Here is a 131,312-nt window from a genome sequence, read left to right as displayed (position 1 = left end):
AGCAGCAGTGGCATGTTTATGATTCCTACTTCTCTGTGCCCTAAAGAATATATATAATCTACTAGTGAAATAGGCTAATTAAATCACACTCACTGTGTAAGGCTGACAGATGTGATAGAGTCATAAGGGTTTTCACAATTGAAGTTTCAAGTAGACTTAGAGGATTCACAGACTGTCAAGTGATTTCAACTTTACATTTGTTGTTCACCAATTTTATCATTCTGCAGTATTTGGGAGTGATACACTGTAGAATCCAGGAGGCTAAAACTAAAGGAGGGTAAAACTTTTCCCTCCTTTACCCCAGGAGGGTAAAACTAAAATCTCTTACAGTGATTTATAAAGCTCTAAGGAGACTCACTGAAAGTTTAACATAAACTTGGACTGTGTTTTGAATAGTACTTTTTTTTTTTGCCTAGAGTTTTGGGACAACTAGGGTTCCAAGTACATTCACTACTTAGCACAGGGCTGAACATATGATGAACACTCAATAAATATTGGTTAAGTGAATTAATCAAATTAATTTTCCAGATAACTGAAATTTACCCTTTCAAGCATCCCCACCAAATTGTACTTTACATTTTGTGATGTAAATCTTTATAAAATTCATTGATGTATGAGGTTTCTCCAGAAGGCATCCAGCCTGTACTATGAAAAATAGAAACATTTATTGAAGAAGATACAAGATATAAGAAACATTGTGCATAAAACAATGACACCTCAATCCCCTTCAAAGTAGGCACCTCGGGACCCCACACAATTCTCCCAATTGCCATCAGCTGGCACATCATGTTTTCCTGAATCTCACCAATTGTCTGAAATCCCTTCCCTTTCAAAGGCAATTCTAGTTTTGGGAAAAGTCACAAGTTGCAGGGTGCCAAATCTGGGCTGTAGGGGGGCTGAGTCACCTGGGTGATTTGACATTTCACCAAAAATCTCTTCATGCGACATGATGCATGAGCAGGTGCATTGTCATGGTGAAGCTGCCAATCACCAGCTGCCCATAGCTGCAGCCTTCTGAATCATCTGAATGGTTTCCATGGAGGAATGTACAAGCTTAAGGCAAAATTTGATGCAGATTCATTGCTCTACTCAGTCATTTTGACTGTGATGGCCACACAGTACACATGCTCACTCAATAGTGTCTACCATCTCTGCTGACTAGTACAGTGAAGTCATTGTTCACACATGTGCATTCCAGTCCACTCACCTTGGCTGCCAAGTTACACTGATGTTGCACAAACCATTCTCATTATAATATTATATTTAAAATGTAACAATATTACATTAACAATGGCTGGACTTTTTCCAGACAGACCTCAGTATTACAGAGATACCACTATTCTTTAGTAAACAAGGGGTGCGGTGTCAGGGAATTATTTTTTTTTAAATGTGTTGTCCAGAGATCTGCTTTCTCAACAGCATACCAGTTAATTCTTTCCTGACGACTTGACGTTAAGGTGGTCTCATGCTAAGAGGCTCTGACCATCTATGGGCATACTAAAGAGCCACCCCGGGCCTACTAGACACTTTCATTGTTTCTGAATAACTTTTTTTTAAATCTCTGCTTGTCAGAGTTCAGTCAGATAACAACTTTGGCCCCTGTTACTTCCACTCAGATATAGGCTGGGAAACCAAACTACAAAACATGTTGAAATTACATGTAAAATAGAAAGTAGATTTTTAGAGCCTCTTTTATGAGTAAAATAAGACAGATTTAATATATGGAAATTGTGGCATACATCTTGGCTGTTAGAGAAACCTTTGGGGTTTTTCTTCCCAATTCTCTTTTCAGAAAGGCAAAGAGGGGAAAGTTAGTGTTCAATGCTATTATGTATTGGACACTGTCTCAAATATCAATCCATATAATCTTACAAGAGTCCAAAAGTCTTGGAGATTAGTATACCCACAATAATGGTCTAGAAAGTAGCCTTGAGTCTACCAAATGACTTAGCCAGTCACACCCCTAGGAGGTAGAGTGACCATGGATTAGAATCCAAGCAGGTTCAATTCCAAAGCCTGAACTATTGCCCTAGGCTAGGCAGTTATTGGCCCCTGGAAATGAAGTCAGTGTTGCTGCATTAGTTACTGGAGGGACCTGTTATGATGCTGACACACATCTAGGAGACAGAAAACTTGAACTCCAACATGGAGATTTGCCCCAGCAAAAGCATTACAATGGGGCTTCCTCATACATTCTTCACAAGATTTTCCTAATTGGAGCCTGAGTAAAACCTCAAAACCAGCAAGTAGGTGCCATACTTATCAATTTTAGTCCTTGTATCTTACTGTCTTCTATAGAAATAAGACTTCTCTGAGCACTGTAGAGTAAGCTCATAGAACACATTATCCCTTGAAGCTCCATTTCTATATTCAATATTAAGAATTGCAGTTTCAGCCTACATTCCTGCTGGTGTTACAAATTGACACAATTTCTATTGAAGGTAATTTTGAACTATCTGTCAAAATTAAAAATGCAGTCACCCCCAGAGAGCAGTCCCTCTTATGTGAGTTTATAAATATGCGCATGTCAAAAGGTACATGTGGTCAAGGTTATTTATGCAACATTGTTTATAATAAAAAAGGAGAAAACGAAGGAGAAAAAAAAAACAAGTGTCAATCTAAAGGGAAACTCTGACAGAATACCATGCAGTGACAGTGGAAAGTTACAGTTTTTAATGATACAGAAAGAGTTGCAGGATACTTTCTTATACAAAAAAAAAAGCACACAAGGTGTAAAAGAATAGAGCATTTTGTGTAAGAAAGCAGGAGGGATAAGGTTATCTATTCCTATTTGTTTGTATTTGCATAAACAATTCAGGAAAGATACCCAAGAAACAAAGTGATTACCTATAGGGTGGTGGTAATTTGGGGGAGACATGGTGTGAACAGGAGCAGGGATGGGAGAAAGACAACAAATGTTTGGAGGTTTGGAGGGAGGAATGTGCACACACGATGGGGTACAAGGATAGGCACGTCTGTATTTCTCTCTGGACAGTCACACCACTAGGGAGTATTGGGAAAGGTTATTTCTCTCTCTCTCTCTCTCTCCTTCTCTCTCTCTCTCTCTCACTCTCACTTTGTCTTACTCTCACTCTCTTTCCCTCTCTCTCTCTTTGAAGAACTCTACATCCGTGAATTAACTTAAACCCTTCTTAAACTTCCTTGCATTTTTATCCACTATATTGTTTAAGTAAGGATAATGAGCTCCATGAGTTAACTCTCTAAAGAGTGGAGTACAGTAAATTCATCAAACATAGACATAAGTTATGTGAAATCAGCTATTCATGCTCAACCGAAAGAACGTGAAGAGCAAGCAATAACAAATCAAATCACACAGGCCGTTTCAGAGAGGGAGCATATGCACCTCTTTTTTAATAAAAGTTTTTTTCTGTTTTTTTCTTAATCACAGTAGGTTAAGCTCTGTGTTTAAATTGCCGATCTGCCATTAACTCACTTTAGGATTTTGAGTCAGGTACTTTCTTATTGAACCCTCAGTTCTTCAACCACAAAAATCAGGAGAGTACGATTTGTCTCAGTGTGATTTATGTGGTTTATTGAAATAGCATGTATAAAAAGTGCCTGCCACTGAATAAGTGGTTGATGATGGCCCTTCCCTGCCTCAAGTTGCCAGGTCTTTATGAAGGTCTTCCCCATCCCCAAGCCCCTGGTCCATTAATTTATACTACATTTTCCCCCTGGGTTTCCAGCATTGTGTGGCTAACTAGCTGTGTAGGCTTTAGGAACTCTGCCTTTTGAACTACAAATTGTGTGATGGAACAAGCGGTCGCACAACCTTGAGTCCGAATTCCCTTCTCAGCCCCTTACTATGCCACCTGGGAAAGCTACTTCAGCTCTCAGATGGGTCTTCCTGAAGTGTAAAGTAGTGAGCATGCTGTCCCCCACACCAGCTTATTGTGGTATCAGTGCCCGGTATACAGTGCATGCTAATGAAATATTAGTCCTCTCTCCCTAGTCACCCCCTATACCAATTTTCTATGGCTGCTATAACAAATCGCCACAAACTCTGTGACTTAAAACAACACAAATTTATTATCTTACAGCTCTGGAGGTCAAAAGTCTAAAGTGGACCTCAGTGGGTGTCAAGGTGTTGGCAGGGCCATGTCCCTTCTGGAGGCTCCAGGGGAGACTGCCTTCTCTTTTCTAGATCTGAGGTTGCCCGCATCTTCAAAGCCAGCAGTTGCTTTACCTCTGCTTCGGTCACCACATCCCTTCCTGTAACTCTGACGCTCCTTCTCCCTGTGCCCTTATAAAAACCTACCCAGATAATGTAGGATAGTCTCCCCATCTCAAAATATGTGTTTTGAATGCACCTGCAATTGCTTTTGCCATGTAAGGTAATGTATCCACAGATTCAAAGGATTAGGATGTGGTCATATTTGGGGGCTGGTGTTCTGCCTACCACTCCCTATAACTTCTTCTTGATGTACAAACCTGAGCTTATCATCCTTGGCCTTCAAATTGACTGTCTGATTTTCTTACCACTGTCATACCAGCTTCACTTTGTCATCCCAGACCTCTAATCCATGACTCACAAACTCCAAGACCAGCAAGGCCATAGTGAATTTAAAGAGCATTTTGTGTACAACTCCTGTGTTACAGACAAGAAGGGGAAGCTGAGCATAAAGGCATTTATTTAATGTCACACTGGTGCACATTAACTCAAGGATTAGAGCTTAAATTTCCTGCTGTCTAGGCCAGGACTTTTAATACTACATAATGTGAATTATGCTGATTCACATACCTTATAAAGTTGCATAAGTCATTCACTTCCAGCTTTTGATAACTCCTCATTTCTATTTCTTAAAGACAGGAACACTGAGCTTAAAGAGTAAAAGGCAAAAAGTAGGTTTGATTTCCAGTGACACTATTTACTAGTTCTATGACTTTATACAAATCTGAATTGAATCTCAGGTCTTGGGTAAAAGAGGAATATTAATATCTTCCCTACCTCTCCTCAGGGCTTGTTGTGAGAACCTGTAGGTTTATTGAGTGCTTTATAATTCATAAAGAGATATAAAAATATATATATAAGAAAAATTTTTTGTTTTAAATTTATTGATTCTGAGAGACAGAGAAAGAGGGGGAGGGAGAGGGAGAGAGAGATTTGTTGGATTTGTTGCTCCACTTATTTACACATTCATTGGTTGATTCTTTTATGTGTCCTGACAGGGGATCAAACCTGCAAACTTGGTGTATCAAGACAATGTTCTAACCAACTGAGCTATCTGGCCAGGGCTAAGAAACTGTTTTTAACCCAGTGAAGCCTCCTACCTAATCTCCCTGATTTTATTTTCCATTTAGTCTGCTTACCATCATCAGACTAATAAACCTAATGTAGCCCTGGCTGGTGTGGCTCAGTGGATTGAGTGCTGGCCTGCGAACCAAAAGGTCACTGGTTTGATACCCTGTTAGGGCACATGCCTGGGTTGCAGACCAGGTCCTTAAGTGGGGGCGTGTGAGAGGCAACTGATTGATGTTTTTCTCACACATCAATGTTTCTCTCCCTCTCTTTCTCACTTCCTTCCCCTCTCTCTGAAAATAAATAAATAAATAAATAAATAATAGTAACCCTAAAATACTGTATATTAATGTGAGAACATGTAACAGCTCACTGTAGCAGCTCACGGTTGCCTAGTATACAAAATCCAAACTACACCTCTTACTTCAGATCTTCTATTATCTTGTTCCAAACCTACATGGCCAAAATTAATTTTCACTGTTGGCCAGGACGCACACCCTTATCAGGAAAATGTCCTCATTGTCCACACATGTCCCTCTCATTCCTGCACTGGAGTTTCTGATCTTGCTTTTTATTCATTCACAAAGTCTTTTTGCCTCTTTGTCTATTAATCAATTCAAACATTCAAATCAATAAACTTTTAATGAAGGCCTACAATGAAGAAGGTGTCATGGCAGCAATAGCTCAAAATCAGTTTCATCTTTCAATACCTGTTTCAAATCCCACCTTCTTCAACAAAAATGTCCTTAATAACTTCAACACAGAATGATACCATCTTCTGAAATCCTTTAGTATTTACAATCTCTACCACACACTTTAATTTATATGCAGTCTTGCATTCTCTTAATTTTTGTGATGATTTTTTTAAAAAATTCAAGCCATGAGGAACCATCATTTTATCCTTCATTTAAAAAAATAAGAATTGGATATTTATTCAAACAATATCTATTGAGCATTATTATGTATTGAGCACATTACCCAAGGAATCCAGTAGTGAGCAAAGCAAAGTCTCTTGAACTCCAAGAGAAGGGGGTGGGTATAACATACAGAGGGAGCCACTTGAAAGAGGAGTGGGGCCCTGGCTGGTGTGGCTCAGTGGATTGAGCACTGGCCTGTGAACAATGGGTCACCGGTCCAATACCCAGTCAGGGCACAGGCCTGGGTTGTGGGCTGGGTCCCCAGCTGGGGGCGTGCAAGAGGCAACCACACATTGATGTTCTCTCCATCTCTTTCTCCTTCCCTTCCCCTCTCTAAAAATAAATTAATTAAATTTAAAAGAAAGAAAGAGGAGTGGGGCTCATGAAACTGTTTAGCGAGTCTACAGCATTGGTTACAGGAAGAAGTGTGAAAGGGGAGGAAGATGGTAAGTGTATATTGGGGCCAATTTTTGAAGATTCTTAAGTGTTAGGCTTAAGACTTTAATGTTGACCCCATGGGCAGTAGGAAATCAGAAAATTGACAAACAAGTTTGCATTTTAGGCAAATAACATTGATGACTGCAGAAGTTAGAGCAAAAGTTGACAATAAGTTGATGTCCTTGGCTGACTAATTCATTGGTGCCTATATAAACCAGCATATTTTGGTCCAATATTCATTAGTGGAGACAGGGAGAGACTAATATTCTTTTGATAAAAATCATATTCTGAAACAGATGAAATTTTCCTAGTTCAAACAGAATAAATTATCTCTTTAAAAATTGGCAAAATAGTTCCTTCATTTATATAGTTCTCTTTCACTCATAGTTCTGTTTTATGATTTTCTAAACTATAGTACTTTTAGTGGAACATATTAAAGGATTTAAAATTTAGATACCAAAATTAGTCACTTCTTCCAAATAGCACTACACAAAGCATTATTTAGTTTTACAATTTCAGCAGAATGCCAACTTTCAGTTAATTATAATCGCACATAATCTTTGGGAAGAAATGTTAACAAAATACACCTGCCTGACTAGGATCTTTTTTTTCCTGCTCCAAAGCACTGTCTACTTAAGGATATGTGATGAACCTCAGTGATTTCCCTCCTAGGGTTCACAGTTTTATATAATCCCATCCCTTTGAATGTGGAGAAACTGTGACTTGATTCTAATCCATAGACTATGGAAGAGCTGACATAATGTCACTCTCCTGGGTTACATTATATTATATAAGCTCCTTCTTAGCAGGCTGGAGCTGGAGACTCTCCTCCTGGGCTGGACGAAGCCAGGAGCTGTGGCAAGGTGACCCCTGCCTAGGACTGGGAACACTCTCCTGCCAATAGTGAGCAACAAGCCAGGGCCTTCAGTAATATAACCACAGGGGACTAAATTCTGCCAACCACCTGAACTGGCTTGGTAGTAGATTCTTCCCTGGTCAAGCCTCAGGTTGAGAACATAGTCCCTCCAAAACCTTGATTAAAGCCGCCTGCGAGCTGAGCGGAGGACCTGGCCACACTGGGCCTGAACTCCTGCTCCATGGAAACTGTGTGATAATAAATGTGTGTGTTTTAAGTGTTCAGTTTGTGGTAATTTGTTATGGAAAAACAAAACAAATACAGCATATAAATATAATCCATTCACATTTTGCTAGTTATTTAGAGTTCTATGAAAATTCAGTTACTTGGCACCGTATTTCTAATTGACTCAAGTGTTTTCATGCCCCTCAAAGTCTAAATCCCTCCACCCATACTGCCCTACCGGCCTGCCCCTTCATCCAGTTGCTGGTTCAACCTTGGATGAAAATGCAGACAGAGACAAATGAAGGGGCTTTGTCATGGACTAGGTAAGCTCCTCAGCATCTGGGCCACAGCAGTGCAATCAGGGAAGAGGAGGTGCCAGATGCAAGGGACAACTCAGAGTTTTATTTTATATTTTGACTAAAGCATTGCCCTGTGTATCTACAGTATTGTACAGTTATAATTAATGCTCACAATAATGATTCTAAGGCAGGATTGGTAGGCATCCAAGAAGCACTAAGTGAAATACAGGAGCTTCAAGAGTATTTTTAATGTTCTAGTTCTTGAGATGTGGGTGCACAAGTCTTCATTTTATTATTATGCTTTGTTATATAGGTTCTTTTGTAAATATTAATACACAATTTAAAATACAAATAAACATTAAGATCAGCCTAACATACTTCTTATTGTTAATCGATTTTCTCTTACCTACCAGGAAGGACTGTGCTGTTTGAAGGAGTAGAATGTCAATTAATCACAAACTCTGCTAACCAGAATATCACACTCCCGAGGATATAAATCACTGACATTGTTTTTGTCACCCATCCATTGTAACATAGGTAGCATGAGAAAAGGAAAGAGTAGGGAGCAAAACAAACCAGGATGAGAGGAAAGAAAAGGAAAAACCAACTGAGAAAGTTCCTTTTATATTGCTGAAAAGGGGAAGAGGAAGATCTTGGATGAAGAAAGGCCGAGTTTGGTGGGAGAAGCAGATAGAAGAGAGAAAAACACAGAATTATACGTAAAAGAGACATGAATAATTTATATGACATGTAAATTAGGTACTGGGAGGTTGAGTCAAGCACAGAGTGGGCTTTCGGGCCCACTCATGAGCTCTTTTAGACATGCAACTGCAGACACAGCAGCCACGAAGTAACAGGCACAGCAGTTGTCAGCAGCAGTTTCTGCTATATATGGCCTGGAGCTTCTTCGTCATCGCCAACATTTTCAACCAAAGTTCATGGGGTAAAGATTGAATAAGACCCAGTCCTATCATCCGGGGACCCTCACAGTACGGGCACAGGGAGTCAGAAGAGAGGCACTTACAACTTTTTAAGGCAGGGATCCACATGGGTGGCCAAAGAGCTGAATTGGGCAGGCAGACATGTTTTATGGGACCACTACTCCGTGAGTGCGTGTGCGTGTGTGTGGATCTGAAAATCTTTGAGCACCCTCCATTCTGACCTAGTTCCCACCATTCACAAAAGTCTTAACGTAACATTTCACACAACCCAGCTGCTTGGTCCTTGAAGGCATTTGAGTTTGCACCGTTCTTGTGTAAGCGGATAAATTTGATTCTTGGGTTTTATATCATTCTTCTATCACCTTCTTACATAATGACTAACACAAGGATATTCCTGACTAGATCAAACGAGTCCTTTTTAAACTAACAGGTGCTACCTCCAGATTCTGTGCTTTCGCTTTGCTAACATTGTGTTTGCCTTTGTTTCCAGAACTATGCACTAGACTGATAGTTTAATGATTTTTCAAGAATAATCCCTAAATCCTTTTCTTGATCTGTGTGTTAGAGGATTATTTTCTGCCTAGACACATCACTGGACTGGCCTCCTTGCTCCCCAATTAATTATTAGTTTGCCTACATTAAAGTACACTTGCCATCTGCTGATAAAATCACAAAACTCTTCAAGCCTTTTCCATTTTTTCACTTTTATTGCTGGTTTGTTCTGCCTCCTGTCAGCTGAATCAGCTTCAGACTGGGGGATTTGGTTTCTAATTTCTTCTTCCAAGTTTCTTCTCTGTAGTGGAATTTCTTTGTGAAAATTTCCTACAGGGTATATGTATATATTTTATATACCTATGGTTTTGAACACTTAACACAAAAAGCAGTATAACCAAGCTTCCTGGAAAGAAGAAAGAAGTAAGAAATGTACTAGGTGATTTTGAACAACTTCACAATGGGTCATAAAATAATGAATTCTAAGAGAGATACATTAAAAAACAATGAATAATGAATAATAGAAATAAAAAGAGATACCTCAAAATATAATGCAGAAAAATCAATATGAAACAAAACAGCATTGGTAGTAAATTTGAATCACAGAGCTCAAATTTAGGGGTGCAAGAAATAAAGTGTTATTTTTCTATTAAACAACTGAATTTGTATTTCAGGCCCTAATCCTACAAGATTTGCAAGCTTCCTGTCTCAGCCCTCCTGGGGTGGTCCTCCCGAGGATGTGATAAAGTTCTGAGGTCTCATATAGGGTCAATGCCTATGTATTAGTTTGCTCGGGCTGCTGTAACAAAGATGCCACAGACTATGTGGCTTAAACAAAATTTATCTTCTCAGAGTTCTGGAGGCTAAAAGTTCAAGATCAAGGTGGCAGCAGAGTTAGTTTTCCTCAAGGCTTCTATTCTTGGCTTGTTTTTTCACTGTGTCTTCGCAGGTCTTCCCTCCACGTGTGTCTCTGTGTCCTGATCCTTTATAGGGTTACCAGTAAAACTAGGTTAAGTCCTACCCATATGACCTCATTTTAACGTAATTACCTCTTTAAGGACCTTACCTCCAAATACAGTCACATTCTGAGGTACTGGGGGTTAGGTTCCAACATACGAATTGAGCTGTCGAGAGCTCAGTTTGGCCCATGACAGCCTAGAATGGGGGAACTTCTGGCCATGAGCCAATGTTTCACCCAGAGATAAGAGCATTATCTCTGGCCAGGAAGTCCCTGTCCATTTAGGTCAACTGCTTTCTGCTGCTTTTAAGCAGCGTTGGAGTATCAGGATGGGTCTGCAAGGCTAGGGTCTGCCGTTGCTCGTGCCCTGAGCACATCTCGCACCATGTGAGACACCAGCACCACCACCCTCTGTACCCTATGGTGGCAGTTTTCAGCCTTTCTCGTCTCAGGGCACACACAAACTAATGACTAAAATTCTGCAGCACATCATAAAATATATTTTTTGCTGATCTGGCAAAAATAGGTAAACTTTGATTCATTCACACTAGATGGCTATTGTTATGTTGGCTGTTGTCATTTTTTTATTTAACAATCTAGGGGAAGCAATCAGTGCCTCTGACTAATAGTCAGGTATTGCATGTTTTAAAAATTCTTTCGGCACACTGGTTGAAAATCACTGTCTGAGAGTGATGAGAGAGTGACGTCTGCTATTCCAACACCATCAGTCCTCACTTCTGTCATCCAAACGGGAAATTTGTCTTTTTGGTTTTGGGAAGGACCTGGTAGACTCTATTTCCTGTCTGCCACTACCTTCCCTAAGGTAATGAAGCATCTGCTTAAACTGAGAGAAACAAAAATGTGCAAAAAGTGAATTAGAATCTCACACTACTCTTCGGTTACATATGACTAATATTCGTATCCATGAGTAATCGTGGTTTTTCCAAGTCTAGTGTTCTAAGAGTTCCATTTTGTATTTTGTAATTATATGATTTTGTTTCAATCTGGAATGGTAGAGTCTTATAAAAATGGGGTATATTATTAACAAACATCATGACAACAGGTATTTATTGAGGACCCACAGTAAACTTTACACTGGGGACACATGAAATACTTTTTGACCTTGGGGTATAAAATTCAAAAATGGAACAAAAAGCCAACACATGATAATTATCGCACTTGAATATCCCTCTTTTAAAACATACATGTTTTCTGTTTTTTTTTAAAAGGGTGATACATGTTCTTAGTTAAAAACTTGAAAATCTTAAAGTGAAAATCACCTGTAACCCTATCACCCAGAATTGGTCCATTAAGTTTTAGATCTTTATTATAAATTTTGATGAACTTTTTAACCAGTTGTTGCTCATTTGTTTATTAATCAATTATGTATTAGATGTTTACTATTTGTAAAGAAGTCCTCGTGCTTTTGATAACTCTCTAAATGCAGAATTTCTTACAACAGAGTTGACTAATGCCCTTTGGACCCCAGCTTAGGTTGTTCCAACAATACTCAGATAACAGTGACTGACAAGTACCAAGCCTATGACCCACAATGGACGGATAACAGCAGCAGGTCTTAAAACAACCTTCCCTCCCCAGGAGGAATCCGGTTATCTCATTGGGCTCAAGAGCCCCTGCTGGGAAGCTTCGAATTCTGCAGCTTCATAACAAAAACAACAACGAAAAAATCATGCCATGGACAGTAAGAGCAAGGACTCTGGAGACAGCTGCCTGTGTTTAAATCTTGATTCTACCCCCACATTTTACCTTAGCCTCTCTGTGCCACAGTATCTTCAGCTACAAAGTAGGAATGACAATAACTACCTCGACATAGGAGGTTGCAAGAATTAAATGAGCTGGTACACGGAAACTATTAGAACAGTGTATGGCACATAGCAAGCACGTGGGAAGTAGTAGCCATCATTCCATTTTAATTTTGAAATATTGTGCCCCAGATGTTCTGAAACACACACAAACACACACTTTTTGTCTTGTGATCTTCCCAAAATGATTATATTATCAATGGCATGAGCAAATTAGTTGACAAAGAGGAGGCAGACAACCCAGTAAATAGTTGATTAAAGGCTGTAGTATGCAAACTTTTAAAAAAGATTTTATTAATTTATTTTTAGAGAGGAGGGAAGCGAGGAGAAAGAGAGTGAGAGAAATATTGATGTGTGAGGGAAACATCAACTGTTCGCCTCTCGCACAAGCCCCAACTGCGGACTGGGCCTGCAACCCAGCCACATGCCCTGATGGGGAATCAAACCAGCAACCTTTCACTTTGTGGGATGATGCCCAACCAACTGAGCCACACCAGTCAAGGCTGTAGTCTGCAAACTTCTAAATAATGACTAGTGATGAAAGCTGCATTCTGCTATGCGTAGATTGGCTGATTTAAAACCAACTATTTCCAGTGAGCATTTTCCCAAAGAAGAGAGATGTATTTTTCTTCCTCCTTTTTTCCTCCCCGACCTCCACAGTCAAAATGCTTTATATCAGGAATAAAGAAAAGCAGACTCCAAGGTCTGCTAACTGCAAGTTCAGTTGGGAACAGGTGTCACGACTGGCACCTGAGACTTCTAAGACCCACTCTCCATCTTTCATCTCCACCTGTTTCACCAGATTTATCCATGTAGTGGGAAATATGTACTCAGTTCTCAAGTTTCACATGTTATAGTTTGTGCTAACAGAGAAATACTAATTGACTTCTTTTGCTCTGAGGCCAAAAATCCTAGCGCAAGAACTCACGGGCTCTGCTTCCAGGTGCCCTCTCCTGGGCTAATCAGTTACGGTTGCGGCAGTGAGTCAGGTTGAGGACAGGGCAGGGTAGGCCCCAGGGAGGTGGAGTTTCAAAGAGAGAAGAGATGCTGGGCAGAACATTCCATAAAAGTGCAGAACCTACAAATGTAGACCTATGGGTGGTTACCCAATGGATAAGAATATCTATCTTTTTGCTATTATACAAAGAAATAATAAAATATACTCTTAACTTACTTAAATGTGCCTAAAACTGCAACCCAACTGACTTTTCAAATATTATTTCAAACTCCTAAGATTCTGGTTTCAGAAGTGAAAGCTGGCATTTCCCAAAAGACAGAAGAGTTGGTATAACTGCTCTTTTTTCTAGAAAAGAGAAATAAGAGCCAGCGCTCACAGCACGTACATTAGACAATGTCTGATTAGGGTACAGAATCTGTGGGTGTGATATGTGGCTTAAAACAAAGAGGAGCTAGAAAGGGAAGTGTACAGGGTAAGAAGGTTTTGCTTGTGTGCTTATTTGCTTACTAGAAGCAGAGACAGGAAAGTTCACCTCAATTAAGAACTTACTCTGTACCAGGCATTGCACCAGGAGTTTAACACACATTATTATTTAATTTTTACCACCCTGCTGAAGACAAAAAATTATCCCCATTTTTCCCACAGGAAACCAAACTGCAGTGAATTTAAGTAATTTCCCAAGTTAACAGCCAACAAGGGGTGAAGCTGAGACTTTCGTTCAGATTCATCTGCAGGTTGGCTGCCGGAATTCACGCTCTCTGCAGTGTGTTTGCCCAGCAAAGCAGAACAACAATGAGAGAAGGGGTCGGAGTTGGGTAGGAAATGGGATGGAGTCCTTAGTACCACTGGGGGTGAGTTTTCAACTTTGAAAACATAGAATATGAAGTTGACAACTTAAACTTTAGCTACTTAAAGTAATTTAAGAAAGTTATCAGAATCACCCCTACTATCCTGTGGGAAAAGGAAGACATTGCACATAGAAAGAAAAGAACACGGGAGTGAAAAGGGAAAGTAAAATAATTTACATATCTGTTCAACAATTCAGAAATTTTTTTGTTGCTTTTCTTTTTTAAATGAAGCTTGGGAATGAGTTAAGATATAAACAATTATAGGGTCCCTTAAGGATATGGTAAGAATCTTTCAAGGCATAAAACACTAGTTTGGATTAAGCCAGAAAGATTCCTCATCATCTAGAATTTTAGTATTTTACAATTTAATATTTTCAAGGTATTTCAAAGTTTTAGGATAGTTATATGAAACTATAAAATCATCATTGTTATCAATGCACTTAATTAAAGTTTTAAAAATATACGGAAAAATCATATGGAATCTAATAGTCCCTGGCTCAATGAATACTTTTTAAGGATTTGTAATTATAAAAGGACTCTGAGGAAAATATTTTAATAAAATATTTAAAACATTTTTAATATTTGTTAAATGTTAACATTTGTTCTTTTCTAACACGAATAGTTAAGGATGAAGTATTTGATTTCCTATGTTAAATAACAGCTTCACCAAGTTCTTTCATTTTTTTCCAGTCCATGCTTTCAAACTTCAAAACAATAGTACATAATGGAAATGTCAATCCTTTTCCATTATAATAATGTAAATGATCAGTTGCCACGCCCTCCTCAGTAACTCAAGTGCTATTGAAACATGTCACATAATATAAGGATCTGATTTGAGCACTCCAAAGACAGAATGATCTCACATCCACTCCTGTTTAGCCTTTGACCCATGCCCTTGCCCTTTCTGGGCCCCAGTTTCATTACGTATAAAATAATCTTGTCACCCACTTAATTTTAAAGTTCTTGGGAAGATGTGGTAGGATTAAGGACTGCCTTACCCCTGCTCCCAGGGATCCTGGTCTACAGCGGGTATTCAGTGAATGCTTGAAGGGTGCACTGAACAAGGAAATCCACCCGTGGAATCTAAAAATAAAATCAGGCATCTGTAAACCTCAGGTTGACACTGCTGCCCAGCATTAAACTTTTACTACCGTCTGGAAACAGTGCATGCATTTGCGTACTTCATAGTAACCAGCTATGGATTCATAGCAGAAGAAAAAGAAAAAGAAAAAGAAGTGTACTACCCAAGAATGTATATGTAAAAATCAACTGAATTTAAACACTTTAAAAATGGTTAAATATTAACATCTATTCATCCACTTTTTAATTTCAAAACAGAAATAAAATTGAGTAAAATCTATGAATAATTAAAATAAACTTCAGCCCTGGCTGGTGTGGCCCAGTTGGTTAGAGCCGCGTCCTGTAAATGAAAGGTCAAGGGTTCAATTCCTGGTCAGGGCACATGCTTAGGTTTCAGGTTTGGTCCCTGGTCGAGGCAGATATGAGGTAGCCAAATGATCAATGTTTCCCTCTCACATTGATGTTTCTCTCCCTTTCTCTCCCTCCCCCCCGCCCCACAAAATCAATAAGCATGTCCTCAGAGGAGGATTAAAAAAATAATAAATGAAATAAACTTCAGTTTAGCATGAGGGCCACTTAAGGAAGACAGGGAAAGAAAAAACAAGACAAAGAAAAGGAAGGAAAAAGCCCACTGGTAGGGCTCCCTCACCCCAAGGAACAAAATCTACCTCAGTGCCTGAAACTGCTTTAAAAACGCCTACCTTTAAATGTGCAAGACGTGTACGCACTGTCTGAAATTGTTACAAAACAGTTGGGGGAGAGGTTTCAGTTACTACTTTGGAAGGATAGGCAATCTTGAAATCACTTCTCCTAATACCCAATGAAGGAAGGGAGACAACCTCACACTTTGGTATTTTGGAAGGAAAGTGGGCCCTGGCACTTTTCATTTTATTAAAAAAAAATGCTTTATGCATAACTAAGACAATCATCTTTGTGATTGCCTTCTTACTTTCAAAGATTCACTGACAATTGCTTTATCACAACTACAGGAAAAAATGGGCCCCATGGCCCAAAGAAACTAAGCCAAAAGTTGGATCTATCCAGCTTTATCTATCTTTTTTCTATCCTTACCCTCCAGAATTGTTATAAAACAGGCCTCTTTTTATCTATCCTTACCCTCCAGAACTGTTATAAAACAGGTCTCTTTAAAAAAAAAACATGTAATAATGTTTTCAGGATGATCTCCCCTGCCTTCCTCCTCCTCCTCCTCTCCTACCACCCCCAATCCCCCCAACCACCATCTTTACATCGTTTCCCCTGTTTACCTTTTTCCCATGTCTCCTCCTCATTACTGAAGCCCTCGCCACACTAGACTTTTCCCTATTCTCCAAACGTGCAAATACTTTCACGTCTCTGTGCCCTAATCAGCTGCATTGCTCTTTTTGCCTAGAAAAACGTCTACTCCTTCTTCAAAGGCTGGGGTAACTTTGATCTGTAACAGTTATTCTCAACCCTAGGTGTACTGGAATCACCTGAGAGGCTTTTTAAAAATACTACTACCCAGGCCCCCTCTGATGTAATAGGTTGAGAACAGCACATCTATAGCTTTTTGTGACCCTTTTCTTCTCTATGTAGGATGAATCATTCCTTCATATGACTTTCCAGAGCTTTCTCTACATATCTCCCTCATACCACATAGCAGAGAATGTTGGAGTTCTTGTTACACTCAATGTATTCTTGGGTCAGACCTAAGGTCCCCTGGGCCTGGGATCTTATTTTTCATCCTTGTTTGTGTCCCATGTCAGAATCACCTGGAGAACTTTTCCCAACAGACACCAAACCCTTACAAAGTCTACCTGGAATCTTGAGAGGTAGGTAGGAGAGCAGGATGGGTATAGAGGATGAGATTTTTGTCTTTTCAATACACCCTAAGGCAGGAATGTCAAATTCATTTTTACCGGGGGCCACATCAGCCTTGCAGTTCCCTTCAAAGGGTAGAATGTAATTTCAACTCCTTAACAGTTAAGGAGTGGTTACATTTATACAGTCCTAAAATCAAAGCTAAGGTGACTCTGATTGGCAGCGTCCACATACCTCCTCCCACCCCCACCCCCCCCTCCAGCTACTGCTCTGAAGACAAATGTGACTCTTTCGTGTCTTCCTTGGTGTTCATTCTGTCCCTAAGTCCTATCATCTCTCCCTCCAAAATGTCTCCCAATTGCATACCCATTTCCCCCTTTCCCATGGCTTGGTGTGTTTTGAGTGTCAGCTCTCTCAAGTATTCTGCTCCTGTAACACCCCTTCTCAAACTTGTGCAGGCTTCCAATTGCTTCATGAGTCAAATTTAGAGTAATCACAGGCTTTGAGGTTTTCCACTAATTTATCTAATAGCCCTCTCTTGCCACAGTTCTGGGTTCATTGTATCTTCAGTTTAGCAAAATACTAGCTTCCCTCTAGCCTCTATCACTGTTCATATTCCACACTTCCATGTGAAAAAAGGGGGGCTTCTTCCCCTTCTCTTCCACCAAACTATACCACAGTTTTCTTAAGCAAAAACAAAAACAAAATTTGTTTTAAATCACTATTTAAATCTCTGTGAAGCTTTTTCTCACCACTTCTAACATTTTTTAAAAGTAACTGAGTATGCATCTTTGTTATTTTCCTTGGTGTATTTTGCTTTTTATTTTGATATGTTTCTTTTGTGTGTGTTTGTTGGAATGGCAAAGGGATTTGAAGTCAGAGACTTTAGTAGCTATTTTTCTCAGACTTTTCACCTTGGGCAGGTTCATTGTTCCTATGTATGAAATGGAGATAATCACAGTAATGTCCACCTGCTTACCTGAATTCCATGCTGCAGGATCACAGAAGATAAAGCACATGGAATGTGCTTTGTGAATGCTAACCTGCTTTACAAATACGAGACAGTTACTATTACTGTCACTATTTTCTGCCACCGAAATTCATTTCAATAGTTCAACACACAGCTCTATGCCAACAAAATCGTGACTTGGGAGCATTTTAAGCTATTTTAGAAGGAAGATGACACAAAATGTTTGTGTTCTACCTTCACTACATTATTATTCTAATGATATTTACTCAGTTCCATGGTTCCAACAAGCTTCAAGTTATTTGCAGTTCTTTACGTGTCCTTCTAACACTAAGTTTAAGTCAGCAGCAGAAACCACTTGAGGCCGCTGCAAGGCACTGAACCCAGAAAGCCAAGTGTATTGTAGGAATAAGAATCCAGAATGTGTGCTCCCTTCTCCTTGGGGTCTTTCTCAGCAGTTCTGCCTCTGAAGCAACTTGAGAACCTCAAAAGAAAAACACCTCATGCAGGAGCCAGCCTCCTGCCCCCATCTTTCCTTCAGCTCTGCCTAGGAGAGTCACAATAATATTTGGAATTGGCAAAGCAACTTCTTCCCAGGGCGTTCGCTGCACTAAGACATTCCTCATTAATGCACACAGCACTCCTGTGGAGGAGGTGGGTGGCGAGCAATTTCAAATCCTTTCCTTCTATACCTACCAAAGAGTCTTTGCTCTCAATAGCTGACACAAATGAGTGAACCACTCTGGTTAAAAGATTATGATTCGCCCATCACCCCCCATTAACACTATTAAAACAACCTTTGTCCTCCCTAAAATCTGTGCAGTCATGTGTGTGCAGAGTTTAAAAAGAACATAAAAACTGTCCTGGACGTCTGTGTGTGAGACCAGGCATTAGATATGAAGCCCTTTGTCTGGCTTTGGAAAACTCCCATAGGACAAATAGGATTAAACGTGACACCCCTCTTTCTCTGGCAGCCTCCTACAACGCACCCCTTCTCACAACCTTTTGTCCCTGCACACAGCCCTCCAGCTCTTCGCCAGAGCTGTCATGGCGACCGTCCAGAAATTCCTCTGTCTCCCTCACCCTTTTGCTCCACTCAAGCAAGAATTAACTGTTTCCATTATATAAGAAAGGGGCAGACAAAACAGAAGCCAAACCATCCAACTTGGGGTACCCCGAGGCTCCCCATTCCTGCATCCAAGCTGGAGGCCTAGAGCCTTCACACCGGTCTTCCCAGAGTCTCCCCCGTGACGACTGATCTGGAACTTAGAGCAACATGATACATTCTGGTCTTTTTCTAAGTCCTCCATCACAACATCTACTCTGCTAAATAACTGTATTTACGAATGGGCAGCCGGAAGCTCATCACACAGGAGAATAGAAGGGGATACAGGAACTAGCACTTAGCAAATACCTAGCATATGCCAAGCGCTGTGTTAGGTACTGCGCTATCATGCCATTGTCACGATAGCCTGTAAAAGAGGCAGAGGCAGTAACATCTCTGTTTTGTGATTCACTCACCAAAACCCCAGTGACTTAACACCACAAAGGTTTAGCTCTAACTTTCAAAACACAGGAGGGGGAACCCATGAAACCCAAAACTTATTTATTAAAAATTGTGTATTTATTCTTACATGTTTAAACTTCAATCACCTTCAAATGGAGTACTCTCCATTTGATGCAAACACCTATTGAGATGTTTTTTCCATTGCTTAAAAACTGTTTTTGCTGTGTAGTGTTCCATTGTGTAAATGTACCACAGTTTTTTTATCCACTTACTTACTAATGGGCACTCAGGCTGTTTCCAGCACTTTTCTATTGTACATAGTGCTTCTATGAACATATGGGTGCATAAGTTCTTTTGAACTGGCAGCAGAAAGAAAGAAGGAACTCCTAACTTTTGTGACACCATGGATGGAACTGGAGAATATTATGCTAAGTGAAATAAGCCATTCAGTGAAAGACAAACACCACATGATCTCACCTATAAGAGGAACCTAGTGAGCAAAATAAACTAACGAACAAAATAGAGCCATAGACATGGAAACAAGGAACAGACTGATAGTGGCCAGAGGGGAGAGGGAAGGGGGACAAGGTGGAAAGAAGGAGAAGGGACTAGTCAAAGAACACGCATGAATGACCCACGGACATGGATGGACAACATTGTAGGAACTGACTGAGGGGCGTGGGGATGGGCAGAGGAGGGCAAAGGAGGAAAACTGGGACAACTGTAATAGAATAACAATAAAATATGATTAAAAAAGAATTTCCAAGTCCCCCTCCCAAAAAAACAATTTTTGAACTCATCAATTTTGATGCCTTTTAGTGCTTCCACTATTTTTTGTTTCACCTATTCTACATCAGCAAAACATTTCCCTTTAAGGATTTTTTTCGTCCAGGGAAATAAAAAAAGTCACTGAGGGTGAGGTATGGGAGTCATGCTGTTTTTGGTCAAAAACTGCTGAACATTCAGCATGGTGTGGGCAGGTATGCTCATAAATCACCCACTATGAAATGGGCAAACACATTGAGTCTGCAAAAAAATTCACTGAAGCCGAACGCAGCCTCTCACAATAACACCAGCTGGTACACCGATACAGGTGGGTTCCTAGAATACTCACTTAGCGGGGGGGAAGTAATTCCATTTTTTGGGGGGTGCCCCCTTGTACCTCTGCTCATCATACCTCTGCTCCATATGGCTACTCAGGCACCCAATTGATGGAGGCACTTCCATGTCATAGCTGCGCTATCTGGACCCCACAGCCATCTTGGTCACCAGGTAGAAGAAGAGAGGCTGGAGGGAGGGTCATGCACAGGCTTTTCATTGCTGTAGTAGAATCACTTGTGGTCCCATTCCATTAGCTAAAGACTCACGTGGCCCCACCTAACCCACTGCAAGGGGACAGGCAGATGCCTGAAAGGAGATGGAATGTTCCCTGAGTAGCTGTGGACATGCCAGATCAGTGGAAATACAAACATCAATACCTATGCTCTGTATCTCGAGATGCACATATTACATTTGTAGGGGCTGCATAAAGCTCCACTGCATGACTGTACCATACCTGGGATGAACCAGGTATGGTACAGTCATGCAGTGGAGCTTTATGTCCTCTATTTGAGGACATTTAAATTGTTTTCCATCAATTAATTTTCTTTGAACACTTATTATGTGCAGGGTACAGTAGGTAAAGGACCAAGAGGGTGTTTACAGATTCAGAGGGGAAGTCAGACATATATACAAATAAATGCCATTTTAATAAAAGGCAGATTTTGATTAATGTAACAAGAAAACTACCATGTCCTTTGGGACTGCAAAGGAAGAAATCATTTCCTGCCAAGATGCTAGGAAAGGACTTAGAGGGGATTTATCCATTTTGATTGGCCTTTCAAGATTGATTAGTATTTCCCAATGGGTAAAGAAGGGGAGGAAGCAAAAGCCCTCAGGCAGAAAAGCTCAGAAGGCGTTCAGGCCACAGTAACCTTCTGCTGTGTGGCTTAGGTGAGGGTGCAGGTGGGGAAGGCAGGAGAGATGAGGCCAGAAAGTGTGTTGCATTCAGACAGAACAGGAGAGTGCTGAGTACTGTGTTTGGGAGTGTGGATCTGGGGAAGGGGAGCCCCCAATGGCAGCCTCTGAGCACGGGGATGCCGTGGCGAGATCTATCTAGACTCTCCTAGAGACAGCAGCCATTAGAGTATTAAGCAATGATGTTTTCCCCTTCCTCCCTTTGGGAATTTCTAGTCTTCATGAACATATTTGTTTTCCTTCTACCCTGGGGTTTGTAATCAAACACCAATTTAATCTGCCTAAACACATATACCACAAAATCAAAGTTTCTATTTTATCCAAAGAAGCCTATAACGAGGCAGTCACACTTCTTTAGCTTGTGGGGGGTTCTTCTTCTTATCCTCTTTGAAATAAATATTCTTGTAAAATATTGCAACTTCAGAATAAAGATCAAGGAATTAAGCCCCATACTGTAGTTTTGTTCTATTATATTAAATTTGGCTATGCTGATTCTGGAGCCCCCTGCTGTGACTAAAGGCCAGTTTACCAGCTACTAATCATGTGTTTTTGCCAAATACTTAGCCTCTCTGTGCTTTAGTTTCTTGATTTAGTAGGAAACAATATCTATTGATTATTTGTTCCTTCCTTGAGCTGATATGATGAAGTATCTTCCATGGGCCAGGAAATGTACTGATCAGAGATGACCTTAGTAAAAGCACTTTATCCTCTTCCGAAGAAGGGAGGCAGGGAAGGAAATGAATGAATATTAATTGCACACCTACCATGTGCCAGCACATCTCTTGGAGGTTTTACATGTGCTATGTCAATTACTTATGACATGACTCCCACGAGAGCGGCATTTCCCTTGTTCTACAATGAAGAAGCTGAGGACGCCCACGGTAACTGGCACAATGGCATTTGGCTGGTGAATGGCAGACCCAAGTTGGGAGTCCCGCACACTGTTGGATCCCAAGGCTCCTGCCAATTCTACTCCACCATGGCACGAGGCGCTGGGAGCTGAAGCTTCTGTTTGCCACATAGTGCTTTTCTTCTCAAAACTATCACTGTGCCTCTTGGTGTCCATGGGAGGTAAGAAAGAGACATTTTTGGCTCTCCTGACATACTTTTCTGGAATGCATTCAGCTGTGATGAATCAATCCCAAAGTTCTGACTCTAGGCTTCTTCCCCAGTCTCCAGATTCCCCTAGCCCACCCAGCCAGGCTACTACTACCAGCATCGTTGTCGCTAGAGGATTCCTCTGAATCACCGTTCGGTCATTCCCTCTTAATTGCTCACAATTACCCAAGTTCCTTAGCCCTACAATAAGGAAGGAGGAGGGTAACATTTTCTAAGATATATGTGTTTAGTGTCACTGGCAGATTTGTAAACTTATTAGTGCCTCTGCATACCATATAATTAAGATCGAATTATCCAAGAGTTTTAAATAGTGCTTGCTGCTGTTGTGTGCTGAAAATCCTAAGGGAAAAAAAATATTTGCCTTCTTTTCTTTTTTTTTACAGCTCACCTCTCCTCCATTTTCTCTGAAATTCTTATTTTTGGAAGATGCCAGAGGACCTCTGGATTTAGCTGGACTGTTGAAAAAGTCCCACTATGTTGAAACACTTTGCTTTTAGAAATGTTGCCATATCAGAAGCTTAGGGGCTTCTAAGACATCTGCTGTGGCACCTTCTCAAAGGAGCCCGCAGTGCCAGGCAGGTGTGTAAAGGCAGATGCTCAGATGTTGGGCCCGCGTCTTGGTGACACTTGACCATGAATGGCTTGAGGCTGATACTTCAGAAGGAGAGTTGTATATGTAAGTTACAGATGCCATGAAAAAACAGACAAACACAAAAATGTGTGCCCTGTGGGGGCCTAGAGAGAAAGATGGGACAGAAAATGGATAATCCTGGCAGGAAAATCTCAGACATTCCACGCAGCAACATCTTCACTGATGTGTCCCCTAAAGCAAGGGACATAAAGAATAAACAAATGGGACCTCATCAAATTAAAAAGCTTCTGCAAGGCTAAAGAAAACAGCATTAAAATGAAAAGAGAACCAACTATGTGGGAAAACATATTTGCCAATGATACCTTGGACAAGGGTTTGATCTCCAAAATATATAAAGAACTCACATGACTCCACTCCAGGAAGACAAAAAAAAAAAAATTAAAAAATGGGCAAAAGCCTTGAACAGACACTTCTCCAAGGAGGACATACAGAGGGCCCAGAGACATATGAAAAGATGCTCAGCATCACTAGCCATCAGAGAGATGCAAATTAAAACCACAATGAGATATCACTTCACACCAGTGAGAATGGCCATCATAAACAAATCAACAAACAAGTGCTGGAGAGGATGTGGAGAAAAGGGAACCCTAGTGCACTGTTGGTGGGAATGCAGACTGGTGGAAAACAATATGAAATTTCCTCAGAAAACTAAAAATGGATCTGCCTTTTGTCCTGGCAATTCCACTGCTGGGATTATACCCTAAGAGCCCTGAAACACCAATCCAAAAGAACCTATGCACCCCAATGTTCATAGCAGCACAATTTACAATAGCCAAGTGCTGGAAGCAACCTAGGTGCCCATCAGTAACTGAGTGGATCAAAAAACTATGGTATTCTACGCAGCAGAAAGAAAGAAGGAGCTCCTACCCTTTGTGAGAACATGGATGGAACTGGAGAGCATTATGCTAAGTGAAATAAGCCAGGCGGTGAGGGGCAAATACCATATGATCTCACCTTTAACTGGAACATAATCAACAGAAGAAAAAAGCAAGCAAAATATAACCAGACACATTGAAATTAAGAACAATCTGGTTAAGCAACCAGAGGGGCGTTGGGAAGGGATGATGGGGGGAAGCGTTTTCAGGAACTACTGTGGAGGACACATGGACAAAACCAAGGGGAGGGGGTGGAAGCAAGGGAGGGAGGTGGGATTGGCTGGGGTGGGGGGAGTGGTAGGGGGAAAATGCAGACAACTGTAATTGAACAACAATAAAATAATTAATTTTTTTTAAAAAAGGATAATCCAGGCACTTGTATGCAGTGCCTGATCCAAGACACTGTTCTGGGCTTGGCCCTGTCTGAAGAGAGCTGAAAGTCCAGTGGGGAAGGCAGAACAGAAAGGCAAAGAAGCTATGCCTTTGTGGTAAGTGATGAATGCCTGTAAGCAGAAGGGTCTAGGGTATGTGGGTGAGTGAGAGAGTAGGAAGGGTTTCCTTAACTAGGAGTTTAGCTGGGGGAAAGGACATCCCAGGAAGAAGAGGCAGTATAAGCAAATCCTCAGAGGCAGCAGGGAGTCTGCTAGGTATGGGGCCTTACATGACCCCTAAAACAAAGGTAAAAATGGTGATTTTAAGTAGAAGACAAATATGAGTGGATTTCTATTGAAAACAACTCATACTGTATGAGATGTAACTGAATGGCTTGGATCTAAGAGCAAAGATCAGCCCTGGCTGGTATGGCTCAGTGGCTTGAGCTCCGGCATGTGAACTAGAAGGTCAGAGGTTTGATTTCTGGTCAGGGCACATGCCTGGATTCTTGGCCAGGGCCTCAGTTGGGGGTGTGTGAGAGGCAACTAATCTATGTTTCTCTCTTTCTCTTTTTCCCCCCCTTCCCCTCTTTCTAAAAACAAATAAATAAAATCTTTTTTTTAAGAGCAAAGATCAATGAGAACAGTAATTCCTAAGTGTGGTGCTCGGGCCAGCAGCAACAGGGTCACCTAGAGCTTTTAGAAATGCCACTTCTCAGGCCCAGTCCAGAACTGGTACATCAGGAAGTCTGGGGGTGGAGTCCAGTCCTCTGTGTTTAGCAAGTCCCCCAGGTATTCCTGATGCATGCTCGAAGTCTAAGGGAGGCCCCTGCAATAAACCAGGTAAACAAGGATCTGGGTGAGCAATGGACAAAGGCAATGGTAGTAAGAAGGTAGAAAAGGCAACACATTGAGAATATTTCTGGTGAAATTCCTTTGTACATCTCTTATAACATTTTCCCACTTGCCACTATGTCTCATAGCCTCTCTTTGTATTTTGTGTTCCTGGTGTCTTAGGGACAAAGACCTCATTTTTCCACTGGGCTCTTGTGGTCCCCTGCATGGTGCCTTGAATACAAGTGGAGCTCAGGTGAAGGTTGGACAAGCAATACTGCATTGTATCTTGTCACAGCTGGTCCTGGGCCTCAGGGGTGGGACTGAACCTGTGAAGGACTCTGTAGAGTCTTCCTAGGAAGGGGAAGCTAGCTATAGGGAGAAGCAGCTATGTTCACAGCAACTCAGAACCCCAGGACACTTAGTAAGCGAGGCAGAGAAGATTGAGAGAAAAGTGGGAAAGGAAAGGGGCTGAGAAGGGCCAAAGAAGGAAGGAGAGAGATGAAATGGAAAGGGACAGGGAGGAGTCAGGAAGGAAGAAGACAAGAAGAAAGAGAAAGAGGAGTCTGGGGAAGGTAGTGGATTTGAACATTAACTCCCCTCTCTACAATCCCAGCACTCCCAGCTCTAGCGGGAGCTGTTCCTGTCACTCCTGCTGAGGGTCCGGCCATCCTCAGTTGCAGTGGCCCTTCTTCAGGCCTCTATACCCACGGGACGCCCACTCCAGGTGGACAAGGTCCCATCAGCACCCTCTGGAACCTCCTCCCTTCCTCTGCCTTATCGTACACTGTCTCTGTGATCTATAAGCTGTCTCTATACGCTGTCTTTCAGACAGCTTATAAACATTCTTGCAGAAAGACATGTGTCATCATGATGAAGAACATGGGTTGGGAGTTGGGAGTGCATATCCTTGCTCCACCACCTGCTGGTACTGAGAATAGTGCATAGCATACAGTGGTGCCTAGTGAATGCACGGATCAAGTCATGGCTGAGTACTAGTTTGAAACCTGGAGCAAGTGAATCATTCTGAGCCTCAGTTTCCTCACCTGTGAAATGGGGATAATAATAGTGTCTATCTCATAGGGTTGTTGGAAGAAGGAACACTATGTCAAGTGCTTCTCTGGGGCCCCTGTCAGGCAGTGGAAGTGGGCTTGCTGCCCTGGGGGTGGAGGAGAATAGCATTTCTACCACCCACTACAGCATTGCTTCTCAGTGCGGTCAGGACCACCTTCCTCCACCCCCCCTCAACTTCCTCCACAGCCAGCTGGGATAGGGGCTGAGTGTGTATAGGCATCAGAGAGAGGGATTTATTGGCCCTACTCCAAACCTACTAAAAAAGAATCTTTAGGGGTGAAGTCTAGAACCCCACATTTCTACCAGTTCCCCCAAAGTGACTGTCAACTCATGTTTAAGAGCTCTATATTAAGGATTCAGTTTATAAAGGAAAATAGAGTCAACACAGGAACATAACAGTTTATAGTTGCAAGCATCAGGCTTCAGCATGGCCCCTTCTAGAGTGTAATTTATGATAAAAATGAAACACCATAAATTCTGTAATGGAGTAACAAATATGTTATCTTAGCCCTTGGCACCCAAATTCCTCTTGGAGAGGGAACTGTCTTTAATAAGCCTGTTGGCACTGGACACTGACATCCAGGGGCCATGGATTAGCCTTGCTAAACCTCCCCCTCAGAAAACCCTGTTCCTGAACTGGTCTTCATTTAAAATGAGGAAGAATGAAAGAAAATAAGAAGGAATGGTGGGTTGAGCTTTGAAGAAACAGAGGAAGGCTGGAGCTGTGGTTCTGAAATAATTTAGGGACTTTTGGGGAACTGGACTATGTAAACTTAAATTTCAACTTGTTTGCATTGTTGTAGCTTATAACCTCTGTCTCTCCAATCCTATTGCAAGGGCTCCTATACCTACAGTGCTTAATGTGAGTACATTTGTATCCCTTCCCCAACAAAGAACTGTGAAAGAAAATAGTGCCACCATTAGGTAGGGTTTATTCATTGACTTCCCATTCTACTTCCTCACTCAACTCTCAACTGAGCTATTGCCAAATGTTGCCCTTTTTAAAAACAGGGTGCAAAAGGCAATAGTCATAAAGGAAAGAAAAAAGGTAAATCGCATCACATTGTAATTAAGAACTTCCATTCATAACCATTAAGAGAATCAGAGATGACCCATAGAATGGGAGAAGACATTTGCAATGTGTATATCTAACAAAAATTCCTACCCATAGGAAAAAACCTCTTGCAAATCTGTAAGAAAAAGAAAACACTCAATAGAAAGATGGACAAAAGACATAGTCAATTCAAAAAAGGTCATCCAAATGGCCAGTAAACCTATGCAAAGGTGCTAAAATTAATTTGTCATTAGGGAAATGCAAATTAAAGCCAAAATGAGATATCACCTCACATCAACCAGAATGACTAAAATGAAAAAGGCAGAACATGCTCAGTACTGGAGAAGATGTGGAACTGGAACACTCACAGACAGTTGCTGGAAGAGCATATTGGTACAAGCGCGTTGGAAAACTGTTTCATATACCTATAAAGCTGAACACATACATACTCTGTGACCCAGCATTTTCACTCTTCAGTTTATACCCCATATAACAGTGCACATATAATCACCAAAAGGCATTTACAAAGATATTACATAGCAGCACTACTCAGAGTAGCCAAACCCAGTAGAATGGGCATTTTCCTCCATGGACCTTTACATAGCAATGAGAATGAACAAATACAGCCACATAACAACATGGATGTCTCATGAGCATAAGGCTGAGTGAAAAGTAGCCAGACATAAGTGAGTGCATATTGTTTGATGCCGTTAAAGTTTAAAGACAGGCAAAACTATTCAGTGCTGTTAGAAGTCACATGATCATATTTGTAAGGGTCTAGCAACTGGAAGAGAGAATAGGGACTTCTAGGGTGTGGTAATGTTCTTTGATTTGGGTGTAGGTTACATGGGTGTGTGCTTTTACTTAAGTTCATCCAGCTGGACACATGACTTATGTATTATATGTATTTTGTATTTCAATTAAAAGTTAAGCCAATGAGATAAGAAAAAGAAATGACAAAACTATGGTATATTTACACAATGGAATTCTATGCAGCAGAGAGAAAGAAGGAGCTTATACCCTTTGCAACAGCAAGGATGGAACTGGAGAGCATTATGCTAAGTGAAATAAGCCAGGCGGTGAGGGACAAATACCATATGATCTCATCTTTAACTGGAACATAATCAACAGAAGAAAAAAGCAAGCAAAATACAACCAGAGACATTGAAATTAAGAACAATCTAACAATAGCCAGTGGGAAGAGGACAGTGAGGAGAGGGGATTACAGGAACTACTATAAAGGACACATGGACAAAATCAAGGGGGAGGGTGGAAGTGGGGGAGGGAGGTGAGTTTGGCTGGCGTGGGGAGGTGGGATGGGGAGAAAAGGCATACAACTGTAATTGAATAACAATAAAAATTTTTTAAAAAAAGAAATGACAAAACAAACAAACAAAACCTAAAAAACAGAGACCTGGGTTCTACCTAGGCATATTGAATTGAGTCTTTGTGGGTAGGAATATGTCGGAGCAGCCCCCAAAACATCTTCCTGTGATTCACTTCCTGGGGGTCACAATCTTGTGTGTTCATCTCACACACTCACTAGAACTGCCCTGTGCAACCAGCAGGCTCTTGTGGAATGAATGATGCAATGTGCCTTTTGAATCTAGGTCATACATGACATTTCACCTTCTACCTTGCTCTCTCTCTTGGATCACTCCATCTGGGGAAAGCCACCACACCCAAAGGACACTCAAGCAGCCTTGGAGAGAGGTCCGTAGAGTGAGAACAGAGGCCTCCTGCCAATAGCCAGCACCAGCTTGCCAGCCATGTGAGTGAGCCATCTTGGAAGTGGACCCTCTAGGCTAGGTCAGGCCTTCAGATGAATGCGGCCCTGGCTGACATCTTGACTGGAACCACATGAGAGACTCAATACCATCCAGGTAAGCTTCTCCCAAATTCCATAGCCAGCAAAGTGCTGTGATATAATAAAGGTTCATTGTTGTTTGAAGCTGCTAAGTTTTGGAATAATTTGTTAAGCATCAATAGATAATCAATACAGGCTAAGACAAACATATATACAATTTGAATTCAAAGAAATAATATACTTATTTATAAATTAACTTCAATAATATTTTGTACCTTGTTCGGCATCACTCAATTTTTTGTTACTTTTATAAGAACACTTAACATGAGCTCTGTCCTCTCAAGAGACTTTTAAATGTATAACACAGTATAATTACCTATGGGGACAATTTTGTACATCAGATCTCTAGAACTAAGTAATCTTGCAAGATTGAAATTTTATACACATTGATTAGCAACTCCTCATTTCCTCCTCCTTCCAATGTAGGCAACTACCATTCTATTCTTCGCTTCTATGAGTTTGACAATTTGACATACTTCATATAAGCAGAATCATGCATATTTTTTAAAACTCCCTAGATTTGGATGTACAGCCATGGTTAAAACACTTTGACATAATATTTTGCTTCTACCCCTGGTATAGCACCTATCATTTGTATTAGTGCTGTTTCTTGCTGGTCCTCTCTGATCAACTGTGAGCCCATTAATTGAGGGAATGCTGTTTTGTTCACTTGGGTACGATGAACCCCAGAGAGCATAGGGCACAGAGTGGGCAGTCCACAAATATTTGTTAAATTGGAGTGATCCTGCCGATAATCATACAGCGTAGGACCTATCATTGCTGCCAGCCAGCCACACCTCTTAAATGGAGCTTTTTGAATCAATATATATTTTTAAACAGCCTACTTTGTTTTCTGAATAAAAAATTCAACTTATTGGGGTTACATTGGTAAATAAAATTATATAGGTTTAAGGTGTACAATTCTATAACACATCATCTATATATTGTGTTGTGTATTCACCCCCCCAAGTCATGTCTCTTCCCATCACCGTATATTTATTGTGAATCAAAACTAGACTGGTGTCAGAGGGGCAAAAAAGAGAAAGGTCAGTCCTTGTAGCTAGGTGTTCAGTCAAGCAGGAATGACATTGGGGACCCCCAGGGGCACATGCCATGCTTGGTGAAGGAGCCTCAGATGAAGTGATCAGTTCTGCTTGGCTGAACCTGCGATGTTTCCAAGAGTAAGCGATGCTTGAGCCACATCCCATAGAGTGACTAGGAGTTTGCCAGCTGGACAAGGAGGAAAATGCATTTTGGGAAGACAAAGAGCCATAACCTTGAGTAGACCACTTGAAACCATGCAGTATTGGAGAAGGGCAGGAGAGTGAGAGATGAGTGGCTGGTAGGGAGGTTGAATCTATTTTGTAAGTAATGGGAAGTCACTGAAGGATGAAACAGGAGAGTAGCAGGACCCAGCTTGTGATTTTAGAGAGATCACTCTGCTTGCAGCAGAGATGGTGGGTTTTAAGGCAAAATGAAAGATCTCAGGACCACGTGGAGGAGATAGGGGTATTGTAATGATCCAGGTAGGGAGAGAGGGAGGCCTTAGGGATGGAAAGGAGACAGGTATGAAGGATATGCCCCTACTGGTTAATAAAATAGAACTGCAGTCAGAGGATTCCCCACCTTCTGTATAAAGGTTGGTGGAAGGGAGGTGAGTAAGAGGTATGTTATACAAGTAATGTTTTCTTTCCAAATTTTCCTTCTTGGAACCAGAAAAAGAAAATTGGAAAGGAGAGAGGGGGTGAGATTCAGGAGGAAATATAACACATATGCTAATGTCACTTGGAAACTATAACCAGCTCACAACTTCCATCTATTATCTTAAGTGAAAATACATTTTTAGCTGAAAAGAATTATTTTAAAGCACGGGTGTGAAATAAATGAGTGCATGAAGACACGTTGTCCAAAAGGCCTCAGCAGAATGTTTTTCTTACATAGCAGCCTCGGGGTAACACTGCCAGCATTCTGCAGTCCCACAAGGATCTGTGCTTTTGTCTCAGTGATTTGCAATGAAAAGAAAAACAACAGAAAAACGCTTATCTAAGAAATGCATCTGAAACTCCATAGCTGGCAGGTGCTTAAGAGCATTGAACAGATGTCTGCCTGATGCACTGAAAGTCATACATGTACAATGAAAAGCACATGTGCTCTGGTTTCCTGCTACTGTCGTGGAGAAAATATACCAGACATGCGTCACGGGGGCGCTGCCTTTCCTTCCTGAGTGTTCTCCTGCAGGACATGGAGCCCATGGTGATGGCTACTCAGAGTCCTCAGCTCACTGGCCTTTGGGAGGGTCTTAACTGACTCTATCTACAGCAGATCCTTGGATAACGTCATTTCATTCAGTCATTTCATTACAACGTTGATGAGGAAATAAAAAATTAATCCCCAGCCAGAGCCACTGTGTGGAGTTGGCAGGTTCTCCCCATTTTTGCATGGGTTTTCTCTGGGTACTCCAGTTTCCTCCCACACCCCAAAGATGTACACAGTAGGTGATTGCTGTGTCCCAGACGGAGTGAGTGCAGGTGGGTCTGAGTGGCCCTGAGATGGAAGGGCGTCCTGTGCAGGGAGGGTGCCAGCGTTATGCCCTGAGCTGCCCAGAGGGGCTCCCGCCACCTGTGACCCTGGAAAGAGCAGGTTGGAAAATAAGAATCTTGTTTTTATTTAATAATAAAAATAATCTTGGATAATAATCTTGTTTTTTATTAATTTTTCTTGACTATATTTATATCTCACATTTATTTTAATGTTTAATATTAGACATGCTTGGGGTCTATATTTAGAAGTTTGGTGATCTTTTTGTGACCAGACATGCTACAGGAACATAACACTTCTCTATATCAATTAGTCTGTGGTAAAACTGGTTCCATCATACATCGCTTTGCTTAAAACCCCAGTTTCCAAGAACCTGTCGATGATGTTAAGTGAGGTACTTCATTGCCTCCAAGCAAGACTAACCAGCTAACCAAGGATTTCTCAGCAGTATCTGATATTCTCTTGAAGTCCTGCAAGCCTTCCATTCCTTCGTGTTAATCCTACATCCTGGGTGCCCTTCTCACAAGTCTTGCTGTCACAGGGTTAGGGCAGGTATCTGTCACCTCTGAGGCTCCTTCTCAACCAAACTTCTCCACATCTCACCAGCTCCCCACAGTGATGAGGTTCTTCCATTCATTCTCAAGTTGACTCCCACCCACCCACCCCACAAAATTTGCAATTATAGAACCTGCTTTACATGAGAGGTAGCCTGGGGCCGTTGGTGGGGCTAGGAATCAGGAAAACGTGGGTCTTTATCAGATCTTCCTTTCCTCATTTGGGGGATCCTGGGCAGTCACAGATCCTCTGTGACTCTTTACCCCTCTGATTCTTCCTGCAGAAAATGAGGGCAAAGCCCCTTAAATAAGACAATCCTTCCAAGTATCCAACTGTGAAGGACACGAGGCAAAGCAGAGTGGGTTCTCCTGTGTGGAAATCTTTACACGCACAGCGCTCCTATCAAAGCTCATCGCTAAATATATTTCACATACAAGGAAGCTGATATTGGGGTAGATGGCATGACTTGCTCAAATCATGAAGCAGAAAGGCCAGAATTTGAACCCAGGGCTGCTCACCTCCACTGCTCACCTCCACAGCAGACCCTCCCTCTCCACTGCTGTGCCTTCCTCCATGATCCTCACTCCTCCCATCATTCAGATTTCTTTCTTTCCCTCTGCCTATAATCAGGGCTGTGCCACTGTTAGAAATAAAATACCATAGCCTTAAAAAGGAAGGACATTCTGACACATGTTATAACATAAATGAACCTTGAGGACATTATGCTAAGTGGAATAAGTCAGTCAAAGAAAGAGAAATACCGTATGATTTCACTCATATGTGGAATCTAATGAACAAAATGAACTAACAAGCAAACAGAGTCAGACTTATAGATGGAGAGCAGATGATAGCTAGTGGTGGGGGGGTAGTTTAAGGGGTGGAGCAATAAGGCAAAAAAGAAAAAGACACATGGACGTGGACAACAGTGTGGTGATGCTGGGGGAAGGGGGTTCAAAGGGACTAAAAGGTAATGGAAAAATATAATAGAGGTTAAATAAAAAATAAATAAGTAAATACCATAAAAATGCCCATGGCCCTGTTTACCTTTCTCTCCTTTCCCCTAAACTACTAAAAAGAATATGCTAAACTCAGTTTTCTTTCCTAAACTCCTTGCTACTTCACCCCTCAGCCATCAGGCGTTTGCTGAGCCCTCTGCCTTAACCCTTCCCCTCGAAAGGTTGCCTGTAAATGCCTGTCTTCCCCCATTGTTGGCACAGTGGACCCCAGGCATCAGTGCCCTGTCTCTGGCTTCTAGGACCCTGTCCTCCATTTTTTTGATCATCCCTTCATATCTCCTCGCTGCCCCTCTGCCCATTCCCTGTGAGCCTTCCCCCTGTGCACTCACTCCCGAGGTGGTCTCCCCCATCCCCAGGCCTCAGTCTCCTCCTCTGTAAAATATCTGTGGCACCCAATCTCATCTGATCCTATGCCTCATTTTGAAATAAACATTTGTAGCATCCTCTTTGCTACCCTAAAATGAAGATCAGAGATATAACTACCTACAGACAAAATTTTTTAAAACTGCTGTGATCTCTAACTGTAGTTTACATAGGAAATTCAAGTGAATAGGATATAGCAAAATAATACATAAAGCCTTGGGCAGTGTATTAACCATATCTTTTATTTTCTATATGTTGGTGATTTGACATCTGGAGCCTTGCAGACCCCAAAGGGACTGCCCCTCCCACAGTAAGCCCATTCCTAGAGACAGTGAGCAAGTTGCTCAAAAGTAGGCTTTTCAAATTCAAACCAACCAGTCCAGAGCCCACAACCCAACCACCCCCAACTGCCTCTCACACTCTGGGACACTATCCTCTTGCTCTAATCACTCCAAGGCTAGGTACTAGAGGACTAGGGACAGCCTCATGCCCCAGAATCTACTGAAATTCTTTGGACTAGCCCACCCTAAACCTGCTTCCCTTGCCTCACTCGTTTCTTCCCAAGGAAACCACAAGAAAGGCTCTTGCCCACATTTCCCCCTCACTCCCTCTGCCTCCTGACCAACCCTGGTGCTTCCCCGTGTGGCTGCCATAGCTCAGTGTGGCCCCTCTGCTTGGGAATTGTGAATAACACACCATTATTTCAATGGCAGTCATCTTCTGATCTGTTGGCCTTACTATACCCCAACTTTCTTATTAATACACTATACTTTTAAAAGAGACTATATTTTTAAAAGAACTACACTACCAGGTGTAAAGGAATGGTTTATTGATACTACTTGTAATGAATATGCTTAGATTTAACAAAAGTCAGAAGATCAGAAGCCATTTCCTAGAAGGACAAGAATAAGAAAGCAGAAGAATGGCTAGACAGAGGGATGACTTTAGTGTTAAGTATTAACAGAGCTGATTGATCTGTAAATTGTAAGAAAAAGAGGAAAATACCTTAAGTTGGGATAAGATGCCAAGATGAGTAATATATTATAGGGGAAAATAAGGAAGTTTGATATTCTTGCAAATCATCCAACCCTTCTTAAGAATCAGTGTCAGAATAATTCCTTGTGATAACATGGGGTGTGGGGGTATCAAAATGTTTCCAGATCTTGAAACTCCATCACAGGTTGAAGCAGACATTCTATCTCAAAATGTCTGGCAGTTTACTGTAACGTTTTATGGGAGCTGGGTAAATTCTCTCTCGCACGACCAGACTGGGCTGGCAGGAAACCCAGTGTGCCTCCTCGTAAACATCAGTGGCACACGCAGTCATTGTGAGAAGCAGAACTTCCTCCGTGGGCTTTCAAGATACCCACACTGAGAAACCACTAAACTGGACAAATCCCAAGGTCCTTCCAGAGCTAGCTCACTTCAATTCTATGGTTCTACGATTGGATTACTGAGGCTTCACAGATGAAGTATATTGCTAATGTTCTTTCAAATCCGTGAGTTATTATTGCTAGTCACCAAAGGCCATTACTATGAACTAGCCAGAACATAATAAGAAACAAAAGGAACAGAAATATAAAAAGAAAATAATGACAAGCCAAACCATGGTGGTTTACATTTGAGAACAAATAACCACCTCTAAATGAACATCAGAAAAACTACTCTTAGATCTTACCAGAACAATTGTGCGAGTAACTATAGTTCCAGAAGCACAGTCTGGGGTCAGCACTCCTCAAGCCACCAGGTTCTGAGATATGGATCTGGTAGTGTCTCCTTGGTGGTTTAGAGCTTGGGCTCTGGAATGAGATAAAACTAGGTTCAAATCCCAGCTCTACCACTCTGTAGCTGTGTGGCCATGGTTAATTTACCTGGCCTCTTGGAGTTAGTTCTATAATTGGTAAAACTGGAATCAGATGCCTAATTTATGGACATGTAAGAATGAACTAATGCATATAAGGCTTAGCCCAATGCATGGCACTTGAAAAACAGTGTAAGTTATCATGAATTTCTACAGTATCTGATCTTTTATTTTCAAACTTTTCCCCAGAGGATACCAAACACTGTCCTGGAACTTGAAAAGGCTGTTAACTGTTCCATTTTTTCCCCAAATTATCAATTTGTAAGCCATGTGCTAAAAATCCTAAGCATTGATGTCTGAGGAAAGAAAAGTAGCAGACTTTGCATGTGCTTGCCCCTTCACCATCGAGAGGCCTTGTACCTAAAATAAAAATGCTCAACTTCAAGACCAGCAGTTTAATGTGAGGCCTTGTACCTAAAATAAAAATGCTCAACTTCAAGACCAGCAGTTTAATGAAGATAGATGTATAACCTTGAGGTGTTGGGGCCACTGCTTGAAACCAGCAGCAGATGAAGGACAGAGCCATGGAAACAGTCTTCCCCTGGTGCAGGTGGTAAGGGATGCCATGTGTGTACAGAATGTAAACACAAGAATACAATTGCTTAAAAGTCTGTTGTTTTTTTTAGATCGCCATGTTCTAGCAATTCTGAATAATGCCATTCCAGCAACTCTGAATAATGCCAGTGACAAAATACTGCACAGAATAAGCTTTTGTTGTTCAAAGTTGTAAACGATTTCTGTGGGTATGATTGCCTTTTAATAGTACAAATGTAAGCTTCAATTTGCTACATTTTCTTACTTATCATTAATGATCGCATTATCTGGAAGTTAATTCAGAGAACTCCCAATTGTGCTACAGTTCCTGCCCTGTGGATTCAGCTTTGTGCATTTTCCTTCCAGCATAAGTTCCTATCAGTTCGGACACATTCTTCAGCAGCAACTGTCTCCAACACCTGCTTAAATAGTAGATTCAACATTAACTGTGATAATGCAGTGACTGTAAAGACACAGAAGTAGACCTTATCTAACATACAGGGTGGGGCAACTGCTCTCCCCAGGGGATGACTTCTGGAAAAGTGGCGTGGACTCGAGGACCCAGCCTCCGCATTCCCAGGTTACTTCATTGATTCTCTTCTCCCACAGTGGACAGACGCAAACACCTGTGTCTCGGATAATGGTCCTCGCTGGGAAGCTGTGAGGAAGTTGTGAGGACAAGCTGAGGAGCTGTGACCCAAATGCAAGACAGGGATAAGAACAGTGTTTTGTTCTTACCTCAATGAAAAAGTGAAGAAGATCAGAGTTGTCTGGGCTATTCTTGTTAATTATTTCAAAATCCTTGGTAGGTGTGTGCATGTGTGCATAGTCTGTCCAGAAAGTATTCAGCCATGCACTATGAACGATAAAGACATTTACTGAGGAAGATACAAGATCCAAGATACATTGTACACAGGACAATGATGCCTCAGTCTCCTTCAAAATAGGCACCTTGGGACTCCACACAGTTCTCCCAGGCGTCATCAACTGCCCCGTTGTATTTTCCTGAATCTCATTGATGGTCTGAAATCTCATCCCTGTCAAAGGTGATTTTAGTTTTGGGAAAAGCCAGAAGTTGTAGGGAGCCAAATCTTGGCTGTAGGAGGGCTGAGTCACCTGGATGATTTGAGATTTCACCAAAAACTCTGCCTGAGACATGATCCACAAGTGGGAGCATGGTCATGATGAAGCTGCCAATCACCAGTTGCCCACAGCTGTGGCCTCCTGAGTCATGGAGGAATGTTAAAGCTTAACACAAAATTTGACAGATTCATTCCTCTCACTCAGTCATTTTGAATGCAACAGCCACATGGTACATATGCTCATTCATCGGTGTCTATAGCCCCCACTAACTACTACAATGAAGTTGTTATTGTTCACACATGAGCATTCCAGTCTACTCTCCTTGCCTGCCAGGTTATATCAATGTCATGCAAACTATTCTCGTTATATTAACAATGGCTGGACTTTTTCTGGACAGACTCTCTTTCGATACAGATATAAATATACATAAATTATATATAAATCTAAATATATAGATATATATCTAAATCCATGTATAAATACCTATATACAGATGTATAAATGTCTATATGTGTATATCTATATCTATATCCACATATAGATATAGATATATAGATATATATAAATTTGCTTGGGCTGCCATAAGAAACTACCACATACTAAAAGGCTTAAACAATAGAAATTTATTTTCTCATGGATCTGGAGGCTGGAAGTCCAACATCAAGGTGTCCACAGGTTGGTTTCTCCTGAGGCCTCTCTCTCCTTGGCTCATAGATGGCCGTCTTCTCCCTGTGTCTTTCTAGGGCCTTTCCTTTCTGTGCATCTGTGTCCTAATGTCTTCTCCGTATAAAGGCATTAGTCACTGGATTAGGATCCACCCTAATGACCTCACTTAATTTTAATTGCCTTTTTAAAGCCCCATCTTCAAAAAACAGTTCCATTCTGATGTATACTGTAAGTTAGAACTTCAACATATGAATTTTGGGAGGACACAATTCAGCCCACACCTGCCTTCAGTTCTGTTTGAGCTTCCTGCCGTCCCCCCCGCCCCCCCCCCCCAAATCAAAACAGAAGATAGTGACTAAGCACAGATCCATCCGAGCTTGGCTTCATTAAGTCTCCCCCACCCCCATTTTCTCTGCATGATAATAACCTGCCACCTTCTCTTATGTGCCTTAACTGCCCTTTTTCTGCATGATTATACTAACATAGAAGATGTCACATGGGTTGAAAGTGCCATCGTTCCAATATCTCAGTTATAATAGAAACCTAAACATCACACTGACCTTATATTTCCACAGCACTTTACAGTTTACAGCTTTATTTCATACTCATTGCTTGATGCTTACCATAACTTTGTTAGGTGGGTGTGGCTATCCTCATCTTGCAGGTGAAACAAGAGTAGAAAGTGAGAGTAGAAGTAACCATCTCAAGACTATATAACAGTAGCACATGTTAATATGATCTGCAGAGGCCTCCTTGGCAGCATGGTGTTAGCTTAAGGACATTAAGATCCCCTCTAAGATTAAATACACATATGGGAGACAATGTTGCTCTTACTCCAAGGACAACCAATCAACCTACCAATGGCCAGAATAGGTCATGACACTTTTTAAAATCTCTAACTAAGAATGAATGGTCTTTGGTGCTTTAATCAACAAAGGCAAATAAATATATTAAGGTGGGGAACCCACAAATAAATTTTTAGTCTTAAATAACCCTTTTCCAATCAGCAGTGTATAGAACTTCTCTCACATTGCTCCACCAACTTTACTTTCTGGCTTGTTAGCATTAAAGACACACATGGTTACCCTTCTTTTACTGTTCCTTCATTTAACTAACAGACATTTGTTGAGTGCCTTCTATGTGCCTACCTAGTGCCATTAGGAGCTCTGAGAGGGGAAGAAGCCCCAAGAGAAATAGGATTTAGATCTTTTGTCCTAACCTAATATGATCTGGAATAAAGTAAAGGAGAGAGAGAAGGGAATGAAGAAAGGAATATCAAGTGTGAACCAAGTAAATATGTGGCCACATTCAGTTTTCAGGTTAAAATTCAATGATACGATAGATGAGGCCAATTAAAAATTCTGTTTCCTTGACATAATTTTTATGAAAGATTCTCTCTTTGACCAGACTCTAGTCAGGCTCTCTGAGCCTTCTTACCCCATAGGTCTCTTAACCTTGGCCTATAAAAACTGCATGACCCTAGCCGCTTTAAAGCACCTGTCTGCAACAAACAAACAAACAAACAAACTCAAGGCTACCGAAGAGTTTGCTGCTTGTTCCAGTCAACATCTGACGATAGGCCTTCTACCTGTTTTTATAGAGAACTTAACTACAAATGACTTACGGTAGTTTCCCCCTTATTTGCAGCTTTGCTTTCTGAGATTCCAGTTACTTACGGTCAACCACTGTCCAAAAATATTAAGTGAAGCATTCCAGCTGAAACAATTCATAAGTGTGAAACTGTGCACCATTCTGAGTACCTCACCTCATCGTGGCGCATTGTATCATCTCACATACTCACACAAAGGGGAGTGGTGAGTGAAGTACAGGAAGATATTCTGAGAGAGAGACCACATTTGCGTAACTTTCATTATAGAATATTGTTATAACTGTTCTATTGTATTATTAATTATTGTTAACCTCCACCTATGCCTATTTATAAATTAAACTTAATCATAGGTCTGAATGTATAGGAAAAAAATAGCATATATAGGTCTCTATCTTATCTGTGGTTTTAGACATCCACTGAGGGGCCTTGGAATGTATGCCTCATAGATAAGGGATGGGGGGGGTCTAGTGTGAATTATGAATCCTTCCTCTGTCCTTTAAGATATTTGTACACCTGCTACAACTCAGGAATGTCTTTCTTAAGGACCTGGAAGCCATTCCTTGAAATGCGACCCTCAGTAAGGATTGGATCCTTGTCTCCCAGTCTGTGGGAGGATAGAATCCGAATTTCAATAATTGCCAGCTCACAGACACAGCTGGCCTACTGGCATTTACACTGGCCAAGAGTTTGTAATTCCTCACTTCCCTGACTTTGTGCAAGCCCCTGGCTGCTCCTCCCTATTTCCTAATTTTGTGGGGTGATACTTGTAGATCTGTCCCCTTGAGGTGGTCATCTCTGAGAAAAAAAGATGGGAGAAGAGAAAGGCAAAACAGGATGGGAAAGGAAAGGACAGTGGGGGAAAGCCAAAGAAAGAAACGTAAGGGAAGGCCTAGGAGGGGAAATTGGAACAGGTGTCATAGTCTATTAAACAAATTCAAGGATTGAAAACAAAACTATACGTCACATTGAAATTATATATAAAGCTTCCCCTAAATAATGTGGGGAAAGAAGAAATGAAGAGCTCAGGAGGTGAGACTAAAAGAGTTGAGAGCAAACTGAGGTTGCTTTCTGACTTTATTGGACAGCGAACCTGATTTAGGTTCAGTGACAATAAAATAAACTCCAACAGTAATCACTGAATTAGCATTGTTGACATTCCCACCTAAGTAAATTTTTCTACTTCTTAATTATGCCTTTTTTAGATGTGTCTCTTTATTTTAATTATATCTAATTAAATGTAATTGCATATTCTTAGATCACTTTATTATGGCTATGAGCAGAAAAGCACGTTGCCAAGAAGAGTGTGCTGACTTTCGAAATATTCTCTTTATTCCTCTTTCCAGCTGCCACTGTGTACGGGGGAAAAATGCGTATATGTTTCCCACTATCAACTTCACCCCTGCAGCATACACTCTTGGGCACTGCTCCTATGGAGAGATGGGATCTCTGTCCTCCTGGAAACTGAGTGGGGTTTTGTAACTGTTTAAGATCAATAAAGTGCAGTGGAAGTGACATATGTGTCATCCAAGTGTAGGTCATAAAAGTTAATGCAGTTTCTGCTTTGCTCTTGGGAATACTCACTCTTGACAACTGCAGCTGCTACGTGCACAGCCCAACTGCCCTGAGGCCGGAGCACTAGTAGGAATACCAAATTAACTCCCAAGGAGGCCATGGGGAGAGACCCTGAAACTGCAGAGAGAGGTAGCTGAGCAGCCTCTAGCTGCTTCAGCTTCTCCTCCTCCCACTATTCCAGCTCTAGGTACCAACTGTTGGATGTTGTTTTAAGCAATTATACTTGGGCTGACTTATTTTATGTACAAGAGCAACAGTCCCTCTTCTTTCCAGTTTGCCACTTTCTTCTAAAGTGCTAGGTTCCTATTCTGATTTGTGCCTCAAAAAATGAAGTGGCTCAGTGATTGAGACATGGGAACCAGGCACAAGGATGTGGATATTAGAATGTAGCATCTGAACACAGGCCCACTAGTCATATCATTGTCCCCAGATGTCTAGAACAAATACTCAAAAGTATGAACTATTATTATTATTAGATGGTGCTGTGGAGCCTATGTAAGGTGGAGCCCATAGTTTTGTAGGGAGGAATCAGGGAAGGCTTCCCAGAGGCAGTGACATCTTACCTGAGATCTGAAGTATGATAAGAATTAGCAAGTCAAGGGACAAAGGTATTGTGAGTGAGGTGAGTATCTACCAGGCAGAAAGAAAACCCAGGTTCTTTGAAACAGTGCTTTCTCAAACTTTCATGTTCATAAAAATCATCTAGGAATCTTGTAAAGTGCAGATTCTAATATAGTAGCTCTGGAGTGGAACATTTCTAACAAAGTTCCTAGGGAATACTGATGATGCTGGTATCTGTTCTACACTTTCACTCAGTAGCAAAAGTCTCAACAGGAAACTACAAGCTATTTAAGAATAGCTGGCACTGCTCTGACTGGTGTCACTCCATTGGTTGGGCATTGTCCTGACAATGAAAGGTCACTGGTTCAATTCCAGGTCAGTCCACATACCTAGGTTGTGGATTCAGTGCTCGATCAAAGTGTACACAAGAGGCAACCATTCGATGTTTCCCTCTCACACTGCTATTTCTCTGCCTTTCATTCTCCTTCCTTTCCCCCCTCTCTCTCTCTCAAAAAAATAGCTGGCATGAAAATTTTAAGAAATGAGAGCTGAATGACGGTTAGTGGCTATTGTGCTAGGGTAGAGACAGAGTAGGAGAGATGAGATTTGCAATGCTGATCACTGCCCAAGGGGCTAAATCACAAAGGGACTTACAAGTGAAGAAAAGGAAGAAATTTAGTGGGAACATGAGTTGGAGGAGACCCACACTAGAACAAAGGGGACCAACTAAGAGGCTTTATCTGTAAAATGATGGTGGCCTGAACTAGGTGGACTTTGCAGATGGAGAGAAGTGGGGGAATTCAAGACCTGTAAGAAGATACAATCAACAATTTGACAGTGGATTTGCTTTAGGGATGAAGGGGATGGAGAACACAAGAAAAACGGGGTATGAGGTTATCAGGTTCATTTCAGCTGCCTACAGTTCACATATAATAACAAAGCACATGTAGAGTAGCTGCTTGTCAATGGTACACATAGGCAGGGGCTTCTCCAGCATAGATGCTCCTGCTACTTTTGGCAATTGTTGACCTGCCTTATTCAAACTACCTTCAAAGTGCCTCAATTTCTACTAACTACTCAAGGCTTAGTAGAGAAACACAAAACCAGGAAAGTAAATCTGTACTTCAAAATTTAGTACTTTCTTAATTTTTTCATGTTATGTGGTGTTTATTGGCCTTCCCAAACTAGCTATTGCTTTGAGGGCAAGGGCAGTGTCAAATCTATTGTTTCCATTTCCAATGCTGATGACCAAGGAGGCACTTCATACATGCTCGTTGACTATTTGCTAGAATAACGTCCAGATGATTCGATATCAATGTATTTTATCTCATGAAATGATAAAAATAATATCTTTTAAATGAGTGTTTTAAATGCATTATAAATGCCATCATCTTCTTTGGTTCATCAGAATCCTCTGAGACACTAATACGACGGCAGCTTGTATAATAACTTGTTTGATTATAGTTTCATTGAACAATTTTTGACAGAATGGAAGCCTACCTCATTGCTGTCAAACTCTACTGCCATCTACTGTTCATGCAGTAAGTTAACATATTGTGCAAGCACCACCTATATTCTTTATGATTTAGTGTTTGTTTTCTTGGAATCTCAAGGGCTTCCTATGCTTTAAGCTTTAACCCAGAGTACATGTAATTTTCTAATAGTTTCCAGTATTTTTATAACAATTCAGAATACTTTTAAATTCAGACAATTTTCTCTCATGGGCAAAAAGTTTGTGCCTTTATGGAATATTAAACATTTTAAAATTTAATGACACAATGATATTGTCATAGGCTTCCCCACCATCCCAAAATAACTAAGATAAAAAGGTAATGAAATTTCTGAAAAAGTTTTCCTTACCTCTAGTAGACATCATTAAACTGAACATCTATCTTGGTTACACTCCATTTAGGGTGTAAATCTTACTCATCGTTCAAGATCTTCCTTTCAAATGATACCTTGTCCATAAAACTTCCCCTGATTCTTCATTCTGGAATAAAGTCTTCCTTCCACAACTGGTAATTGTAATAATGAACCACATAGTGGAAGGACAACAAAAATTCCAATTAAAAATAACTTCATAAGTCACTTTCCATTATTCCCTTTTCTATTAGTTACACTTTTTATTTTGCAGACAAATAGAATAAAAAGGGGCTCTCAGCTGTAACAATATTTACGATGTTGTTCTAAGTACCAAACATTTTCAAATGGGCAAGGACAGAAGCAGAAACACGTTTTGGATAATCTGATGAAATTTGAGGCAATTTGTCTTTGCTGTGAGACTTTAACCAAGTCGCTATACCAGATGGTGAGGATTTCCAAAGTTAGTGAAGTGACAGTAGACCAGGACAAAACTCCTTGCATATTTCACATCTAATTCCCTATTTTAGGATGAAAAATGTCAGTTTAAAAGAGTAGGGGAGGCGCCAAGGAAGGAAAACGTATTTGAGTAACTTTCTGGCATAATTTAGGTGTCTGGGAGTAGTTCAGTTGGGTTGCATTTAATGGGGAGGCTGTGCAGTAGTGATCAAAGCCCTAATGGCTTGGGTTTCATAGATCTAAAGAGAAGTCTAGTCTGTGCTACGAAGTAACTGTTTTATTAAGTCAGGTGAGCTTCCAAGCAGGATAGGATCACTTCCTCTGTGCATTGTACGTATTTATTATGCCTAGGTCCCTCTCATAGGTCTTTGGATGCTTTTCCTTTCTTAGTCAAAGTCACAGCACCTTGACGCGGCGTTCTCTGGAAGCCTGCAGCGTGTCGCCTTTACACCTGGCTTCTTCTCTGGGGGAACAGTCACTGATTCGATCCCTCACTTGGCAATCTCTTCATGGAAAATGGGTGAAAATCGCCACAACTGATGGCAGCCCCACGCTCTGAAAAGCCCTTGGAGGGCTTACTACTCAGGTGAAGGGAGAGGAGTCAGGAACCTCTTCTCGTCGTCCCATCTTCCCCGGTCTTTTCAGATACGGAATATTTGAAAGAGGTGAGAGTTACAGCGGTAGACGTAAAGAAAAAGGAGAGCTTGTTCCTGATAGGAACACAAATCTGCGACTTTGGCTGTGCTTCCGGACCCAGGAGGGAACGACTTCCGGCTCTGACTTCCTTTCTCCAGAGTTTCGAGTTCCGCTGCTTCCGCCCAGAGTTGCTCTAGGCTCCGGCTAGGAGCAGCTACTTCCGCCAGCAGTCCCTAGCGACTGGCACTTGGAAACTGGTCCTAAAACGGTCTCCTCCTTTTCCCCTCAACCCGCCCACTCTCTCCGGGTCCCCAAGTGGCGGCTTCGGCTGCGGGGTCTGTAGCAGAGCACTCTGTCTGGCCGAGTCCTGGGTCTGCGGGAGACCAGGAGGTGCGGGAGAAACGCCCTGGTCTGGCCGAGCCCCGGTCTTTCCGCAGCCAGTGACAGAGGCCACAGGCCTCGCTGAGCCCACCACACTGTCCTGGGGCGGGGCCCGGCCTCCCCGCCCCGGACCCCGCCCCTCCGGCCTGCCCTGCGCCAGGTCAGTTTCCTTAGCCCTGCGGCGGTCTAACCGCCCTCCTCCCGGACGCGGTAGTCCGCTCGCTCCGGCTGCTGGGGAACATGGAGTTTGCGGAGCTGATTAAGACCCCACGGGTGGACAATGTGGTGCTTCACCGACCTTTCTATCCGGCCGTTGAGGGGACCTTGTGTCTGACTGGCCACCACCTGATCCTGTCCTCTCGGCAGGACAACACGGAGGAGTTGTGGCTCCTCCATTCAAACATCGACGCCATCGACAAGCGGTGAGTGCTCATCCCGCCCCCTATTCCGCAGGGAAGCAGGGCTCCTTAGGTAGATCTCTGAGGAAATGCGCCCCAGTGTTTTCCTTTTGGCCCAACCAGCCAGCAAAATGAGCCCTGCTTGGCTTTGACTGAAGATTTGAGTTTTTGAAAGCAGAAAACCATCCATAGGAGATCCCCTGGTTTCCAGTAAATCTGGATGGAATTCCCAGGGTGATCACATAATTGTTATCATCCTGATCATCATTTTGGTAGGTGACACTTATTTCAGTGGATTTTCCTTTTCATTTTCTTTTCCTTGCACCATCATATTCCTTGAATATGTCCATCACAGTTCATGAAGTTATGATTCAAAGCGATTTAGGTAAAGTCTGTATTTGCCACTTTTGAGGAAAATTCAACTCAGTATGTACGGTCTAATTCCACAAAATTCTTTCTCCCCTCAAAAAAATGGTCACATTTCTCTTTATTTCTCACCTTTCATTTCACCCATTTAATACTTCCCATTATGGGAGATTATAATGTCTTTTACTTCTCTTTACTCACTTCTGCTTTTGGAAAGAACAGAGTTGGAGCTTAAGCAGAGGTGTTAATTAACCTCTTTTTTTGCACCCAGACTCTCTTTCCAAGGTAGTATCTCAGAGTCAAAAAAGCTATACTTCCATCTGCAATCAAAATTCCCATTTCCCCAATGGCTGTGTACTTTAGCCAGGAGAAGGTAAATTGATTACCCAATTTACACTAACATGTCAATGAATGACAATAGCTTATCTGTTACCTCTCAAGACAATTTGATATTAAGAAGATTCCTAAAGGGGTTATGCCTTCAGAGAAAATAATATCTAATGGTAGAATTTGAAAGAGTATGGGTGAAGCAGTAATAGATTTTTTTTTTTTTTTAAAACAGAGGGCTGCTATTAGACTCCGCAGATCACCTGCTGGACAGAGGTGTTCAGGGTTCTCTCCTGGCCTACACGATAAAGTCTAAACCCCTTAATCTGTCACTCGTGGCACTCTGTGGTGTTCTGTCACCAGCCAACTTTTCCCACCTTAGGTCTTGCCATTCCCTTTCATGACCCTTTTTTACTAGCCAGTCCTCTATTGTTGCCCATTCACGCACTGTGTTCTCTCATGTCTGTACTATACCGACACCGAAGGAAGTAGATAGAGGGAATGCCTTGCTCCTTCCAAGTTTCTTAAACATTTACTGAGTGTTACTATACTGTAGATGTTTTGTGAGGCATTAAGGACACGGTGGTGGATAAAATGTATTTCTTTCAGGAGTTTAGAGGCTATCATTCAATTGTTAGCCATCTCTCGATATTCAGTCTAACCATTTCAACTGCCATCTCTTTCATAGATTCCTCTGTTAATCCCACAACTAGAAGTAATTCCCCTCACCATGAAATCCTATGGCCCTTTAATTATGTCTCTTTCATAAATGTGTATTAGAAGTTGTATTTGGATGGCTACATAGATGTTAGCCCCTTGACGCCAGGACTCACATTTCATTAATTTTTATCTCCTTCAAAACGCCTCGCTGTGGCTTGGGCAGATAGGCACATAGGAAATAAAAGAAGGCTTGACCACTGGCTGGCCAGTGGTGCCACTGAATGCCAGTTAAGAGTTTCTGCACGCCAGCAGCTGTCTTTTCTTTCGTATTCACTACTTCGTATGGTTGCTTTCCAGTCTTTCATCATATCTGCCTAGCATTTACTACATGCTGGGCCTGGTAGAGCCTAAGGAAGTATATAAGATGTGGGCCTTTTAATCTGGGGGTAAATGACAAACTGCACACACATTTGTCTTTTTTCTGGGGAGCAGCATGTTGTCATGGGAAGAGCAAGAGGTAGGTGGTCAGAGCAGAGGTTGTTTGTTGCTTTCAAGAAATGTTTACCTCCACGTGCCTTCTGCGTACTGCACTGTCAGGGCTCTGCAGATGCGCGGTGACTAAGACGAATGAGGAGCTTTGTACTAGTGGAGGAGACGGACGTTCAGATAAATCAACAGATAAGTGCCAGGAAGGAAAATATAGGGAGATGGGACGATAGAGAATGCCAGGAAGACAAGTGATACTTGAATGAATGACATGTGAATGAAGGGAAGAAGCTAGCACTGTGACTACTAGAGGAAAGCACTTCAGCCAGGGAACAGTGAATACAAAACCTGAGACGGGAACACGCTGGCATGTACAAGGAAAACAAAGGCCCGTGTGGCTGGAGGGCAGTGAGCAAGGGGTAGAGGCTAAGGGGACAGCAGAAACTGTGGCTGGAGGAGTAAGCAGGGGCCCGATGTGGTTGGGCATTGTATGCTGTTGTGATGGTTTTCATGGAAGGCCTTGAAGAGTTGAAAGCAAGGAAGTAGCAGTTGATAAGAGTTTTTAGGAGGTGATTCTAGAGAATCAAGAGTGGAAGCAGGAGGCCCAGTGAGGAGACTGTTGAATAGTTCAGGAAAGAGGTGGTGGTGACTTAGAGTAGAAGTAGTAGAGGAGCAGTCAGGTTGGGGATGTACTTCAGAGGCTGAGCTGTCATGCCTTGCTGATGAATTGTAAATGGGGTGTGAGAGGAAGAGCAGCATTAAGGAAGCAGTCATGAAGCACGACTGTTTCAGTTTGCTTTTCGTCAAACAGGTGCCCTTGGGCAAGCTACCTAACCTCCGTGAGCCTCAGTTCTATCACATAAGGGGAAGGCAACCCCTCTCAGGTCAAGTGGAAATTTTTACTGGTAGAAAGTGGACATTTATAGTGGTATAATGCTCTACAAACGTATAAAAAACTTTTCATGTACACTGCATACATAATTTTATTTGATTCTTTCAGTAGACAAGGTTGTACACACGTTTTACATTGTACTTGTTTTTTCTTTTTATGGCCCTCAGATATAAACAGTTGAGTTAATTCTACTCAGTTGATGACTCACCATTCATTACAATGTTTTCTCGGTGTTTCATTTTATTCTTCTTTAGCCCTAATTTTCATTCCCATTTTTCACCTCATCCTCAATCCCTATAGGTAACCATGTTAAGTGTTGCTGTTTGTCCTTGGAGATTTTGTATATATGTATACGCCTATAAAATATGTAACACCACTGTGTGTGGGTGAACGCACGCATGCGTGCGTGAGTTTAATCTACCTGAGTAGGATTATGTTGTAGATCTTGTTGTATCTCAGCACTTTTTCAAGATCTTTTCATATAGCTCTCTGGACCTTCATGTCACTGCTTCTGACTGCAGCATAGCATTCCCAAGCATCTACATTTATCTGACCCTTTAGATAATCTCCAAGTCCATCATCCAAACAACTCTGGTAAGAGAAACATTCATTTGGGCCCCATTATAGTCTCTTGCAAGAGTTTCTCTGAGATTGTGCCTAGGATGGGACAGAGCCGGAGAGTCAGCGCCCAATTCATTTCACAAAGTAACACCAGACATCTCTCCCGAGTGACTACTCTACTTTGCCCTCCCGTGTTCTTACCAACATTTGGTATTATCGTCTTCCTAATTTCTGCCAGTCTGCTGATAGTGAAATAGTATCTTTTTGTTTTAATTTGGATTTCTCTAGTTACTGGTGAGTTTAAGTATTTCTTTATGTATTTGTTAGCAATTCAGTTAAAAATTGTTTCCTTTCTGTGAAAAACTGGATTTGTTGTCGTTCTTGTGTTGATTTGCACCAGCCCCTTGTGTACCCTCTAGCTATTAACTCTTCACTCACATATGCAAATGTCTTCTCCTCGTCTGTCATCTCTTCATTTTCCTGTGGTGCCCTCTGTTGAACAGAGGTCCTCAATTTTAATGCAAAATTTGTCAATGCTCTGCTCTATGGTTTGTGTTTTTAAAGTCTTACTTAAGAAGTCCTTTCTTATCCCAAGGTCATTAGATATTCTCCTACATTTTCTTTCATATTAGCTTTATAGTTTTGTCTTCATTTTTAGGTCTGTAATTTGTTTGGATTCCACCTTTGTTTCAAGTGTGATTAAGTATCCAACTTTGTTTTTTGTACATAGCAAGTCAGTTTTCCTAGACCACCATCTAACAACCCAGCCTTGACTGATTTATCATGTATCAGGTAGTTTCATGTGTGTATGTATGTAAAATATTTATACAGCTTCTGCTGTGTTCAAGAAGTTTTGTAAAGGTGTGTTTTTGTTTTAAGTTGTCTCTAAGTATTTTCTAATTTCCCTTGTGACTTCTCAGATTCATTGGTTGTTTAAAAGTGTGTTGTTCAATTTTCACAATTTTGTGAATTTCGTTCTTTTTTGTTGTTGTTATTGATTTCTAACTTTATCCCATTGTGGTCAGAGAATATACAGGCAAACATTGTTTTATTATTATACTTCACAGTTAGATTACAACTCAACTTCATTGCAATAGTTGCTTTATTTTAGTGGCCTGAACCAAAATTGCATTATCTCCAAGGTATGCATGTTGTCTGTGTCTATGACAAACACTTAATATAGTCATTATAGATTTCTTTTTTGCTATTCTTTGAAGTAAGGCCCCAAATAATCTTTGATAAATGATTTGGTCTAGTATAAATTATATTTGAAAATTTTTTCTCTATATATATTTTTAAAATAATTTATGGCTCGCATTTCTATGATGCAGTCTTGACTCTTGCTTAATTAGACTAATTAGAGAGAAGAAAGTTAAATATAGATGGTGATTATGACTACATTCTCTTTTCACAGAAATAATTATATTCTTAAAGTCAGAAATATATATGTTCCTAAGCATAATTTATAATTGTTTACAGATTTGTGGGACCCCTGGGTACCATCATCATAAAATGTAAAGATTTCCGAATAATTCAGTTGGATATTCCTGGAATGGAGGAATGTTTGAACATAGCCAGTTCCATTGAGGTGAGTATTTTGGAAGCAAACTGTGTGATGAAAATAAATAGTAATGAAAAAGAGCCTTATATTCTGACCCAGTGTAGCTCTTACGTTTCTTCATTAGATATGTGCTCATGTTCTGTGGTTCAGATATTGAAGACTGATAGGAAAAGCTTCACCCTGATTCATGTTATAGGAATGTAACAAGATTTTATTGACATACAGTAGTTTTTAGGTTTACTTATTCTTCCAGGTTTATCCATATTGTAGCATGTGACAGAATTTCCTGACCTTTTAAGACTAAATGATATTTCCTGTATAAGAAGATGAGCTGACCTGTCTTACATACCTGTCATTTGGAAGTGACACGGTAATGTTGATTCGGCCGAATTCGCTACCATGGGTAAGAAGTGCACGTGGCTTCTAGGCTGTTAAATTGAAATGTGGCCCTGTTATTTGGGCAGGGGAGGCTACTGACCAACTCCAGCAAAGCATATGGTTGTTCGTTTTGTTTCTCTTTTCCAGTTTTGAGGCTGGGTTTTCACTGACCTGTCTACATTTTTCTTATCCATTTTCTAACTTTTAAAGATCGATGGTTGGTGGGTGTTATTGAAGTTGCCCACAGTGAGGCATAGAGGTGAAGAAATAGGGCAACACTTATTTCTCCACCTTCTGATTGCATTTACTTGGCTCTGTTAGCATCTGACACTATTCAGTTGTTTACTTAGCTGTAGATATTGTCTAATGTTCTATACAAATCAACTGATTATATAGATGCCCTAACAGCTGAAAAGAGGTCATAAACTATGAGTCATCCTCATAATTTGGCATCAGAATGTGAACTCTCTATTGTTTTTACAGTTTAGTAAATACACATAGTGAACTTGGCCTCTAGCCTTTACTGTCTTCCAATTCCTCTTCCCCCAATACATTTTAACATAATTTTGGAGTAATAAGTAAAATTCTTGTATAGCATAGGTAAGCTATTTGTAATCAAGAGACCATATAGCCAAATATATTCTGTTTGCGACAAATAGATTCCCATTGGAAGGATAATTGGCAAATGCCCTGTTTTCTAAATTGTAGCAGGAAGTTTGATGAAGACTTTTGCTCTGTACTTTCAACTGCCTTTTGGGGTCGAAATGTTTTTAGTTCTTTCAGCATTAATGTGTTTAAAGGAAAAGTCCTATCTCTAGTGACATAAAATGTAATCATGACAAGTGTTTATTGTCTGCCAGAGTGGTTGTTGACTTGCATTTAAAATAATAGTTGTACCAGTCACAATGGAAAACAGTATGGAGGTTCCTCAAGGGATCAAAAATAGAATTGCCATATGATCTAGCAGTTCCACTTCTGAGTATATATACAAAAGAAACAAATCATTATCTTGGAGAGATAGCTGCACTCCTGTGTTCACAGCAGCATTATTCCTAATAGCCAAGATATGGAAACCACCTGAGTGTGGATGGATGAATGGATAAAGAAAATGAGACAGAGAGAGAGAGATTACTCAGCCTTAAAAGAGAAAGTAATCCTGCCATTTGTGACAACATGGGTGAACCTGGAAGTCATTCTGCTAAGTGAGATAAGCCAGACCGAGAAAGACAAATACCGCATGGTACCACTTATATGTGGAATCTCAAAAAGTAAAGCCAAACTCATAGGAACAGAGAGTAGAAAAGTGGTCGCCAGGGGTGCGGCGTGGGGGAAATAGGGAGATATTGGTTAAAGTTACGAACTGTCAGCTATAGGTTGAATAAAGCCTGTGGATCTAATGTGTAACATGGTGACTCTAGTTGATAACACTCTTATTGTTTCACTGAAATTTGTTAAAAGATTCAAACTTAAATGTTCTCAAAAACAGCAGCAAAAGGTGATGTGGGAGAGAGGGACCCTTTCACAATGTGTAGTATTATGTTGTACACTTTAAGTATCTTACAGTTTTATTTATCAATTGGATCTCAGTAAAGCTGAAATTTTGCTGAATATTACAAAGAATATCTTAAAAACGAACGAATGAATGAACAGACGGTTGAACTGACCGATGATAGCTCCGGCCTGCATCACGTGTGAACACTGGCCTTTCGGCTTCCGTTTGGTGTGACTGGCAGCCACAGACCAGATAGAAGTAGAAGATGGATTAGCGAGCCATGCTTCTCCATACTTTCTGTTTTATGAGCTTTGGGGGGAAGATTTCATGATTTATGGACAGATAGAAGAGTAACTTTGGATGGCGATATTTTCATTAAAATGCTGAATGACGTGTTCAGCCTATTTCTTAATAAGTCACGTGCCCATCCTTTTGCGTCTGATCTTTCCGTGGCTAGAAGGGAGGTAGCTACCTTTGAGAGTTTTGGGGAATTAGCATGCTGTTGGGCCCGCTCCCCCGCTCCAGGTTTGTGTCTCCGTACTTACTGCAATTTGAATGATGCTGATTGATTTTGGTGCCTTTTTGTCTAGCCATGGAAATGCTTTCCATAATTCCCCTGTCTGAAGGATGAAACTGCCATGTGACATGCCTGTTCCTCCCGTCTAGTCGGGTTTTCTGGTGTTGTCACCCAGAACTTAAGTGCCGTAGATGAATACAGGCTCATTGTGGGACCGCAGAGTTATCGCCCTGGCTTGAAAGTGGGTCAGTGTGGCATAAAGGTATGCTGCTCCCTGACCACAAGGCATTTCACGCTAGGCAGGGGAGAACACTGAGGGGGTGTGTGTGTGGAACATGTAATAGCTAAAATTACTTTAGAGTGTATCGTACGCCAGGCCCTGCTCTAGGCCTGTCACACACGCGCTCTCTGAATGCTCCTAACAGCCCTGTGAGGTAGGCACTGTTATTTCCCCGGTTTTACAGCCGAGGAAACGGAGGCACGGAGTCGTTGCGTAACTTAATGACTCTTGCACTAGGATCTGGAATTTAAGTCCAGCAGCCGACTCCAGCCTGACTCTTTGGCCACTAAGCTGTATCGTACTATTTTACAGTTACTAACAGATGCTGATTTTAAATAACTTACACGTTTATGTGGCTGATAACTAGATTTTGAGCCAAGGCTTTACAGACTGACAAAACCTGTTTGTTATCTGATCCACCCCCCCCAAATATATGGTCTGTTTTATTAGGCTTTATTAACTGATTCAAGGAGTTATTTCACTTTTCTCCTAGAGTAGGTATGCACATTACTTAACTCTTCTGTTCATTCAGCAAATGCTAATTGAGAATGTTATGTGCCAAAACCTGGTTAGATGCCAGGAGCATGGAAACGAACTTCAATATGCTATAATTGTATCTGGTGAGAAATACAGAGTTAGTGAAGTATGACCATCACTGTTAGGTCACATTTCTTTAATGCCAATTTGGCCATTAGAAAATGTTCCAAATTATGGTATATTCCTTTAAATCCTTTATGTCCTTTTCACCCCCTAGGCGTTGTCAACCCTGGATTCCATCACTCTGATGTACCCCTTCTTCTACCGGCCCTTGTTTGAAGTGATAGAAGACGGCTGGCATTCTTTCCTTCCTGAGCAAGAGTTTGAACTCTACTCTTCAGCTGTGAGTAACTTTTCAGAGAACTATGGGTATTGAGAAATAACTCAACACCTTACCTTACTAGGTAGTTTAGAGCTTATTTGAGAGATGAGATCTCTGTTAAAAAAAAAATTGAGAGTAATCAACATATATGCTGTGGAAACCATAGGGAAAGGTCAAGATTGCCTAGGAAACGCATCTAAATGAGAAAGGGGCAAAGGATTGAACCATATAATGGGTGAATGGAGGAAAAAGTCAAGGGAAGAACGAGTTTCAAGGAGGAGGGGATCAGCAGTGTAGAAGGCTTCTTATTCATTTTTTGTCTCTCTTCTGGTCTAGAATATAAGCTGATCGAATATAAACTTCAAAGGCAATTTTGAAGATAAATAAAATATTTAGGAATAAATTTAACAAAAGAAGTACAGATCTATACACTGAAAACCAAAAACACACTGCTGAGAGAAGTTAAAGGATATCTAAATAAATGGAGAGATACACCATGTTCATGGGTTAGAAGACGGTCTGGTTAAGATCAGTCGTGGGCTGACTTATGTAAAGGAGTAGATAGTAAACATTTTAGGTTTTGCGAGTCATGCGGTCTCTGTTACAACTATTCTGCTCTACTGTTACAGCATGAAAACAGCAATGATAACACACCACTGAGTGAGTGGTGCTATGTTGGGCTAGATTTGGCTTGAGGACTATAGTTTGTAAACTCTACTAAGATGACTGTTTTCTCCAAAATAGTCATCGGTAAATAGATTTACAGATTGAGTGAAATTCTTTTCAATATTCCAATGGAGGCTTTTATAGAAATTTTAAAACAGGATTATCCAGAATAGACAAAACAACTTTGAAAAAATAGTTAAAGGATTTCCATTTACTTGATTTCAAAATTTACTATAAAGCTACAGTAATCAAGAAGAGTGTGGTATTAGCATAAAAATAGACATATAGATCAGTGGAATAAAATAGAGGGTCCATGAAAAAAATACAGTAAAAAACAAAGATGTACGGGAAAAAATAAAATGGCGTGTCCAGTAATAATCTCTCTTATTTGCAGTCAATTAATTTTTGCAAAAGGTGCCTAGACAATTCAATGGGGAAAGGATAGCTTTTTCAACTAATGCTATTGGACTAATTGGATGCAAAAGAAAAAAAGATGAACCTAGACCTTTATACCATCCATAAAAATTAGCTCAAAAGGTATTATAGACCAAAACATAAAAGTTAAAACCATAACACTTTTTGAAGAAAACCCAGGAGCAAATTTTTATGACCTTTGATTATACAAAGATTTCTTAGCTATGACACCAAAAATGACTGAAAGCAAATTAGTGATTTCCTAGTGTTGGATGTGAAGGGGAGGATATGGGCTGCAAAAATATACAACGGGTTTTGGGAGGAGGTGATTAAAATGTTTGTTATCTTCATTGTGGTGGTGGTTTCACAGATACATACAACTGTCAAGACTCATGAAATTGAGCACACTAAATGGATCTGTTTTTTTATATAGCACAGTAAAGTTGATTAAAAAGAAAAGAAAACTTATTGTAAAGGTTAAGTAGCTGATTAGAAACAACTAAAGAGAGAATTAGTGATCTGTAATATATATGAAATAATTACTCAGAATTCAGAACAGAGAAACAAGATGAAAAAAATGAGAGAAGTTAGATACTTTCATGAATGATAAAGGGTGAAGATTCAATACTTAGTACATGGGAATTCAAGAAGAAGATAATAGAGAAAATGGAAGAAAGGCATTATACAAGTAGATAATGTTTGAGAATTTTCTAGAATTAATGAAGGTCACAAACCATTGGATTAAGGTACCCCAGGAAATACCATGAAAGATAATCAGAAAGTAATCTTTACTTAGATGTGTTGAGTCCAACTATCAAAGAGTAAGACAAAGAGAACATGAAAATTAGCCAGAAAGAGGACAAATTATATACATAGTAGCATAACAAAGTTAGAAGAGAAAGAAATAATTTGATAAAATTAAACATTTATTCATAATAAAAACTCTTAGCAGCACTAGATTTGAAAGGAATTTGTTTACTCTGATAAAGGGTAACTGCCCAAACCAAAAACATACGAAAAGCAAATCTTTTATCATTCCCTTCAAATTAAAGAGTGAGACAAAACTGTCCCTTTTAGCACTACTCATGGCCAGCTCAGTGAGTCAAGAAGGAAAAATAGAAGGTATAAGGATTGAAATGAAAGTAGCAAAATTGCCATTTTGTGGTGATTATGTACTTATCTACATAAGAAACAAAAAGAATCTTGAGATTACAGGCATTTGTCTATACCAAACACAATTTTGAAAACCTAAATGAAATAAACTGTAAGGGTTTTAGACCTTTATTGAGAGATTTATAAAGCTTTATTGAAAAAGTTGAGAAAGTTTTATTTATTTATTTTATTTTATTTTTTTTAATTTTAGAGAGGGGAGGGGAGGGACAAAGAGAGAAGAGAAACATGTGCTTGAGAAACATCAGTCGATTGCCTCTCACACACTCCCCAGCTGGGGACCTGGCTGCAACCCAGGCATGTGCCCTGACCAGGAATTGAACCTATGACCTTCTGGTTCACAGGGTAGCATTCAATCTACTCAACTGCACCAGCCAGGGCAAAAAAATTAAGAAAGTTTCAAAAATTGGGGGACACGATGCTCACGGACAGGGAGACTGAATATGGAAAAGATGTAACTATCTTCAAATCCATCTGTAAAGTCCACACAGTCTGATTAAAACCCCAATAGGATTTTACATGGAATTTGATAAAGGTTACATGACAGAGCAAAGGACCACGAGGAGCCAAGTTACTTTTGAAGAACAGAAAGAAGGGAGGAGGAGACTTGGCCTAGTAAATATCAAGCTTATTCTAAAAGCTGTGGGACTCACTACAAATAGACCAGTGGGACAGACTAGAGAGTCCTATATGTAAGGAAACTTATTATATGACAGAAGTGGCATTGCCAATCAATGGAGAATCATATCATTCCACCGAGTAGGAAATCAATAAGTAATAAGTAATACCTAATAGTGAAAAATCAGGAAGTAACAGTATAGTCATGGTTATTTAGAAATTTGGAGGTAACCACATAACCCCCCATACACACAAGCTAAAAGAATTGAAAATTATTATCTTTGGGGAAAGGGAATTAGGAGATGGGTAAGCAGGGAACAAGTAATTTCATTTTTCTACATCATGGGTCTGTCTTTTTAAAACTGGTAACATGAATAACTTTGAAAAGTGAAAAATATAATTAAAAATATGATATTGTAGCCTTTCTGGTGTGGCTCACTTGGTTGGAACATCGTCCTGTAAACCGAAAGGTTGTAGGTTTGATGCCTGGTCAGGGCACATGCCTAGGTTGCAGGTTCAATACTGGTCAGGGCGAACAAGAGGCAACCAATCGATGTTTCTCTCCTTCTCTCTCGTTCTCTTTCCTTCTCTAAAATCAATAAGTGTTTTAAAAAATATATACATTATATTTTAATATAAATGTATTATATAAAACAATATATTTATATTTAATATATTTGATAATATTATGTAAAATATATAGTTTGTATTCTATAATTGCATAATATATATGTTGTGTGTAGTGTATATAATATATATAATATATTTGATAATATCAATTTGATAGTATTATGTAAAATATATAGCATATTATATAATATGTCTGATATATAGTGTATAGTATATACAATATACTATATATTTAATATATTTGATAACATTAATTTGATGGCATCATGTAAAATATATAGTATATTATGTGATATGTATAATATAATATAGTGTGTAGTATATAATATATTGTATATAATATGTATTATATTTAATGCATCATATTGTGATGTGTGATATATTTAATGTATAATATATATGATGTATATGATGTATTATATATATGCATTATGTTATATTACATAGTATATAATAAAATGTGTATTTAATGTGCATGTATATAATATATATTTTTATATACATTATATTGTATCTTGTAAACGTGTTTAAAAAGTACTCTTGTCCTATAGTACATCTAACAAACCAGTTTTATCCTACTGGTACTACAACCTATGGCCAGTATGTTAGGTCAACTCTGATTTACAGGAACATACTGAAATTTACATATACATAATTTTATTTACTTCACTTTACAAAGTTTTTTGCAGTCTTCAAGTTGTTTTCTTTTTTGATGTTTGAAATAAGTTGTCCTGTGATAACTTTATATTGCATACTTTTCACTAACTCCTAAGTATAACCTTTCTTAGTGATGTCATTATGCTTTTAAGAAAGATGTTGCCAATCTTTCTACATTTTTCTCCTTTTTTAAATAATGGAAAGGAGCAAGGGCTATGAAATAAGTGGTACCTCTACTCTCACCTGTTCTGGTTCAGTATTATGTGAAGTATTAGTCTTTCTGTTGCTGTACTGGAATTAAGAGGACCATTAACAAAGTAAATGGTCCCCGGAAAAGGATGGATAAGATGATGTTGGCCCTGGTGGCTGGATATACGTAACATATTTAACTTGGAGAATAGACGACTGAGGGAGAAACAACTCTCTTTCACACATTTGGTGGGATGCCATGTGAAAGAAGGAACCTGTACTGAAATCATGGTAAAAACCAATAGAGGAAGTTATAGAGCAACACATTTTGCTAAATATGAGGAAGAACTTTCTAGGAACTAGAGATACCTAGCATTGCAGGAAGCTGGCTCTGCAGAATGGAGCACCTTTTCTCTGGAAGTGGGAAGTATGGGATAGGTATGCTTCCATTAAATTCTTGAGATGACTTCTTTATTATGTGAAAGTTGATCTCTACAGCCCTTTAAAATTTTCCGAATTATTTTGTGACATTGAGATGCTTGCTTAGCTTTGAAGTATTTTGTGTTTTTTCAGACTGGTGAATGGAAGTTAAGCTATGTCAATAAGGAGTTTGGGGTCTGCCCCTCTTACCCGCCAATTGTCATAGTGCCCAAATCCATCGATGATGAAGCTCTTCGGAAGGTAGCTACATTTCGACATGGAGGACGCTTTCCAGTACTCAGCTATTACCATAAAAAAAATGGAATGGTAAGTATGCAGTACTGCTGCTTAGTCTGCTGAAAGACTTGGTTTGAGGATTTTTTCTTAGAAACGTTTTGCTTTCTGTGTACCTGTCCACTGAAGTGGTTAGTCTCTTCCTGCTAACTTCCTTATTTAAACTTCAAGGAATCGGGAGCAGAGTGTTTTCTGTGATCAGTGTATGACTTTGAATTCTTTCCATGATACTGCTCGGCGTTGGAAAAGCACAGATAGGTTTAGCCTCAGGACCCAGTACAAAGGGAACTAATGTTCATGTGCCACTTAAAATAACACTCAGGCAGAGAATAAATTTTTCTGACCAGAATAATGGTAAGATACTTCATTAAAATTATTAAAAATTTTCCTATAAAAGGTGAATTGAGCAGATGTTTTTATCTTCAAAAGGAAGAAGAGTGACACCTGTCATTAGTCACAACTTAAGTAAACACAGGAGTCAGGAATTGAATAGGCAAGTGCTCGCTGTGTATGTACTTCCTAAATATTTTCTAAGTCTGGTTCTCTCCTCTCCTCTCTCATTCAATAAACTCTGCTTCATTCTGAGACCAGCAGTACATTAGAGGATAAATTATAGCCATCTTCAGTTTTTTCCCCATAGTATTAAGTCAAACATGGATATTTAGGATAAAAAGATTTCTAAAAATCTGCTACTTTGGCATCAGGCCACCTGTTTGGTTGCTCAGCAGTATATTTATTTTAACTAGGGGTCATTATAAAGTATTTTAATAGTGGATGTTAAATATGTTTGTGCACTGTGTGTCCGTTTACATGGTAAGTGCCATCTGGGGGTTAGCTACTGTCATCCTCTGGATGACCTTCTCAATCATGTACATTTCAAGGTAGTTAAGATCACAGGATATACTATGGAGTTAAGTTGAAATAATTCTAAGCCTGGAGAACATTATGCTGAGTGAAATAAGCCAGTCAGAGAAAGACAAATACCATATGATTTCACTCACGTGGAATCTAATGAACAAATTGAACTAATAAGGAAAATGGGGACAGATTCATAGGTGGAGAGCAGGATAACAGCTAGTGGTAGTTGGGGGGTGAAAGGATTGAGCAAAAAGGAAAAAGGACTCGTGGACATAACAGTGTGGTGATTGCTGCAGGGAGGGGTATAAGGGGACTAAAAGGTAATGTAAAAAAAAAATACAATAAAAAATGAAAAAAATAATAACTCTAAGCCATTCACCAGGGAAGAGATTAGTATAATAGTTATTGATTTCTTGAACAAAGTTTCAAAAGAAAACCTTTCAAAATATATAGTTGGTAGTATTTGGAAACAAGTGGTTAAGACTTAGAATACTGAAAAGGATAAAAGAGGGCCACTGGAGAATAAATAATAACAAGCAGCTTTCAAGATATTGAAAATGATTCCCTGTGGTGGAGCTTTATCCAGCAGACCCCCCCACCCCCCACCCGTCATGAATGAGAATAATTCTACCAAGACATGATCTGCTTGGGGAGGAAAGGTAGCTAATCTCTCAAAGGAGAAGGGCCTTGAGTCTGTTCCTCAGTGGGCTTTTATTGGGTTTACTTTGCATAGGAATACAGGGCATAAAGCTCATCAGTCATTGTCAGGCAGTAATGATCAAACAGTAGATAGCATTCAAAGACCTATGAGGGCTTATCAGAGGCAGGGTCACATAGCCAAAGGTCCATAAAATTTTGGGGAACAAACTCATTTTATGATTGGACCCTTATCATTTAAATTGAGGGCAGATTTCACAGGATAGCATTCTTTCTTAGGCCTGATTGCCCTGGGGAACCACCCTTTCCAGCACAGGGCCACACCTACCTCCTGTATTATTGTAGGCTTAAGTCAGGTGGGGGATGCAGCCCAAAGATTAGGAGACTTTTCACAAATAGAATGAGGATTTAGGCTATGTCAAAGCTAAGGGGTGAGGGCCCATCACCCCCTTTTTCTATATTCCCCTAAGTCCTTCCCTGATGGCCCCTTTGCAACCATGCCTGTCTTAAGTCGCCCCTCCCTGAGGAATCTTTCCTGTCATTGGCTAACCAGTCATCCACCCTGAGCCAAGCAGGGTGAAGTAAAGGGGGCAGAGGCTGCACCCCTGCCAGGAGGAAAAACTTTGTCTCCTTAGTGACTTATGATTCCAAGGTCTTTTTACTCAGCCTTAGCCATGGGGGTTTACAGCTTCTGAAACCAGGCAGGGTAGTCCCCAACAAATCCCAAAACAAGAATAATGGTTAAACTTTTAAAAATGTTGCCATTGGTGCCTTTTTCTTTATAATTCTGGCCAACCCTAAGTTTATATAATTGAAGCCAAACTTTATTGGTACATAGGTTATTATTTTTCTCTTCATTACAGGACTAGATCAACTGGATAATTATTATTCACTGACTAATGAATTATAATATCTGATCTTAAAGAGGAACTATGATTTATTAGGTGAAAGTATTTTGAGATAGTGGGAAGAAAAGTCATTTGAAAGTACAAGGCTTATTTTTGTTCCACAATTACTAACTTTGTCAATACGCAGAAATGGGTCTTTGTTTTAGGATCTCTCCATCTCCAAAGTGTCACACCATTGTTTTTAAAATACTCTTAATCTAGCTAATTCATTTCTGTTTTCAAAAACTTTAAAAAGAGCTACTGTGAAGTTTTGAACTGTATTGTGATTCTAGGTAATGATGCGAAGTGGCCAGCCACTGACCGGCACAAATGGTAGACGGTGCAAAGAAGATGAAAAGCTGATCAATGCCACCCTCAGAGCCGGGAAGCGCGGCTACGTCATTGATACCCGATCTCTAAATGTAGCTCAGCAAGCTAGAGCCAAAGGAGGCGGCTTTGAACAAGAAGCTCATTATCCCCAGTGGAGGCGGATTCATAAGCCCATTGAGAGGTATAGGATTCTGGAAACTGATGGACTCTATTTGAAGCTAATTAGAGTGGGTGAACTCCTAGCTGTTTAGAAATTACAAATCTACACATTAACTTAGAGTCCAAAAATGACTGGCTCTCCTCTCATTTGGTTTTGTAAGCAGAAAACTTACCTTGGATGTCCATAGGTGAGTTTTAGTCAAATAGTACCATTTCTCTAAGTCAGCTCTGAAATTTTACCACCGCAAGATCTGTTCCTCTACTTATAGATCAGTAGTCACCAAGCCTAAACAGATATGCTACACATAACTATATTTTCCTAAGTCAGAAGACTTGAGACATTTAACTTCCCCCATATCCACCTATTCTCACACCCTGTTTCCTCCACCTGGATCATCTCCTGTTTATGCTTGCAGTTACTGGTTTGTAAGTGCTTCTGGGTAGGTGGGTGGGAGTCAGAGCTAATAAAACAATGGGATCTGGCGCAGGCTGGTGTGGCTCAGTGGATTGGGTACCAGCCTGCAAACCAAAAGGTCTCCAATTCGATTCCCAGTCAGGGCACATGCCTGGGGTGCAGGCCAGGTCCCCAGTAGGGGGCACGTGAGAGGGAACCCATCGCTGTATCTCTCACACACTGATGTCTCTCTCCCTCTCATTCTCCCTCCCTTGCCTTCTCTCTAAAAGTAAATAAATAAAATCTTAAAAAACAAAACAGTGGGATCTGAGCTGGCTCTGGGCACCCTGCTAACAGTACCAGGTGGATCCATGGGAGGAGGATGGCACATGTCAGCGGTGCCCTCTCTGACCTGTCACAACATGCAGTTCTCCGGCCCTCTTCCCCAGCAAGTAATTCAGCTCTTTGACCCGGGTTTAATCTGTTCACATGAGGAACGGGTTACTAGGCATGACTGGCATTTTAAACATCTTTGCAATCGTGTTTAAATATTAATTTTTCAATATTTAATCCTCAAGTTTTTATACAGCATGGCAAATATTTTTATAGTATTTTGAGCTACTTTTGCTCTTGGATTTATTAGAGGCTGACTTTTTGGTTTGGTTTCTTCCTTTCTTGTTTTTTGTTTGTTTGTTTTTCTTTTCCTCATGTTTAAAAGGTATCACATTCTTCAGGAGAGCTTAATCAAACTTGTGGAAGCTTGTAATGACCAAACACATAACATGGACCGATGGCTCAGTAAACTGGAGTCTTCAAACTGGCTGACTCACATCAAAGAGATTCTGACTACTGCCTGTCTCGCGGCTCAGTGTATTGACAGGTAGGGTGCCTTTCAGTGTTCCAGAATGGGATGTACACTGCTAACGACACTCCGCATTTATCCAGATACGTGTTTACATATTAATGTATATTTCAGAGGTATTACAGGTTCAGTTCCAGACCACTGCAATAAAGCGAGTATCTCAGCAAAGCAAGTGACATGAATTATTTGATTTCCCAATGCATGTAAAAGTTATGTTTACCTATACTGTAGTCTGTTAAGAGTGTAATAGCATTCTTTCTTTTAAAAAAATGTATGTACCTTAATTTAAAAATACTTTATTCTAAAAACAACACTAACCATCATCGGAGCCTTCAGCAAGCTGTAATCTTTGCTGTCAGAGGGCCTTACCTTCAGTTTGTTAACAATGCAGTATCTGCAAAGTGCAGTGAGGTGAAGCTCAATAAAACAAGTTATGCCTGGATGTTAAAGTTTGTGCCTATTCTGTATCTTATGTTCAGATCATTGTGTTAAGTTACTGGGTAAGATAGTCAACAGCATTTATTTATCAGTGAAGTGTGTGCATAGAGTTCGGCATTTAACTGATAGTTTGTTGAATGAATTGTGAACCACGTACATATACATCTTTGATGACAGAAGTTTTTGAAGTACCAAAGCCCTACTTTTTAATACAATCTTTAAATTACTAATCTACCAATTTTCCTTTTCTTAAACTGTGAGAAAGAAAAGTTTTCTTATATCTTCTCGGAGGGCCAAACTTGCCTTCCTGCTTTTGAAATATCAATGAATGGAAGTATGTAATTTTGTTGCCCAGTAAAATGATCCTTTCTAACCTCCCAGATAGCTTATTACAAGCTATCTGATGTGTGCCGACACAACAAGATCTCAAGTTAAGAAAGCCTGGTGGTAGTGATGTAAAGTGTATGAGGTGATTTTAGTTTATTCAGTCATTGAAGGTCGCTAATACTTGAGCCCTGAGGCGGAAGACTCGAACGGAGGCGGAGGATTGGTGTAGGTTCTTGCTGAAGGTTAGCATGCCCTTCTTTAAAGAAGGGATTCCCACTGAAGCAACAGGTAGGTGTAAGTTATGCCGCCACATATTTGGATGGCACTTTTCTTTGAGGGTTTGATTTGTTTTCTTGACACTAACAAACTAGGGAACTACATAAGTAATTTTTTAATGGGCAGTGAGAAACGGATTATGGGTTGCTTAGAATCATGGGGTAGGTTAGTGGCAGAACCAAGATGTCAGGATTCCCAGGCTGTCACTGTTCTTTATTTTAGATGAAACTCATTTATCTAATTAAATGTAGGTGTTAAAGACTAAGATTATATGGCCAAGAAATGGTGAAGGGTTTTGTTTCCTTTTAACCTAAGTTTCAAAGATTTCTCTTTGCACAGTAAGTACAGAGGCTCCTGTTTTCTTGTGAAGCATGAATTGTGATAGACACTTAGCACCGTGTTGTCCAAGTCTGCAGCCACGGTAATGAGAAGATGCGGGTCTAGGCAGCCTGCACTGGGCAGGTCTAGTGCAGAACAGATTTCTTAGCTCCACCTTTGTTTAGTTTGAGCTGGCCACCTTAAACAAATAGGAACTTTCACACTCCGGGGAGGTGAAGGTTTTGGTCATTTTCCAATATTTGGTTTCCCTTTTCTGATATGTATATATATTAGCTTATTACTTATACCTCCATAAAAATCTGCCCTTATAATTAGTTGCTGAAAATGTAAAAATTGACCTTAAATTAATTGAATTAAATTTAGAATATAACACAGATAACTAAGATATACATGCAATATATATCAGAAGCCTTAAACTATTTGCTCATACCCTTTCCAGCCTACTTATTAGATTTCATGTGGTTTTATCATAACCCTAAGTTAACATCTTTATTTTTAAATTAAGAACTCAAACAATTCAGCAACAGACAAAAACCTAAGTACACCATCTACAGTGTCAGAAGAATTGGCAATGACCTTAATGTTCAACCATAGGACTAAGTAAATTGTAGTTAATCACTTAACAGAAGAATATTTAATAACCATAAATATAATACTTCTAAGGATGGCACAGAGAAGTGGGAAAGTGTTTATACTAAAAGTGGTAATAATAAGAAATTACCTTGTGTTAATAGCTATGTAAAGTATATATGTACACAGGAAGATAATTAACAGTAATAACCAAACATGAAACTTTTATGAGAAAGTGGTGAGCTTATTTTCTTTTGTTTTCCCAAGTTTTCTTCACTGTCATTTCAACACAAGAGGTTGCAGGAGGTGGGGGATGTAGATCATTGAGTTTTTGGTGCTCCCTCCCATTCTCTGTAGAATAATGGGGTCCCAGACACCTCCGAAGTGTCATGGTATCATTGCCACTGACTTTCTAGATTGAGTTTTATTTTTTTAAATGTTCTTTTAAATTTTTTCTTCCTGTCTTATGTTTCTCAAAATATAGTTCAACACTTGTTTCCCAGCTCCGTGTCAGTTTGTGAAGGCGTCCGTACAGTCGGCTAGCTGAGGGTGAAAGGTAGAGTCGAGGTCAGAGGGGTACAGAAGAATAATTTTAGGTGTTTGTTTCTAGGTTTGATGAGAAAAGCCTTTTTTTTTTTTTTAATCCAAGAGGATAATATGTTATTATTGCCATTTATAAACCACAGAAAGTCTGGATCCCTGTTTGGCTTTAGCGAAGCTGCAATTAGAGACTTGGCTTCTTGGTTACTTTTTTTCTTCCCCTCTCTCTCTTTTATTGTTGTTTATTCTATTACAGTTGTCCCAATTTTCTCCCGTTGCCCACCTCTGTGCAGTCCATTCCCCTGCTCCCACGGTCAGTCCCCACACGGATGTCCATGGGTCATTCATACATGGTCTTTGGCTACTCCCTTCCCCTTCTTTCCACCATTCCCCCTGCCCCCTCTGGCAGCTGTCTGTCTATTCCATGTTTCCACATCTTTGGTTCTGTTTTTTTTGTTAGTTTATTTTGTTCATTAGATTCCAGTTATAAGTGAGATCATATGTTATTTGTCTTTCACTGACTGGCTTATTTCACTTAACATAATACTTTCCAGTTCCATCCATGCTGTCCCAAAGGGTAGGAATTCCTTCTTTCTTTATGCTACATAGTAATCCATTGTGTAAATGTACGACCTTTTTTTAATCCATTCATCTACTGATGGGCACTTAGGCTGCTTCTAGCACTTGACTATTGTTAATAATAATAATGCTGCTGTGAACATAGGGCTGCATAAGTTCTTTTGAATTGGTGTCTCAGGATTCTTAGGGTATATTCTCAGCAAGGGAATCACTGGGTCAAAAGGCAGTTCCATTTTTAGATTTTGGGGGGAAATTCCATATTTTTAAAGTGGCTGTACCAGTGTGCATTCCCACCAACAGTACACTAGGGTTCCCATTTCTCCACATCCTCACCAGCACTTGTTGTTTGTTGATTTATTAATGATAGCCATTCACACAAGTGTGAGGTGATATCTCATTGTGGTTTTATTTTGCATCTCTCTGATGGCTAGTGATGTTGAACATTTTTTCATATGTCTGTGGGCCATCTGTATGTTTATTCAGGTCCTTTGCCCATTTTTTAAAAAACATTTTATTTATTTATTTTTAGAAAGATGGGGAGGGAGGGAAAAAGAGAGGGAGAGAAACATCAATGTGTAAGAGATACATCGACCAGTTGCCTTTCACATCCCCAACGAGGGACCTGGCCCACAACTGAGGCATGTGCCCTGACTGGGAATTGAACCAGTGACCCTTTGATTTGCAGGCCAGTGCTCAATCCACTGAGCCACACCAGCCAGGGCCCTTTGCCCATTTTTAAATTGGATTGTTTGTCTTCCCAGTATTGAGTCATGTTAGTTCTTTATATGTTTTGAAGAAAGCCTTTTAATCAACTATCAAAGCAGAAAAGGTAAATGCCTACTGTGTGTAGTGAAGACTTCTTTTTGTTTCTGTAAAGGGAGAAAAATTTCAGCTAAAAGGTTCTATGAAATTTGTAGTAACGTAAAGAGGTTCTGGCCATGGGCAGTTTGGGACTCGGTATACTTTAATATTTTTTTCCCAAAGGAAGCTTTTTTCAATATGCCTTATTTAGACTCTAAACTCTATGGGACAGAGCAGAATAAATAAGACTTTGTACCAGTGAATGTCTATTATTAGCAGACTCAGTAGACCATGTTGAGAGTAACCCATTTGTGCTCTGAATTTCCCCGTCAGGGAAGGAGCATCCATACTGATTCATGGAACAGAAGGAACTGATTCTACACTCCAGGTTACCTCCCTGGCCCAGATCATCTTGGAACCAAGGAGCAGGACCATCCATGGTTTTGAGGCCCTGATAGAAAGAGAGTGGCTGCAGGTAAGAAAAGCTATTTTGTGTGCAGAGGAGCCGCTAATCATTGATGTTGTAATCTTGGTTTGTAGAAGTGGATATAATGTATGAAATTTTGATTAATTAAAATGTTTAAATTGTGTGTTTCATTTTCTGGGGGACAATGAGTTTATCTTCCTCTCAATAAATGGTTGTAATCTTTCCTGCCTATCAATTTCCGTATGTGTCTTTGCTTATATTGCTCATTTGGCACTTCATTCTCTTAAACTCTTATTAGTTGTACTTTGTTACCCACAGGGGAAATACCAAGAATGTAAAACACAGTCTTGTCTTCCAGAGCTTAGTCTTGTTAGAGATAAGAGGCAAACACAAGGGGGAAGGAGGAGCAGGGATCTGTAACTCCGAGGCGAGTGCTTTTTGACTTTCTGCCTTTTGCTGTAGTCTAGCCCCATCCTGTCTTCTTCCCCAGCCAAGGGAAATTCGCCTCATCCTTTAAGATACAGTTAAATGTCACTGCTTTCCTGAACCCTTGGGAACCTTAACCTCCTTCACAGATAGAATTGGCCACTTTCTTTGTGCCTCGTTTCCTGAACTAGACCATATAAGTGAGTTCTTGGAAGTCAGGGAACCTTGCCCAGTTCATCTGTTTACCCCTAGGACACAGCACTGCAGCCACTTAAGGCTGAATGACAACTGAAAGGAAGATCGTATAACATAGACTGAAGTCCCCCATGTCAGAGATTAATTTGTGAATGCATCTACTGTGTAATTTATAAACAGTTGTTAAATGTAAATGTTTAGATATATCTTGGAAATGAAAGTATCCCTGGAGAAAATGATTTCTGGCCCTTCTAGTTACATTTGGATTTATTATGTGTTAATGCTGTGCGTGTCCCATGTCTATCCTGCCTGACAACTGACCTTCATCTCGTTAAGTCAGACCATCCTAAATAACGGAAGTCTATTCAGCCACGTTTCTTATAAGATAGAACAAACAAATGAGTATGATGTATGTTATCATTTTAATGGCATCAAAATCTAATCAGCCACTGGAAACTGGTCATGGCATTATCTTGGTCACCCAGAGGGACCCAAAGGTAAAGCAGGTCTGTGAAATACCTAAAACGGTATCATTTGGGATAAGGTCAGTGCTCAGGTTCTGGGTGGGCCAGAGCCGAATGATTCCTCCATGTCCTTTGGTCAGTAGATGGCAGGCTCTTCCAGTTCTTTTGGGGAGAAGAAGGAAACGAAGGGGCGCTTTATCTCTAATAAAAGGGTATTCATAAAGACCGACAGTAACTCCTTTCCCACATGCAACTAAAGACGGTATCGGGAGTGCCCTTGCCAAGCCTGTCTGGTAGAGCCCCATATTTACCTCCACTTAGTGGTAAGGCTCGTGTAGCTTACAGTGGTCTACAGTGCTTTGGATAGAAGGTGGTAGCCATCCTTCATTTTGTACCTGAGGAGGTTATGTTCTTTGTGCTCCAAATTACAGACCTAGGAAAATGTTTATCATCCCTGAAGTTCCTTATTCTTGCATTTGCCATTTCAAGAGCACTCGCGGTTCTTATGGCTACGTCTGCACTGCACAACCTCGTTAAGTATTTGGAAATTGTTTTAAACCAAGAAATCATTCATCTAAACAGCAGTCACCAAAATTATACGATGTCCCACTTAATACAAGTTTCACTGCACCTACGTGAAATAATGTGAATAGAATGTGGGGTCTCGCTAGGAAATGACTGTCACGTTTTCATCTTTTCTCGTAGGCCGGTCACCCGTTTCAACAGCGCTGCGCACAGTCAGCCTACTGTAACAGTAGGCAGAAGTGGGAGTCGCCTGTATTTCTTCTCTTCTTGGATTGTGTGTGGCAGATATTTCGTCAGTTCCCTTGTTCTTTTGAATTTAATGAGAATTTCCTCATCATGCTCTTTGAGCACGCGTATGCCTCACAATTTGGAACATTTCTGGGCAACAATGAAAGTGAGAGGTGGGTACATTTCATTGCGGCCATTTCATTGTAAGTTTTTTGGCCACTTCCTACAAGAGAGCAGGACTTGGTTCCACATTAATGTTGCTTAGAAGATGGTGGCGATTACATTTAGTATAAATCACGTGAGGCATATTCTTGTTTTGAGCCTGTGACATGCTAGGTGAGAGCATATCCTCAGACTTTGTTCTGATAGATTAAAATTAGTCCATATACCGATTAAAAATTTTGAGTTAACTGGGCAACCATTTTAAATTACGGTTTCCTTACATAGGATCATAATGTCTTACACCTGCAAGAAGCCTTAACATAGACTCTAACTGCACCCTCCATTCAGTTTTATGGAGTTGGGAAGGCAATGTGCAGATAAGTTAACTGACTTGTCCAGGGCCACAGCCAGCTGGTTGCCAAAAGTAGGGCTATAGCACAGGTCTTCCTACTCCTGCTCTAGCCTTTGTCTGTTAAAGCAATGTGGCTAACTTTAACTTGGCATCTAAGTAATATATTTGACTATGGATTCTTTTTGGTGTTGTACCTGTTAATATCCCCAAGACCTACATTCAACAAAGGGATTACCAATACATTTTATCTCACATTCTGATTGCCATTTGGTAGAGCCTCCCAATAGTGCTGATTGGGAAGGATTCTGAAGCTGTGTGGGGCGGGCTCAGCCTGAAAAAGTTCAGTGATTGGCTAGCCACGGGCTTGGGGGCAGGGCCTGGAGGGAGCAGTGGTGCAGTGCTTTCCCATCCTCCCATGCCTCGTTCCTCAGGACGCAGTGGGAGACTTGCTGTCCTAGCAACTGCATGCTAGTGCCACAGGGGTTCTGTGATTATGTGGGCTCTTATTACTAGCATAATTATAGTCACATAGTTAACTTTCATGAAGCTTCTAAGTAAAAGTAGTTTCAGAGACAAAACCAATTTTACAGTAAAACTTCAGCTTGAACAGAATCCTGTGAAAATTTAGCGTATTATGTTTTTGGTTAATGGAGGGTTTACCATAAATTATCTTTCAATTCTTGTTAAAACTTTATTTTTTTCTAAAATATGCCAGTTTACTTTCCATCCCTAACAGTTTATCCCATGATAAAAGTGTTACAGAATTTCAGGATTATTATGAAGACTGTTCATTGAATATGAACATAGGTTAAATCTGTATTTATATCAAGGTACATATTTATTTTTAATTGATTTAATTATTTTAAATTAAAATACAATCCCAGGTATGATAAGGCCTTTATATATGGGTTAGTGTTTAACACTGAACCTGACATGACCAGATTCTGGTTTTTTCCTTCTTGTTGTAAAACAGCCTTCTTTTTGTTGTTATTCACAATTATCATGCTGAATTTTCTGACATATTTTTATTTTACAACATTTTATTCTTCTAATAAAAGCCTTGTATTCTGCCTTCTGACATACAGAGAGAAGTGTCCTATTAGGAGGAACATTTGCTAGTGATTGTCATAAATTAACTGCTCTAAAGGCAATTTTTTCTCTTGAGCAGATGTAAGTTGAAGCTACAGCAGAAGACGATGTCTCTGTGGTCCTGGGTCAATCGGCCCAGTGAACTGAGTAGATTCACCAACCCTCTCTTTGAAGCCAACAACCTTGTCATCTGGCCTTCGGTTGCTCCACAGAGTCTTCAGCTCTGGGAAGGTGAGCCACGCATCCTGTACAAACTCTCTATCCTTAGCCAAGGGTGCTCTCTCGGCTGCCTCTGAGTACACGCTATTGTTGGTATTTGGAGATGGCAAGGTGGGCCTCACTCTCAGACGTGTAATTATTTCTTAATATTTTTTGAGGAACCCCCACACTGTATTCCATAATGGTTGTACCTTTTTACAGTCCCACCAACAGTGCACAAGAGTTCTGATTTCTTCACATCCTTGCCAAGAGCTGTTATTTCTTGTTAGGTTCCCCCACCCCCGTTGGTAGTGGCCATCCTGACGGGAGTGAGGGAAAGTACGTTTCTTTTTGTGAGACAGTTGGTAGACAGTAGGGCAGGAATAGGCTGTGAGCTCCTAGAAGATGGTTCCAGTGTCCTTCATTAGGCAGTCATTAGGACAGGCTCTTCTGCTCTTGGCTCCTGAAGGGTTCAAGGGGCGGCCGCTCTAGTTAGGGCCCACAGATGTACACGGATGCCGTCCATCAGTGCGGCAATACAGACATCCCATTGTTCACGGGGTCCATGCTTAGTGTCTAAATCTATGCGAAGAAGCTATTTCACTTACATTAATCTTTCAGACTCCTGAAGCTTATTTCCTGAAATACCAAAGCCCATTTTTTTAAACGGCCAAAATTTATCTAAAATGTATTAGCCATTCATTAAAGAAAGACTACGATACCATTTAATTTCTTTTTTATCGTTTTGAAGGCAGTAAGTACCTCTTCATTCATCTTTGTAGCAAACGGCATGAGGCTTACATGCACGGGGATGGTAGAGAACATTATTTTGGTCCATTTCATAATTTTTTAGGGGGTGAAGAATTAATGAGCAAATATGTACATAAAAATCATAACTTCTTAAATCATGACTTCTTGTAATGGATAACTCTTTCAATACCTCAAGATTCCTATATATTTTAGAGTATGATAAACCGTAGATGTGACTCGTGCCCTGACTGGTGTGGCTCAGTGGATTGAGTGCCAGCCTGTGAACCGAAAGGTTGCTGATTTGATTCCCAGTCAGGGCACGTGCCCGGGTTGCAGGCCAGCTCCCCAGTTAGGGGTGTGGGAGAGGCAACAAGATCCTTGTTTCTCTAGCACATCATTAATGTTTATCTCCCTCTCTCTCCCTGCCTTCCCTCTCTCTAAAAATAAATAAAATCTTAACAAAAAACCAAACAGATGTGATTGTGAAAAAAAGAAAAAAATATGTGGAATTATATATTATCTACAACTTTAATGTTAATCCATTGTATGTATCTTTCTCTCTTTTGTTTTCTTTCCTGGATTCAACAGGTATTTTCCTACGTTGGAACAGATCTTCCAAGTTCGTGGATGAAGCATATGAAGAAATGGTTAACATTATTGAATACAATAAGAAATTACAGGCAAAAGTAAATATCCTTAGGAGGCAGCTGGCAGAACTGGAGACTGAGGATGGGACACAGGAGAGCCCCTGAACGCCGTCCCCACAGGCTGTGCAAGGAGCTTCCGCACTCGTGTCCCGCCCCTCTCCCCTTTTGCCCTTCAGCTCAGTTCTACACAGTAGCCTTGAACTTAAGGCTTTAGATGTGAGAACCCTCTGATCTAACGGATTTCTCAACACTTTATGAATGAAACTTACTATAATTACTCATATTCCACGTGGCCTCTTAGGCCTTTTCACTTTAAGAGCAGGAAGGAGGTGCTAGTCGTTTCATTTTCCTTTGTGTGAATCAGGTGACCGTGGAACGGCATTTGTGCTACACGCCATTTCATCCTAGGATTTCTCTGTGCCCACTTTCCAGGCAGTGCTTCAGACCAGTCACGGGTGTGATCCATCTCGGTAAGGAATGTGTTAGCTTCTAAAAAGTCCAGATGTTTAAACACTTTGAACATAGAAATATTTTTCAAAACTGAAATGGTGGATAAACCAAGAATTTTATGTTTAATGTGCCATTTCCAATACTTTTGTCATTCTCTTTAAAATAGTTTTGGACTAACAAAGCTGAATTCTGTCTCATTCTGGTTTGTCAAGAAAGAAATTCTGAATGTTTATTCAAGGTAAATTATTTTCACAAGGGCAACAGGTATAGTCCTCTGATATTTACATTAACAAGTAAATTTAACAGTAGGCACTAAAAGTATGTGCAATAAAGAAATAAAGTAGGAATTTGTTACTAATATGGTATTGTTACTATTGAATTGGTTTTTCAGGTTTTATCAGATGCTGGAAATAACATTAAACCATCATTTATAATAGATGTCAGTTTGTTCTAATTAAGCTACAAATATGGTTTCCTTAAACCAGAGATGCACTGCCCTTGTCTGAAGTTCTTATCGCACTGGTTTATGTACGTATGTGTATGTTTTATTGTGTTTTGTTTTATTTTTAAGTATTCTAAGAGTTTACTAAAGTTACAGCTTTCACGGTGATTTAAGCCTTTTGAAAATTTATCTTGACCATTACACGTGAGGCAAACACAACTCAAGCGGAGGTGAGCATTTCTGAGCATGACGCGGCTGCGCTAAACTTCAGATTTGCAATGTTTCAGTGGCCCAGAAACAGCGGTGACTGTCGTTATGCTGTGCTCGTTTATGCCTGCAGCTCTAAATAAAGGCTTGCAGTTCAGTGTTTTCCATGGACGTTTCTGTTTTGTGGAGTTGCTCATTTTACCAAGTACTATCAATGCTAGTTATCCTTTAAAAGGATAGTTGAAAAGTAGTCATTAATACCATTTCTACCCCATCTATATATAACCATTTCAGTGTAAAATACCAAAACTGAACCCCGCTTTAGAGCTATGTATTGACCTAAAAATGTAATTTTTAAAAATCGACTCTCTCAAAATCTCTGGCCACATTCAGAAGCCTTAGAAAGTGACAAATTCTTTCTCTCTCCAGTCGTCCATGCTTTATCTTTTTTCTGTTTCCTCAGACTTCTAGCAAAAGGCTGAACAACAATTCGTAGTCAGAACTTTCTCTTGGTAAACTTTTTGCCTTCTCCTGTGAGCTGAGTTTTGTTCTCAACTTATTTCGTGCCTGCAGTTGTAAATCTTCGAGCACTAAAGCCCTCCCCAAAAGGCTAAGGCAAGGAGCAGAGGAGATATACTAACGATATATACATGTATCTGTGTTATGTGAAATGTCTATAGTTTTTAAAAGGGGAAACACCCTAGCTTTTTTAAGACCCTCAGAATTGCTTGCTGCTCTGTTCCAGCAGCTGACCTTTTTGTTTCCTTCTAATTTTGTCTCAAGACTTGATATGAAGAAGGCACCCTTTTCTTCTCTGGTAATGGACCATACGGAAAACCATCTAGACATCTAGTGGGTTTGGGTTTTTTAGTAATTCTGTAAAAGTGCTCCCCACTGGTGGTGTTTCTTGGCCACAGGGCCTCTGTGGGTTTGAACGTGGGAAGGAGTTTTGATTAGGTTGGTCACGGAGAGACTGGGTGCGGTCCGTTTACACCCCCCTTCCCGGTGCGCGTTTGATGCGTGAGCCGGAGCGCAGCAGCGCGGTGCGTCCGATTCTTTGGGTTTCTTTTGTTGAGGCAGGAATCTTAAGCTGTTTGGACAGGTTTCATTGTAGTATTAATTTATAATCAGAGATCATCTAAACTTCAGTTCTGATTTTAGCTGTAAAAACAAACTTCAGTATTAGTGCACTTTCAAAAGGGTCGGCTAATAATGTAAATATTAAAGTTTTCCCAGACTCGAGAACCCTGTCAAAAACAAGTGCGTTCTCAGTAGAACCTGAGGAGTGTTTGGTAATACTCCTAAGTTACCCGTCTGCTGGGTGGGTACATACAATGGACAAACTCGTAAGACAGTACTTGTTAAACACTAAGTTTGGACAGTTATCTTTGATAAATGTGGCTTTAAAATCTTTAGTGAAGAGAATAGTGGCAGAATGAAGGAGCAAGCAAATTGCCTCATAGGAGTCCATAATAATCAAGGAAGACATATTCAAGTTCTATTAGGTATCTTCTGTATTCATTTATAATGAAGGCAGCTGCTTTACATTTTTAGGACCCAAAAAATACTCCCCACAAAGAATATCTTAACAATACAAAGGATTGCTATAATCCTCCATCTGCAATACAGACGTCTTCAGATTTAAATTAATGATTTTTTTTTAATCAGAAGAAAATGGCTGACAGTATAAAAACGCTAAAACCTTCCGTGGTAGGACTTTTCGGTAATTAATTGTTTGGTCAAAATTTTTCATTTTGATTTTATATAACGGGAAGAAACCAAGCATAAGTTGTAAAACCTAACAGGTTTAACAACCTATAGATGTGTTTATTTCTCAGAAAAATTCAGACTTTGAAGCAAGATTTTAAAGTGATTTGGGGGAAACTTTAGAAGACGGCAGACGGTCATTGCAGGCCCCATACAGGGAACTCAAAGGGTTTTCTTTGAACCCTCAAACATGACTCAGAGCGGTGGTACGTCATTGCCTTTCATTTTAAAGGATGAAATTTAGTGAGGTTTTAATCTTTGATTCAGTTAGTACAAAATTCATGTTAAATGAACAAATCAGTATAACAGAAGAGATTTTGCAAGTGGTTGTCCCTTGAAGTGAAAAATAGGGACACTTGGCTGCATTTGAAAAAAATCTGCTTAAAGCTGTAACTCCTGTAGTTAATCTGGTTTCAGAGTTAGCTATTTCAATTATCAGTCTTAACTGGGTTATCGGGTGCATTTATTATTATAAGACCTTAACCGGAGACAAAAGTTTCGGTATTTATCCATACCCAGATCTAATGAGTGAGAAGTGCATGTGGGTGTTATGAGCGCTCTTTATCAGGAAGTTATTTCTTTGACCAAAAATGAGCAAGTTTCAGAATAGTTGGTCCTCTGTTCTGGCAGCTTTGAAATTTACCAGAGAATGAAGCCATTCAGCACATCTGACACCGGTTCATGTTGTACCTCAAGACCATGGTTACTCCCCGTCCTGTAGCATGTCAGCCCCCCCCCCCCCCCCCCCCCCCGCGCTGGTCACCAGTTATTACCAGGTAGTGTTTTTATGTGTTCCATCATCCTGACAAAAAACATTAGAAGACTGATTTCACCGTTGTTATTTATTCTCAGGTGATATGAAATGCTAATTTTCCTACATGATCGTTTTCCAATTTTTGTTTTACTGAGTAACACTGCTTGTACCTTCACTCAGCCTTTATAATCTAGTGTCCACAGCATCTTCTTCCTTCCAACCAGTAGCCCAGAAGAGACCCTGGGAAACCCTGACCAGGTTTTAGAAAATCTGGGCTTGTTACCGAATTCCCTCTGAGAAACCCAATGTCCTGCTTTTGAACAACACTGCAGGAACTCTAGTTTGTGCTTAACTTAGAGAAAGACGGTGGGCGGTGCGGCTGGTGTAGACCTGCTCTGTCCTGAAAAATAACTCCTGGTGAGAGCTTGCTGCCTTTCAGATCCATTGTCTAACCGTCTGTGAGTAACAGAACTGTGGTTGTGATGTGTAATAAAAACAAGCTGTGCTACACTGCCTGTGTCTGTCTGTCTGCCCAGCACGTCTCTGTGGAGAGGTGGATTACTGCACACAAACACACCCTGAGTTCTGCTGTTTAGAATACTTATAGCTCGATCACCACAACACTAAAAATGTTATACTTGCACAACTTAGTTATAAAAAGAGTATGTATTTCTTCAATAGCGGGTATTTGAATTGTACTCTTTGATATATTTGAATGTGACTCTTGGAATTAAGTGCACTATTATTCACGTTTTACACAATAAAATTGCACTATATGGCAAATGTATCTATAATGTATGCTTTGCTAAAACCTCAGAGTGCTGTAATTTACAGGTTTCTGTATTGTGAGCCTGTCTGTATATACTCTTTGGGAAATTTTCTGAACTTTCATGAGTCTGTGTGACGTTTTATTATTATTTATAATGTTCCCTAAGTGATAAGTTCACTCATGTCCTAAGGTTGGAATCGTTCATCTTGAGTTGGCTGCTTTGTCTGGCTTGGTTTCCTGAATGGCAGTCTTGTCAAACATGATGCTGTTATCCCAGTGTGTAAGATTTGGGATGGTGTTCTCCCTCTGCCTCAGAGGGCTGTTGCACAGATGCTAGTGTTTCAGTTTCTGTAGGCAACGGAAATAAAGTCTGAATATATTCAAATACTGGTAAATCAAACATGCAGGCTGACTTTAATTGTTTTCAAATAAGTCGTAGAGTAGTACAGTGGTCTCCCACACACCGTTCACCTCGACCAAATAACTGTTAATGGGTTTTTCACCTTTGAGTTACGCTCTTGAGTGTGTGTGAGTGTGTTACTTTGTTGAAACATTTGAGGGTAAGCTGCAGACTCCATGCACTTTCCACCTAAGTGCTTGCAGGTGTTAGAAGTATGTATTTACATACTGTTTACTTGGTATGTATCGATATGGATAAATTACCGAGGGAAAGGGGAAAGCTACCAGAGCAGTTTGCCGACAATGAAATGCAGGGTGACGAAATTAGAAAGTCACTGTTTGGCAATCATCACGGTACGATTGACCTAGGCAGTCACCGTTGGTGGGTGTTAAAACCAGTGGGGTAAAGTTTGTGAGGGAAAGCATATAAAGCACATAGTCTCAAAGTATTTTTCCAAAAAAATAGTTATTAATTACAAAGGGGAAAATAGTAACTACAGTGAAGGAACCGGTAGCTACCGCCGAGTCCAAGCACAATCATCACCACTAGTGATGGGACCTGGCAACGTCATGTGCCTTCTGATGGGGTGCACTCGAACACAGCATCACTTTCATGGCGTTTTTGCAAAAACAAACCCAGAAAAGCATAATCTGAATCTAATTATGAAGTATCAGGCAAACTTAAACTGAGGGACATTCTATAAAATAACTGCTCTGTATACTTTAAAGAAATTATGAAGCTTATGGAACAAAAAGACTGAAAACATTTTTAGAAGTTTGAAATTATTTCAAACATTTTTTAAAAGCACAAAGTGAACAAAAAACAGTACGTCATATAAAGCTGTAAAATTAAAATGAGAAAATATTTCAGCTGATACAAATTTTCCCCCAACAAATGAAATATTAAATGAGCAAACTGTAACACATTCCCAAAGGATTATTTACCTTTCAACAAAACTGCCACACATATGAAAAACATCTCATATGAGAAGTAACAAAACTCAGAACAGAAATAGGCCCAAAACAAAACATATTAGGAAGGTAGAAAACAAGAGTTGAATGACTCAGGAAAGAATATGAGGGGTAAAGACACAGTCACGTCATCTTGAAGAATGAGCATCTTCCGAGATACTCAAGGAAAACCAGATTCAACTGGAAACTCGTTAAAGGAAATCATGAAAGGCCAAGAATGAAAATAGAAGTACAAAGGTTAGAGAGAAAGTGGTCGACAGAGGACACACAAATAAGAGCCAATGTGTGAATAATTGGAGTCCCTGAAGAAGAAAAACAAAATAATGGAACAGAACTAGTAGTTAAATGTATAATCCAAGAAAGTTTCCAGAAATAAAAGGTCGGAGTGGAATTGGATACAGATTAGTCAATAAGAAGAAAAATATCCCGGGGGCCTCCAGGCAAAAAGAGTAGTTAAATGAGGTTGCTATTAGAATTCTCAACAACAGACAAAGTAAAACAATACAAAAACTGGGGAGTGTTTACTGAGAAATCTGTGAAAGGATGTGTTTCATCCAATTAGGAGGTGACTGGAAAACTATAGCTTAGGGCTGTATTATTGTAACTTCAAATCCAAGACTAAGACAAAAGTAGATAGAGGCAAGGGTGGGAAAATGTGATGTAGAAATTACGTATTTTGACAAAATAGAAACAATGTAATTTTTTTAATAAAAGGGAAAAGGGAGAATAAGCTTATTGACTGTCATTTAAGTAGTAGGTAGAAGTCAAAGATATTTAAACAAAATAAATCAAACTGTAAAATGTCAAGTTAGGATGAAGGTGCCTATGGTGACCTTCTGGGTATATTACCCAACAGAATCAAAAGCAAGGTCTTGAGGAGATATTAGCACACCTATATTCATTGTAGTGATATGCACACAGCCAACCAACCCAGTGTCTGTTGATGGCTGAGTGCACAAACAGAATGTGGTATTCAGTGGAGTATCACTCAGTCTTAAAAAAAAGAAAAGGAATTCCTGTGACGTGCTACAACATAGATGAACCTGGAAGAAGTTACGCTAACGGAAATAAACCAGCCACGAAAGACAAATACTGTAGGATTTCACTTATACAAGGTATCTAAAGCAGTCGAATGTGTGGAAACAGGAAGTAAAATGGTGGTTGCCAGATTCTTGGGGGGAGAGAAAAGTTCAGGAAAAAAGAAATCATTTAAAAATCATACAGGACGACATCAGCAAATTGACAGAGTAGGCAGATTCCACCTCTTATCCCCACACACAGTCATCGAAACACAAACTTCAGAACCAAGTTTATCAGAACTCTGGGATACAGTCAAAGGTTTACAGCAGCCAAGCAAATGCGGAATAAGTGAAAACTGTAGCATTTTTACCTGCTATTGTCCTAAGCCAGGGGTGTCAAACTCATTTTCACCGGGGGCCACATCAGCCTCGCGGTTGCCTTCAAAGGGCCGAATGTGATTTTAGGACTGTGTAACTGTAACTACTCCTTAACAGTTAAGCGAGAGCTTAGCGCTGCCACCGGGTAGAAACAAGGTGCTGGGCCAGATAAAACAAGCTGGAGGGCCGCATTCAGCCTGCGCGCCTTGTGTTTGCCCCCTGTGTCCTATGCCCTCCCTCCCCAGCTCAGTGCAGTCTTGAAACCGTGTCAACAGGAGTTATCTTTGTGGGGTCCTGGTGTCTGGCTCTGAAGGGAACAGGAAAGACAGTAAAAGCTTATGACTTTGGTCAGTTGTAACCTGTCTAGGGGCTACCGAAGGACTGACGGAAGGTGGTCATCTCTATTTTTCCTCACTCAGAACTCAGGCTGGAAAGGCTGTGAGTTTTGATTTAAAAAAATACTGTGAGGAGAACTAAGAAACTACAAATACCTGGCGCATAATATAGTCAAGATACCTAAGGAGTGGAAGGAAAAGCTGGGGCAGATTCTTTGGGAAAGTAAGGCATTTTTAAAAGCTTGTGTGGATGAAGCAATTTAGAAGGTCATAAATATACCTAAGTTAAAATGCATGTTTAGAAAAGTGTTGAGAAGACCCAAATTTTCACTTAGAAGTGAGCCCTAGATTGGGTGCAAGCTTGGTGTTGAAGGAGGGCCCTGACACAGAACTGATCTGCAAAGATTGGAAGAAAAAACTTTTGTTTGATTGTTTTTATTTTTTTTTATCCTCACCCAAGAACACTTTTTCATTGCTTTTAAAGAGACAGGAAGGGAGAGAAAAGCATCGATGTGAGAAAGAAACATCGACTTGGTTGCCTTCTTGCACGTGCTCTGACTGAGGATCAAACCCATGATCTGGGCATGTGCCTCGACCGGCCATCAAACCTGTTTCCCTTCGGTCCATGGGATGGCACTCCAACCCACCGAACCATACTAGCCAGGGCTGTGTTTAGTTATTTGTGTAAACTCCTGGCATTCAAAAAAAAATCTCTGCCAAAATATTAGGAGAACATCAGCTGAAGGAATAAGCACCTCAGTGATCACACATGATAAGGAATACAATCTTTGCAAAAAAAATTTTTTTTTAAGTTTTGAAAAGTAACTAAACAAATGGACTACTGTAGCCTTCAATAATAATAATAAAACAAAAGCCCCCAGAAAACCCTGGGGAAAGGCAAGAATCTAATTTCTAGTTTTACCACATTTGTAATATTCAAATGTTCAATTTTCAGCAACAAAAAAAATTACAAGGCAAGCAAAACAAAACAAAACAAACCCAGGAAAGTATGGTCCATTCAAAAGAACAAGATAATTGAAAAGAAACTATCCCTGAGAAATTCCAAACATTGGACTTACTAGAAAAAGACTTTAAAATTAACTTTCTAAAATAGGCTTAAGAGTTAAAGGGAAACATGGACAAAGAATTGAAGAAAATCAGTAAAATATATTAACATTTGCAAATATCAGAAACTCTAGAGCTGAAAATTGAAAAACTGAAATGAAAAATTCACTACAAGAATTCAACAAATTATTTGTTCAGGCAGAAGAAAGAATCAGCAAACTGAAAATAGGAATATTGAAAGTATCCAGTCTGAGGGTGACGGGTTAAAGGGACATTGAGAATCCTCCCTGTTTATGCCCGAGCCGTGACCTTTATTATAAGAAGAAAATATAGGCGTGCTGTCTCCCAGGGAGAACTGGTCCTTCTACCCAGGAGATTAGTAGTTTTAATATTTAACTGTTCCTTCGGGGAGAACTGACCTTTCTCCCAGAGGGACCTGTTGGTTTAGCTAAGTCACACAAGGCCCTTGGCGCATAGCCACTTTTGCCTAAAACATATTTAACCATAGTCCCCAAAGTGAGACTTTGGAATCTCACTTTGTAAGGACGCTTCACTCAGACCCTTCCCAGTTGGACCCTGAATGCTGTCTCCGGGATTCCCCAGCATCTATGTTTGGGTGTTGATGAACTCCCATCTGGTGATGTAAGATCTTGATTCTTGCTTTCGCTTTGCTCTTGTGTAATAAAGTTCTTAGCTATTCAACTTTGACTTGGGGTTTTTATTGTCTGCAAATCCAAACCTCCAAGTTAAGTGGCCACAATCTCAGTGGAACCTCCATAATGGCACAGAGGGCAGAAAGAAAGAGAATTAAAAAATTAGGCCTAAGAGACCTATGGTACACCATCAAGTGGACCAATGTATGAATAATGGGATTCGAAATTAGGAAATAAAAAAGGAGCAAAAAATTATTTAAAGAACTAAGGGATGAAACTTTCAAATTTGAAGAAAGACATGACTTTACAAATCCAAGAAACTTATTGATCTCCGAGTGTATTAAGATCAAAGCAACCCACACTGGACACATTATAATCAAACTACTGGAAGTCCTTAGAGGGAAAGAAGAAAATTAGAAGACGTAGCTGGATGGGTAGATCAACCTATGCTGTCACTTAAGTTAAAACCCAATTCTTTGAAGAACTGAGACAACTGTCCTTATTTTGAAAATCTTTGTGAAATAAAAATGAAACTCTGGGGGCAGTGGAGAGCCCATCTGCCTTTATCATCCTCAATTACTGAGACTAAAGGAAAAAAAAGGGGCTGTTTGTTTGTTTGTTTGTATGTGTGTATGTAATGTGTTTTAGCCAAAACTGCTACTTTGGCTCCAAGGCCCATTGCCAAGGACAAATACAAATCTTAATTGTCTTCTTCACAAATATTAATGAGAAAAAGCCTTAGCCATCTGAACAAATAAACAACTTATTCCAATCACTATAATTAGTGAAATTCTGCCTTACTGTACCTGTCTCAGAGCTGAATATTTTTTAATTTTTACTTATTTTTTAGAGCAAGGAGAAGGGAGAGAGAAGGAGCAGGAGAGAAACATCTTTGGTTCCCTCTCACATGCCTCCCACTATGGACCTGGCCTGCAATCCAGGCCTATGCCCTGACCCGGGAATCCAACCATTAGCTTTTCGGGATGATGCTCAACCAACTGAACTACCCTGGTCAGGGCTATTCTATTCTTGATTTAACTAGCCAGGAAACAAACTTTTGAATTTTCCAGTCCTGTGTCAATGCCTGGACATAGATCAGCCCTCCAGATAACCGATTACCCCCTGAAGGACTCACATACCCAGATCATCTGACATCCATCATCCGGACCACCAGATGTGACCAGACCTCCTGGCACCCATCATCCAGCCCACCTGACCTCTGACTGGTAACCATCCTGGACCAATCCTGGCTAAGAACGCAGGACTGAGTATTCTCAAGTTTGCATTTTTTACTGTAAGAACTCTTAACTTTTCTTTCATTTTTGGAACACTTGGGGGTTTTTGCCTAGGTGCGTTTCTACTTAGCAAAACCTCAGATCCTTAAATAAATCTTTATCACTTATTATTGGCCAAAGGCTCCTTATTTATGCTCATTTGACAGATGTTGTCACACTTTAATTTGTTTTTCTCCTGCTAATTTGTCTCATGTCAATTTGATTATCACACCAGTCAGAAGATCCTAGAAAGAGAATAGAAAAATTTTTTTCCTCTCCAACACTGCCAATATTTGTTCTCCTTTTCTCTTTATTATGATATACCCTTGTTATACCCTTAAAGTCATTTTAGAATTTTGGTGGGGAGAAGTCAAATGTTTGTTTTCAATATGCTACATTTACCCCCAAATCTCTCTCTTTTTTTTTTTAAATTGCCATACATTGTTTAAAACAAAGTCAAAAGAAATTTTTATGAACATTTATTGTATCCAACAATTATTTTGTTGTTCTAATCTAGTATTTATTCATACATATACTTATTTTAATGCAGTTATTCAAGTGATGATTTTATGTTTTGCTTTCTGAATTATTCATAAATGTCTTCCTACAAAGGTGTATGCTATTCACAATTACCATGTAAATAGACTAAGGATACATTTCTTTTGTAGATCCAGTTCTGACACACTCACACTCCACAGAGGTCCTTTTCCCTAATATAAAGGGGACTTCCTGTTCTGTGACACCGATAAGGGCGAAGACATTCAGTGTGGATCTGGGGCTCTGTTCCATTATTTGCATAGAATAGCTGTTTTGACTTTGTTCATAAATACAAATATTTCAATAAAAATCATGCAAATATTAAGTTTTTTCAATGAAAAAGTATTTTTTTGGTAATAAGTCTGTTTTAGGATTTACCCCAGACCAGGGTGACTCTCTGCCAGAATGGCCAGGTTCACTTAATGACTGTATTAGTCACAGTTCTCCACGGGACAAGACCACCAGGGTTGACCCATCAATCCATAGATTTATTAGAAGGATTTGACTCACCAGGTATAGAGGCTGAGAAGTCCCAAGATCAACAAGCTGGAGACCCAGGAGAGCCAATGGTATACGTTCTAGTCCAAGCCCAAGTCCAAAGGCAGGAGAAGATCGGTGTCCCAACTTGTAGTCTGTCAGAGAGAGATCAAATTCTTCCTTACTTTTGTTCTCCTCAGGCCTCCGATACATGGATGTGGTTCACCCACAGAGGGGAGGGACATCTGCTTTACTCAGTCTACCGATTCAAATGTTAGTCTCATCCAGAAACAGCTTCGCAGAGCCACCCAGAATTATGGTTCACTGATTATCTGGGCACCCTGTGGCCCAGTCAGGTTGAAACATAAAACTGACCATCACAATGACAGTGAGAAATTTCAGGACACCAAGAGAGAGAGACTGGTCTACATCTTATTAACCACTGTGCTCAGACCAACTTCTATTTTTTAAAAAATTGAGACAATTTGTGAACATTTCATTATAATCCTGTATGCTGCAGAAAGATCTCTAGTAGGTCAATTCAAAAATTCACTCTAGATGGGACATTTCATGGGAAAAGTGAATCAATGATTAGGGCAGCTGTCCTCCAAGGGCAGCCCCTGGGTCAGCAGCATGACCGGCAAGCTTGGTAGAAATACATCCTTAGGACCCACCCTGTATCTACTGAATCAGACCTTCCGGGGTGGGGACCAGAGGTACGTGTCTTAACAAGCTCCCCAGTGATTATCTTGCACACTCAAGTTTGAGAACCACTGGATTTGATGATTGTTAGGACGGATGCTTAAAGAAAAAGTCTGGTTCAATGTCACTACCCTGTTGACTCTCCGCAGTGGATGAGGAGGTGGGGTAGGTGGGTAACTAGCTTGTCAGAGCCAAGTCTTAAAGAATTCCTTAAGCATTTATTTCGGAATATTAGTTTCTTTCTAGCAAGAGGTTCTGAATTACAGAACATGTCTTGGATGATTTTTTTAATGTTACCAGCCTTGCTCTCATCTCTTGGCCTAAGAATATCCAAGCCTATCAAGAATTTTTATAGTAATTTATTTGAATCAAACAGAGGATATGCCTGGAGGCAAGATCTCAACAGACAGAAACATGCTTCTGAGAATAACAGTTTGCAGTTTCTTTTATGTGTTTGAGATTAAGGAGAGAATGCAAGGATGATTATATAAAGGTGGGAGAAAACAAGGTGTATTGGCTCTTAGAAGGGGGCGTCGGAAAGGGTGGTCAGGTATTAGAAGAAGGGGCATTTCAAAGGTGTGTGGACCAACAAGCACAGAAACGATGGACAGGGCTTGCTTCGGGCAAAGATAAGCCTTTTAGTAAAGATGTTATTACTATGCCTGGGGTGTGACTGCCAACCTTGACTTGCCCAGTTAGCAATTTGTGACACTGAGAGATTTCCATGGAACCCTTTTCTCGCCCACACATCTAATGGACTGTGGAAAACTTCAAGAATATAAAGAATCCTGAGGCTTTGAGCAGACCTTTTACAAACGGGAGAGGGAGAGGATGCCAGTAGTTTCTAGAGTTTTCCCTGGGAACTTGCAGGCCAGTGCTGTGCTACGGAAGTAGATTGTGAGCCACAGACATGAACCACATATATAATTTAAAATTTTCTACTAACCGTTCTCCAAAGAGTAGAAAGAAACGGGTGATGTTAATTGTAACATATTTAACCCAGCATATTCAAAATATCATCAAATTAGCTCATACTTCATATAAAATGTATTGAGACATTTTTACATTACCTTTTCCATATACCTTATATCTTTGAAATCCGGTGTGTACTCTACACTTACAGCACATCTGGATTCTGACTAACCACATGGCAGGTGCTCAGGAGCCCCACGTGGGGAGTGGCTGGGGGACAGTGTGGGTCTCAACCAAATGCTCCTGCAGCTGGAAGGGAAGCGCTGGTGAGCAGCAGCAGTTGTGGGCTGGTGATGTCATTATCTCCCTTGTTCCATGTGGCTCAATTCCATTATTCCTTCTGGCCCAAGTCCCTATGCAAGCAATCCTATTTGACTTTACATAGAAACAAACCTCTCCCTTCATATTTTAGATTAAATCTCTGTAGGATCCTGAAATTAAAGCACAGAATTTGCATGTGTTGTCTATCCTTCCTTAACCACACATACAGGTGTCTTAAAGAAAAACATAACCTGTGGATGTGCCCTGTTTAGGAGTTTATGCTAAAAAAATTTCCCTATTTTCTGATTGCATAGGAAGAAAATTTTTAATTAAGTCAACAGAAGCCTGGAATCAGTTGTCTGTAAGTGATTTTATTTTCCCGCCTTTTGAATTTCACTTTACACACACTGTCCTTTAACCTATGACAGTTCCTGTCTTTCTGACTTTGAGGCTTTTGAAGAGCACTGGTTAGTAGTCACTTCGTGGAATGTTCCTCTATTCAGGGGTGTCAAACTCATTTTCACTGGGGGCCACATCAGCCTTGTGGTTCCCATCAAAGGGCCGAATGTAATTTCAGCTCCTTAACTGTTAAGGAGTAGTTACATTTATACAGTTCTAAAATTATTTCAGCCCTCTGAAGGCACCTGCGAGGCTGATGCGGCCCCCCGGTGAAAATGAGTTTTACATCCCCTGCTCTATCTGCATCCTCTGATATTTCCTCACGATTAGACTGAGGTTAATGCATCGCTGGGAAGGAGATGTCAGAGGTATATGCTCTTCCCAGTTCATCAGATCATGGGGTACGTGATGTCAGCTAGTCGTCTTTTTGATGATGTTAACCTTAGTCACATGGTTAAGGGGGTGACTGCCAGTTTTCCTCACCATCCAGTTACCATTTTCCCCTGTGTTATTAAATAAACATCTATTTTGGGAGAGATACCTTGAGACCATGCAAATACCCTGCTTCTCCTTGAACCTTTCACCCACTGATTTGAGCACCTCTCCGCAGATCTTGCCCGCAGCAACTACTGCTATGTGTGTTTATGTGGAACGTCTATTTCCCTCATTCCTTCCACATTTATCAGTTGGAATTCTTCTGTAAGAAAGAGTTGCTCTTTGTCCTTCATTCATTATTCATTCAGTTATTTATATCAATATGGGCTGAGGATATTTATTTTACTTATTTTTAATTATTTGCATGTGATCTGAGAGCCAAAACCTCAACCCTGACAATGACGGGAAAGTCTGAATATTACCACTAAGTTTTGGTTACAGAAACCTGCTTTGCTGACTTAAGCCAAAGGCTATGAGGAAGGCACAGGTTGCTGAGAAGCTGCAGAGCCAGCCTGGAAAGTGGGAGAAACCCACAGCAGTCCCAGAGCCAGGAAGCTCACAAGCAGTGGCCTGGGGCAGGCCTGACCTTAGAGGACCTCTGCTGGTAGGGACAGCACCTGCTGCCTTCAGGTTGTCACTCCAGTAAATCTGGAGGAAGTGTCTGCCCTTGGCTGGGAGAGGCAGAGGGCTGATGGTATTCATGCCAGACTATTTCCACGAAGAAGAGAGGAAATAGATGCTAGGTAGCCAGAAACCACCCACTGTGAAGTCTCTGGGAAGTCACTCCTTCTCGCCCAGTCCTCAGGAACAAAGGTGGAAGCCACAGTTCCTCCCCAAGAACAACACCAACCAACCAGACTGGGAGCAATGTCACTGGGTCACTCTACTTGGCAAAATCCATGCCTGCAATCTCACTCCGAGTGAGCTCAGTGTCATCTCTAACCCCATCACAAAGTTTGAATAAAACAAAAAATAACTCCCATGATATGATGTGATGTATTAGAAAGGGCAGGTGCCTGGGTCAGCATTCCTGTCCCCTTGGCCTTGACCATATGTCTTCACGGCTCTGGGTGGGGTGCCTCTTCCACCATGAAGTGGGTCTAAGTGGCCTTGATAATCTCTATGGTCTCTTGACAGCCTACAAGTCTGTAATTAAGATTTTGAAATTCAAGTGCACAGAAGGTAGACCCATAATGAGAATCATGTATTGAGAAAATTGAAGAAATGGGGCCCACTAAGACCCCAAAAAACATAAACACATTCCATAAAACTATAGTATCTTAATGTTAAAGGAGAACTTAGAGCTGTTTTTCAAAAGCCTAACATGCCTGAGAATCACTTGGGGATCTTGTTAGAACGCAGATTGTGATCCAGCAGATCTGCACGGGCACTGCCTTGCTCAGGGACCACCCCTCCAGGGAAGACGGATGGTTCTCAGCCTTTACAGCACACTGGAACCCCTTGAGGAGCTTTAAAACAATACTTATGCCTGGGGTCCCCCCACCCCCGTTACTCCCGGTCTACCACTCCCCTAACCTATCACCAACGAGATTCTGATTTATGAATCAGGTTTCGAGTGCAGCCTGTGCATCGGGAGATTCAAAAGTCCCTGGTGATTCTAAAATGCAGCGAGGTCTGAGAACCAGAGTCCTAGCTCAGGCTTCTCAAACTTCAGCGCGTATCAGCAGCACCTCTTTTGTTGAAACACCGCGCTGGGCCTCGCCGCCACAGGTTCTAGCTCACAGGTCTGGGATGGGGCCTCAAATTTGCATTTCTAATAAGCTCCCAGTTGACGCTGACTCACTCGGCTGGTCCCTGGCTTTGGAGGTCAAATTGACAGCGATGTTTCCCAGGTGGGAAACTAAGATGCAGTGACTCGCTCAAGGTCTCTCCATACCCGATCTCCTGGCTCCCCACTCGGGCTCTTTCCTCAGTCAATCTTTCCAGCTTTCTCTTCGGCGTCCACAGGCTTCCACATCCGCTGCGGAGCCACTCAATGCCGGGCTCCACACCGGCCGGCTTCCGTTTGGGGAAGGCCCTGCCAAAGCTGCCTCCACCCTCACGGTCCCCCCGCGAAGATAAGCAGGCTGGCGGCGCGCGGGTGCGGGAGACGCTGCGCGTGCGGGACTCTGCCGCGCCCCCTAGTGGGTCCCTGAATTCTCCACGAGGTGGGTCCCAGGCAGTGGCCGGCGTGGGAGGCGCGCACGGCCAGGACGCCACTGGGACCCGCCCGGAGAGAGTTACCATCACAACCGGATCGCTCCCCCTCTCCAATCCCCACCCCCAGGTGACCTGGCGCCTACGCCCAGGCGGTCCCGGCGAAGAAGCGGATTGGTGCGCCGCGAGGCGGATTTGGGAGCGGCGAGGATAAAGGTGCAGCGCAGGGGGTTTGGGGTGAGGACTTCGTCTGCGCGCTTCGCAGTCTTGTGGCGTACTGTTCCAGCTCCGGCGCCGCAGCGCAGCTTCTCTGCGCCGCTTCATCAGGTCAGTGCGGAGGTGCGCGGATGTTTCCCTGGGGAGCGGCGGCCTCTGTCGCGGGGGGCCCCTAGCCCCGGGTGACTGGATCGGTGTGACCCTGGCGCGGCGCAGCAGATTAACTGCTCGCGGGTGTGACCACGGCTCCCCAGCCATCTACCACGGACCTGGGAGGGATGTTAGCTCCGGGGCTGGGGGAGAGCGGTGCTCTGCTGGGGTCCGCAAGGCGCGACACCCTGCCCCTTCCACTTTTTGGAAGGGCATCCCTATTCCCACTCTTCCCCCACCTGGTCCAGAGAATAGGGGTAGGCGAAGCTCTTCTCTTAAAACCGGTCTATCCAGTCATCTCCCCGGGAGGGTGGGATCCCACACCCTTTTCACTGGGAGTCTTGCTGAGGCCAGAGACCAGTGTGTGGCTCTAGTCCCCGCGTATTCTTGGGTTTCCTCTCCCGGTCAGGTGTGTATTGGAGGAGGGCGACGCCGGCTCCACAGAGCCAGACCCCCTTCTGAGACCCTCTGTAGCTCACGCTTAGATTCGGGATTCTTTTGGATCATCCCCACGTTAAACCCAGGCTTAATCAGCTCATAATGGAGACTTTACGTCGACTAAGCTGCTTGCTAATATGTTTTTCATAGATTAATTTTATTAAATTATTTCAACAATCTGCCCTGGCTAGTGTAGACTGAGTGCCGGCCGGCCTGCAAACCGAGGGGTCACCTGTTCGATTCCCGGTCTGGGCTCATGCCGGGATTGCTGGCCAGGTCTGCATTTGGGAGCATGTGAGAGGCAAGCTATTCATGTATCTCTTGCACATCGATGTTTCTTTCCCTCTCTTTCTCCCTTCCTTTCCTTCTCTCTAAAATAAATAAATAAAATATTTTTAAAAACTATTTCAACAATCTCATTTGGTGGTCCTATCTCATTGTCCCCTTTCCAAGGATGGAGAAAATTGAGGTTTGGCGTGGTAGTGTACGCAGGCTCACACAGCAAGGAGTGGGATGCTCTTCCCCTGGGGAGGGGGCGGGGAGGGGGGTACCGCGCTCGACAGCGGAGGGTGGTGGGGGAGATGCCCCCCTCCGTTTCCTGTTTATCTTCTCTCTTAGGTACCTGTAGAGTGGGGGTGGTGGGAGAAGGGTTTGAAAGTCAATGAAAGTGTTTATTTCCCTTTCTCTTGGTAATTAGTATCTTCCTTACCTTGGGTGGGTCAACGCATCCCGTGAAATGGAGAAAAGATCCCAGCTTCAGGGTTACTGTGAAGGTTAAGTAAGAGTGCCGGAAAGCAGGTGCTTGCCAACTCTCAGTTCTGAGGTGCCCGATTTTTCCATTGGGTCATTACTAATAAGAGGAGACATTGTTATTTAATGACCCAGAAGATTTAAAGCTGAGACTGCCTTACAAGTGTGTTTGACAAGCCTTGTGGGCCCTTAAAGCAGAACGAGAGGTGGGAGAACTCGGGGGAAGCGAAGGCGAGGCTGCTCAGCAGCGTGCCACAGAAGTGGGAGGGGGGCCTGGGGCCCGGGAGTCATCGGCTAGGCAGTAGCTGGCCTTTCTGGGAAAGCAGCCTCACTGCTCTAGGGCCAGGAACCTCCCTTTGAGGGGAAAGGAATGGAGTTTAGAGCAGCTGATCATTCCTGGAAACCCCTGAGACTAGAACGAAAAAGAAAGGCGGCCGTTGCTTGCGTTTCTAAGTGGAGAAAAAAAGGACCAGTTGGGGGTTCACTGGGACAAGGGTTCAGGGGCTTGGACGAGACTGGGTTTGGTAGGCACTAAACTGAACCCTCAGGTCTCTGGGGACGGCACTGATCTTCGCTGGGAGAATTTCCTCGCTCCGCAGCAATGTACGTATGGACCGTTTTTTGCAGCTAGATACTTGTTCTTTTCAATTTAAATTTCATATCAAATTGCGGCTTCAATCACGTACAAAATTGACCGTGTTGACCATTTTTAAGTGTCCAATTCAACAGTTGTGTGTTCATCCTGTTCTGCAGCAGGTCTCTGGAACTTCTCATCTTACAAAGCTGAAGCTACGCCAGTTAATTAAACAGTAATACTCAGTTCCCCTGTCTCCCACCCTTGGTGACTACCTTTCGATGGACTGTTTCTGCGACTTTTGACTACTTTAAATAACACAGAACTCATTCGAGTGGGAAGGCCTTTTCTGACTGGCTTGTGTCACTTAGCATTATGTCCTCATCGTTCATCCATACTGTAGTGTGTGACAGGGTCCCCTTCTTCAAGGTTGAATGAATAATCCATTGCATGTATATGCTACATTTTCTTTACCATCATCTGTCAGGGGCCGGGTGTTTTAAGCTTCATGCTTAATGTGCTGGAGACATTACTTAATACACTATTATTTACTGTCTCTGTGCTTAAGGATGATTAAAGCTAGAAATCTGAGATCAGAAGACAGAAGGAATATTAAGGGAAACTAACAGTACATCCTGAGGGGAAAGTCTTATTTTCTGGGTCTTTAATATTTCAAATTAGAGCTTCTTTTCTTGTTCCTGAAACAGAACTGTCTATCAACCCCACCCTATCCATGATGCCACTGCTGCTTAGGGTTCTGCTGTGGTTACTGCAGATGGGGGTATGTGCTGGGGAACGGGAGAAATTCTACAGTAACCATCCGAGAGAGGTCAGGCTGGGGAGGCGGGGGAGGTGTTGCGTTAGTTCTGGAGGAGAGTCTGTCAACCTGTTTCTTTTCATCCCTTTGTAGTTGAAGTAATGAGGTGTTTGGGGGAGAAAGTCTATTGGACCATCACCTGATCTTTAAGGAGGGACTGAGTCTCCTTCGATAGTGTCCACATACAAATTTAATAACTAGCCTGGCAAAGCGGGTGTTAACTTTAGAGCAGCTGTTCTCAAGGTGCAGTCTGGGGCTCTCTGAGACCTTTCATGGGGTCAGTGAGGTCAAAACTTTTTAAAATAGTGCTAAGATGCTATTTTCTTGTTTCATTCTTTCTCTTACAAGTGTCCAGTGGAGTTTTCCAGAGGCTACATAACTTGTAATGAGCTTTTCCACTGATGGCTAATGAAATGTGTGCTTGTGTAGAATGTTTCTTACAGTACAGATATGTGCATTTTCAGAGATCACCCAAGCTGCTTCTTAGCACTCCTGTGTACTTACTAGCTACCTTGAGTTATACCTGCTGTCATCTCTGACCGCATTTTCTTTTAATAAGTCATGACTTTGAAATTCCTAAGTTTTCCTTGGGCCTATATGGAAAAAACAATAGAAAGTGCACTGGACTTCGGGTCAACATGGACGTGTAGGTAGACATGCTTTGCCTCCTCACCACAAAAAGGAATTACAACTAAATTTCAAAACAAATGACACCCACACCTGTCCGAAGATCAAACTGTGGAAATCCGACAACCACTGTGACATTCGAGCCAGTGGACATCAGCACCGTGCAGTTTCCTACTCTAAACGTCCACCCGCCTTCATTTGCCTGCACTTGGCACGAGGAATGGCTCGTCCCCTTTCACAGGCCCTGCTCCCGCTAGGCTCAGCAGTCTCTCATTCCATTCACGAATCCAAAACTCGGCTCTACTCACGAGCTGACAGCCTTAGTGTTAATCTTGGTTAAAGACTTTATGCTACGAGGGTTTGGGAGAATAAAGGTTAATAATAAACTCAGCTCCTTTTGTCTTGCAGGGTATTTGAAGAGAAAATGCCGGTCATTAGGACACTGCAGCGGGTCGTGGGTCAGATGCTACAGGGCCCTGCCTGCGGCTGTGCGACAGCTGCCCGGCCCCGCCAGCTCCTTGGCACCTCCCCTTGGCAAATTCCAGCAGATGCCAACTTCCACTCTGCCTCTTTCTCCGAGGCTGACCAGCCACGTGTCTTAATTACAGGTTGAGTGTGTGGCTTGATTTTTTTTTCTGTGCAGTCTCTGTGTGGTTGTGTATTTGCTTTTGGAATCTCTGATGTGCTATCAGTAAACATTTATTAATCAGAAACTACCTGCTCCACTCTTTGCTTCCTCCAGAATATTGTAAGTCTCAAATCTTTATTTTGTCACCATTGCCAGTTCTTGGTTTCCCTGCTGTCATTTTTAATTGTCTGAGGAAGGACCTAGGAAGCTAGGGGTCCAGAAACTGCTGCAGAACTTGGTTCCGCTGCCTCATTAGGGTTGACTTGGGAGCAAAGGCTCGTGGAGAGGGAGTGTGCAGGCACAAGAGCATGGGTTCTGGAATCAGAAGCATTTTTTATTGGTCAAACTCCTCAACCTAAACTCGGTGCCTTTCATCCCAAGCAGCTACCGCATGTGTGCGTGTTAGAGGCAGAGGAAATAAGTCAGGGTCTGCCCGGAGGACCTCGCCCCTATCACCTCTCGTCAGCATTCGTCTCACCCTCACCAGACTTGCTCCCCCATCCTCCTCACGTCTTGTACACCCCACCCCTGATTCTGTACCTGCCTCACTCGAAACTTCACTCCCACATGCTTCCAGCCAATCCAAGCCCATCTCTGATTTGATTGACATGTTTTATTTCCTTTTTCTTGCCAGCTTTTCTTCCCTGGCTTGTAGTCATGATCTTATGACATTCCTCACAGTTTGTATACTTCCTTCACTGCTTCCTCCTCTTCTCCCGTGGTGAATGGGTTTCAAGTGTAGTCAGTTTTCCTCTGCATTTTGCTCCCTGATTTGCCCAGCTTGTTTTCTCTCTTGTTTTATTCCCTCCTGCCTCCAGTAACGAAGCACCCTCCAGGACCCATGTGAGCATCGAGGTCCTGTGTTAACCAGTGCTTATGAGAAATCCTACTTTCTATACCTCATTCATTTCTCCCAAATGAAATTTGTGGTTGTGTTCCCCCAAAGTGCTCCCAGCCTCCCAGCTCTCCCATTTCTGTCCATGGCATTTTTAATGCCATTTTGTTGATTTTGATGCCTCCTTGTTGATTCAGTCATCTGCCCTTTTTTTCAGATGATGCCTTGGTTTGTCCCCCTCTTACTCCTTTCACATTCCATCCCAGTTCCGGATGGAGGATGGGGTTCTGGGAAACCCCACCAGAGGTTGATACAAACTATTATATTTGTCTTTGAGTATTTTGGTCCCTGTAGCAGACAACTTCAGAGCCTATGGAATAACAAAGGCAAGGCTGGGGGCCAGTTCCTGGCCCACAGAGCTAGGAGGTTGCCCAGCTTTCTTGTGAGTTTTTTCTTCCTACACCCTTTCTCCCCTCCAGCCACTTTGTGCTAGAGAGACCTTTGCCTCTGAAACTAATGTTACCTGTATTGATTTCTGTCCTCACTTAGAGGAGGTAATTCAATTCTATCAGGCCAACCTGGGGCTTTACCTAATTAGCTAAGATTATAAATATAGTCTTATGCCATTATTATATACTGGGAATAATTGGATTGGTTACATTTGGATTAAAGTTTTACTTTTTTCCCCCCTTCATCCAGGGGGTCTTGGCCAGCTTGGAGTGGGGCTTGCTAACCTTTTAAGGTAAGAGCCCTAACAGTTGAAAGTTAAAATCTGAGTTCTTCAGTAGGAAAGTTTGTCTTTGGCAACATTTAATCTTTTCTCTCCCCTCTAGCCCCTGACTATTTTTAAGAGACCTATCTAAAGTGGCTGTTTCGAATACATTTCATTTTGCCTGTTAATATCATAGACGCTGGGGCAAGTCTTTGAGTCAACAACAGCTCCCACGTTGGTCCTTTGCCCAGGCTTTTCTCACTTAGAGTAAGACACATAGTTCCAAATGCATCACTTGGGTTTTAGATGTTTGGGGCAGAGGGAAATATGTGTAGAAACTGGCAAGCAATAGTGTGGGATTTAGAGAGGGTGGGATGAAAGGATAAGAGCAAGGAGAGAAGAATGAGGAGGGAGAGGTAAAAATTCAGGGGTACAGGAAGACACTGGTGGCAAATACAGGGATGATGACGGAATGAGAGGGGACAGAAGGAGGGACTGTGAAGAGGGAATGGGCGGCAGGCCTGAGTGTGGTCATAACTGAGGGTGTGTGCATTTGGGGCGAAGGGAGAAAAGACGCAAAAATAGGAGAGGTGGAGGCTGACAGGAAATTGTAGTTCCTATTTGAAAGATTGTGTTCATAGAACCAATTATACCCTAGGTGTACCAACCCGTGTGTGTTGATTCTCCCTGTAGGAAACGATTTGGGAAGGACAACGTGATTCTGTCTGACATAAGGAAACCCTCTGATCATGTGTTCCACAGCGGTAAGAGATCCGTATGCCTCGCTTTCGTTTTTATCCTCGTTTCCAAAGTGCAGTTATTGGAGCAGTGCGTGGAATCAGTGTGAGCAGCCGCTCAGAACCAGGCTCGGAGTTAAAGAAAGAGACACTATTGAGGCACAGATGTGTCACTTAAAAACACGTCATATTTTTGGCCCCAGCAGTTCTATAAACTGTCTGTAGTGACACTGCTGTCTGTGTGAGTGTTACCAGCACAGGAGTGTTCTTCTGAACGGGGAGGAAAGTTTGGGACTAATATCTTCAAGTATCATTTGGAGCACTATTTTTGGAATAAAAACTTTGATTCCTGTCTTTTTGAGTTTTTATTTACATTCTTGGTTCAGAGAGCAAGCAAACAAAAGTCAAATCTTGTAATAACGAAAATGAACTTCCAAAATCTGGAGACGTCAATCCTCATAGGTCACCACACTTGCTCTGAAACTACTGTGCTCTCTCTCTCTCTCTCTCACACACACATACCGAAAACTCCTCTAGCCAAGTTTCCACTGACTCAGAAAAGCTTTTATAATGTCTTCTAGTCCCTTCTGGTTCAATACTGTCCTTTTGCTGCTTGTGGTGGGGAAGAGCGGTAATTTGCTCTAAGTGGGGAAAAACTGGCATTGAACAAAACCAGCTCTACCTCTAAAAGTAACCGGGTACAATAAACTTGTGATTTGTGGTTTTCTATACAGTGATTTTCAACCCTTTTCATTTCAAGGCACACATAAACTAATTACTAAAATCTTTGACATACCAAGATACATATTTTTTGCCACTCTGACAAAAAAATAGTATAATTTTGATTTGTTCACACTAGGTAGCTATTGTTGAGTTGGCTGTTGTAATTTTTTTAAAAAAGATTTTATTCATTTTAGAGAGAGGAAGGGAGGGAGAGAAACATTGATGTGCAAGAGATACATCGACTGATAGGTTGCCTCTCACAGGCCCCAACTGGGGACCTGGCCTACAACCCAGGCATGTGCCCTGAGTGGGAATTGAACCTGTGACCTTTTGATTCACAGGCCAGTGCTCAATCCACTGAGCCACACCAGGCAGGGCAGTTGTCATTTTTTTATTTGACAGTGTAAGGGAAAAGTGGTCAGTGCCTCTGACTAAATAGTAAGGCATTGCATGTTTTAAAAATTCTTGTGGCACACCGGTTGAAAATTGCTGCTGTATATGATGGATGGTGCTTTGCTTTGGATTTTAAACCCATGTCTCTCTTTTTAAAATATGCAACTTTTAAGCAGAGTGAAATCACTCTGCCTGTGGGGTTGGTGTTAGCAGTGCTGACTGGAACCAGCCACCTGGTTGTGATCATGTTTCTTTTCACCTACTCTCTGATCCTGGCACGTTCTTAACCTCTCCATGCCTCAGTTTCCTCCTCAGTACAATGCATCTGCCTCAAAGGCCATGTGAGAGCTAAATATACAGAAAGCCCTTCAAACAGTGCCTGCCAGCCTCAAGTCCGGTGTAAGCATTAGCTGTTACCAGCTGTGAGGTGGTTGCAGTTGGTGATTCTGCCATTAAAAAAAAAAAAAAGAAGCCAGATCATCCCCGAGAGGTTCAGTTACCCAGTGGGTACTAAGGAAATTCACAAGTCAGGGTGAGTTGTGAGGGAGAAAGGACCCTTCGGTTTTTCAGACCCCAGACTTCTTTCTTCCTGTGGTTTCACCGTCTTCCTTGTAGGCCCGTTTGTATACTCCGACATTCTGGATTACAAGAGTCTTCGGGAGATTGTGGTAAACCACCGCATCACCTGGTTGTTTCATTATAGCGCTTTGCTCAGTGCCGCCGGAGAAGCAAACGTGTCCTTGGCAAGAGCCGTAAATATCACTGGTAAGTTTCTGGATCTTGCCCAAAGTGACCTGTTTGTCAGTTTTTCCAGTTCCTCGGTGAGACTTTTCAGACTGTCTGGTGACATTACTGTCTGGTGTTGCAGGATTGCATAATATTCTGGACGTCGCTGCAGAACACAACCTGCGATTGTTTGTGCCCAGCACAATTGGAGCTTTCGGACCCACTTCTCCCCGGAACCCAACCCCCGATCTCTGCACTCAGAGACCCAGGACCATCTACGGGGTGTCCAAGGTCCATGCCGAGCTCATGGGAGAAGTACGCAGGGCTGGGCAAGATGACTCTGTTTCCTTTTCTCTTTGGCCTCAAACATCTGCTGATTTATCCTTAGGGGGAGTTCCTCTTTCACTATCCCAGTCCCCGGAAGTGCTCGTAAACTGGTCACGTTTGCCAAGTGGCAGGTACAGATAGTCCTCAGCCACATGGTACCACTCAATACTTCCTCAGGGCCCCTCAAATGGCATTTGCTGCCCATTGTATTTGCTCCATTCTTCTCCCATTATTGGTAGTTGTTGATAGTAACTTTCAAACTTTTAAAACTTCAAACATCTTGGCTTTATTTTTTTATACTCTATGTCTTTATAACTCTAGCAAATTTAGTTGGTGTCTGATCCTTCAGCTGATATGTCACAGTGGTGGCCCTCTGGTCACCCCCTGTCCTCTCCTCCCCAATGCCACATGGTGTAGGGCAATGAGCAGGGACTCCCTTCCAAAGAAAGGTTGGAAATCCCTACTGTGGGCTGATTTATTATTTATCGTGTTGATGTATCCCCAGAATAATGAGTCTTTGAAGATAAAAACTGAAGGTTTATTTGTTAAAGAAAAATGATATTTCAGAAAAAGGCTACTGTTTTTCTGTATTGCTCTATCCGATTTAAAAGATTATTTTTAAAGTAAGTTTTCTCTTTTCTGTAGTATTATTATTACCGGTACGGGTTAGATTTCCGATGCCTGAGATATCCTGGCATCATTTCAGCGGACTCCCAGTGTGGAGGAGGAACGACTGGTAAGCGTTGTTTCCTGTTTCTTTTGTCTGTAAGATTGACCCTCTGGGCTGTGAGACGGGATGGTGGCGATGGACCTGTGTAGCCGTCTGCCAACTGGAGTTTCTGCGTCTTGTCCGGGAAGTGTGTCTGAGCAGCTCGATGATCCCTATTGACTTCCACTTGTGAAGGGCAGTTCGTGCGGTGTTGTAAATGCACTTTGGGCTCAGCCACTGGGTGCACAGTGCCAGAATCAAACAGATAATGTTCTAGAACACATTTGTCACCCACAATGTAGGAAGACGCCAAGTAAGAAATAGCCTCTTTTCTTTGACTACGGGCTTCGTTTCTTAATACGGACAGCTCTATTAAAATGCCGTCTACACATTGCACTTTTAAAAGGAACATAAGCCTTATTATTACTATTTCTAACTTGGACTCAAGCATGCATTATATTTCCTAACTCCTACATTAGAAATCCTTCCCATAGGTGAGGGGTCGTCCTGAGATACAATATAAAAGGTACTTGATAAAATCTGAGGGATTTTAAAAGAGGCTTTGGTTTTTGTTACTTTTAAAAAGCTTTTCCTGAGTGGGGTGCTTCTCCAAGTATTCACCGGGGACCCCTGGGCATCCCTGAGACCCTTTAAAGGGGTCCAAGAGGTCAAAACTATCATATCAATATTAAGACATTACCTGCCTTTGTCGCTCTCCTTTGCAAGTACAGTACACTGTGTTTTTCAGAGGCTACGTGACGTGTGATAGCTCAGCAGACTGAATGCACAAGCAGATAGGGGACTTCAGTTTTTCCTATTAAGCCAAACAGTAAAGAGATTTTCAAAACATAAAACATGCTATTCTTCTCACTGAATTTTCTTTTGATTGGAAAATATGTTCTTTTTTATATAGAGTGTCATACATATTTATATATCAGGGTTTGTTATTATCATTTAAAAATGTAGTAATATTTTAAAATTTTTCTTTTTCTGATATAGTAAATACTGATATAATGCACATTAATAAAACCTCTTTGGGGGTCCTCACTGTTTTTTTAAGAGCAAAAAGAGGTTCTGAGACTAAAAGGTTTGAGAGCTACCGCCTTCATCCAAGAGGCTCACTCCTGATTTTGTTCCCAGAAGACCCACAGACAGGATTCTCTTTCAGACTACGCGGTCCAGATTTTCCATGATGCTGTAAAGAATGGCAAATTCGAGTGCAACCTGAAACCCAGCACGAGGCTCCCAATGATGTACATTGATGACTGCCTCAGGGCCACCCTGGAAGTCATGGAGGCCCCGGCCAAGGCCCTGTCCATGAGGACCTACAATGTCAACGCCATGAGCTTCTCCCCCGAGGAAGTGGCCCAGGAAGTTCTCAAGCACATACCAGGGTTCCAGATCACGTACAACGTGGACTCTGTCCGACAGGAGATAGGTTGGTACTTCATTGCAAACACCTCGAAACCAAAATTAGGTTTCATCGTGCACTGTGAGTCCCTTGAGGCCATAAATAGTGGAGGATAGAAGGAGCATGGTGCCCTCCCGAGGGTCCTGATGCATTCTGGGGGAGGAGCTGTTCAGCCAAAGCCCGCAGAGGCTGCAGTTTTGGGAAGTGACATCTAAAGTGAACGGGATAGTTTCGTTCCAATAAAACAGCTTGTCAGCATTGCACTGTTTTACAGTTTCAACATAAAACAGGCAGACGGTATGAAAGCAGCCCTGGGTTTCCAAATGCTGTAAGTGTGCCACTCGGTAGCCCTGAGCCCCTTTGAGTATAAGATTCCTACCTTATGAGTTTGTGTGAGATTTTAGTAATGTGTAGGGTGTGACAGTTCACAGTGCCTGATCGTAGATGTGTGATACAACCTTCTAATCTAAGGGTGACTGTATGTGAGTCATAGCTGCTCTGATCTGCTCAAAGGGGAATTTCTTTCGTGGTACCTTGTATGAGAGACCTTTCTATAACATGTTCTAGACTGTTTTGGCAATGGTAGAGCCTGTGAAACTTAAGCTACTTTTCCATATCTTTTCCTAGCGGATAGCTGGCCACTGAACTTTGATGACAGCAATGCTCGGAAGGACTGGGGATGGAAACACGATTTTGACCTTCCAGAGCTGGTGACGACAATGTTGAGCTTCCTTGGTTCCGATAGTAGAGTTGCCCGAGCTAACTGAAGGCCTCAGAAGGAAGAGCTCGTGCATCCCGGACAGCTCTCAAGGCGTGACCATAGACAACCAGGAACCTAGATTATCTGCAACTGAAGACCTAATTGGACTAAATTTGGGTAGCTCATATTGAACTGCTGGACGGAGAATTGAGTTAGCTTTAGCATTTGCAAAATGCTGTTGTTTTGGTGGCAGGACCTCTGAATCTTTGCTGTTTGCCTAAACTTGCCATACACATAAACTAAACACACCTATCACAGAATGAAGACTTGAGTCATGCTGGTTTCCATTTCCTTAATTAAGATGAAGTGACCATTTCTGGGAAGGTGGAAGTATGTGACGCTTGTGTTTAATTACATTTAATTTAAATATCGCTTCTGAACCTCTTGTTCTCTTGACTAGAGACCAAAACTTACATTTTAGAGACTATCAAAGATGGTCTAAATTTAAAAGCACTTCTTTACTATCCCATCAGAACATAAAACACTGGATGTTTTTTATATTTATCCCATGTTCATTATGTTCAAGAGCTTTTAACACTTTCTGCCAAGATTAATCACTTCTCATTTGTTTTTCTGAAAGAAGGTGTATCTGTAGGAGTTGGAGGATAGCAAAGACGATGGAACTGTTTTGGTTGCCTTCCTGTTAGTGAGCTGAGTGGTAATTAGCAGGAGTATAATTTCCTTCCTTGGCAAAGTCGGTCTCCCAGAGGAGCTTGTCTAAATATACAGGTTTCTGGGCCTACCCCTTGAGGGTGACTCAGTAAATGGAGATGGGAATCTCGAAGTGCCACTAGTTGCTCTATTGTAGCTCCAGCTCACTGGTGTAGACCAATTCCAAACACTATTTTCTAAAGAGAACTTTCCGTTAACAGCCTTTTTTATGCACTCTTAGACTGAGGCTTCAGAAGAGGCATTCTAAAACCCCTGAAGCCATTACAGTGTAAGTCCATACAGATTTACCTTTTTCCAGCGACCTCTGGATATGCTCCATGTTTACGTGGAAAGTGAAGCCGCACAGAAGAATCATGGGTATATTGGACAACAGCTACTGAGGATTGAGAAAGGCATTTGTAGTGTGTGCTTATTGACAAGGCTGTGTATTTGGAATTTTTAGCTGCTAGATGTACATGTGATTTTTTGGGGAGGCATAACTGGATTTCAATCTTAATGGAAGAACTTGTAGATAATTGAATTCTTAGTCATGTTGATGTACTTTTTTTCCTATGTGATATAATTAAGCTAGTAATGGTGGTTCTTTTTTTTTTTTTTTTTTTTTACAACTTCATTGAGGTCTTTCATATACAGTAAAATTTAGTATACATATTTTTTCATTACATTCACAGAATTGTGCAACCATTACTATAAACTAATTTTCAGCTATTTCAAATCCCATGAAGAAATCACGTCTTAGCCCTGTGTACCCTAGGCAACCATAATTTACTTCCTATGTCTGGATTTGCCTGTTGTGGACATTTCACATAAGTGGAATCATGCCGTGTGTGGTCTTTTATGATTGGCTTTTTAATTTAACATAGTGTTTTCAAGGCTCGTCCATGTCGTGGCACACATCAGTCCTTCATTCGTTCCATCACTAAACAGGGTTCCATCGTGTGGAATAGCCGCCACATTTTGTGTGTCCCCACATCAGTCGAGGGATATTTAGTTGCACCTTTTTGTTATGAAAATGCTATGAATGTTTGTATAGATAATTGGGTTTAGAAGCTCAGTTACTTCTTACTGTTCAGTTTGACAAACAATCCTTAAACTCTCTTTAGTCTCAGTTATCGTGAAGGAACAGAAATTATTTTTTTCCTTCCATGAGAAGGGAAGAAGCAACTGACTTGAGTGACCCTCCGACTCTTCAGTTTTTCCACTAGGTTCCTTGGGCAACCTGGAAATTGGGACTCCTTGCAGGGATTTGTTCTAGAATGGCTACCGAGTTTATGAATCTATAAATGCACCTCTAGAAGTACTGCAGAGAAGTACAAAAGAACAATGACTCCTCTGAATTACACGGATGATTCTTACTCACTGACATCTTTGCATTCTAATTAAGACTAAAATGCAGTCTCCCTTTCTATCTGGTGTACATCTTGGGATCTGGATGACTCCTTGTTTTACTATAAAAAGCTTTCCTTTCTGTTGGGAGAAAGGGTTTTTATGGTTAATTTAGAAATGACCTGAGAAAGGTCATTTAACCACAATTTTTTTTTTAATTTTAAATAAGAAAAGGGAGAATACAAAGGTTGACTTTGCTCTTGTGTTTTTCATCCTGACGATTTCCACAGACCACCAATGTGCTTATTTGTTTTGCTAACGTGTTTTCTGGGTGGCACTGCCCCAGTGTGCCTTTGCGACCTTCCCAAACAGCCACAGCCTAAGGGCTGCCAACAGGGCGTGCTGCTCCCAGTGGAGAAACGGGCCCTGGGCAAGGAGTGCTGCTGCGCTGCTCTGGACACTCGCCGTGGAAGGGGGCGGATGCTGACAGCGATTTTTAACTTAGATTGATGATGTGTTACTGTACTTCATGGTGAGGGCAAGAAAAAAACATTTACATGTTTTCCATTTAAAAATGTTTCTATTAAGAATTTAAACAACTTGCCCTGGCTGGTGTAGCTCAGTGGATTGAATGCAGGCCTGCAAACGAAAAGGTTGCCAGTTCGATTCCCAGGCAGGACAGATGCCTGGGTTGTGTGGGCCAGATCCCCAGTGGAGGGCTCATGAGAGGCAACCACACACTGATGTTTCTCTCCCTCTCTCTTTCCCCTCCCCTCTGTCTAAAAATGAATAAATGAAATCTTTTAAAAAGAATTTAAGCAACTAAAAGATATAATGAAGAAAAGCTGTCTTTTTCTCTAAACTCATCAGCTGATTTTAACATCCTATACAACATAGTGTCAGATAAGTCAAACCTTTTTAAAACTGTGAAATCAGTGCTAAGATAGAATTGTCAAGTTTGGGAACAGGATCATTTGCAAGTTTTGCCACCTAACACTCTACTAGCTGTTTTTTAATATTTTCATCCATTCTTTTCAGATGTGCTATAAGTAACTTAAATGTAGTTTTAACATCTATCATTTAAAAACAGATGCATCATCTATTGACTGGATGATCATACTTATGTAGTGAGTCCACTATTTAATTGCTTTACTTAGCAGCCCAGCAGTTTCATTACTAGGTCAAAGGGTAATAATAAAGTGTTTATTAGAATAAATAAACACTTTATTTGCCTCTTAATTTTATGTAGTTAAATTCCTATTGAGAAAGTTGAATTTATTTGCAATAGAATTCTGCTCTAATATCAACTCCCTTTCTCTTGGTACATATTTATTTAGCAAGATATGTTTTATATTTATTTAAAAGTTTTTAAAAAGATTTTGGGAATATAGACTTTATTTTTTGCTGGGGAATCTTTTTTAAATTTAATTTTCAATTACAGCTGACATTCAATATTATTTTGTAATAGTTTCAACATACAGCACAGTGGTTAGACAATCATGTACTTTACAAAGTGACCCCCTGGGTGCTTCCACTACCCACTGGCACCATACACAATTGTTACAGTGTTACTGACTATATTCCCTGTGCTGTACTTTACATCTTCATTTGCTGGAGAACCTTAAGATTCTAATTGACTTTTATCCAAAGAATATGAAAATACTAATTGAAAAGATATGCGCATCCTTCTATTGATTGCAGCATAAATTAACAATAGCCAAGGTACGGAAGCAACCTAAGTGTCCTTTGACAGGTGAGTGGATAAAGAAGATGTAGTACTATAGATATCCTCAGGTAATATCACTCAGCCAAGAGAAAGGGTGAAAGCGTACCATCTGTGACAACGAGGATGGACATTAAGGGTATTATACTGAATGAAATAAGAGGGAGAAAGGCAAATACCATGATTTCACTTATACATGGAATCTGAAAGAAACAAAACAAAACAGGAAAAAACCATAGACACAGAACAGATTTGGTGGTTTCCAGAGGGGAAGGGGAGAGGGATTGGGTCAAACGGGTGAAGGGGCTCAGTTGTGTGGTGACGGACGGCAACTAGACTTATGATGCTGATCACTGGGCAGTGTACACAAATATTGAATTACAATGTCGCACACCTGAAACTTCTATACAAGTACCTCAAGAACTAATGAGAGAAAAGCAGATCTCAGGCTAGTCTAATGGTAACTTTAAATCAGTGCATTGTTCCCATAAGCCACCCATCAGACAATCCTAAATTTAATCACATTTTATTAAGATAAATTAGAGCAGTTGCTTTTTTGAAATAGAATAATGTCAATTTTTATCATTTTAATGGCATGCATGCTCAGCTATAAAGGGTCTAAATTGAAAAGCAATGCCTCATCCAATGAGGCATTGCTCTTCCAATGTGAAGATTCTCCCCCAAACCATTTCTGCCCAACTTAAGCATATAACTTTCATCGAGGTAGAGGAGATGGTGACATATATACCTTTAATATTAGGTATTTCAAATGTGTTCATCCATTAACTAAGAAATGAGCTTCCCTCCCCCTCACATTCGGGTTTCATGAATGTCATTCAAACACTAAATCCACTTTTGACATTGACTGTGTCTAACACATCAAGAGCAAATGATATTTTCTTCAAACTTGTTTGAGATGCAATATTTATTTTAATCCATGTGTGATGCTATCAATGGAAATTTTGCTCCAAACTGCAAGTACCTCTGTGCATAACACCAGGGCATTCAAAACCCATCCTGTGACTGCCACACCATCACTTACAGTGTTGCTGTCGATGATTTTCCAGTAGCACCCAGCACTCAAAATCGTAGCTTTCTGATTTCAGGGAGCATTAGCCAATCTGTTCATTTTGTTCCTTCTTTTCAGTCTGTTCTACCGGCACCTGGTATTAGCATAGCTGAGGGGTGTCTGAGGCTAATCATACGTTCCCACAAACAGCATCCTGTTCAGATTATCAGTAGTGCTTAGGGTGCTATAACGACATTGTGCTGGCTCATCTATAAGGTGAGCCCCTGTAAGGGGTACTTTTGGAAAACAAATTTGCCTTATGTTGGGGCATGTGTGATATGTTTTCTACTGGGAAATTTGTTTTAAGTCCTTAGGGAAAAAGGTTATCTTTTTTGATTGGTTAACAAGGGATAATTAAAATTTTTCATTTTAACCAGTTCTTTCTTTAAATTTAAGTGTAATTCTCATGTAAATTCAGGAATCTAAACTATGTGGATTACTGAGAGAAGTTTAAAGGGAATTTGTAATAGATACGAATTAACCAGAGTTAGTCCCACTCCCTCAAGGATGTGGTTTCCCGTTCTTTCCCCATTCAAGGCACCCAGAAAATATATCACTAAAAACAGAATTTAAAAATTGCCCTGGCTGGTGTAGCTCAGTGGGCTGAGCACCAGCCCAGGAAATGAAAGGTTGCCTTCAATTCCCAGTCAGGGCACATGCCTGCGTCGTGGGCCAGGTCCCTAGCTGGGGGTGTGCGAGAGGCAGCCAATTGATGTTTCTCTCACACATCGATGTTTCTCTGTTTTTCTCTCTCCCTATTCCTCTCTCTAAAAATAAATTATTGAAATCTTTAAAAAAATGTCATTAGAATATGCCATTATTTGTAACACTATTCTTTTTATGTTCCACTAAGAAAGAAAATCTTTTTAATTCAAGTCAATGGTTTCACATTACTTAGAATTTTTATTTTATACCTTATGGAGGGACTTATTTAGACTTCACTAGACATAGGTTTTTATCACTCTAGCATACAGAAAAAGAGAAATAGTCAAATGCTTGTTCGGTATAATACCTAAATCTTCGGATCTGACTTTTCTGAGCCACTTTTTGACTCACTTGTTTCTTTTTATTCTACCCATTGTTATTCCCTGTGTCAATAAGAGTGTTGGTGATAGAGCATTTCTTAAAAGAATTCATAAAAACTAAAAATCAACCCTGACCCCTGTGGCTCAGCTGATTGGAGCACTGACCCACAAAGTAAAAGGTCACCAGTTCAATTCCCAGTCAGGGCACGTGCCTGGGTTGCAGCTTCAGTCCCTGGTCCCAAATGCCGATTGGTGTGCATATGGGAGGCAGCCGATCAATGTTTCTCCCCCTCTTTCTACCTTACCCTCTTTCTAAAAGTAAATAAAATCTTCTAAATTTAAAATATATATATATATTTTAAATATTGTATTTATTTATTTTTAGAGAGAGGGGAAAAGAGGTATAGGAGACTGTTTTGCATGGCGTGAGCCCAGCTCCCACTCAGAAAGGCCAGTGGGGAGCAAGGTCCAGCACACAGGACCCACGCCCATGGATAGGTTCTCCCCTGGGGAATCAGGCCTGCATTGTACCTAGGCCACTATGAGGCTTGCTTTTGCTAAAACTCCCCCACCCTGAATTGAGGCAGCAAATGTTTACTGCATATCTTTAAAGTAACTTCCTAAAATCTATGCTAAACCTTCCAAGAATGAGTGTAACCAGCTTAATCACTTTTCCCTTTACATTTGCAAATATCCTTCCTTTTTTATTTAATTAGCAACATCCTCTCTTTTGTTTTCTGTAACCACCTAAAGCGAACCTGTGCATAGTAAATGAGGATCATCCTCAATGTCCTGTGCTCAGAAAAGCAACAAAAGCCCAAGGCAAGGCGCTCTCCTCTTGAGAGAGTGGGCTTGCTGTCCCTTTTCCTCCACAGGACTCGGTAGTGTGAATTTGTTTCTTCTTAGCCACAAGACACAGATCCCGGAGGGAGGAAGAGCGGGACAGAAACATCAATGTGTGGTTTCTTCTTGCACACCCCCAACCAGGGACCTGGCCCACAACCCAAGCATGTACCCTGACTGGGAATTGAACCAGTGACCTTTGGACTCACAGAGCCGCACTCAATCCACTGAGCTATACTAGCCAGGTAAATAAAACCTTTTAAAAAACAGTATTGAGCACATTCATATTAAAGCAAAATTGTTTGGTTGTCTTGCTGAAGAATTTACAATGACCGATGTTGAATTTCTGTTCAGTGAAATAACTAGACCATATATATTGCAAAACTTTGAAAATTCTTAGTTTACTCCTTAAGATACAGAGTTATTTGGGGGGAAAAGTTTGCCAACTCTTTGTCATATGCTTTGAAACTAACTTTTCACTGTTTACTACGTTCTGGAAATGAACTACTGTGCTGGCAGATTTATTCAGCATTGAAGCAGATGGGATTCTGTCTGAAGGGGAGAAATGAATGATTTTTAAGAATCTTTCTGTTTTAATAAAAGATTCACAATCTGCCCCTGTTAATATTGAATTTTGATCATGTGGCAGTTCGTATGATTGTGCAGAAAATGTTTTCAACACTTCTGTTCAGTAAGGACAATTTACAATTCCTTGGAAAGATTCCTTTGCACTAATGGGCAATGCTCATTATTTTATATTTTAATACTTTTGTAAATGCTTCTGTTTTACCTTCATTTTCATGACATATATCAGAACCTAAAACTACTTCATAATTTTTTTAAAGTTTCACTCACACCTCTCCTATACCCAATAGAAAATTTAAAACGCTGGTTTTGGTATTTTTCTCTCATGCACCTAACAGACACACGCACATTTCCATTGTTGCTTCCTTTTCTTCATTCTGTTCACTTTTGTGTGAGGTGCCGTTGCCGACTCTAGTGAGGGTAAATGCGTATTTACTAGATCCCAACATTCTTAAACGTTTTCCACTAAAGTATAAATCATAGGTACACAAATTTATGTCTACAGATGGATTCATTTTGACAGATAGGTACGTCCGTGTAACCACCACCAAGGACCAAGATAGAGAATATGTGTCAGCTCCCAGGACCCCCGCCCCCTTCCGGTCACTACCCAACCTATCCGACAGGTAACCAACCCTGGCTTCTAGCACGATAGACAGGTTTTGTTGTTTTGAAATTACATGTGATTAAATCACAGAGTCCTCTTTGGGGCACATGGCTTCTTTTGCTCAACGTTATATTTGTGGGCTGCATCCGTGTGGTTGTGCGCAGCCGTAGTTTGTTCATTTCCCTGCTGATTGGCGTTCCAGTGAAGGACAAAGCCAACATTTTTTTAAAAGTCCATATTAATTTTGGTGAACATCTGGGTTGTTTCGAGTTTGGTGCTATTATGAATAGGGGTGCCATGAGCCTTTTTTACACATCTTTTGGTGAACATAAGTTTGCATTTTTGTTGATTAAAGACCCAGGGTCTGTAGCCTGTGCTGGGTCATAGTGTAAGTTCAGTGTTAGTATATGCTGCCCAACATTCACCAGAGTGGCTGGGGCACCTCCTTAGACCCCAGCAAGGATGAGAGGCACCCGACATTGGCTGGTGTGGGCGTGGTGGGTCCACAGTTTTTTTGCTGTAGTGTTTGATTGCAGTAGAGTGGTCATTTCCCAAAAACTTTCTGTCTTGTTAGGCTGCCTCTTTCCTGGTTATTTAGCTAGAGAGCACAGAGATTGGGGGTAGACTTTCGCCCCATTAACAATGAGCAATTCCAGATTGCCAGCTTCTCTAGCACCCACCTGGGATGTAAGAGGCAAAAAGAAAACCCAGAGAACTCATCATCATTTTTCTTCAGGTCCTGGGATGCCCAGCCAGTCTGCCTTCTCGTCTTCACCTTTTAGTGTCTTCTTATGTTTGTTTTCTGTATCCAGGGTTTTTAGTACGTAGAGGGAGAGTTAGGGAAACATAAGTCCATTCTATCTTCCTGGACGTCTTGGACTGCTTTTTAAAGAATTAAAAACTCATCCCCTTCCACCTCCTCTCCCACATCACAGGTGTTAATGTGTAATGTAAAACAAAAAAATAAAATAATATGGAATAGCAAGACTCAACTACAGCTGGGTCTAGAAAAATCACATTTTAAATATAAAGACACAAATAAGTTAAAAGAAAGAGGGTGATACACAGAAAAACCTCATAGAACATAAAAAGAAGTCTAGCCAGGTTGCAGGATACAAAGTCAGTATACAAGAATCAGTTGCTCTTCTCTACGCTGGCAATGAACACGCCAAAATAAAATTTGTGCTAGAGCAGCATCTTAATAGATGCAGAAAAGCATTTAATGAACCCAACATTCATTCTTCATAAAACTTTTCAATAATTAGACAGGAACTTTCTCAACCTGATAAATGACATATACTAGTCCACACTGTACTGGAGGTTCTGGCCAATGCGATAAAAGTAAGAAGAAGAATAAAAGATATGCAGACATGATGGGCTATGTAAAAAATCGTATAGAATGCAAAAGTAGCTTCTAGAACTAATAAGTGATTTAGCAAGGTTGCAGGATATGAGATTAATCAAGCTGCCTTCCTGGCCCCTCTGCTCCTAGTCTCACCTTCCCCTAATAAATGCTTTGAGCTGATAAACACACTAAATCTCTGCCACACCCCTGGTCAGAACTCCTCAGCTAACTTTGCATTGCCTGCAGCATAAAACCTACTATCATTTGCATATGGGGCCCTCCCTGTTTCAGCTCCTGCCTTCTATCCAGCCTCATTTCGTCCCCACTGGCTCCCTTGCATTCATCTCAAGTAATGCTGACCAAATTGTTTCCAAACATTTCCTGTTCTTTAGCCTCAGAATCTTTATATTGACTTTTCCTTTTTCCTGAGGCATCTTTCCCTGCATTGCCATTCTTACTTCTTCTATTATTAATAGTTTCTGCTTAGTCTTCTGTATCAATGCTTCACTGATTTTCCAAGAAATTAATGAATGTATTTATTTTTTTAAGATTTTACTTATTTTTTAGAGAGAGAGGGGAAGGGAGAGAGAAAGAGATGGAGAGAAACATTGACTCGTTGCCTCTTGCACATGCCCCCAACTGGGGACCTGGCCCACAACCCAAGCATGTGCCTTGACCGGGAATCAAACTGGTGACCTCACAGTTCACAGGCCAATGCTCAATCCACTGAGCCACACCACCCAGGGCAGTGAATGTATTTCTTAACTAATTTATTTATGACTGAAGGTACATGGAGTTCATTACAGCCTTGGATCATTCCAGCCCGCTTCTCTGGCTTCCACCGTATCATCCACAGGTCCAGGATGTCAGTATGGGCTCATCAGACTTTTTATCAGACACTCAGGTAGATCCCCGAATGGTAGAACGGTGAATTGGCAACCCCATCTATCTTACTTGTTCCCTTGAGAAGGGCCTCTGCTGGGTGCTGGGATCCTGTACTAAGCAAGAAATAGTCCCTCTCGTAGCAGCTGAGTCTAGTGCAGAGAAATAGAAAAATGTAAAAAGGCAATTACAATACACTATGATAGATGCTAAATAAAAAAATTAGCATACGCTTTATGGGGAAGAGCTCATAGTCTTCTGGTGAGGAAGGGCCCAGGGCGAGTTTGGTCAGAGTGTTCCCCTGAGGAGGCGGAACCTCAGCACTTACCCTCTGTGGGTCCACCTGAATTTTCAGCACCTCCAATGGGACATCCACAGGGCATCTCATACGTGACTTGTTCACAGTGGAGCTCTTGCTACTTTGAGGAAATTTTGTGAAGGAATTTAAAATGGGCAAAGATTATGAGCACACTCTTCTGGATTATCTGTGTCTTTCATTATTTTTCAGTTATTTCACAATCTGTAACTTAACCAAAAGTAATAAAAATGATTCTTGTTCATAGAAAAGCAAATGAATTTTATTTGATGGAGGAACAACTAATCCCCTTCCCAAGAAGCAAGTTTTACATCTATTAACAAATTTCTGTTGGCATTCTTCATTGAGGGAATGTGTGTTGTGTATGTTGACTTCTCCAAGTCACCTGTAACATCTTATGCCATCATTCATTAATGAGTGAAACACAACCTTAGCTTATTTTATACTTTCATGAGGGTCATGATTTAACCCATTTCAAAGAAAGTCTTTTAAGTGTTGGAGGTCATCCTCTGAGCTGGCCAGTGGGCCCACTTGGCACAGCAACGTAAACTGTGTGGCCGGGGAAGGGCGCGTTGCTTCTGACGTAGCCCAGACACATGTCTTCCGGATTTCCAGGAGAAGTGCCAGCAGCCATAGGACTTTAACGTTGCTGAATTTCTGTTTCCCTAGTTTTATTTTTCTCCCTCTATGGATTGGGTGGTTTGTTTTTATTTCTGGTTCCCACAGGGCTATTTCCCCGGGGCAGCAGCAGTGAGGGAATTTTGTGTTATGGGTTGTTTAAACGTATTCTCTGTTGAGTGAAAGACAACAGAGAATCTGGTTAGTTTATCTTTTGTTGTTTTTTCCATTTGGTCTCTTTTTAGCTGAAGTCACATGAGAATTCTGTGACCACTGGGAAGAAGGCTCTTTAATATCCTATACAAGGTGAACTCACGACTCCTGCGTTTCTGCAGTTCGTTCTTGCCTTGTAGATGAAATTGTGCAAACAAAAAAAGCCCCATGAACTCTCTCTGTGTCTGTTGTTGCATGAGTGTGAAGTGTTTGTCTATCTCTAGAGGGTGTTAATGCATTAGCTTATAATGTCCCTTAACGTAATGGGGCTCTCTTCTCAGTGGCTTTAGAGATAAGTAAGTGCTTATATAAACTGAATTTTCCTACAACCCCAGAAAATAAGGAATTTTAATATTAATACCAATTCAGAAACATTTTATGATCCAAGTTTGTATAATTAAAATTAATCTTAGGCCCATGAGAGCAATTTAACCATTTTGACTTTGGACAACAGCTTGTCACTTCTCTTATGTATCCGTGTATAACACAAGCCTACATTTTCTTTACTTTATTTTTCCCAAGTGTTGACAGGCTTGGTAATCACATTAGCTAATACTTAATGCTACATAAAATTTAGTATTACATAATATGTAAATTTGTGTTCAACTAAATTCAGTCATTGTTCTGACACAAATTTTCTTTCCATGGTAATTATGGTTTTGTAGCTGGAAGATAACTTTCAAGATTTTAAGGTTATCTAACACCTTGGACTGATATTGTTGAGTTAGTTAATGGAAAATCGTGGGATACCTGGGCAATGTCTAAATACTGTAAAATACAAAAACACTAATTCTGAATATAATTTTAGGTTTATATACTCTTGCTTCTTATTTGTATGCTGTGAGGAGGCTCTGTCGTGGGTCATGTGAGTGACTGTCTTCATTTTTGCCACTTTAAGATGGAAAAGGAGGCATGTGGCTGTAGAACGTTGTGTTCTGTGGGGCCATGAGTTTGCTACTCTGCTGAAATGTCTGTGTACGACAGACAGCTCTCCCTTATCCACACCCCCCCACCCCAAAGCAGTGATTCTCCCACATTTTGGGAGCTCCTGCAGGCCACAGAGCCGAAACCGCCCTCCCACCCCGCCCCCTTTCCCTCACAGGCTCCGACTTTCCCCAGGTACTTCTCTGATTCCATCTTGGCATCCGATGCTCAAAGGCCCCACACTGGCGTGGGCCCTTCTTCCTAAGCACTGTCGTTGTCCTCACATCTGCCCCCCTCGCCCCACTGGACCAGGAGCTCTCTGATGGCTGAGTGTGCTCAGTCCAACCCAAACACCTGTGTGCATGACTGAACTGGGTGCCAGGAAAACAAGCTTGTACGTGCAAAGCGTGTCTGATGGTGTAGGAAAGGATTGCTGTGAGAAAGAAAGGAAGCAGTATTGTGAAAGCACAGTGCCTGGAGCAGAGCAGAGGCTTATAAGTGTCAGTTCTTTTGAAGTCTGGACACTCACCAGCCCCCCAGGATCCAAAAGTGGCATTTCACTTTTACCTCTCAAGGCACCTGATACGGCCAGGATGAAAAGGACAGACTCAGAGCGTGGGGGGCGGAGGGGGGTGTGTTTGGAGCAGTGGCCGCAGAGACTGGAGGCACTTGTTTCTGCCTGACCTCAGGGACAGGTTGCCTTTGCTGTGCTCGTCTGTGTGCAGCTCCCTGGAAACAAGTGGGTCTGGTTACTAGCTCACTGAGAGCTTTTATCCTTGGCCCCGTGCTGACACCCTATCCACCTCACTGGTTTGGAACAGCTGACTTGTTCTTGATGCTGCAGGAGTCAAGATACCAGGATCCCTTCAGAAAGGTGGAGAAACCCGCTGTCCCTCCCATAGCCTCCAGCAAGGCACACAGCCCAGGCTGCATCAGGTCATGGCCCAAAGCACTCTGCAACCAGAAGACTGGATTGCAGCCTTGGCCCTGTCACTTGTGAACTATAACCAAGCGAGACACTTAAGCAACGTGAACTGCCTTGCATCATCTATCAACTCTCATGGCCCCTGGAGCCACAGTAGCCACCTAACAAATGGTGGTTGAATATGAGAGTAGAAATATACCACTGAGAACTACACAAATGTTAGCATTGTGATACAATGAATAAGACTTGCATAAGAAGTAAGGAGAAACCTGCAAAATCAGAGAGAGTTTTGGTAATTGGAAATCGGGTTGACACAAGTAATCCAAAGTTATGTAAAATCTCCCCAAATGAGTAGTTGCTCTGCCTGAAACACTCAGACATCACTGAAGTACCTGGGCAGGTGTGGCCAGGTCCGCTTTTGCAACCTTCAGTAATAACTGCACACCTGTGTTGGGTTCTCTGTGTTGGGTTCTTTTGACGATGGAGCAAATCTGAGTTCTCTGCAATCTAGATGGTGGCTCACAGGAACCGTTTCCAGGGACAAGGTTTACACGCAGGGTGAGTTCACAGAATAAAAGGAATTCCTTTTCCAGCGTACTGTCCACAACTTTAAAAATGCTCGACCCAAAGGGAACGCAGTGACTCCTGAGACGCAATGGAGAGAGCATTTATCATGTCCTAGCACCTCTCTGCTTTTGTCGACCAACGTGAACATCCCTAACCACCGCAACACAGGTACAGAAAGCCCTGTAGCTACTTTCTCAGTCCATGGTGGTATTAGTTATCTATTGTTGTGAAAAAAACTTAGTGGCTTAAAATGACACACATTCATTATCTCACAGTTTCTGTGAATCAGGAGTCCAGGTAGAGCTCTTAAGAGACCCTTAGGGTCCTCTGCGTGGAGTCTCACAGGAAGCAATCATGGGGTCACCCAGGTCTGGGGTCTCACCCAGAAGCTTGACTGGGGGATAGTCAGCTTCTAAGCTCCCTCAGGTTCCTTGCAGAATTTTTATCCCTGTGGTTCTATCACTGAGGGTCCTCACTTTTTGTGTGGTGTTGGCTGGAGTCCACCCTCAACTCCTAGAGGCCACTCTGAGCTCCTTGAGTCTTCCAGAACTTTCTTGCCACATAGGTTTTCCCAACATGGCCACTTATTTCATCTATCCAGCAAGGACAATCTCTAGAGCGAGTCTACTAGCGAGACGTACCTAATCCAGGAAGAGACATTCCATCATCTTCGCCATATCCTGTCGGTTAGAGGTGAGGCCTTGCTTACGCCCAGGGGAAGGAGGTTTCCCAGAGAAATTAAGATCGGGGGCAGGGGTTGTGGGACCACCCTCAGAGTCTGTTGTCACAATGGCCAAGTCTGACGGTGCCCAGCACTCTCAGGGCCATGCACAGAATTCATCAAGATGTGTAAAAATTATTTATCAAGACCCCAGAAGAAAAGAGGCACTGTCCATTTACGGCCAAAGCCTTTCATGAATTATGTTCTCGAGTCCCTGCTGGATACTTCCCTGGCTGGGTGATGAGGTCAGCACCACCTGAAAATGCTGCGCTGACACCTGACTCCCCCATTTTGGGGTCTGGCTCTCTTCCTTGGTTCCATCAGCCATCTCTGAGGGAGACTGCTTCCCATCTTCCCTGTTGTCTCAGGGTTTAACCTTCTTTGACACTTCTCCCTATCCCACTCCCCTTCCTCCAAGGTCCCAGAGGCTTCTTGCCAGCTTCCTGCCCAATCCTCCAACTAGCTTTCCCATCCTCTGACTCTCTAGGCATCAACCTGGTCTCAGGTGGACATGGCGCCAAAACCTCAGCTGTACACTAGATGCCACATTTTTCAGGGTAGAAGGCTCGGGCTTTTATCAGATTCTCAGAGGGTCTCTTTCTACCCCCAAACCTAAGGAACCATGGTGTTTGGAGATCCTCACCTATATATTTGGAAGAACATGCAGACAGCTCCTGTTTGGGAGCATGGGCTGGCTTCTTCTCCCACCCTCTGCCCAGGGCACCAGACCTGAGCTGGGCAGTGTTCCATAGCCCCAGCTGTGACCAGCCAGGAAAGCAGGGCAGGTGGCATGCTGTGCCGGGAGCAGTTCCCAGGCCCCACTTAGCTTATCAGCCACTCTGCCCTTGCCTTGAAGCTGAGACCTTGTGAGCTGATAGCACCCTCCTCTCCTGCCAGAGTCAACACTGCCGGGGACTGTGAAGCTGGCGGCAGCTCCTACAGAGGGGGTTTTGTGCCACATGTGTTCAGCAGGTGTTGTGGGCCTTCATCTCCACAGGCTCTCATCATCCCCCCTCCAAGGCCTAGCGGTGGTAATTGAGGACAGAGGGTCCAAAGGCAGCATCTCCTCTCTGTCTGGGGCGCTTTGGGATCTGTTGTCGAATAAATCCATCATTCTTCAAATCTTGTCCCCACGGACATTTGGTCTCACTGGTAGGAACCCTTGCAGGACCGTGTGTTCCCCAAACCCTGAGCCATGCGCAGGAATGCAGCATCAGCACCTGGGCTAGAAACTATGAACCTGCGGTGGACTATGACGGGGGCAGGCTGCGAGGTTGGATGGCAATCCGCTGAGCGTTTGCAGGTTCAGGAATTCTATGTGGTGTCAGAGCCACAGAGGCCTCTGGTGCTGGGCAAGCTCCGTGTCACACGGCAGAGGGTTGTGAGGACTCCCTGCCAGGGTTCCTACTGTGCCCCACCAGGAGAAAGGAGCAAGTTCTGCATGTGGTTAAGACTAGAAAGGCATCTGACAAAGTGTAGACTATGCATTCTGGAAAGCACAGCAGGCGGATGGGCAAGTTACCACAGGAATGATTTATGGCAAAATCATACCGAGGATCTTAGAGACCTGAGAGTCCCTGACTTCTCAGTTTGTGAAACTAATTTCACAAGAGGAGAGAAAGAGGCCACACTGATTGTTCTTGGCAAGTGAGACCAAACAACTAGGTTGAACTGGGTGGCACCAGTTCAGACTGTATGGAGACAGGTGCTGAGGCATGCACTTCCACCTGTTGCTGTGTCAGATCTCATGGTGAGTTGCACCAACACAGAGAACATTCTCCTGGGCCTCAGGTCAAGGGTACAGAGGGGCCAGAGCGAGGAACAATTCTGGCAGAGAGAGAGAGAGAGAGAGAGAGAGATAGGAGCCAGAGCTCACCATTCCCTGTCAGAGGCCACAACCCTGGGGGAGGGCCAAAGCAGGCAGGGCACTCTCTTGGTGACATGGGATGGGCTTGGGAGCCCAACTCTGAATTCAAACCCACCTCCAGGTCACCTTAAACCCCTAGTGGTGCTGGATTCCCTCTGGTCACACTTGCCTGCTCATAGTCTCCCCAGGCTATTCTTATGACTTCTACTGATGCCATCTGTCTTTGCCACAAGGACAGATGGCATCATTAGAATGTGTTGGAAAGAGAGTCCTGAAGGTGAGCTTAAGAATCTCCACTGGGGTGCTGGGAATGCAACACAAACGTGCAGCGATGCTGATGCCAGTCACCTGGGGACACTTGGGGCCAGCGCACTGCCTCTGTTTCCACTGCCGCCTCCTGTGTTCCCGCAGATGGTAACTGCATTCTCATCGCCTCTGGATGTCACAGCTGAAAGTGGTGGGGAGAAGCTGATACCAGCCTGAGCAGGGAAGCCACACCCCCAAAGAAGAGCCCCACCCAGATCTTTAGGAGAAGGCCAATTAGCTGGAGAAAGCTGGGTAATTATAAGTTGTGATTCATCTTTTTCTCAGGCTGTTAGGAATAGCATTTACATGAAAAACAAACCAAAAAAACTTTGCAGAGAGCTGCCAATATTTTGTTCAGAGGAAGGTGTAATATGATGAAGAACAACTGATACCTGGTCAAGGCAGATGCTCTGTGAGAGAGAAACTTCTGGAGCAGGGACTTGACCATGCCCTGCAGGGGTCCACGTGTCCTGAGTGTGGCCTTCTGGGAGGGCTGCAGAACTGAGAGGAGAAGTCGGCTGGAGCACTGTGGCCTGAGATGAGCTGGCTCCAGACTGTCTCCTCATGTCTGGAGTGAATTTTCCAAGGTCTCAAGTCTTGCGCACAGTAGTCCGTGGGCTGGACTCTGTGCCTGATTGGCCGGCAGAACTGAGGCAGTGGGGGTGAGAGGACCTCCCTGCTGAGGACCACCTCGTCCTAGCTGGCTTCATCTAGTTCCCCTGACCCTTAAGTCCTAGTCCATCTGGGCTGCCGTAACAGACTATGGTAAACTGGGTGGCTTAAACAACAGACATTTATTTCTCACAGTTCTGGAGGCTAGAAATCCAAGATCAGGGTGCCGGCAGATTCTGTCTGGTGAGAGCTCGTTTCCTGGGTCATAGACTCACTGTGTCCTCACAAGGCAGAGGGGTGAGGGAGCTCTCTGGGGTCTCTTCTACAGGGACATGAGTCTCACCACAAAGCCTCCACTCTCATGACCTAATCACCTCCTAGAGGCCCCACCTCCGAATGCCATCGTGTTTCCAGCTAGCCTTTCAACATGCGAAATCGGGGGAACACAAACATTTCGTCCATAGCACCTTAGCTGACCACCCTTCAAGGGGGGGAACCCCCGTGATTGGCCGGGTCGCATTTCTGCACACTCTGGCTCCTCTCCTGTCTTGCTACTCAAAGGGAGGTCCGCTGGCTGCTGCACCACCACCTCAGAGTGTTCTGGAGCGCACACTCTCGGGCCCCGCCCCAGACCTGCTGAGTCAGAATTAACAGCATCCCAGATGATGTGCGCGCACCTGAACATTTTTAAGAAGCACTGATCGACCAGACGCTGAGTTAGTATTGTGTGGAAATGCGTGGTCTCGGGAGGAAAAACATGGCCAAGGGAGCCACACAATTGCAGTTCCAAATCCTGACTCCATTACTTCCCCCATAGGACCTACCGCAAGACTCACCTTCTCTGAGCCTCGGTTTCCTCACCTGCAAAACAAGGACAGTCGCAGCCCCAACTCCATAAGACTAGGGAAGGATTAAACAGGCTGATATACGAGAGCGCCTGGTGCATGGTAGGTGCCCCGAGGGTGAGAGTTCTCTTTCTGGAGCTTCCTTCCTGGAAACTTCACCAGGGCGGGGGCCTGAGGAACGGGTGCCTTTGAAAGCTCCCAGGTAATTCCAGTGCCAGGGCAGGTGACACTCTGTGTCATTGACAGAGCCTAACCCCTGGCATTGTACTGGAGAGCAACCCTGTGCCTGGGACAAGGCTCACAAGTGTTGGAAGGTGAACCTCCCCACAGTGGGAAACAGAGACACCCTCCTGGTGTCCACAGCCAGGAGCAGTGGGCCAGCCCCTCGGAAACGCGGTCGGGAGGTCAGACTTGCAGGGCACAGGCCGGCACTCAGGATGGGCACCGGAATGACAGGGGAGGGAGAAGTGGAGGCAGCAGGGTCAGCGTAGCTGTTTTAGAAGCTTGGCTGGGAAAAGAGATTTGTGATAGCGGAGAATGAAAGGGATTGTTTAGAAACGAAAGAATTGAGACTATATTGGCAGGTCGGTGGTATTCAGCACCTACATATTCTCCTATAGGTTTGATTTTTTTTTAAAGTCTTTTGGAAATTATATAATACAACATACATGTAGAAAAGTACATAAAACAAAAGTGTCCAGTTGAACAAATAGTTATGAGGCAAAGTCCTGCGCAGCCACCAAGTCACTGGAGAGGCAGAACCACGCCAGCACCCAGCACAGGTGTGTGGCCTGGACCCCTTGCCGGAGGTTGCACGTTTGCGGTTTTTTGTGTCCCTATTTTACCCAGGAAGAAGCTGAGACGCGGGTAGCTTAACCCCCTCCCCCAGGGTCACACAGCTTGTATGCCAAGGGGCTGGAATTCAACCCCACTCTGTCCCACTGCACGTTGGTGGTGGTCTGGGGCTGGGCTCCTTGGAGGGAGGGGGAGGGTAGGACCACGCGCTGGAGGAGGGGGCAGGAAGGGAGTGAACTTGGGACCTGGGGTTCACTCCCCTGAGCAGGGGAGGATGGGAGGAGAGGTAAAGACCAGTTACTCTGAAGGGAAGAGCGAGCACACACCCAGAAGGTGAGGGGGCTTCTTCTCACCTCTCCCAGACAGTGCTGGGGGGTGGGGTCCGCCCTCAGAAAGGCTTGTGAGAGGGAGCCCCTGAGTCTTTGTCTGTCAGACAAAGAGCTTGGCGAATGGGTCTGGGACCTGGCCAGTGCAGGGTCACAGAATGAAAGACCCTCCATGGAGACGATGGAAAGCCAAGTGCAAAGGTGAAACTACCCCCCCGCCCCCCGCAGTGCCCCAGCCCTGCTGCTCTCAAGGGAGTGGACCGTTTGCTGAGGAAAATGCTCAGCTGGGTTGGTCTGAGGGCTCAAGCTAAGTTCCAGGTGAGATAAGACCAAAGAGTCGGTGGTCAAGGGCAGGCCACGGTGAACCCTGCCCGAAAAAGTTATTATTCGGAGGAGCTCACGTGGCCAGTATGGAACCTTTAAATTGGGACATTTCTGCTTCTCCATCAGCAGCTGGGAGTTTCTGAGACCTGTTTGTCCAGAGTTAGAACTTCTTATAAAGGATGTGTGACAAGTGTCACACCCACCCCTGCCCTCCATCTGCTCAGTTCCCACACCTTCCTAAGTACACTTTATTCTTAGTGTCTTATGCATTTTTCCAGACCTTTAAAAAAGCACATCCAATTAACTCCCTATCACACATACTGGTTTGCACCTTGCTTTTCCCTCTGATTAAAAAAATGGGGGATGATACACACAAACTTACCATGTTAGTGATTTTAAGTGTACAGTTCCATGGTGGTAGGTGCATCCATTTGTTCTGCGACCGTCACGAGCATTCATTTCCAAGCTTTTTTTATCTTGCAGAGCCGAAACCCTGGCTGCCAAACACTCACTCCCCAGGTCTCCCTCCTCCCAGCCCCTGGCAACCACCAATCTGCTTTCTGTCTCTATGAAGGTGACTACTCTAGGTATGTCACGTAAGCCTCTTTGTCACTGGCTTATTTCACTTAGCATAATGTCCTTGAGGTTCATACGTGTTATAACATGTGATAAGACTGCCTTCATTTTTAGGGCTGAATTTAGGGCTCCATTGTATGTACATACCACATCTTGTTTACCCATCCCTCCTCTCAGTAGATACTTGGGTGGCTTCCACACTGTAGTTATTATGAATAATGCTGCTATTGCTACAGAGAGATCTGATCAGCTCCCTGGGGAGAAGTGGAGAGGGGCTGTAGGAGGGGTTTGCCGAGGCAATGGTAAACGGTTTAGAACGAGATTGACTGCGAAGCTGAATGCCTCCAGAGTACATGGAAATGAAAAGAGGCGGGCTCTCGGGCTCTCTCCGGCTCTCTCTGGCTCTCTTATTCCTCGAGGCCTGGATGATCGTGCTGCAGCTGCCCACGTTTTTCAATGGACAGTATTTCGGAAGGAAAGGAACTCTGGGCACAGCCTAGGATCGGGCTGGCCTGGCAGAGGGTGGCAGGGTTATTCTTTTGAGTGTTCTAGAGGGGACAGGCTCTGTGGCAGAAGCCTGCCATTCTTCCAAAATTGTGTAGCTTTTGTATTTTATGTTGTTTTAGTTTGTAAACTAACCCTATAGAAATAAGATAACTAAAAACTAACAGGGGGAATGATAGGAGAGTTCAGGTATTAAAGAGTGTAGCTTTAATTGATAGGCCTAAGTGACTAGTCCATGTAGAAGCTGTTATTCCGAAATTGTGAAGCTTTTGAATAAAGACTCCTTTCCTTTATCATTAAACATTTGCCTCTAGAATTGTGCCCAGAGGGTGGCGGTGGGCAGCGGGACGCCAAGTGCTGTTTGGCAGCACTGTGAACATGGCTGTATTTTACCTACAGAGGCAGGTATTCAATTCTTCTGGTATATATTCGCCTTGCTGTTTTACTTAGCAGTATCTTAGAGATATTTCCTGACCAGTAGAAGACTCTCATTTTATATGCGAAAAAAACTGGGTCCCAGAGAGGGAAACTATGGTGAAACTAGAACTAGGCCTCCAGACAGGCCGCCTACTTACTCCCAGACCAGTATTCATTTTTTCTAGTATGCTACTTTTTCCCAACATTTTTATTTATATTAAAATTAATGCTAGCTCTGGGACGAAAAATACCATTGTAAGAATCTGTGGAAATGAGGAAGGTGGACATGCGGTGTCCACCCCAGAGCTGCCTTCGCTGTAGCGGCTCGCACACCCCCAACAGTGCCGCTGGCTGGAAGGGGCTGGAAGTTCATGGTTATCTTCACAATGTTGCTCCTTTGGGGGAAGGCCCCCCCATTTCAAGGAGGCAGCATCCTCATAGACTGCACCCCTGCCACAGGGATGCCCTGTGACCGAACACAACGGTCTGATCTCCTTGGCAACATCGGTGTGCAATAAGGTCGGTAATGGGTTGATTTGTGCTCCCCCCCCCAAATTATTCATATGTTGAAGTCCTAGTCCCCATTACCTCGGAATGTGCCCATCACCCCACACCCTAACTTAGTGGTCAGCTATGCTCTGCCTCCATGCCCTCGCCCCAAAGCAGGTCCTCACCTCTCAACCACCTGACCCAGGAGCGGAAGGTTACCACCAACTGCCCCAGGTCATGCTCATTTAGGGGAGAAGTGCCATTCTACTGATAAGGAAACCAGAAACGTTGTTTCCATTTGCCTGAGGAACGTTCCAGAGCAGACCTGGGCCTCAAGTGAGGCAAACCAGGCATTCTCTTCAGGCACAGAATTTAAGGAGGTACCACAGGAAACTCAGCAATCAAGATAAACAATATTTTAATGCAATATGTAAAAAGCTGTGGTAAAGATATACATAACATAAAGTTTACCATTTTAACGAGTCTAGTGGAATTAAGTAATTTCACATCATCGTGAGACCACCCCCCCCATCTGCAGAACTCTTTCATCTTCCCGAACTAAAAGTCTCTACCCATGAGCGACTTCCCATTCCCCCGCCCCTTGGCCCCCGCCCCTCAGCCCCTGGCAACCAACCGCCCTTCTACTGTGTCTGCATGAACTTGCTATGCTAGGAACCTCGCAAGTGAAAGCATACAGTGTTTGTCTTTTCACTTCTGGCTTATTTCACGTAGCGTAACGTCCTCAAGTCTCATCCGTGTTGTGGCCGGCGTCAGAATTTCCTTCCTTTCTAAGGCTGCAGAGTAGTCATTTGAATGGCTGTACCACATCGTGTTTATCCCGTGTCTTTCGATAGCCACCCGGGCTGCTACCACCTTTTGGCTATTGGAAAGAGTACTCCTGTGAATATGGGTGTACAAATATCCAAGTCTCTGCTTTCAATGCTTTTGGCTTTATACCCAAACATGGGATTGCTGGATCATATGGTAGTTCTACTTTTAATTTTTTGAGGAACTACTGTATTGTTTTCCATAGCAGCTGTACCATTTCACATTCCTACCAGCAATACACGAATTTCAGTTGTTCTACGTCCTCTCCAGCACTTGTCATTTTCTGGTTATCTGATAGACGTCCTAGTGTACGTGAGGCGGTATCTCATTGCGGTTTTGATTTGCATTCCCCTAGTAGTCAGTGCTGTGGAGCTTCATTTCGTGTACTTGTTGGCCACTTGTGTGTCTCCTTCAAAAAATGTCTATCCAAGTCCTTTGTTCATGTTTTGAGTTATTTGGGATTTTGTTGTTGTTGAGTTTAGGAGCTCTCGATATATTCTGGGTGTTAATTTCTTACATATATTTAATTTGCAGATATTTTATCCCATCCACCTTGCCTTTTTACTCTGTTGAAAGTGTCCTCTGATGCACCAAAGTCTGTCATTTTGATGAAGTTCAAATGTATTTTCTTTTGCTATCTGTGTTTCTGGTGTCATAGCCAAGAATCATTGCCAAATTCAGAGTCATGAAGCTCCCCAAAATATCAAAATTGATGCCCCAAAAAGGATGTGAACGAACTATCAAAATCTAAACGAGACAGGATCTGACCTGCGCTTGCGTGACTCACCTTGCTCACCTCACCCTGTTCGCAGCCCTGCGGAGCCCGATCTGTACTTCAGATTGTCAAGTTTTGTTCACATGGGGTTTGGGAGGCACTCACTTTGATCTTTTAAAATATTGCATTAAAATATGGGTCATCTTGATGACTGAGTTTTTGGATGCCCTCCCAAAATTTTACACCTAGGGAGAGTTCCTCTCTCTCTTCCCCCGTGCCACCCTTGCCCCAGAGAGAGACGGCGGCTAGCCAACTTTCTCTGGGGCCACACCACTGGGCCTGTTCTTTACACCGGGCTGGTTCTCCTTAAGATCAGGTGGGGCAAGCTGGAACGCACGTCCGCAGAGAAGCACAAACTCAATTGTTGATGCTAAGAGAAATTTACTTATGAGTAATTTCACCTACCAAATATCAACATGATGAAGATGTTGAAAGAGTTTGATGTCATTCCCTAAGTCAAATTGTGGCTCAGGCAGGCAAGGGTACCATCTAGCAGGTGATCACTAGCCAAAAAAAAAAAAAAACCCCAAACCGAAACAAAACAAAAATCAATACATGGTTTGTAAAGTACTAGAATGATTTGATGATTTATTTTCACAACGATTTATGTCACTTGATAGATCATTGTAGTATCCATACAATTCAGTTTATTTGGATAGGAAATAGAATATATTTTACTGATTTCATTTGCATATGATTTACATTACCATTCCTGCTGTTAAAAATTTTCAGATCACAGCTGCACAGGGAGCTCATTACTGGGAGGAGAGGCTGAAGCTGAGTTTCAACTGTTAAGTTTGGAGAGAGGCTTCAGCGATGTGTTCACATGAACATGAGCAAAGACACGTGAAAGAGCCCAATACAACAGGCTCATTAGACAGCCAGGTGTGGGTAGGGAGAGTGCGCTTGTTTCAGTTATTCATTCAACAAACGTTTATAAGATACCTACTGTGTGCTAGGTCCTGTTTTAACTGTTAGGGATACTACAGAGAGCTAAAAATATTAAGATTCCATGTTTCATGGACCTTACACCATGGGGGAAAACATAATCAGGTACAGAGTAATTTTTTAAAAATTGAACAATTTTGGTGTCTGAAAATTATACAAATCTCTGCCACTAGGGGTCACCCCAGTGTCAGGCTGGTTGACACAATTGCAGAAAGCATTTTACAGGTGGGTGTTTGCAGAACTCGATTGTGACATGGCCGACAGCAGTTCCTCTGTGTGCCCGGGTGCACCTGTAGGGAGCCACGTGTGTCTGAGGAAGTGAAGAACCAGGTCTGTGTCACCCTTTCTGCTCCACATGTGTTGCACATAAGGCAACTACAATGGAAGTGTTAATTGTACATGTTATGACATGGAAAAAGTTCAGGTGTGTGTAAGAATGACATATGAGTATATCAAAACTTTAAGAAGGATTGACATGAACAAACCCAAGGGCGTCCATTCAGTTCTTCACGTGTCTGCCTCTTGGTCCCTGAGTCTGTCATCTTGGGAAACAGGAATCACGCCTCTGCCTCCCCTCCCCTGCCCTCCCACTAAATGAAGGGAGTGGTGCTCATCACAAAGGGGCCCTCCCGACCCCCCATCCCAGAGAACCGTCTGTGATTTGAGGTGTATGTGCTAAGGTGTGAAAGAGGCCTTTTAAAATTCCTGAGGAAAGACAAAGGGAGACTGGGACTGTCCTTGCTTGACCTGTCAGATGTAGCAGTTATGTTCAAACCACCCAAAACTCGAGAAGATAGCATGATCAGCTCTCAAGTAGCTTGGAGACCAACAACTCTATACAGAACTTCACTATGTTAAATTAAATTATGACAGAGTACCCCAACTAGAGATTTTGGTTTTTGAGTGGTGAAAGTAGCATCTGAATTTTTAATTTTCCAACAAACATGCAAAATGATGACAATTGGAAATGCCAAGAAAATGTAAATGTCAAGAATACCAAAGAGTGGCCCTGACTGGTGTGGCTCAGTTGGTCGGGAGTCGTCCTGCAAAGTGAAAGATCATTGGTTCGATTCCCAGTCAGGGCACGTATAAAAGGCAACTGATAAATGTTTCTCTCTCACATTGATGTTTCTCTTCCTCTCTTTCACCCACCCTTACCATCTCTCTAAAAGGAAATAAATTAAAAACATTTTTTTTGAAAAAAAATCAAAGTGTAAATTATCTGTGTTGCTAAACTATTCAACAAAAACCTACATGCGAAGAGATTTCTCCATTTTTCCAGCAGGGGGCACTTTAGGATTGCCCAAACACAAGGGGTCTACCACAAGTCTGAAAATAACATTTGTTTACAGGAGGAAGAACTTTAAAGATTTGTTTTCTCAGGCCTCCTGCTCTCCCCGGCTCTGGAGAGGAGAATGAGGCTGCAGAAAGGTCACTGGGAAGAGCCGGAATAAAGAGCAAGAAGGCCAAGGACTTTGCCAGCTCTGCACCGACTAGACAGTGACCTTGGCCAGCCACTTCAGCTCTTGGAACTGCTTCTTTGTAGTAGGAAAATCATGCTCTGATTGCTAAAGCCCTCTGACTCTGACAGCATATGCTATGTGCCACCTCAGCAGCTTGGGGTCAATATAAGGCCATGGCTCCTTTCATATTTTATATGATTTAAATCTGAGCCCCATTTTATAGTGGCAGGTCTGTCTATCTCCCCTCCTCCTTCCCTGAGACTCATCACTACCCTTGGCTGCACGGTGCACTCTGCTTTGCCCCTTGTAGTGGAGGCTGTCACCCCGCCTGCAGCCGGGGCCCCCAGTGTCACTGTCGTGCATGTCTGTGATGGCATCCCTCCTCCCCGTGCGGGAGCCAGGTATTGCAGCATGAGAAGTGCTTCTGAGATGCTTCACTAGCTCTGAACCCGTAAAGGAGTCGAGCTCTCCTCCTTCTGAAGGCTTCTTGGCCCAGACCCAATTAGTCCACTCTGCCTAGCAATCACAGTGGGGGTGGGGGAGGGTGGTCTTTGTCAAGGCCAGAAGGAACAGTTGTTGACTTGCCTTTCATCTACTTTCCTGTAAGGGATCACTCCAGCGGGTTCTCCCAGGGAGATGCACTGTCTCCTCCGCTAGACATAGAAGTGGCTGGACACTTGGAACAAAAGTGCAGGAGGCAGCCTGCCAAGGGCAGGGCAGAAGGAATGAGCGGGCCCTGAGACACACCGGCTTTGCTCCAGCCAGCTTTGGAGTCACACAGGCTGAGGGGTGACTGGCAGTCCTGTGGCTGCCAGGCTTTGAATCTTCTGCCCCCTGAGTCTCACACACAGAATCTGTGACTTCTGGGTCCTGTTCTAAGAGCTGACCGGGACATTATTAAAAAGGTGGGGGATACGTTCTCTGATTTGGTGCCAACTCTGCACTTAAAAAAGAAACTCCTCCCCCTTTGGCTCTTTCTTGGCTTCCTCCTCCGTTCCTCTCTCCTTCCTCTCCCACTTTCTGTTTTCTGCTCTGTGGTTGAGGGGAGCAGAGCCAGGGCAGCTGGCAGGAATGCTGTGCCTTTTATTAAAAGACTAAGGTGCTACGACAGACCTGTGGTGTCTGGTGGCCACACAGGGGCAGCGGGACATTTGGCTTAGGAAGTGCCGCCTCTCAGAAGCAGCGTCCAACCCTCCGTGTGGCCCAGCCTTGGGTCTAGTAGCAGGCCAGGTCCGGCCGTGTCTCTGCAGGCGAAGGCCGCTCTCCCACACATTTCATGTTGCTCTCCATCAGTAAAGAAGTTAGCATGTGTCCCCCTCAAAGATTTGCACATTTAAAGCATATGAAAAGTAGAAAGGAAGAAATTAAAAATATTGATATGAGTTCTCTTTTCTTCTCACATGCACTGCAGCACTTGGACACTCCCGGGTGCCTATCACAGTCTGCGGGCCACCGTGTCCTTAGGGCCACCGGCCGATGGGGTTCTGCGGGCCGCTCTGGGTGAGGGGGGAAGAACGGCGGGTGGTCATTAGTGTCCTGCTGATGAACACTCCCATTCTCCTCTGCTCCTGGGCACATGGTCAGCTTGCACTTCCTTAGCCTCAGAGGTTCAGTTTGACCATGTGACTTGTTTTGGCCAAAGAAATGTGAGCAGAAATGACATGAGTCACTTCCACGTGAATGTTTTAAGATTTAGGGCTAGAGGGAGAGGAGGATTAAAGAGGAAAAGCAAGTGTCTTAGTCTGTTCAGGCTGCCACGCAGTTCCACAGACTAGGGGCTCCAATAGCAGAAGCTTTCTCTCATGCTTCTGGAGGGTGGATGTCCGAGATCAAGGTGTCAGCTGGGCTGGTTTCTCCCGAGGTCTCCCTCCTTGGCTTCTCCCTGTGTCTTCACTTGCTCTCTCCTCTGTGTGTGTCTGCGTCCTAATCTCCTCTTCTTAGAAGGATGTTGTTCATACTAGATTAGGACCCACCCACATGGCTTCATTTCACCTTACTTACCTCCTTCAAGGACCCATCTCTGAAGTCACATTCTGAAGTGCGGGGGGCTAGGGCTTCAAGATATAAATTTTGAAGGGATACAATTCTGTCCATGACGGCAAGTGAAGCTGTTATTTCCCAGCGGTGGTGGCGGGCAGAAGAGCAGACAGAGGAGCAGACGGAGGACATCTTGATATCCTGAGAATCTCCTGCTTAGGTGCTGCAGGAAGCTCCGAGAGGCGCCTGCTGAGTCTGCTGGAATCCAGGTGGTTTCAGCATGAGTTCCGTGAGTCACCGCTTCTAGCATCCACTTCCCTGACTCTTCAGATTGTTCTGTAAACCCCTAGTTCCCTTGACAGGTTCTTCCCCTCTTAGAATGCTGAAAGCCACTTCCGCTTTCTGGACCTGATGCTGACCGGACGCAGATGGATCAGGGTTGAGAGTGCTTGTCCTGTGTTGCCCCAGACGTGGCACCCCTTCCAGGCAGACACTCTGAGTACAGTGGGTGGGGTCCCTCCCTTCAGTGCCTGGCCAGCCAACCTGGGGAGGCTGGCTCGTCTTTTCTAACACAGATTCAACTTTGGAACTCTGGACGCTCTTTGGAAAGATGTCCTTTCCTTGTGTTTCAGTTGTCCCTGTGTGAGAAGCAGGTCGGAAGAAAAATTGGCTCGAAACTGTAGGAAATCCACTACAGTCCGGCAAATCAGGCCCACACCCTGGGGATCAGTCTCCGGGGAATTTCCACACCCTCCTGCTGCCTGTCCCTGCTGGTCCAGGGAGTGTCCACAGAGAACTTATCTCTTTGCAGGGAGCAGTGGATGACTGCTTTCCAGAGCCCTCAAACATTTGAGGTTTCTCTTCCTGAATCAATTTCCTTTGGAGACCGCCTCGCTGTCTCCATCGCTGTTGGCTTTGAGCCGGTGAGAGGGTATCTAAAAACAGCCAAGTCTGAAAGCTTCTGTGTGCCTGAGTGGTTCCCATCAGATAGGGTCTTCGGTCATGCTAGGCCTGTTTGTGCTGGCAGGCCCCCTTTGCCTCACTACCCCCTTCTCCTCCGGCCCACCCACCACAGCCTTCTTCCCTAGGCGGCAAGACCACAGGCTTCGGGCTCCGACACAGAGAATCAGGAAGGGGTGATGCTTCTGCCCCTGCTGAGAAGCCCAAGGGGATGTTGTCAACAGAGTTCAAAATCCCCATTTCATTTTTTTACTTATTGATTTTAGAAAGAGATGGAGAGAGAGAGAGAAACATCAATTTTTGTTGTTCTACTGATTTTTGCATTTGTTGGTTGCTTCTTGTATGAGCTCTGACCAGAGATCGAACCCATAACCTTGGCGTATCCAGACAACATTCCAACCAACTGAGCTACCTGGCCAGGGCCAAACCCCCTCATTAGATAAGATAGATAAGATCTGCGTTAGGCTCGGGAAGCCAAAGTTTTGACTGATGTCACCAGTCCAGGCGGCACACACTTAGTGGGGCCACAGGGCAGCTACTGTGGCGTCAGCTAACAGAGTGTCTCTGAAAGAAGCAGCCGCGCCTTCCCAGATCTGTCACGTTCATTCTCCCCACACTCCGATCAGCACCTTCTACTCATTGTCTTTTTCTCCACCAGTGCCCTCACCCCAGCAATTCCCTGATGCCCCTGGGACGTCCATCCAGGGGCCCCCCACTCTAGCCCTGCTGTCACCCCAGCCCCATGTCTCTATGTCCCCTCTTCCTCCCTTACTTGGCTTGGATTCCTTGGTCCAACACTATGATTGCTCCTTTGCAAAACACTTCAGCCTCTGCCTTCCCCTCCTTCAGCGTACCTGCCTGGCACCTCCCTCTCTGCAGTCTGCCTGGCCTGTGTCTGCACCAGGACAGCGGCTGGAGAGGAAAATCGCTCCACCACATTCACCGGGTTGGCTTCACAGGTGGGACCGCAAGCCTCAAGCGGGCAGTCAACACCGGAGGAGGAGGATTCAATTACCCTTTCCTGAGAAATTAGCATATTCATTTTCTGAGATAATTATCACAGACTTCTTTCTCTTCAAACCTCTGACATTCCACCTGCTCCAAGTCACTCTCCTAGTTTATGGAGGAAATAAGAAGGATCCTTTTATAGCAAACTGACCTGAAACACTGGTCTCTCCTTGCTGCCTCCGTTTCTTCCCCGCCCGTTTTCTCCTGAATCCACACAACTGGACATCTGTGCTCACCCCTGGGATAAAGGACTAAGTAGCTCCAATTTGCCAAGACCACTGTTCATCTCTGTCTGCTTCCTCCTTGATTTCTCAGCATCATTTGGTATCGATGGCTCTCCTTGGAACATTGTCTTTAAGGCTCCCGGGTGCTCCCTTCATCTGGGTTTCCTTCTACTTGGCCAGCTCTTCTAAGTTTCCTGACTGCGCCTCCTTCTCTATCAGGCCTTGAGAAAGGCCCCGGGCTGCCGCCCACCCACCCCTGGTCACGGTCCCCTCACACTTTCTCCATCTCAGTAAACGGCAGCCCCTCTCCATCCAGCTGCTGTTTCCTTTGCATTCCACATCAGGCTATGGGGGGCTCCTGTTGGCTTTCCCTCCAACGCATGTCCCAAAGTAAATCCCAAATGAGAGCATTTGTCGCCCCGTCCACAGCTGCTATCGAGTCCCTGTCACTGTCACGTCTACTATAACTGCCTCCTAATTCTTCTTCTGAACTCCACTTCTGCCCCACTCCCCCTTACTTTCTACGTACATCTTGCTAACATTTAAATCAGATCATATAGCACTTCACTGCTCAGAACCCTTGAAACATTTCTTGTGTAGCCCAAACAAAACGCAGACTCCTCACTGATAACATGAGTCTGACGCGCTTGGCAGCTCACCTCCCCACAGTGGCTCCACACTCCAGCCACACGGCAGACCACGTGCACCGCCTCCCCCCTCAGAATCTGCTCCCTGTGTTTCTACCCAGAACCCTCTCTTTCCTCATCTTTGCATGGTGGCCTTTGCAGCCTATGTAGCTCCTTCGCAGAGAAGCTGGCCCTGACTATGCGGTAAAGCAGTCTCTCCCACCCGATGATGCTGATGCTGTTACCCCATTTTATCTTCTCTGTAGCACTTAAAAAATGAATGTACCTGGAGGACAAATTAGAGGACTTTCCCTTTGGGGCAAAAAAAAAGTGTATGTGTGGTGCCATGGAGGGGCGGGGAGGGCGGGTGGCAAGGCCCAGTGGCTTCCTGAGTGCCCTTTGAATCACATGGCCAATGGTGCCCACCCTGCCCCTCACCTCCTAACCCATACTGGGCGCACTTTTCAGGAAACAGATCTAGTCACTCATGGTCTTGTTGTAGGCAGGTGATGTAATTAATCATAAGGTCTACAGAGAACTGCTTCTCAGCTGTTCTTTCCACAAAATGGGGTTATATCACCTGCTTGGACCTCCGGCATAGGCCTCTCCTGAGACTACCAAGATAAGGAGTGATTCCAACAGCGCCTCCCCTGGCCCACTCTGTCCTTTGGAAGCTTTCTTGAAGGTCTGTGGGCCACCTGCGTCAGTTGCCGGGGGCACTTCTTAAAAACAGTTTCCTAGGCCCCATGCCAGAGATGAACAGCTGTGCCTCTGGGGTGGAGCCTAGGAATTTTCCTGGGAATACGCATTGGCAACAGGCACCCCAGGTGATCCTCATAAGTGTTCGTTTGGAGGACTGCTACTTCTAACAGGCTGAGAAAGTC

The 131,312-nt window shown here is 42.3% G+C and overlaps 2 protein-coding genes and 2 long non-coding RNA genes across 4 annotated transcripts; 2 read left to right on the top strand and 2 right to left on the bottom strand.

Annotated features, from left to right (window-relative positions):
- Positions 1-35,401: 35,401 nt before the first annotated feature.
- Positions 35,402-88,716, bottom strand: LOC128779301 (uncharacterized). The gene is made up of 3 exons (XR_008425200.1): positions 88,405-88,716; positions 83,772-83,893; positions 35,402-35,502 (listed from the first exon to the last, which is right to left on the bottom strand). It is a non-coding gene; the product is annotated as an uncharacterized lncRNA (long non-coding RNA).
- On the top strand, positions 44,740-76,370 carry MTMR9 (myotubularin related protein 9). Its single transcript, XM_024569091.4, has 10 exons — positions 44,740-45,347; positions 50,095-50,203; positions 53,598-53,723; positions 58,620-58,793; positions 61,456-61,673; positions 62,764-62,925; positions 67,111-67,252; positions 68,995-69,215; positions 70,725-70,876; positions 72,182-76,370. The coding sequence occupies exons 1-10, from the start codon at positions 45,166-45,168 to the stop codon at positions 72,343-72,345; spliced, it is 1,650 nt and encodes a 549-aa protein (XP_024424859.2). The 5' UTR covers positions 44,740-45,165; the 3' UTR covers positions 72,346-76,370.
- A 137-nt stretch (positions 88,717-88,853) lies between the features above and the next one.
- Positions 88,854-100,461, top strand: LOC112312226 (L-threonine 3-dehydrogenase, mitochondrial). Its single transcript, XM_024568617.4, has 9 exons — positions 88,854-88,991; positions 92,645-92,844; positions 94,399-94,441; positions 95,105-95,175; positions 96,880-97,029; positions 97,133-97,305; positions 97,963-98,053; positions 99,195-99,464; positions 100,065-100,461. Exons 2-9 carry the CDS (start codon positions 92,661-92,663, stop codon positions 100,202-100,204), a joined length of 1,122 nt encoding a protein of 373 aa, XP_024424385.2. The 5' UTR covers positions 88,854-88,991; positions 92,645-92,660; the 3' UTR covers positions 100,205-100,461.
- A 16,315-nt stretch (positions 100,462-116,776) lies between these two features.
- LOC123480561 (uncharacterized) lies at positions 116,777-118,282 on the bottom strand. Its single transcript, XR_006656618.2, has 3 exons — positions 118,180-118,282; positions 117,124-117,232; positions 116,777-116,873 (listed from the first exon to the last, which is right to left on the bottom strand). It is a non-coding gene; the product is annotated as an uncharacterized lncRNA (long non-coding RNA).
- Positions 118,283-131,312: the final 13,030 nt, after the last annotated feature.

Source organism: Desmodus rotundus, chromosome 9, assembly GCF_022682495.2.
Source record: "Desmodus rotundus isolate HL8 chromosome 9, HLdesRot8A.1, whole genome shotgun sequence".
Classification (NCBI taxonomy): domain Eukaryota; kingdom Metazoa; phylum Chordata; class Mammalia; order Chiroptera; family Phyllostomidae; genus Desmodus; species Desmodus rotundus.
This window is presented reverse-complemented; position numbering and strand designations above follow the sequence as displayed.

Coding starts and splice junctions, on each gene's coding strand:
- LOC112312226 (XM_024568617.4), top strand. CDS start 92,661: ATGCCGGTCATTAGGACACTGCAGCGGGTCGTGGGTCAGATGCTACAG. Junction 97,306..97,962: donor ATGCCGAGCTCATGGGAGAA/GTACGCAGGGCT, acceptor TCTTTTCTGTAG/TATTATTATTACCGGTACGG. Junction 99,465..100,064: donor CTCTGTCCGACAGGAGATAG/GTTGGTACTTCA, acceptor ATCTTTTCCTAG/CGGATAGCTGGCCACTGAAC.
- MTMR9 (XM_024569091.4), top strand. CDS start 45,166: ATGGAGTTTGCGGAGCTGATTAAGACCCCACGGGTGGACAATGTGGTG. Junction 50,204..53,597: donor ACATAGCCAGTTCCATTGAG/GTGAGTATTTTG, acceptor TTCACCCCCTAG/GCGTTGTCAACCCTGGATTC. Junction 58,794..61,455: donor ACCATAAAAAAAATGGAATG/GTAAGTATGCAG, acceptor TTGTGATTCTAG/GTAATGATGCGAAGTGGCCA.